The following is a 144,179-nucleotide window of genomic DNA, read 5'->3' as shown; positions in this document are numbered from 1 at the left end:
GGGCAATATACTAGATAACATGAATGTGGATAGCAAATATATTATGGATACAGTTGTGGATCTTAGTCAAATAAAGGATCTTAAAGAGTTAGAGCCAGCTGATATAATTAAAGAAGTTGGACCAATTTGCACAAATTATTATGAAAATTTAGAATATGGAGATAATACTAATATCCAAAATTTTTGCAATATTAATAACAATGACATAAATTTATACATACAGAATAATAAATTAGAAGGCAATAGGTTTAATAATATTTATCAAAATAACTATAAAAGCAACAATTTTTCACAAATACACCCTCTTTATAATCGACCATATTCATTCAACCAAAATACTCCCACAAAATTAAATGCTACTTTGAAGGAAAACCTAGAATTGAATTACAAGAATCCTTATCTTCATGATAGGATTAGAGATTCACAGTCATTCTTCCCTGAAAATAATTTATTAAATTCACAAAACAATTTTATCACCGGAGAACCTAATTTTGAGAGTGACCTAACAATGCAAAATACCTTATTACATGCAAACAGACAACACCCCATGATTCCCTTCCAACCTGTCTTGCTTGACAAATCACAACCATTCAAGAGACTTAAGATGGATCCAGATTATAAATCTCACCCACCAACATATCCTATCAACAACACCCCCTCAATATCTCGAAACTATTCACCCAATTTTAATTCAGCCACATTTAAGTCAAATTTTGTGCCAAACAACAACCCGTTTGATCCCAACAAATCGTCACAATTTAAAAATTACTCCTCTCTGCCCAACAATCGATTGTCACTTTATAACTATGATTACCACCAATATCGAGATCACAATATTATCAACCATCCCAAATCTGGGCTAAATCTCCCAATTGCCCCTTCAAAAATTCCATCTTTACCTTCCCCTAATTTCAGCAGTAAATCTTTCAATTATGGTCATTCCTCTCCCTCCTTTCACAATCAAGGAACCTATTCTACAGCTCCTGACCCTGTTCTGTCTAGTCCTCTCTTAGTTAACCTTTTACAGAAAAACGTTAACAACCACATTAATCCTACAATCTGCTCAGCTCATTCTCCTTCCCCCTTATCTAATTTTTTCCCTCGAATGAATAATAGTAGCAATAATTTGTCAGGCACCACAGATCCCAGACATGAGTACCTTCCTAATTATAATAATCAGGCAGTCTCAACTTCATATATCAAACCTTCTTTGCTAGAAAGTTTGAACCATTTCCAAGCTAGCCTAAAAAATGCTGCCAATTATGAAATAATTACACCCACCTGCTCCTCCATTCTTAATACCTCTTTTTCTAATAATTTTGCTGATAATATCAACCCTATCATCACTAAGTCTCTAGTAAATACACTTGACCCTGATATTTACAGTAACTATGCCAGGAAGCCTGTAACTGATAATTATACCTACGTTTTACATAATAATCCTCTCACTAGCACGTTTAATAACAACTTTTTCAACAATCTACCTCTAGGTAGTAATGCATTTAACACGTTTAATAATAACTCCTTCAATTCTCCTACCCCTATAGATGTCAATGGCAATAATGCCAATTACAACAAAATAGACAATGGACAATTTTACAGAATGGATCATCATTCATTATCCCCACATAGCATGTCAATGGCGGACAAAGCCACTATTATTGAGGCACATTCCACTTTAAATTCCAGTAGCCTGGGTGGAAAGAAGCGAAAAAAGATTAAAAATTCCTCAACTACAAATGTTAGTAATTTTCCCCTCGTGTTAATTAACTCAATACCCAGTGATGGTGCTTCAAAGCTATCCAGTAATTCAAGCATATATTTTAATTTTTTAAAAATTACAACTAAATTTGAAGTCATGATATAAGTATTATTTATTTTGAATTAAAATTAAATATCCTAGTTGACCATATGCAGGACAAACTTTATCATATTTTATATAATATGGTTAATTGAAATTTGTCAAATTACAAATTTATCCATCTTTATTTAAATATCTCATAAATTACAAATTTATCAATATGTTTCTCTTTATAAATTAATTTTGAAAACCTCATGTAACGCATATTTAAATTCTACTTTACTACATTAATCGACTTTCACTAAATTGTGGGATAATTAAGAACAACTTTTTTTCTCCTAGTATATTCATTCTGCTAAAGATGTATCCTGTTGTTGCATTTAATGTGGCATTTGAAAGTGGAGTACACAATTTTCCTAGAGTTAAGAGGTTATGGTTGGAATTCAAAAATTTATATATTTTTTTGATGGTATTTTTGAAATATGTTTAGAGTAAAATAAAATGTGAACAATTTCAATCAATTTTTAACATTTTAAATTTCTGAATATATCTACAATTCTCAAATAGTTTAAACTTCATTCAAATTAATTACATGCCTTTTTTAAAATATATTAGATATTGGGATATGAGTGAAATTAAAGCAGTATATAAATGTTAGTTTAGTGATCTGAATTAGGCATTTTTCAAAGCCAAAATTAAAAAAAAAATTTATCTTGCCTTATCCTGAACAAAATTTTTTATTTTATTTATATCAAAAAGCCTAACCCAAAATAAAAATTTATTTTTGACCTGGCCCAAATTTATTTAAATTATAGAAAAATCTAATAATTTTTTGATTGTGAAAAATTTATTCTACAAATAAAAAATATTAGCACATTGTTACTTGCAAGATTTAAAAATATATAAATTTATTTGATAAATATAATCATATCATATTTAAAAATTTAAGCCTGGCATGAAATTTTTTAGAAAATATTAGACCCCCATTCCAAACCAAAATTATTTTTAAAAAAATAAACCCAGCCTGGGTTGTGATTTGCAGGTCTCTAAGTATCATAACTTATATATGAGATATGTCAAGAATTAAAAATGGCCTATTTTTTGCATATCAATTGTCTTAATTGAAGGTTTACTAACTACAGAATTATCAATAAATGTTATTTCAAAGTGTATACAATATTTTTTTAAATATGGCTGTCCATTTAAATCTTATTCTAAATTTTAAAATCTTTATAAATATTTAGTTTCAGATTTTTTAAAATAAAATTTTAAGCAAGTCACCAAGACTTTACATCTATATAAAATAAATTGGAATACCAAGTTTTTGCTTTAATGGTAAAAATCAATAAAAACAACTAAAATACAAAAGAATATATTTTAGCATAATATCTAAAATTGTTATAATATTATTTTTAATAGTTTTTATATGACTATCTTATAGTAAAGTATCTACAACACGTATTTATGTAATATTTTTATTTGGTAAGAAAATATTTAAAAACATTAAATTACATGCATTATATTAAATTCCCCCCAAAAATATTTTTCAAATCATCCAACCTTAGAAATTTTATATAAATATGTGTAGTAAATGCTTTATTATTATAAAAATAGCACAAGAAACACATTTTTAAAAAATATTAGAAGAATACATAATGTTGTTTATAAAACAAAAAAAAAACATTTGTTTTTTTAGTGCTTAATCGATTTTTTTCATGATGAAAAACTTCGCATTTCAATTTTCCAGACATAGTAGATTGGTCTTTTTACAAGGATCTTAAATTTTAAAATAGTTGAATGGGCCACCACATTAAAAGTAAAAATTTCATTATATTTTGATATTAAAATTAGTGTTGCTAAAAGCCTCGATTTGAGCCGATTTTCAAAAGCGGCTAACTCAATATTCTAGAAAAATATTGTATAAGTCTCAAAATTTCGCTAATAAATGTTTAAAACGTATCATCTTCGGCATATGAGCCAAATCTTCATATTTGCATAACATTTTTATGGATAAAATATTGAGTCATCCGATTTTAAATTTATAATTCCTTAGTTTTTTAAGTAAATCTTTAATCGAAGGACAATCGATAAACGTGAAAACAGGTCCTTTTTAGCACTTTAACCCTAGATATCTCTAAAAATATAAGAACTTGGGCCCAAAAATTTGAACACTGCTTAGTTTCGTTTTGTATACAAAATATCACCCAAACTCCAAGGGGTCCAGAATCGTGATGACGATTTGGCATAGAAAGACCTATAAACAAATATATTTACTACGGTATCTTAAAATCTATGTTCACATTGAGTCCTTTTGATGTTTATTATATCTTCGATTAAATCATTGCTTCATTTGATTCCAGATTTTTCGTGACTTTCTTAAGGTGGGCACATATAGTTACATGCTAAGATCCGCTTCTAATAATTCACTAACCAAAAAATGATTGGCCTATGTTTTCAATAAAAGAAAATTGGACTCGAAATTTAAAAAAAAAATTCAACTCGGGAACAATTAGCAACTATTTTAAAATTGTGGGAAAATCTCCCAACCTGACTTGTGTATAATGGCTTCGACCCATTTAGGCTTGGCCTTATCAAAAAAACGAATATGAATCGAATAATGAATTATTCGTATTTGATTATTTTGAACGTATTATACCAATCGATCAAAAATAATGTATTTTGGTATTCGTAAGAACACGAATAGTAAATTATTCGTTTATTAGAACCGAGTACGAATAATTTATTATTCGTTTTTAAATAGGCCTATTTTAGCTACTATTTTTTTCTACCCAAAATTTTGATCATTTTTGAATATTTATTTTTATTTTGAAAAAATGGTAAACTCTGTAATCGAACCTATTTTTTTTAAGGTCCAGCTAAGCTGGCTCTGAGTTTTTTTATTTTACTGAACTAGAACAATTGAAGGTTCCAGTACGAACCTGCTTTATCTTGGGTTATAATATATGTTAGTCTACACGTCATATAGCCATTTGCTAAACAACGACCAAAATTTATAAAAATAAAATAAAGACCTACTTATTCGTAAAAAAAATATAATATATTAACGGAATCACGCGTTCGCCTCCTATATTCAATATTATATCATCCCTCTAAAAACGGAGCCGCCTAGTTGGCTTTAAAAAAACACGGTGCTTGCAGGATTCGACCCCAGAAATGTCGGATTTCGAAAAACATTAAATCTTAAGGATAAAATTACAACGCTATCTAATATTTTAATAAAACATAAAAATAAATCAATAACGTTCAAAAATACATCATTATCCCCTTTAATATTTTCAGAAATATTGCTTGAACCAAAAATTTTTTTTTCACAATTTATTTATTAAGCAAAGAAAGCTGAAAAATTATAAAGCGCTCGAGATAAATTTTATTTTGTGCTTTTTATTCCGGACAGGTCTGTGCCAGCTCTGGTTCATTAAAAAAATATTTTTTTTGACGTTTACTATTTATCATGCCTTTTCAATTGTGTTTCTTATTAGTTACCTTAAAATTTAATTGAAAATATTATAAAATTATTTTGTAAGGTACACCTCTAATATATTCCACTGGGGCATCCTTCACAAACTCAAAATTATACAACCCCAATTTTCTCAAACCCAACATCCCGGATAATTCTAATATTATAAATAACAACAACGTCAATGCGCAACCTCCTCCAATGATCTCAATTATCGACCTATTATCGCTCCAACCTTCCAAATCCGTATCGGAGCTTCTCTCTTATAATTCACCCATTAACCCGGCAAACCAAACCAACGTACTCGTGAACAGTAATCCTAACCCAACGATCACCAATTTCTCTAACCCGCCTTACAGCATAAACACGATTACGAAAGAAAATAAGCATGGCAAGGGGCTAGCCACGGCCTCAATAGCTACGTCGCTTTCAATAACCGAGATCGTTTCCCGAAATTTGGCGGCCATCAAAAACGCCATGCTGAAAAATGCTAAATCAGCCTTGACCCCTATATCATCCTCCTCCCAACTATCTTCGTTAACGACACCAATCTCTAATTGCAACATTAATAATGGCCACCATTTAGCAAATGATGTTGCATCTCTTCTGAATACCTCTTCGAGTCATAATTCTGTCACAAATTACTATGGTGGATCGGTTAAACAAAACAACAATAACGGGTAAATTTATAGATTTATGCCTCCTAAGTTGAATGATTCTTTTTAAATGATTAAAAATTGATATATATACAGACCTATACGCCACCGACTCACCACCTTCTAATTGTTGATTGAGTTGAGTCGTGCTGACAGGCTTGCTGCCGATTTTTAATATGAAGCAGTGTGGCGTGGAAAATTTTTAGAATCATGTTTAAATAATGTTATAATTTATAAATTTAAATAGATTATTGCATCATCCATTTAAAATTATTATTTTTACATTTGAATATTAAAATAAATTTAAATACGATTTTTTTTGACATACCTTCTATGTTATATATATGTATTAAAAATTGGCGCAATCCAGCCTGACGGCCAAAAAGAGGGTCGGGCCACAAATTGTTTGCAATATTTTTACTGACCAGGCCAAAGTTTTGAATATATTTTCAAAGCTGATAATTTAGCTATTTATGTTGTTTTCCTTCATAAAAAAATATTACGAGCTGTACGACTTGTACAAAACATATTTTACTTGTCTGACCAAAAAACCCGATAAAAATTTTTTACGGACCAAGCTGCACTGACCTCTAATATGTATATTGTTTTCACTTACAGTGATTCATTCATATAATAAATTTTAATCGTCTCAAGTGGATTAAAACACCCTATGTTTATAACTATGAAACAATAACGCTTTCTAATAGTAATAATAATATAATCGGTCATATGTGTCAAGATACCTTGGTAAACTAATTTTAAAGAAAGAAAAGCAGATCCAAATAATTGTAGACAAATATTGCAAAAATAGATTCTAAGTAAGGATACAAGTAGTACTATAAATTTAGAGCCGGAATTTTATATTTTATTGGTCAACACATTGTACCAGAATTAGAAGCACTAAAGAGACTAGAACTTCCGAAACTAGCTAATTTAGCCTGAAAAGTTTTTTGTGTACATGCAATAGTACATCTAGCATAAGAATCTAAAAAATATTTAAAAAAAATAATATTAAAAATTTCCCCTAGTTTCAATGACTCCTAACATTTTAATACCCCTACCAATCTTGATAAAATCATTATTATTCGCGACAATTATAATTTAGCTAGATTTGATTTTACATTTATTTTATCTAATAAATATTCTTTTGCAATCAAAATTTATATATAATAATATAGTTTATATATATACTCAAATGAATGGAAGGTAATAATCATCTTTTGTATTTATATAAATTAGATAGTATCGGTCAAGTTCATAATTAATAAATCAGTAATTTAAATTTTTATTAGGGCTGTACCGATATTTTTGCTCTTGAATTGACCTAGAAATGCCTATATTTCAGAATTGGCATGGGATTGGTAGCTAATTTTTTTATGATTGGTAGCTTTTTTTTATGCATAAACAAAATTATTCAAACGTTTAGAATTGGACGATTTAAAATTTGATCGGTTTTGCTAATCCAAAACATAGGTTGATTTTGTTTGTAGCTAACCCTTCTTAAAATATTTTTTGTTTGATAACTTATTTTAGTGTTATTAATGTTCCAAGATAGTTGTGTATTAAAAAATATCTCTTGTGCCAATTTCGTAATATACACATTTATTACTAGTCATATAAATATCGGCAAAAAATCGGTACAGTACTAATTTTCTCTAGATGGGTACTTTATGAAAAAAACTTACATTTTTATACTATTATCTAACCGTGTCAAATATAGTGAAATCTCTTATGTCGTTGGCTCTCCTTTTAAAATTCTTACAAAATTTTCTATATTTTGATAATTTTTATTATGATTAACTAAAACCTAACCTTCAAGTTATTTAACTGGAGATCAAGTTGGCGATAATCTGTTTTCTAGATAACTTTTTGCAACCTCAACAGATTTCTCAGGAAAATGTTTATAGATTTTTTAAAAAAATATGAAAATTTTGGTAAGGAATTTTTAATTTAATAATTCTCTATTTTTTTTAGAGAACTTAGTTCATTGAGACATTGAATGCCGCAGAGATTTTTAAATTATATTACGACCTGGGTTTTTCAGTTGCTTATTATAATCTAAACTATGTTTAGCTGCAAAATTTCACCCATTTTTAATGTATCTTATTTACAGTTAGAATTCTCTAAAATAAATCATTTTAGAATCTGAACTAAAAAATAATAATTTTCCCATTTCATTCTTTTTTTAAAAATATTATTGGTTCCAGGTCATAAAAGAAAATTAAAACGTTTTCCGTTCTTTGATTTGACACAGTTCTGGTTTCAAACTGTTAATTAACAAATGAAAAAAATTAAACATTGAAACAATAATATTTCGAACAATATATTGCGCATTTGTTAGAATTGATTCTTGTTCCAAATTCTTATTAAAATCATATATGTTATTAGGGGTGTAAGATTCTGATATAACTAAGATCTGGAGAGGGTATTCAGTAACGTATCTTGGTTTAAGAAGCAAAATTTATAGGCAATGAAGTGTCCCCCTGCTACTCTAAATAGGGAATAATATTAAAATTTGAAATAATGTATTGCAAACAAAATGTATCATTTTATGTTGGTACAAAAAAATAATTATTTTTTAAATTTTATATATAATAATATATAATGTAGAAACAAAACTGTTACACCTTCGAAATCGTCCAATCATCACAACCCCAAGAATAAGGGCGCTTCAGGTAATCTCAATAATTACTCTGGCAATCTCAGTAATTACCATCTAACGCCTATTAATAGCCACATTGACGACATGCACGCGATCAACGTCAACCTGGGAGAGTTGCAATTCATGCAAAATTCCTCCCACATTGCTAATCCATCGTCCATCTCTAAAAATACCGAGCAATTGAATTCGCCCAATATAATAAACAGTATATTATAATTAAATCATGTGCTGATTACATAAGCGCCCTATACTTTTTTTTCAAAAAAAATATAACTTTATTTTTTTTGTATTATCATTTCTTAAGAGGTCTTTCCTATGTTTCTTTTATAAATAACATTATATGGGGTTCTTATTTTGTCAACCATATTTTTTTTTATAAGTTTATATTTTTTATAAAGGCAATTTTTAATAATATTTAAAACAAAAAATTAAGGAACCATAATTATCTTGATTGTTATTTATTTAGATCTCGAATTTGAGATAAACAAAGACATAATTTTCGGATTAATTTTTGATGATAATAATTTTTGTTTGCTAGTATGATATTAAAATTCTATATCACGCTTCATTTTAAATAAGGTTATTTATAATTTTTAAGGTTTTTTTTCAGAATTTTCGGCAAAATAGCTCCATTTTTTTGTTATTTCGTATTTTTGACTCTATGTTTACAATGTCATTTGCTTTCTCCCATTTTTAATTGATTTAATTATATAAAACTTTTATTTGCTACAACTTAAATTTAACAAAGAATCACTTGTGACATCAAATCTTCCACAGCCGATTACTGAAAAAGGCTCTCAGAAATCATCATCGAAAGAATCTTCATATTACAAGATCAGTAATAATCCATTAGTCAATGATGCTTCTACAAAGATAATTAACAATATGATCATGGAAAAACCCCCCACCAGTCACAAAAAGAAGTCGCCTCATACGAGTACTGAAAAACGGCATAAAAGGGTAAAACAAAGCCAAAGTTCTAGTATTATCTCCAGGAGTAACAGTTATAGCAGTTACTCTACCCATAAGGCTTCATTAGCTGAAAGTATTAACATGAACAACATATTCGATAGCGTACTTATGACTGCTTCTTCTTACCCATCACATCCTAATTTATTGGTTAACCCTTCAAAATCTTACAATCCTATCACGAACATCATTCAAGACAGTTCAACGACACTGGAAACATGTCACAACACACTCACCTTTGGCGCAAAAATTGATGATACATCTCTGGACCTAAATAAGACGACAGAAATATATAATTACATCGACATTGACAGCACCAATTCCGCTGTCAACCAAACAATAGTCGGACTCAAGGGGTCCTCAGCCTCCCTCACAGATCTGTTAAATGTCAATATCACCCCTTGCAATAGTTTGACCAACAACTCGAACCCGAATTTACTCAACAATAACTACAATGATCGAAAAAGGGATGAAAACTATAATGGTAATAATATCAACGATAGCTTAACATCCCTCGTAGAAAAAGAACCATTTTATTTACACTCATCGCACTCATTATACACATCAACAAACCATCATCAAACATGGTGTGAGCCCTCGCTATTCATGAACAACGTTGCACTCGATAAATCGCCATTAGTCAATCAACATAATCACAATTTCCATACCAACAGATTCGCACCTGACAATTTTTTAGCCTCCCAGCTACCAAGTCAGCCATCCTATCACCAAAATTCTATAGAAACGATGGAGTTCAACCCTTACGGAAACGCCTACCCTCCTTCTTACAACTCATATAATACTTATAACTCCTACCCCTCTGCACATCAAAATTATCATCATAATCCCCCCATTTCTTCTGGCGGGTTACAACTAAATAGCTATTATATCAACAATACCTTCAGCAACTTTAATAATTTCCACAATAATGCAGCCCCAATCAACAATGCCCACTATTCGAATAATCTGAATAATGTTAATAGTCCCAGTCAATTATTAACTCACAATAACATGAACAACTATAACAATAACAGCAATAGCAACCCGGGGACAGGGGGTGGCTCTATATTCGAAGAAGACGATAACTACCTTATGACAATGGAGGATGGGGCTGGGCTAATCGACACAGCTGCCACCTTTGTTGACAACGAGGATATACAAATAATGTCTGATCGCAAACAACAGCTAAAACAACGTTTATTTAATAGTAACGGGCCAGCTGGCAATATTGGTATGAATGACACTGTGTAAATATTTAATTTGTTTAAACGGTATCTCTTATTCTTTTAAAATATATGTAAGGTAACTTACTACCTCTTAAAATAAAATTTTTGCTTATAGTATCTTTTAAGTTCTAACGTTATTGTTGATAAGTTGAAATATTTATGTGTTTCCTATTCTAATAACATTTCATTTGATTAAAAAAAAATAGTAACATGATATTATTTTTATATAAGCAATGCATTTAAAAAAATGAATAGATATACACATTCACAACTCTCAATCACACCCCTACATATACGATAAAACATTCGCAACTACATACTGAGGTAAAATAGTAACATTAATTTTACATCAAGTGCTGCTATTTCATAGTGGGAACCGATCTTTTAAAAATTGAAATTATTATATTAGATTATTATCACGAATGAAGTTAAAGATAAAATTAATATTAATAAAGAAAAATTGATCTCTTTATTATGTTATAACTTAAATTGAATTAGTGATTTTAAATTAAAATTGAAATCTGAAAATGTACTATATTTTTATTGTAAATTTTATATCCTTTTTTATCAATAAAATTTGTTCGACTAAAATTGATAAAACAATCTATTCAAATTATAAGGCGTATGTACCAGGGTTGGCTGACGGAGAAATATTTGACCTGGTCAAATACGGTCAAGTACTGTATAAAATTTGGAAGAAAAAAAATTAAAAATATGTTTCAAAAAACGATATAAATACATGTGATCACAATGTTGCTTATTTATTGGGTCCCCAAAATCAAGGGGAGCATCTTGCTAATAGTGAACTTAATGAAGTATATATATAATACAAGAATTTAGGCATTTTACAAGGTGGTGATGATCAAAAATTTCTAGTGATATAAATTTTAGAAGTAAAGGCGGCATGTTGCAAATTATGTGGAAAGGAGTAACTTCCATAAGAAATTAAGATTCCGATTTCAAATTAGTGTAATTGGCTTTGCCCACCACGCCCATTAAGATAAAGTAGCATTTTACTAATAATTCCTAGTTCTACCTCTTTTTCGGAAATAAATTGGTCTATTTGGATTAATATTCTTACTGAAACAGAAATCGATTGAAGATCTCGCTAGTAGGAAATTATTATAAAATATTAAAGAAAATGATAATATTAAATATATATGAATCTGAACAAAACTCTGCACGCAAGTGTAACATTAGTTATTGAATGTCATTGAATTTATAAAATTGATATTATAGATTCATTACTATTATGTACAAAATAAAGTTAATATTATCTTAAAATGGCCGGTCAATTAACCGAATGTATTTGACCGGTCAAATACCCAACCCTGGCATGTACAATAATGAAACTTAAACAACGTTACGATAATATTTAAGAAAAATGATAAAACAATCTATTCAAAATATATTGCGTTTATATATAACTTAGTTAATATAATATAAAAATATATTCAAATACATGATATTTTTCAAATATAAAACTCTTAAACAGATTTTTAAAATCGATTGGCTGTTAAAACGGATCCCACTATAAATCCAGCCGAAATCTTTATTATATATTATTTCTTTATTAGTAAATTACATTTATACTGCATTAGTTAGAAACAATGAGAGATCTACGATTCATCTATGCAATAATTACGAAATCAATCACTCATCATTCAAAAAAGGTGGATTTTCAAATTAATTTTGAGAGAAAAGAAAAACACTCATAATATTCTTCTTATATAATTCGACAAAATTTTAATTAAAAAAACACCTTAGTTTACTTTTTGGGTCGCGTGTATTTATTTATATCCGAAAATTATAATATTATGTGACTAAACTTATAATGTGAATATATCTTGCTAGCTTTGATAATTCATAAAACAGAAATAATCTAATCAGTGTATAAATATGTAATTTAGCTTGATTAATGCAAATAAAAAAACGAGATTTACATTTTTATAACACAAACGTAACTATTAAAAATGTTTTTTTTTATAATGGCCCATTATGGTTTGCAAAAATATTAGCCTGAGACAAAATTCCACAGCCCTTAAAAGATAGTTTTGCTTTATGTTTACTTAAAACGAGCGAAATTAATAATGGGTTATATTATAATTCAAAAAAATCGAGACATCGAGCTAATTGCCCTATATGTAAAAATTTTAAAATCTTGGTGCCGATTAAATTTCATGCATTCGATAATTTCGGTCCACAAGTAGTATAGTAATTTATAATATATCTTAATAAAATGAGCTTATATTTCTAACGCTATTACCCACAAAAAAAAGTATTGACATATTTAAAAAAAATTGCACTCTTAAATAAACCATAATGACAAATTAGTATAAGTTTTGCCTTTTATTTATCGAAAAATTTCTCTAATCTTAATAGATTTTTATTACTTTTTTTTATATGAAAAAAAAATTATTTATATATTTAATTTTTTTATATAAAATATATATTATAAATACTTTGATTAATATTTTTTTTGTAATATAAAAGTGTAAAACAAATTGTATTTTATCATCATCATTCTCATTCATTGCTGTATCCTCCCCCTTTTTTTCTACTTTTGTTCATCAAACTTTACAACACATAAATTATATATTATATATAATAAAATTATTCAAATTAATTATTATATCATAATGTTAATATATTATATTATTATTATATATATATGAAAAAAACTTTTGTGAAAAAGAAATGGTTATAAAAATTTTTAAACAATAAAATCAGCAGATTTTTTTATGGTCTATCATCCGAGTATATGTATGTCTTTTCAACAAATCTGTATCAGCTTTGATTTAGGGAAGCGTTATGAATTACGGGAAATTGCTACCTTAATTATCGCTAAAAAATCCAACCTTTTCTTCCTGATCCTTATCTATATTTTTCTTTGATATAATTGGACCTTAGCGCCGAGATATAAATCTGTTTCGGCAGCTTATTTTTGCATTAACAAATTTCTACGCGCCGAAATCGCCTCAGCCTAATAAATTGACGGCGTGATGGCGCATTTTTTTTATAAATAAATGAAATTAATTCCAATATATTTTTATAGTTGGGCACACTTACTATCATCATTGTTATGAGTTCCTAAAGTTTTTCCGTGTCCGCCCTTATAAATTTATGCTTTTTCTCATTATCAGAAAGTAGATTTATGATAATGTTTTAAAAAAATATCCCTTTAAGCCATTTCAGACAAGGTGTTTTCAAAGCGATTTTATAGGCATATTTCCAGCTAAATTTTTTTAAATTATTTCCAAACAAAGGTTTATTTATTTGAATTATTTTTTTTGCATAATAAAATATTAACATTTTTTTTGTCGCCAATCTCTTTCAAACGCCAATTAATCGTTAATAAAAAAATATATTAGCTAGAAAATTGCTTTGAAAAAACTTTCTATCTAATAATGTTTTATCGATTTATTAGTATAATATTAAAACTAATTTATGCAAAAATATTATTTAGGTTATAATTATAAATCAAATTTAGCTAAATGATAATTGTGAATAAATAAGATTTAGTCAAAGCACATAATTGCTTTTTCACTAGGTGTATTTTGTTGTAAATGTACAAAAAACTTTTCAAGTTAAGTTAGCTAGATTGGAGAGTTAAAATAGCTATTTTTCAAAGGAATCATGTTCTGTACAGTATATTGACCTAATAAAATCCATTTCTGCTCCAAATTTATAGGGAATTAGTTAATTTTCAATACCGGAAAATCCCCATCTTCAATTCAATAGGCAATGTAATATAACCTTTTTCTGGTATAGCGTCATAATTTTATCATTATATAACAAAAAAATTATTGTTTCCGAATAGCGTCTTGCTCAATTTTATAAATGTTAATTGAAGAATCATTTTATAAAACTTGGCCTGGGTTAGAAATCAAAAAGGATCAGCATTTCTCTAAACTCATCTAATTAGTTCCCTGCTTTGGATATGTTATAGAATAAATGATCTTACTCTGTTTATAAGAGCACAAAATATGTAAACAACATTTATGTTATGCAAAATTCCTCACCTATTTTTACCATTCTTTCGAGTAATTTAATTCTCATTTAAAACGAGCATTTATTAAAAAATATTATTCTTAACAATAAACCTCTTATTTATACAATAAAAAGCTGAATTTCTATAAAATTATTTAAAAAACTTCTAAATAAATTTATTTGCTTTAATCAAAATAATCTATATTTTCTAATAAATGTATTATCTATAGACTTATTTTTGAAAAAAAAATTTGTGAATTTTTAAAGAAAAGATTACTCAGATATCCTTATTTTTTACGCGAATATGCCTTATAAGATTTGAAAAGTAATATAGAACATCAAATCATTTTATTTTCTAACAATAATTGTGTCATCTTGAAACATTAAAAGGAAATTTGTTCATTGATATAAAAAATATTGATTAAAAATATAATACATATGTACATAATTAGGTGGGGAACATATTTTATTGATAAATATTTACTTTTTAAAAAAATATTTTTTGAAAGAATGAAAAAATAATTATGAAATTGAAGGAATATATTTTCCTACTAAGCTATGGTACCTCCATTGATTATTAAATCAACTATATTTCTTTTGTATATTTATTATATATTAATTATTTAGCTCTATAAATCTATTTTTTTATACCAATGATGCACAAAATTATATTGAATATATAATATTATTTAGAATTTTTTAAAATAATTTTATATATATTCAGCTGATTTTTATTTATTCAATTATAAGTTTATTTAAAAACTTATATTTTTTAATAGATGCTCTTTTTAAATGGGAATTCGTTCGAAAGAATGGTAAAAAAGTAATGGCATTTTTTTTCCTATTTTTTTTATAGGGTTGTGCCGATCCACATATATTTTACCGATCCGATATTTTCTGATGCGTTATTTTTTAAGATTTTTGAAATTTTTGGACACAAAAGGGTTATAATATAATTTATTTTGTAAAGATATTATATTATAAATTCAATGAAGATGTTCCCTGGAAAAGTGATAATTATCATAATAGGTAGGTATTTTTAAACATATAAGATTTTTTTGTGACGCTAATGGGCAAAAAGTTGTTTCGCTAAATAGGCTAAAGTAAGTATTGCAAACATTTAAATATAACTTCAGTGAAGATGTTCCCTGAAAAGTGACAATTGTCATAATCGTTATTTTTAAAGTTTTTACGCAAATGGGCATAAATATAGAATGCTAACATGTTAAATTAAAAATTATGAAGATGTACCCTAAATAAATTCTAATGACAATTGTCATAATCGTTATTTTTATTTTCAATATTTTAAATTTTTTAGCCTAAATAGGCTAAAATAGGTATTGCAAACATTTAAATAAAACTTCAGTGAAGATGTACCCTAGAAAAGTGACAATTGTCATAATCATTATTTTTAAAGTTTTTTAAATTTTTTTGACGCAAATGGGCATAAATATAGATTGCTAAGATGATAAATTAAAAATTTAATGAAAATGTACCCTAGATAAATGACAATTGTCATTATAATTGGTACATCTCCACTAAAATTTTATTTAAACATGTTAGCAATGCTTATTTTAACCCATTTACGTCAAAAAAATTCGAAAAACTTTAAAAACAACGATTATGACAATTGTCACTTATCTAGGGTACATCTTCACTTAAATTTTATTTAAACATGTTAGCAATGCTTATTTTAGCCCATTTACGTCAAAAAAATTTGAAAAACTTTAAAAACAACGATTATGACAATTGTCACTTATCCGTGGTACATCTTCACTTAAATTTTATTTAAACATGTTAGCAATGCTTATTTTAGCCGATTTAAGTCAAAAAAATTCGAAAAACTTTAAAAACAACGATTATGACAATTGTCACTTATCTATCGTACATCTTCACTTAAATTTTATTTAAACATGTTAGCAATGCTTATTTTAGCCCATTTACGTCAAAAAAATTCGAAAAACTTTAAAAACAACGATTATGAAAATTGTCACTTATCTAGGGTACATCTTCACTTAAATTTTATTTAAACATGTTAGCAATGCTTATTTTAGCCCATTTACGTCAAAAAAATTCGAAAAACTTTAAAAACAACGATTATGACAATTGTCACTTATCTAGGGTACATCTTCACTTAAATTTTATTTAAACATGTTAGCAATGCTTATTTTAGCCCATTTACGTCAAAAAAATTCGAAAAACTTTAAAAACAACGATTATGACAATTGTCACTTATCTAGGGTACATCTTCACTTAAATTTTATTTAAACATGTTAGCAATGCTTATTTTAGCCCATTTACGTCAAAAAAATTCGAAAAACTTTAAATACAACGATTATGACAATTGTCAATTATCTAGGGTACATCTTCACTTAAATTTTATTTAAACATGTTAGCAATGCTTATTTTAGCCCATTTACGTCAAAAAAATTCGAAAAACTTTAAAAACAACGATTATGACAATTGTCTCTTATCTAGGGTACATCTTCACTTAAATTTTATTTAAACATGTTAGCAATGCTTATTTTAGCCCATTTACGTCAAAAAAATTCGAAAAACTTTAAAAACAACGATTATGACAATTGTCACTTATCTAGGGTACATCTTCACTTAAATTTTATTTAAACATGTTAGCAATGCTTATTTTAGCCCATTTACGTCAAAAAAATTCGAAAAACTTTAAATACAACGATTATGACAATTGTCACTTATCTATGGTACATCTCCCCTAAAATATTATTTAAACATGTTAGCAATGCTTATTTTAGCCCATTTACGTCAAAAAAATTCGAAAAACTTTAAAAACAACGATTATGACAATTGTCACTTATCCGTGGTACATCTTCACTTAAATTTTATTTAAACATGTTAGCAATGCTTATTTTAGCCCATTTAAGTCAAAAAAATTCGAAAAACTTTAAAAACAACGATTATGACAATTGTCACTTATCTAGGGTACATCTTCACTTAAATTTTATTTTAACATGTTAGCAATGCTTATTTTAGCCCATTTAACGTCAAAAAAATTCGAAAAACTTTAAAAACAACGTTTATGACAATTGTCACTTATCTAGGGTACATCTTCACTTAAATTTTATTTAAACATGTAGCAATGCTTATTTTAGCCCATTTACGTCAAAAAAATTCGAAAAACTTTAAAAACAACGATTATGAAAATTGTCATTTATCTAGGGTACATCTTCACTTAAATTTTATTTAAACATGTTAGCAATGCTTATTTTAGCCCATTTACGTCAAAAAAATTCGAAAAACTTTAAAAACAACGATTATGACAATTGTCACTTATCTAGGGTACATCTTCACTTAAATTTTATTTAAACATGTTAGCAATGCTTATTTTAGCCCATTTACGTCAAAAAAATTCGAAAAACTTTAAAAACAACGATTATGACAATTGTCACTTATCTAGGGTACATCTTCACTTAAATTTTATTTAAACATGTTAGCAATGCTTTTTTAGCCCATTTACGTCAAAAAAATTCGAAAAACTTTAAATACAACGATTATGACAATTGTCAATTATCTAGGGTACATCTTCACTTAAATTTTATTTAAACATGTTAGCAATGCTTATTTTAGCCCATTTACGTCAAAAAAATTCGAAAAACTTTAAAAACAACGATTATGACAATTGTCACTTATCTAGGGTACATCTTCACTTAAATTTTATTTAAACATGTTAGCAATGCTTATTTTAGCCCATTTACGTCAAAAAAATTCGAAAAACTTTAAATACAACGATTATGACAATTGTCACTTATCTATGGTACATCTCCCCTAAAATATTATTTAAACATGTTAGCAATGCTTATTTTAGCCCATTTACGTCAAAAAAATTCGAAAAACTTTAAAAACAACGATTATGACAATTGTCACTTATCCGTGGTACATCTTCACTTAAATTTTATTTAAACATGTTAGCAATGCTTATTTTAGCCCATTTAAGTCAAAAAAATTCGAAAAACTTTAAAAACAACGATTATGACAATTGTCACTTATCTAGGGTACATCTTCACTTAAATTTTATTTTAACATGTTAGCAATGCTTATTTTAGCCCATTTAACGTCAAAAAAATTCGAAAAACTTTAAAAACAACGTTTATGACAATTGTCACTTATCTAGGGTACATCTTCACTTAAATTTTATTTAAACATGTAGCAATGCTTATTTTAGCCCATTTACGTCAAAAAAATTCGAAAAACTTTAAAAACAACGATTATGACAATTGTCACTTATCTAGGGTACATCTTCACTTAAATTTTATTTAAACATGTTAGCAATGCTTATTTTAGCCCATTTACGTCAAAAAAATTCGAAAAACTTTAAAAACAACGATTATGACAATTGTCACTTATCTAGGGTACATCTTCACTTAAATTTTATTTTAACATGTTAGCAATGCTTATTTTAGCCCATTTAACGTCAAAAAAATTCGAAAAACTTTAAAAACAACGTTTATGACAATTGTCACTTATCTAGGGTACATCTTCACTTAAATTTTATTTAAACATGTAGCAATGCTTATTTTAGCCCATTTACGTCAAAAAAATTCGAAAAACTTTAAAAACAACGATTATGACAATTGTCACTTATCTAGGGTACATCTTCACTTAAATTTTATTTAAACATGTTAGCAATGCTTATTTTAGCCCATTTACGTCAAAAAAATTCGAAAAACTTTAAATACAACGATTATGACAATTGTCACTTATCTATGGTACATCTCCCCTAAAATATTATTTAAACATGTTAGCAATGCTTATTTTAGCCCATTTACGTCAAAAAAATTCGAAAAACTTTAAAAACAACGATTATGACAATTGTCACTTATCCGTGGTACATCTTCACTTAAATTTTATTTAAACATGTTAGCAATGCTTATTTTAGCCCATTTAAGTCAAAAAAATTCGAAAAACTTTAAAAACAACGATTATGACAATTGTCACTTATCTAGGGTACATCTTCACTTAAATTTTATTTTAACATGTTAGCAATGCTTATTTTAGCCCATTTAACGTCAAAAAAATTCGAAAAACTTTAAAAACAACGTTTATGACAATTGTCACTTATCTAGGGTACATCTTCACTTAAATTTTATTTAAACATGTAGCAATGCTTATTTTAGCCCATTTACGTCAAAAAAATTCGAAAAACTTTAAAAACAACGATTATGACAATTGTCACTTATCTAGGGTACATCTTCACTTAAATTTTATTTAAACATGTTAGCAATGCTTATTTTAGCCCATTTACGTCAAAAAAATTCGAAAAACTTTAAAAACAACGTTTATGACAATTGTCACTTATCTAGGGTACATCTTCACTTAAATTTTATTTAAACATGTAGCAATGCTTATTTTAGCCCATTTACGTCAAAAAAATTCGAAAAACTTTAAAAACAACGATTATGACAATTGTCACTTATCTAGGGTACATCTTCACTTAAATTTTATTTAAACATGTTAGCAATGCTTATTTTAGCCCATTTACGTCAAAAAAATTCGAAAAACTTTAAATACAACGATTATGACAATTGTCACTTATCTATGGTACATCTCCCCTAAAATATTATTTAAACATGTTAGCAATGCTTATTTTAGCCCATTTACGTCAAAAAAATTCGAAAAACTTTAAAAACAACGATTATGACAATTGTCACTTATCTAGGGTACATCTTCACTTAAATTTTATTTAAACATGTTAGCAATGCTTATTTTAGCCCATTTACGTCAAAAAAATTCGAAAAACTTTAAATACAACGATTATGACAATTGTCACTTATCTAGGGTACATCTTCACTTAAATTTTATTTAAACATGTAGCAATGCTTATTTTAGCCCATTTACGTCAAAAAAATTCGAAAAACTTTAAAAACAACGATTATGACAATTGTCACTTATCTAGGGTACATCTTCACTTAAATTTTATTTAAACATGTTAGCAATGCTTATTTTAGCCCATTTACGTCAAAAAAATTCGAAAAACTTTAAAAACAACGTTTATGACAATTGTCACTTATCTAGGGTACATCTTCACTTAAATTTTATTTAAACATGTAGCAATGCTTATTTTAGCCCATTTACGTCAAAAAAATTCGAAAAACTTTAAAAACAACGATTATGACAATTGTCACTTATCTAGGGTACATCTTCACTTAAATTTTATTTAAACATGTTAGCAATGCTTATTTTAGCCCATTTACGTCAAAAAAATTCGAAAAACTTTAAATACAACGATTATGACAATTGTCACTTATCTATGGTACATCTTCACTTAAATTTTATTTTAACATGTTAGCAATGCTTATTTTAGCCCATTTACGTCAAAAAAATTCGAAAAACTTTAAATACAACGATTATGACAATTGTCAATTATCTAGGGTACATCTTCACTTAAATTTTATTTAAACATGTTAGCAATGCTTATTTTAGCCCATTTACGTCAAAAAAATTCGAAAAACTTTAAAAACAACGATTATGACAATTGTCACTTATCTAGGGTACATCTTCACTTAAATTTTATTTAAACATGTTAGCAATGCTTATTTTAGCCCATTTACGTCAAAAAAATTCGAAAAACTTTAAATACAACGATTATGACAATTGTCACTTATCTATGGTACATCTCCCCTAAAATATTATTTAAACATGTTAGCAATGCTTATTTTAGCCCATTTACGTCAAAAAAATTCGAAAAACTTTAAAAACAACGATTATGACAATTGTCACTTATCCGTGGTACATCTTCACTTAAATTTTATTTAAACATGTTAGCAATGCTTATTTTAGCCCATTTAAGTCAAAAAAATTCGAAAAACTTTAAAAACAACGATTATGACAATTGTCACTTATCTAGGGTACATCTTCACTTAAATTTTATTTTAACATGTTAGCAATGCTTATTTTAGCCCATTTAACGTCAAAAAAATTCGAAAAACTTTAAAAACAACGTTTATGACAATTGTCACTTATCTAGGGTACATCTTCACTTAAATTTTATTTAAACATGTTAGCAATGCTTATTTTAGCCCATTTACGTCAAAAAAATTCGAAAAACTTTAAAAACAACGTTTATGACAATTGTCACTTATCTAGGGTACATCTTCACTTAAATTTTATTTAAACATGTTAGCAATGCTTATTTTAGCCCATTTACGTCAAAAAAATTCGAAAAACTTTAAAAACAACGATTATGACAATTGTCACTTATCTAGGGTACATCTTCACTTAAATTTTATTTTAACATGTTAGCAATGCTTATTTTAGCCCATTTAACGTCAAAAAAATTCGAAAAACTTTAAAAACAACGATTATGACAATTGTCACTTATCTATCGTACATCAGAGACCTGCAGAGGTACCATTTGCACGGCCCGGCCCGGTTTTAAAATTTTTAGGCCCGGCCCGGCCCGGATATTTAAAAAAAAAATTTTTTACGGCCCGGCCCGGCCCGGATTTAAAAATTTAAGGCCCGGCCCGGCCCTGATATTTTTTTAAAAATTTTTTTACAACCCGGCCAGGCCCTGATATTTTTTTAAAAAATTTTTTACGGCCCGGCCCGGATATAAGTATATTTCATATTTTATTCAGATATTTAATTACTAATTGATACTATAAAAAATTTGTGCAAATAATATTTTTGAATATAAAAGATTCTATTTGTGATTTTTAATTTTTATTTAAAAAATACATGTAAAAAGCTAATATTTTGAGAATATTATATTAAATTTATAAAAATTATAAAACTGTTATTTATAAAAATGGATATTTTGAGCATATACTATATTTTATATTGCATTTATAAAAATAAAACTAATATTCATAAAAATGGTAATAATATTTTGAGCATATACTATATTTTATATTGCATTTAAAAATAATAAAACTAATATATAATTTATAAAAATGGAAAATATTTTGAGAATATAATATATTGTATTTAATTTACTATTTAATTTATAAAGTAAAAATAAATCGCTATTTAAAAAAATGCATGTATAATAAATAGTATTTTGAAAATATAATCAAATTGCACAATATTAATATAATTTATTTTATAATATAAATTTTTAACAAAAGAAGATAATTGTATTATATAATATATTGTAAAAAAAAATAATAAAAAACTTTCATGACTCAAGGTAAAATATAATAAATGCAATAAATATTTGACAGTTTGCAAAGTAAAAAACCAGCATGATTGACGAAACCCTATACTCAAGAAAGATATTAAAAATTCACAAATTATCATGAAGAAAGAGAAGCATATCTACCTTTTCAGGTTGAAGATTACTTCTTCTTTCTTCAAGAATTCTTCCAGTAGTGGAAATTCCGCTCACAGCTTGCACTTGAAGCAGGAATAGCCAATACCCGTTTTGCCAATTTTGCTAAAATTGGGAATTCGCTTTGATGAGAAGCCCACCACTCTAACAAATTATCCACCTTAAATGTTTCATCTATTTTTTTATTTATGTAATTATAATATTCATCATCGGGTATTGACATATTACCAGAATTACCATCGCCCCATTTGTCATAAAACGATTCAGTTTGTTTAACAACAGTCGTAATTTGACTGGTCTATGGTATTTCATTTACTTCCTGAGCCTCTTGTGATTTAATATAATCTTTTATATAGTTTTCCGTCATCTTGCGATCTGTCCCTGACAACATACGTAATTGTTTGAATTTGGGACAGAGAAAAAGAGAAATAAAATGATACTTGTGTAAAACAAATTTTTCAATTAAAAAATGCTTTATATTAAGTAATATCAATTTTATTTCTCTTTTTTCGCTTTGAAAGGTATTACAAACTTCAAGAAGTTCATAATACCATATTACCACTTTAAAAAGAGTACAAGAGTCCGACTGTAACTCAACAATAGCTCTGTTAAAATTCTCAAGAATGTTGACTAGATCCTGAAGGATCGGAAAGTCTATAATATAATACTTTTCCGATCCCCCATGTTCTAGAAGAACTTTTTTAATTTCTTCATTTTGAGAATAAACAGAATTGATCATATTGTATTTAGAGTAACAGCGGACTTCTATATCTTGATAAAGGGCTTTTAAATGCTGGCATTTATTACTTTGTTTTAAATGCTGGCATTTATTACTTTGTTTTAAATGCCCCACTAATATTTTAGTATTATCGATTGTTGATTTTATTAATGGGGCATTACTTTCCAAATATTTGGAGTTAAATGAATTTCTTAAAATTGTATTTAATAAATGACAGCCGGGCCGGGCTTAGGGCCGGGCTTGCAGGTCTTTGATAATTATACATACTGTTCTAAGTCTAACTTCTAAGTTATCTAACACAATTTGAAAATGACTAGTGGAGCACTGCAATTTTAGATATTAAAATATATTAAGTAATTTAAAATGGAGTTTTCCGGTATCTTTCAGGAAATTAATAATTAGATCGATCTGTGAGTGTTAGGTAGTGTTAACCATCACCCAATATTATATTAATCATAACTATAATATAATATAATCTTATAACCAATAACTCATAATGTAAAATTTTTTATAAAAAATATTAAGGCCTAGCCTGGCCCGGGTTTAAAAATCTTAGGCCCGGCCCGGCCCGGCCCGGATATATTTAAAAAATTATGCCCGGCCCGGCCTGGATATGTTTAAAAAAAAATTTTTTAGGCCCGGCCCGGCCCGACCAGGGTATATTTAAAAAATTTAAAATACGGCCGGGCCGGGCTTAGGGCCGGGCTTGCAGGTCTTTGTCGTACATCTTCACTAAAATTTTATTTAAACATGTTAGCAATGCTTATTTTAGCTCATTTACGTCAAAAAAATTCGAAAAACTTTAAAAACAACGATTATGACAATTGTTACTTTTCTAGGGTACATCTTCACTGAAGTTTTATTTAGACATGTTAGCAGTACTTATTTTAGCCTATTTAAGTCAAAAAAATTTAAAAAACTTTAAAAATAACTATTATGACAATTGTCATTTATCTAGGGTACATCTACATTAAATTTTACCTGTTAAAGAAACATATTTTTGCCCATTAGCGTCACAAAAAAATCTTATATCTTCAAAAATATACCTACCTATTATGATAATTATCATTTTTCCAGGGAACATCTTCATTGAATTTATAATATAATATCTTTACAATATAAATTATAATATAACCCTTTTGTGTCCAAAAATTTCAAAAATCTTAAAAAATAACGCATATGACAATTGTCGCATTAAAAACAAGTTTGACATAAATATTAATAAAAAAATAATTTAGAAAAACCACCTCTTTTAATATACTTAAAATATAGATATATTTATAAAAAAAATTATTTAGAAAAAGAAAAACCAGCTCTTTTATATATTCTTAAAATATAGATATATTTATAAAAAAATTATTTAGAAAGACCACCTCTTATTAATAAAATAAACTTAAAATATAGATATATTTATAAAAATAATATAAAAAAACAATAGAAGATTTGACCTAAAAGATTATTTATTTATGATAAAATTAAAAAAAGTATTTCTTAAAAAAGATTTAAAAATTTATAAAAAAATCAACAAAATATGTTTCAAAAATATTTTTGTATTTCAAAAATTATTTTTTGCTTAAAATTTTTAGCTCGAAAATATGAATTTTTTTTATTTAAAAAAAATCAAATAAATAAATCCATTTTTATTATAAGATCGATCAAAACATATTTGAAATAAAATTAAAAAAAATTTTTTGTTTGATAATAATAAAATATTAACATTAAATATAAATAAAATAAATTATTTCACTAAAAATAATTAAATAAAATTCTACATTATTATTTAAAATATCTCAATAACATAAAAATAAATTTTGGCTCTAAATTTAAATTAAACTCAAGCTAACCTCTGAGTCGACTAAGTGAGCCGACTAAGAGAGCCGACTAAGAGAGCCGACTAAGCGAGCCGACTAAGCGAGCCGACTAAGCGAGCCGACTAAGTGAGCCAACTAAGCGAGCCGACTAAGTGAGCCGACTAAGCTGTTTTATCGACTAGAAACTAGGCTCGAGTCGTAGCTAAGTCGACTCAGCTTAGCCGTTTAACAACACTACGGTAAATCATATAATTCACCTTAATGTGATGATAAATCAATTAAAAATTTAACTATCTCCTAGGTGGGAAAATATTTTCATAATTATATTGGATACGACTGGGCTTGGAACCTCAAAATTTATATTAGCTTGCACCTGACATGGGAATATCTTTAACAAATTATTAAGGGTTGAGCTGGGCTGGATAAACTTTTATAATTATATGCTTCCTAATATTGTGAGGGATCTGGCATGATATCTATCGTAAAAAAATGAATAAAAATCTCATTCCCCGTCATTTTTGACGGGCTTTCTACTAGTATATTATAAATTATCATGCAATTATAATTTTCAATTTACTACATTCATCTTTTTTTCGTCAATTCACGAAAACTTCAAATATAATCATCACTATGACGTTCTTCTTAATATTCTTTTTTTAAATTAGTGAGTAATATTTTAACAAATGACTTACCTTATTATTATTAGAGAGTGGCTATTTCATAGTTATGAACAGGGTTTTATCAGTTTGAGTCCATTTATTATACGAATAAATGGTTGGAAATGAAAAGGATATCACAGTAAATAGATATATATCAATACAATTCATATTTTATGTTATGAATGATATTTGTAAAACATAATAATTCAATATATATAATGAATGATGCACAAAACTATTTAAATTTTATTATTTACTAAAAATTTATTTTTAGATTCTTCAATTCTTTAATCCTTTTATGTGTTGAATTTAAAGTTTTTTAAAATTTATACCAGGCTTATTATTCGATCCTTTTAAAAGGATGGAATACCTATCACGATCTTTTCAAAAAAGAGGATCAAAATCTAGCTTTATAAATTTCTGAAGAGAGTTTATGCTCTATGCAAAATTAACAAATATAATAATGAATGAAATATAGTGTAAATTTATTGTAATAGAATATTATAATAATATTAATATATTTAATTAATTAAAATTTTTAAATAATTAAAAAAAAATTAAATATCAATCAAACATATTTAGCGTTACAAAACATGCACTCCACTCCACATTAGAGCTTGATCGGTATTTATATTTTTTTAATTAATATATTCAAAAATAGTAATTGAATCATTATTTGATAAAAAAAAATTTTAGGGGGGAAGGCGCATTTTGCGAAAATTTTTTTTTAAAAAACGTTTCAGTTTTTATATATACAATCATTTGAATAAGCATCTGCATGTGATTGATCCTGCAGGCTATCCAAATCAGTGATTAAAGATTTTGTGGCAGATTGATATAAGGCCAATTAAGCTAAAATTTTAGATTAATTATTTCTGCGAGTATGCTGCTGTCCTGACATAGTGAAGGAAATCTCTATATTAGGAAATGATAGTTAACATTATTATGCGGAGCTGAGCAAATGGTAAAATGTTCTCATTTGGCTGTCACTTCAATAACTGTAAGTGTATTTTTCTATAATAGACATAAGTAAATATCTAAAAGTAATTTATTATATTTTTAATTCAAATAAAAGTAGGTAGTAAATTAAATTTGTAAATGTTGCCGATAAAATTTTAAATTATTCTCATAATTTATGAGAATAATTAAAATATGGCCGAGGATGCTAAATTATGACGGAGATAGATTTTTTTATAAAAATGATATTTTATTGATTTTATTAAAAAAAATTTTATTTTATTTATATAGTTTTTAAATTAAATTTTTAATAAGATCGAATATTTAACGAAATGATCTCGATAACGATCGTTAATTTAAAAGAAAAAAAATCTGGGTAAATTGTCAAAATTAGGATTGAACCCAGCATCGTCGATTTTTTAATCTCGATCCTTTAACAACTCTGTTCTTTACTTTTATTATACTATGCTTTCTTATTAGTTTATTTCCGTCTTAATATTTGCAATCCCATAGTTATTATATACTACAATCTGAATATTCAAATAAAATAATTAAAACATAATAATAATATTATATATATATAATCATTTACTATTACTTTATTAATTTATTTCAGGCGTCTATTAACATATCACCTTCAATCTCCTCTTATATTCTATAAATAACCCCGACTTACTGCGAATTTCACCAAATTTATCCTTATAATTCTCTAATAACCGATTCGAATAAATTTCTCTACTATAAAGGTTGAATATAATATAATTTTTATAAAATATAATATTGTAAATTTCGTGTTTTGCAGACTAGTAGTAGATTCGCGACTCTTTTGAAGTTACTATATTGAGTTCGCGATTGAAGTTCAGAACTCGAGTCCTATAAAAGTTATAAATTTTTTCAAAAAAAATATGATGTTTAAAATATTAATGGGTCAATAATATTTATTTTAGATTACTTCAATGATCGAGAATTCTACTACACAGCAGAGTTGGTGTATATGAAAAAGGGCAAAAATGTGTATAACCAGTCATAATTGTCGATTGTTAATATATTATCCCCTCCAAATTACTGCTATTATCTGCATTTGTTTTACTATTTATTATGAATAGTATTTTGAATTTTTTTAAACCTAATATTATCTATAAATATTGATAAAATAAGAGAAATCAAAATATTTATATTAGTTGATAATAAAATTAAAATAGAATAAAAATAAGGAAAATAAAAATATTTTAAAATAAACTTCTTACTTTTCTATCTTCAATGAAGCTTTAAAAAATTATGAAAAAGTTTAAAATTCTATTTTTGACTATAAATATTCTATTTTTGAGTATATAAAAATTCTATTAATGACTATATAATAATTTTAATTTTCATAACATTAATAAAAAGAAAAGGGATTCATATTAAACACTTTTCACTGATTTAATAATAATATATTTTTTTAATAAAAATATAAAGTTGATTTTGTTTTACTATTTATACATAGTATTGAATTTTTTTAAACCTTTTATTATCTATAAAAATTAATAAAATTAGAGGAATCAAAATATTTATTTTAGATCATAATAAAACATAAAATAGAAATAAAATAAAGAAAATAAAAATATTTAAAAATAAAACTTTTTCTTTTCTATCTTTATGTAGAAAAATTATGAAAAAGATTAAAATTCTATTTTTTGACTAGAAATATTCTATTTTTTGAGTATATAAAAATTCTGTTTTTGACTTATAAATAATTTTTAAGGGATTCATTTTAAACACTTTTCACTGATTTAATATTTAATTATAATATATTTTTTTAATAAAAATATAAAGTTGATTAATAGCAAAAAATGTTTAATTTTAAATCGCATCGCACTTTATTAAAAACCAAAAATAATACTAGCATTTTCCAGAAGATTTTATAAAAATATTATATAAATTAATTTTCACCAAATTCTTTCATTTCCTTATTATTTTTTATATACAATTATATATTACAAATGACTCAAGATAATAACACCAATGATCAAAATATGAAGGAAGTTGAGACTTATGCTTTTCAAGCGGAGATAGCTCAGCTTATGAGCTTGATTATTAACACGTTTTACTCCAATAAAGAAATTTTTTTGAGAGAATTGATATCCAATGCTTCTGATGTAAGAAATGAATTTTATATGATTAAATAATTATTTAAAATATAGGCTTTAGATAAAATACGCTATGAAAGTTTGACTGATCCAACAAAATTAAATGCTGAAAAAGAACTTTACATCAAAATTATTCCTAACAAAGAGGATAAAACCTTAACAATTATAGATACAGGTATAGGTATGACCAAAGCTGATCTTATTAATAATTTGGGTACTATTGCAAAATCTGGAACCAAAGCATTTATGGAAGCTTTACAAGTATTTTACATAATTCATTACATAAATAATTTTTTTTGTAGGCTGGTGCTGATATATCTATGATTGGGCAATTTGGTGTTGGATTTTATTCAAGTTATTTGGTTGCAGATAAAGTTATTGTCATTTCAAAACACAATGATGATGAGCAATATACCTGGGAATCATCTGCTGGTGGCTCATTCACCATAAAAGAAGAAAACACTGATTTATTACCTAGAGGAACTAGAGTGATTTTATATCTAAAAGAAGACCAGCTTGATTATTTGGAAGAAAGAAAAATCAAAGAAGTTGTCAAAAAACACAGTCAGTTTATTGGTTACCCAATCAAACTTGTAGTACAAAAAGAAAGAGACCGAGAAATAAGTGATGATGAAGAAGAAATGAAAGAAGATAAAAAAGATGATAAAGAAGATATAATAGATAATGAAACACCTAAAGTTGAAGATGTTGGCAATGAAGAAGATGATGAAAAAGTCAAAGAAAAGAAAAAAAAGAAAATAAAGGAGAAATATGTTGAAGATGAGGAATTAAACAAAACAAAACCTATTTGGACAAGAAATCCTGATGATATAACACAAGAAGAATATGGTGATTTTTACAAAAGCTTAACTAATGATTGGGAAGATCATCTAGCTGTTAAACATTTTTCTGTGGAAGGCCAACTTGAATTTAAAGCTCTTTTATTTTTACCAAAACGATGCCCATTCGATATGTTTGAGACAAGGAAGAAAAAAAACAATATTAAATTATATGTCAGACGTGTTTTTATAATGGATAATTGTGAAGAATTAATTCCAGAATACTTATGCTTTATCAAGGGTGTAGTTGACTCAGAAGATCTTCCTCTTAATATTTCCCGTGAAATGTTGCAACAAAATAAAATTCTGAAAGTTATAAGAAAAAATATTGTAAAAAAATGCCTTGAAATGTTTGAAGAATTATGTGAAGATAAAGAGCAATACAAAAAGTTTTATGAACAATTCTCCAAGAACTTAAAATTGGGTATCCATGAAGACAGCCAAAATCGTAAAAAGTTGTCTGAGTTTTTGCGTTATAACACTTCTGCCTTTCCTGATGAAATGGTTTCCCTCAAGGAGTATGTTAGTCGAATGAAAGAAAATCAAAAAAATATTTTCTATATTACTGGTGAGAGTAAAGAACAAGTTCAAAATTCAGCTCTTGTTGAAAATGTGATCAAAAGAGGCTTTGAAGTTATATACATGACAGAGCCCATTGATGAGTACTGTGTTCAGCAATTAAAGGATTATGATGGGAAGCCACTAGTATCTGTTACCAAAGAAGGCCTTGAATTGCCTGACAATGAAGAGGAAAAGAAGATTTTTGATGAGCAAAAGATTAAATTTGAACCTCTATGTAAAGCCATGAAAGATATTTTAGATCGCAAAATTGAAAAGGTAAATTATATTGAAATTGAATGTTAATAAATTATTTTTTTTATTTTTAAGGTTACTGTTTCCAATCGACTTGTGAATTCACCATGCTGTATTGTTACTAGTCAATATGGGTGGACTGCCAACATGGAGAGAATTATGAAGGCTCAAGCTTTAAGAGACAATTCAACCCTTGGTTACATGGCCGCCAAAAAACACTTGGAAATAAACCCCAATCATTCAATCATGAAAACTTTATGCCAGAAGATTGAGACTGACAAAAATGATAGATCAGCTAGGGATTTGATTAATCTATTGTATGAAACCTCACTCCTTTCATGTGGTTTTACCCTTGAAGATCCCACAGGTCATGCCTGTTGCATATACAGAATGATCAAACTAGGTTTGGGTATTGATGAAGATGAAGCTAACATCTCTGGAGACCATGTAGATGCTAAAATTGATGAGCTCCCTCAACTTGATGAATCTGAAGATAAAAATAGGATGGAAGAAGTTGACTAGATATATTTTATTATAAATTAGAATTACTGAATATCCACTTATATTTAATACAAATGATTAGTGTATTTAAATTCTCATTTGTATTGTACATTGTATGTTATATTTTTTGTGTCATTGTAAGAAGTTTCTAATAAAAGATTTTTATTTTTTAAAAGACGTTTTAGAATAGAAAATTTAAGAGCTAAATTTTTTTTTTAAATATAAATATTATAATTTAGATTTTTAATATTTTAAAATAGAAATTTTAATAGCTAAATTTATTCATAAATATTATAATTTAGATTTTTCTTATTTTTTAGTCATTTTTAATATAAATAATTTTAAAGTTTAATTTATTTTTGAATATAAATTTCATATCTTATTAATTTACTCCAAACGTTTGAGTTTATATAAGTATATACTGGTTGCATAGGTTTTTTTAGCTACTTGATTCTCTAAGAGTGTAGCTCATTTTCAAGTGACTGACATCAATAGCTTCACTAGTAGGGTGCTAAAAAATTTGAATAGCTCAATTTTTTTTTGTCCAAGCTTTTAGACTGATTTAATGTTAAGCATGGGAAAAGGAAAGGTATGAAGGTCATTGTGAATATTTTAGTACTGGAAATCTCAATATTAAAAAATTTTTGTATTTTTATGTATATTATTTTTAGCACAGATTTAAGCACACAAATTTAGATTTTGTAATATTGTACTTATTCCATTTTGCGAGCAAATTAAATGTAAATCAGGGTAATTGAACGGAGTGATTTATATAAATAATTTTTATTTGAAAAATAATCTAAAACAGTGACGAATCCATAGAAGCAAGGAAAGCATTGCTTCCATTGAAATTTTTGATAAAAAATTCTTTAAATTTAATATAATCCTTATAATATATTTAAAATAACTAATCTAACTTCGTTAAAAAATTAATTTTTACAACGTTAAGAAGAATTACACTATTTTTATGAGGGAAGCAAATTTAATATTGCTTATTTTTTAAAAAAAAAAAGAGAAAGTCATGCGAATGTATTATGTAATTACTAGTGTTGTTAAACGGCTCGGTTTGAGATGACTATATTCTATCCAGGAAAATATTACGCAAACCTAAAGATTTTGCTCATATAAGGAACAAATTAACAAAATCTCGAGGCTTAGCCATTATTTTTCTGGCTAAAATATTGAGTTAGCCGTTTTAAAAAATAAGCTTAAAATGAGCCGTTTAACACTAAATTTTGAATTTAAAAAATAAGCATTGGGGAAGAAAATAAAATATTTCTTATGAAAAAATTTATCTTTTTTTAAAAGCAATAGTTAATGTTTAATTGTAATTATATTGAAAATTTATTAAGACTTTCAGAGTTGTATAAAAAGTATATATATACTATTTCAGAGGTATCTTATTTAACGCTTTATATCTAAAAAATAAAAATATTTAAGTGCAAATTTTATCATGTATGAGCTGAGCATATAATTTAAATCAGAGACCAAACAGATATTTAGTATATTACAAATTGATACTATATTGTAAATAATATTTTGAGAATATACTATGTATTTATAAAAAAAATAAAAATGATATTTTAATTAATAAAAAATATAACAAAAATAATGTATTTATCCTTTGCGTATTTATTCCATGGCAGGAAAACCAGGGATGCGAACCCGACAAAATTTTTGCCCGGGTTCGGTTCGGGGTATAAAAAAAAAGGTGGGTTCGGTTCAGGGAAATATTTTTGAACCCGGGTTTGGTTCAGGTTCAAGAATTTTTGAGTTGATAAAAAAATTCTATATTTAAATCATAATAAAAAACTAGACATAAATATGATATAAAAAATAAATTTTTTATTTTATTTATAGGCAAATATAGTTAAAAATACAAAGCATATAGTCATGTATCAATTTTAAAAATTTTATTTAGACGTATTAGCATAATATCTTCCAAGAGTTGTTCACTCATCCTCGATCTATGTGGTGAATGAATGAATTTCAAATGTGAAAAAGATCTTTCAACGCTAACCTATGTTAAATGTATTTATATGTGAAAATATGATAAATTAACTTGGGTTGCAGGAACAGCAAATAAGATTTTAGATAAAATATATAATTCAGGGTGTTCCAGCTTAGCAGACTCCCAAAAATGCAAAATATTTTCCTTCTTGTCTAATCTTTTATAATCGCTAAATCCAGTAATTATTATTCCAATACTTTTCTCAGCAATCGTTGGCCCTCTTTTAAGTATTTTCACCTGCCTTTCTTTAAGTTGTATCAATTTCTCTAAATCATCTTCTTGTTCAATAACTTCGTCGGAACTAATATCATCAGATAAAATCGGCGTTGTTAAGCTTTTAATTCGTCTCCATAAATTGACAAGATGCCTTTTCGCACAAATCTTATCATCATCACTAAGTAATACCTGTAATATTTAAGGATTTATATTGTTTATATTTAAATATTCCATAAAATAACAATTTTAATATAAATCTAAAATAATTAATTTACTAAGCTTTTAATTAACCTTGTATCTTGGGTCCAGGTATATGGCAGCTAAGAGAATTTCGTTCTTTATAAACCTTTCTTCTCTGTTCTTAAGACAAGAATATAGTAATTGAGCAAAATGGTTTGGATTTTTTTCCAGTTCGATGCAGCATCTTAACCATGCTGCATAAAAATCTGTCAGTGTTAACTGTTCAGATTGGAATTGTTTGGTTGCGATTTTTAGCGGTTTTAAAATTTCAACAATCGTTATTATCTCTTTCCAATCTTCAGTCAATAAATAATCAGATTGCTCTGAAAAAAAATCTTCGATATTGGGTTTTAGTAAAATCAGCCTTTCTAACATATCATGTGTGCCATCTGTGGCAATCTAACACAGGCTTAGGGAGTTTCATATTTTTTAATAACTTTTGGTAAGTGGGATGTCTTAATTTTAAATTTAGGCTCCTAGCTTTTGCAATGGTTTCCACAATAGGTGATAATTTTATAGCATCTTGAAGTGCCAGCTGAAGTGTGTGAGCTGCACACCGTACACTATAAATCGGATAGGATATAATAGTTGATAAAAAAGTATTTTGTATATCATCAATATCATATTTATATACATTTACATCCATATTTTCCTCATCTGCTGATTCACTCCTTATATCATAATCAGTTTCAGGTTGCAGGAGCTTTATAGCTCTTAAAAATTTACAACCTTTATCAGAAGTAATTGTGTATATTTGTTCAATATTAATTTTAAATTTTAGTAAAGTTTTTAATATATTCTCCTGTACATCTCTCTTTCAGCTCTACAATTCCAAGAGTCCTCAAATTTATAATGGACTTTGATATAAATTGAATATTTACACCAAGAATTGACCTATCTAGTCGTTGAACTGCATCAACTTTTAAACTTATTAATTTTCCTTCTACCTCTCTCGATATTTTGTCTCTAATTGATTGGGCTGTTTTATTAATAGTTCTGGATAAATTTTCTTTGTTTATAACTAAATTGAGCCCAGATAGGAGTGGATTTATAATTCTTTGAAATCCCGAATCTTCAATAATTGATAAAGCCATTTACAGTAACAAGTTCTAGTATAGAACTCATCAAATCTTTAGATGATATATTTATACTTATATGCTTTTTTGGAAAAAAGGTTTCTATATTAATTTTAGGTTTTTTTGCCAATAACAATTCCTGATATTTGGTTTTTTCATTTAAATAATTTAAATATTCATTGTTGTGATTTCTTTTCAGGTGTCTTTCTAAATTTGACAAGTGATTACCAGACATTTTTACTTTGCAATAAGAACATATTGATTTTTTTTCTATTGTATTAAGGGTAAAATGCTTATCAAATATGACTTTATCTTTAATCTTAAATCTATAAAAAGAGAACAATTTTTTTAAATAGCAATGATTTCAGAATTAAAAAAGAGATATTTATAAATTTAATTTCATTTATAATATGCACTTCATTAATATCTTGTAAAAATTAATCTGAACCAAAAATAAATGATTAGCATATATAAATTTTAAAATCATTTTAATAAGTTCACAAAAACTGCCCTACATTTAACAATTTTTAAGTTAGATGTTTAGAATTTTTTAAATTAACAATATAATAATTTTAGCTTTGATTTGTTAACCATTTTCTTCTAATTAATAATCTTTAAGAATAATAAGATAAAAATTTAAAAATAAATGGCGTAAATTAATTCAATTGTTTAAAATTTTTTAACCTCCAATAGGAATCGAGAATAAATTTAAAAATGGCATAAATGAATTAAGTTGTTTAAAATTTATTAACACTTCATTTAATTGGAAATTTGAAAATATAATATTTGTATTTACATATATTAATATATGATTTTAAATAATACACTGAACCCGCTTGAACCCGGGTTCAAATAAAATTCTTGGGTTCGGTTCGGGGTTTTGAAAATTTTATAAATGGGGTTCAGGTTCGGTTCGGGTTCAGAGTTTTTTTCTAAAAACCCGGGTTCACTTCTCCGGGTTCGGGTTCGGTTCGAATCCCTGTATTTTATTATGTAATAGATACTATGAGTGTTAGCTAGTGTTAATTTTCACCAAACATTATATTAATCATAACTATATATAATCATTATAACCATATCTAATTGACGAATATAATAATTCATGTTGTATAAATTTTTTAAAAAAATACGGCCCAGCCCGACCCGGGTATATTTTAAAAAAAATTTTCAAACCCGGCTCGGGTTTTTTAAAAAAAAATTTTTTTAGGCCCGGCCCTGGTATATTTTAAAAATCTAAAATACGGCCAGGGCCTGGCCGGGCTTAGGACAGGGCCTGCAGGTCTCTGATTTAAATAAATATATATTATAAAAATATTATGACTAAAATTTATAATATTAAAAAAGTTTTATGTAAAAAAAACTTTTTTAATTTTAAATCTATATTTTTGATTTCGATTTAAAAAAACTTATTAAAAATTTTAAAATCTAGCAATAACTTTTATAATTCAGTACTTGATCATTTTACTTAAAAACACTTATTTATATACATTATTTTTTTTATGTGACTAATTAAAATAAAAAATTTTCTGATTGCTTCCCTAGTAGTAAACTGATTCTTCGTCACTGCTATAATATTTATTTATACCAAAAAATATATAAATATAATTATTATTTCCAAAATCTATTACAGATCATTGTGGTTTTTCTTATAGCTGGGTATGGTTAAATATCATAATGGAGTTGGATTCACAAGTGCTTGCCGGAAAAAATCAGAACATAAGGCGTTTTAATTTACAATAGTTTCTTTTAAAGTTGTGGTATGTTTTTAATAGATGCCCTAGAAGGAAAAGGAGCGTAGACAAATAAAAATATAGTAATTACTCAATTATAGTTTCTCTAAAACCCAAGTAGATTTCGAAGTTTTTTTTAAAAATTGGATCGAAATGTAGCAATTAAGCCATAGGCTTGGTACAACTTTTTTGACCAGGTTAATTGTTAGCTTGAAGAAAGTGTAGCTGTTAACTCTTGGGGAAGGTTAGTTTAGTGTGAATATGGGTTATGTTTAGTGTATTCTAGATGATTAGAAACTGTTGAACATTAAACCCAGATTGGGTATTTTGAAATACATTTTTTGACTGGATTCTCAAAGATAAGAAAAAAAATTCTATGATGTTTTTATGAATATTATGATAATATCTTAATTATTCATTATACTTAATATTTATATTTTACTGAAATATTTTACTCTTTTGAACAGTCAAAAAATTGATTTTAGAATAAATATTACAATATCAGTTTCCATTATTATATTAATGACTTGTAACTAGGGCTGGGAACCAATTGTAAAAACCCAATATTAACAAAATATTGTATTGGTATTGGGTCTAAAATATTGGTATTGGTTTAACAATATTTTCTATTTCTTGTATTGGTATTGCTATTGGTATTGGTTTATATTGGTAACTATTGGTTTATATTGGTATTGGTTTAAATTCAAATTACTAATTAAAAGAATAGAAATAGTGATTATAAAACCCTTAATTTCTAATTTTAAATAAACATGGGAAAAAAAATCATGATACCATAAAATCAGGGCTAAAAACCAACTCTCAAAATTTTACTGAATTCAAATTCTTTTTTTAAACTAGGAATTTATTAGGTGATGTGAATATAAAAATTTTTGATTTAATCATGTATTTTTTGTATCAACAATAATAAACGTATTGATTTTGAACCATTTTATTTATCACAAAGAACATAGCAAAATAAGTAAACTAAAAATGTAACATAACTGTCTATTTATACCAGTGGCGTAGCTACGGGGGTGGTTTTCGGATTTGGACCCCTCCCAGAGCAAATTTTTTTTTTAGATTATACGTTCAAAAGACTTAAAAGTTACTTTATATCAAATAAACATGAATATTTATATTTTTGATGTTCGTGGAAGGATAATATATTGAGATAATCTACTAAATTATAATAATATATTATTGATGCATTAACTATATTTATTGTATAATATCGAAGATATTGTTATGATTTTTAAGATAAACCTGGCCGAAGGCCCATTAGAGGGGGTCTGGGGGGCGAAACCCCTCAGTCTTATATATGTATGGACCCCCTTTAAGGAAAATTCCTAGCTACGCCACTGATTTATACAAAATATAATGCAAAAGAATGATATAATTTTAATATAAGAGGAAATAATTTTATGTATTTAAGAAGAATCTTGCATGCGCATCCAACTTTTTAGGCACAGGCAAGCTTGTATAGTATGCTCATCTAGTGAACAACGTTGGTCTGTTATAACATACCATCCTTCTGAAAAAGCCCTTTCAGAGCTAGATGAGGTGGCCGGAATTGCTAGATAATCTCTGGCAGTTTTTGATAATACTGGATATCTATTTTTATTTAATTTCCACCAATCTAATGGATTTGTATCATTGGAAATTGTGGCTTCACGTATTTTCTTATTTCTAAGTTGTTATTATTATGAGGTTTCACCTGATAAATTTTGTCATAAAAGAACAATTTTTTGTTATTTTGTGCTTCATTTTTAAGTTCCGCTGAATTGTTATTATTTATTTTATAAATATTGTATTCATTAGTAAGATATCCAATGTTTCCATATTATTATGCTTTAATAAATGACTTGATAGTTTAAATCTTGGGTCAATCATTGTTGAAATAATAAAGAGGTGTTTATTAAAATTAATTTATTAAGTTTTGTTAAGGCAGCTAAAGAAGCTGTCTTTAAAATAGCATTAGGATTATTATTATAACTCTCCACATGCTCAAAAATACTGGAATATAAAGGAATAATTGTTGAAATTGTTGGAGTATTAGCACATGAGGCCATCTCTGTAGCAAAATTAAATGGTTTCAGAAATTCTCGGTATATTTCTATATTATTCCACGCTAAGGCACTAATATAATTTTCTTGATTGGTATTTTGTAAATGATTGGGATATGTTGTCAAATAGGGTTTGAGCAATATTGCTCTTTCAAGCATTTGGTATGTTGAATTCCAACGTGTTGGTATATTCAAAATTGGGTGAGGAAATTTTAAGTGTGGATTTTTTTCAAGATATATTTTTTCGAGTTTATTAAATTTAGATATAGAAAGTTTAAAAATTTTTTAAAAATTTCTTATTTTTTTTAAAGTTGTATTTAAGGGTTCCAATGCAGCCATGACAGCCAAATGTATAATATCGCAAAAGCATTTGCACACATTATCAAAATTATCTTTTTGTTTTAAAATTTTTAGAAATGCTAAATTATTACTTGCATTGTCTAATGTAATGCAAAAAAAATCAATTTCAAATTTTACTTTTAATACAGAATTAAAAATATTAATAGAATTATGTGCTGATTTAAAAGGAATAAAATCTAATAAATGATTATTTAATTTAAAATCATTATCAATATAATGAATTGTTATGCACATAAAGGGTATTTTATTTGGATAGGATCAAATGTCCATTGTTAAGGAAAATTTAGATGTAATGTTAGAAAGTACAGATTTTAAATTGAAAGAACTATGATAATGTTTCATAATTTCTATTTTTAGTGTTTTTCTAGAAACTAATGTTAGTGAAGGGTTACAATATGCTATTAAATTTTTAAAAGTGATATCCTCAACTATTGAAAAGGCTAAATTATTTTGAATGAAAAAGTTTATAATTAAATTATTTAAATCAGCTTTATTATTTATATTATTAAGTAAAAATGATTTTATTGTCTTAATTTTTTTACTGCCAATATTTATTTGCTCACATTTCTTATATAATGTTGGGTGGATGGATTTAAGATGTGTCCATAATCCTGAGGTTCCAAAATTGGGAAGTGCTATTTTTTTTTACATTTATTACAAATTGCCTTTTTTTTATTATCACAAGTAGTATAAAATTCCCAGATTTTTGCTGAATTTCGTCTTTTATTAGATATTGATAATTCTTCTTGTTCATTATCGCTATTATTATTAGTACCAACAGCATCTATATTTATTAACTCTATTTGGTCTTCATTTATTATAATATCCTAAATAAATAGATAAAATTGATATATATCATGTAAAAAATTTACTTCAATAATAAAAATAAACTATAATTATAAATAACAGAAATATTGATATCACAGTAGTATTTGGAAGAAATAACAGATGTGATCAGTTTTTGCAATGAAAGTAAAAAAAATACCACGATACGATAAACCCAAATAATTATGTTATTTTTAATATTGGTATTGGTTAAAATTGTATTTAAACAATATATCAAAACCAATATATTTAGGTAATTGGTATTGGTTGTAAAAGCAATCCCAATATTTAAATATATATTGGTTTATATTGGTATTGGTATTGTAAACCAATATTATATTGGTATTGGTCCCACCCCTACTTGTAACTATTTACTTTTGATACTAAATTTTTATATATAGTGACATGATATTTACTATTGTAACCGGCGATTCAAACCGAGCCGTTAAACCAGTATTAAGCTGTTATTATTTTCCGAGACTGAATCGTTAAGAAATTTGTCACCCGAACCTATAAAAATGCTTGTGAACCGATTTGAACTATTTTATAAATTCTTTTAAATATGATTAATAAGTTTAGACCGATAAATAACAGTAATTATTTTACTCAAGTTAACATATAAAACATAAAAGTGTTCTTAGTCATAAAATATATTCTTCCTCCTTTATATAGATATAATTTGATGTAGGAGAATCTTGAAAATAGGCTGGCACGCGAAGAGGTTTGAACCGATTTCTAAATGCTCAAACCGGGCCGACATTATTATTATTTACTAATTGTACCTTAACCGATATTTGTTACGGTTTGGATACCTGATTTAAACTTGTTAAGTGAAACACCACCTAACAACCAAGGTTTTAAATTAGAGATATTTGTTTAATTATAAAATAGCTCTGAATTAATAATCTTTATTATTCTCTTATTTTAAGTTAATAATTATTAAATATAACTTTTTACTTAATTTAACCAAACCTAACTATTTAAAGGTCAGGTTTATCTACTAGGCTTAGTAAATTTTAATAGAATTTTGTTAAATCGTTCTATTTGAGTTGACTTTAATAAAAACGGCTAGCTCAATATTGTATGCAGAGCAATATAATGCAACTCTGAAAATTGCTAATACACAAAGGTTTGGACATCTATTCATGAAATCTCGTTTCTTGCTAAAAAATTTAGTTAGCCATTTTCATAAATAGGCTCAAATGGAACGATTATGCATCACTAGTTATATCGATTTTCCAAAATGTTTAAGCATAAAAAATTAGCGGTCAATTCTAAGATATAAACATTTATAAATAGGCTATTTTAATATCGGCACCGCCATACTAATAATAATGAAAAATATCGTCTTTTAACATAATTTTATTCTTCTTTTATTTATTAAACTGAAAGAAACAATTTTCAACTTGTTTCCTGAACCTAAAAAAATATAGCATTCATTTTTAATATAGTGTAAAGATTAATATTAATTTTCTTTGATAATTTTTTTAACAAAAATTACAGTGAAAAGCAATGGGGCCTTTTGCTTCAAAGAGCGCTAAGCGCCCGCTGCTTCAATGATGCTCCCCTAGCTTGTTCACTGAAATGAAGATACATTTTTATTTTTTTTGGAAGATTTCGGTAGCCAAAATATTTCAAAAATAAAAATATATATTAATGTATTTGCATATTCAACACTTTTCGAAAATGTGTCCAAGTATCATCAAAATAATTTTAATGCTATAAATAAATATTTTAAAAAATAAATAAAATTAATTAAATAATTATAAATTATTAAAAAGGCAAATCTTTATAAAAAGCTGCTTTTAAAATATCGGTTTCTTGACTTTTAAATAAACTGGATATTCCAGTTGCCGGGACTGATGACTCACTTCTTCCGGCATATTTAAGCCGAATACCAAAATAATTTAAAAATCTCGTTTGAATATGATTCCAAGGGCCCTGATTCTTGTGTTCTTCCTGGGCCCATACTAAATCTGCTATATGATCGCGGGAATGTTTAGATAGAATGGTTTGAATATGATAAGCTGGAAAAGGGGACAAAAGTTCTATCCTTACAATTTTAACGGTGTCCGGGGCAAGGTAATTTGATTCTGTATTAGAATTCATCTTCTTCAAATTGGGAGCATGATTTAAGAGCGAGTAATAATGTTTGCCACTGCAGAATACTAATCTAGTGATGCGTTGAAATGGACGTGGATCGTCTAAAACGGGTAAGAAATGAGTGTCTCCAGTGAATTCAGCGATACGTGATTTCGCAGCCTCGAATCTAAATATGAAAAAAATATGACAATAATAAATTGTTATAAAATGAGGAGTCTATGAAAGGCAATATATAGATTGAAATCAGAGATCTGCACGACTCAGTATGGTGCTTGGCTAAAAGAAAAAATTTGGGCTGGAAAACCAGTGCCATAACTTTTTCAGAGGGGGTGGGGAATTTGTTTTAATAATGATTATAAGCTGGCTGGGAACAATGAAGGTCAACTGCCAGATCTTAATGGTCTAAGACCGTTTCGGAAGCGATAGAGGGCTGATTTTTAAAATAAATATTTATTTTATTGCAATAACGTTTAGCACATAATTATTTTTTTAAAATTACCAGAGATCTCACTCACTCATTTTCTTCATGAAACCTGGAAGATTGTCAAGAAAACACTATATTAATAATCATAAAAGCAATATATACCCTGCGAACAAATATTTTCTAGGAGGATCCTGTCACAACAAAAAATAAACAGGCTTTCTAATAAAGGGATTCTCCTCATGTGTATGACTCTTAGATAAAAACGAGATATACTCATCCAAATAAATCATCAATAATGTATTTTATAATGAATATAAAATTATAGCGAGAAGCATACAGAAATTTAACTTTAAAATATAAAAAAAAGACCGTTTTTGGTCGGTCTTTGTTTCAAACCCATCTTTAAGTTTTGGCTTGGGCTGGGCCAAAGACCTGACCGTAACTTTCACTAGCAAGAATTTGGTATCTTTTTTAAAAAATCTTAAATAAATACAAAAATTTTTTATATACTGAGCTGGGCGAAGAATTTTAAGGTCGGGGCCAAAATTTTGCAGAAAAAAAAAATTTCAAATGATGGACCGAGCTGATCCGTTATCTCTTGTTGAAATTATTAAGGGGGTTTGGGTTGGAACTCATGTTGATTTTTCATGGAATTCATCATATATATTTTTACAAGAATAGAGAAAATTTTCATTTGACCTACCCCCCCCCCCCCCCTTTTAATTTACCACACTAAAATCGACATATATATTCTCTTATAAATTATCAAGCAAATGCAAATATGATCCTGACGATTTATTAAAAAAAATTAAGACCTCTAACTACATATTTTTATAAATCTCAAAATCAAGCAAAATTAATTAAACCTAATATTTTGATAATTAAAATTCTATTAAAATCTGAACGTATATATTTTTACCTTATATTTAATTAATATATATTTATTGTTTTTTTTCTTCTCTTTTCAAATCTACTATTAAAATTTACCTTATTAGTAATTTAGGGGCTACAACGATTAATGGCGCGGTTAGTTTACCATCATTTAAAGAACAAGCATGAGCCCTTAGCAAATGAAAGTATTGCGCGGTAGTTGTAGGATTTACGACAGTAAAGTTGATGTATTTTTCTGGCTTTTTTTTAAATATAAAAAATAGTTATGAATAATATAATATTTTTCATAAATTAGACTACAAATTACCATAACCTTATAGTGATAAGAAACTAACTACTAACCAGCCATATAAAACATATAATTAAAATCATAACTGGACTAGAAGCATCAATTTAGCATTTTATCGGTAAGAAAAATTCAATCTTATAAATTGAACGATATAAATATAAAAAAATTGAAACATTCCTAAACTCTTCAAAGTTAGTTATTAAATTTAAAAATTGAAAAACACATTCTTCCATTATTCAATTTTTCTGAATATATACAAATATTTTTTTATTTCATTTTACCAACCTCTCTTTCTTTCTTATCCTGTATAATTTGTTTATATCCCAAATTTTTCATAGATTGAGGGTCGTTAGAAAGCTGTAAGAATCGTTCAACCCTGCAGGATGAATGTTCCGGGCCGGTTCCATCCATGCCGTGAGGCAACAAAAGTACTAAACCAGTGCTTAAACCCCATTTCTCGTAACATGAGCTAATGAATGTATCGATCAACGTCTGGGCTCCGTTAAAGAAATCACCGAATTGAGCTTCCCAAATAACCATGGTGGTGGAAGGTGGGTTAGGAAGCGTGCGGGAACTTTCTATAAAATTGTTATTTTATATCCGAAATGGAAGTTGTATATTATTTTTTTAAATTGGTTAAAAATTAATAGAACAGGCATCGCTATTTTTATAAGATATTAAAATTTTCAAGGATTAATTCGATTAACAATACAAGTTTTATAGATTTATAGAAACTAAATAGATAAGTGGATATAAACCTTTATGAGCTAAATTATGAGGGTTGTACCAAGAGTATCCCAGTTCGAATGAGAGGGCTCCTAACTCGTGAAGAGGGCTATTAATTATCTGCAGAAAAGCCTTCTGTCTAGGTACCATATGATTCAAGGGAATTATTTTTGCGGGACATTGATAAAGCTTGAGTGGATCATTCGTTGAAACTAACAATAAAATATTATTAGCATACATTGAAAAAAAATAAACAGGTAGAATAAATGAATACCTCCACTCCATTTAAAGATCTTCAAACCAATGATGTATCTATCCTATTAAATTGGCGATACATTAATTTAAAGTTTCTATATATAGGAGTCTGTAGCGACATTTTTTGGTTTGCACTTCGACTAATTGTCTTTATCATTATATGAATGCACATTAAAGTCCTTTAATCGATATACAAACCACATTGGACATTTCTAAATGCATTTAATAAATTAATCGTCAACCTAATAGTATATATATGCATCATAGCTCTATTTAAGTTTAAATTTACCAATAATTAAAAAAAAATTGATGTGCATATTTTTTAATAACCTTCTTCATTTATAATAGGATAGTTCAACGTGTTGTAGTCCGTGAATTCGAAATGCCTATGACTAAATGTTCCCCTACCCGAGTCTTGTCCCGAAAACCTAATCTATTTTTATTTTAAAATCAAGAAATCAAAATAAGGTTAAAAAAATCTTATTATATTTACTAACACTAAATAATTATAATAGTAGCTAATCTAAATTTATCTTTTTTCTAATTTACCTCTCTTCTAATACACCTTTCTTCTAATGTACCACCATTTAATATAATCTCAATAATATTACATATTTATAACAAAAATATATATGTATAAAATTATTTATAAACATGAATTCCTTGCAGCAATAACGAGCCGAGTGCTATCGTTTCCGAGGTACCCCAATCGACAACTATCTCATCGACGCTTTTGCTAAATAAGTTTATCCGCGGCAAAACATGCACTTTTTCGAGGTGAGGATGCAGCTTAAAATGTTTATAGTATGTGTCATTATGAGCGCGTATATCGACCGATTTATTGGCGATATATGCTAACGCGCTAATGGGTAAACCGGTATACCATACGGAATTATGAAACGGAAAGTATTGAGAAACATCTGTTTTTGATATCGATGGTGTCTGATTTTAAGTTTAAATATAAAAGCGAGCATAATAAGTGATTTAAAAAAAATTAATAATAGGTAATTTTAAAAAAATTGGTATTATTTAAATAATCTCGTCTTGTAATAATATAAAAAAGAATAAAGCTATCCCATGTTTGATGTTATATCAACATCTAAGGGGCGTTACGATTATGGGTAGGGCTTGGCCCTAAACCCCTATTTGTTCTGCCCTTAGTGGGATCCAGCCTCTGGAAATTCTGACTAGTCATTTATGTTTAAATTATTTTTATTTTCTTTTGGTTATTTTTTTTAAAAATATGTATATTTTTTTATCGCTATATCAGTGAAATTAGCAAAATTGGAGAAATTAATTTCAAATCAATTAGTGTTATATTAGCGCCTATGAGTGCTCCAGAATAGTACTAGCCAGTAGGAAAAAATTACTAGTACCAAAATTTTAGCCAACTTTACGATTAAAAAGGTATTGAAAGAATTTATTCTGGAAATTTTATGAATGTTTAAAGCGTACTTATGTATTATTTTGACCCGTTTGGAAGACACAGCATTTAAAAAAAAATAGAAATTCAGAAAATGACTAAAATTGGCTTCGTGCCAGAATGGAAAATATAGAAGAACTAAATAACTGGATGGTTTGCGATCATTTTTAGTATCTGACTATTAATTATTAATTTCTTAATCAGGGATCAAAAAAACCAAGTTATAATCTAATAAAAAAAATTTATGAACAAGGCAAACATAATTTGGTGAAATAATAAAAAGTTTAATAAATTCTGTCTAATGAATTTAGTTTTTTTTTCAATTTATTATTACAATCATACGAAATTCAATATAAAAATATTTTGAAAGCACAAAATTATACATAATTATATCTTCCATGGGGGAAGGGGGTTCAACCCAAGTCTACCCTTTCCTATGCCATTGTATAATATTATCACTTTCAATAATTTGAAAATTATAAAAAATAAATTGGGTCGAGAATCTTTGAATTATTCATTATAATTTGTGTCAGTATTTAAAGCTGTGCCATTAAAATGCCAATTAATCATAATAAAAAAACGTGATATAATTTATTGAATCGAATCGATTACCATTTGTCGATCAGTAAGCCCGCCATTCGATGGGAGAGATAAAAGGTTGTAATCATAAAACTTTCCTATTTTTAAAATTGATTAATAAAATTTAAATGGCAACAAAAAAAATATATAAATGATGGATAAAAAACTTATATTAATCGAAAATTATAATCATAAAATTTTTTTATCAACCAAACCTACCTTGATCAAAATTTTCCTTGGTAGACGAATTAACATAATCGCGGGCTGCTGTTAAAGCATCGTTAAGTTTTTTTTGAGAATCCTCCTTATATTTGTCCCAATACTCTAGAGTAGCTTTTAATAGCATAATGTTATATAAAAGTCATTATAAAAAAACCGAAACTAGAGCCGCCATATAAGTCATAGTGTAGGGTTAAAAGATCATAAAAAGAAAAAATTGCTTCAGTTACGGTTCACAGCCTTAAAATAATGGTTAAATGTATAAAATCTTAATAAAACTCCCCAAGGAAAGTAAACAATAAATAGTCTTTCCATGATTACCTTTTTTAAATCAGTATAATGGGTTTGCAGAGAAATAATAAGGATTCGTTGCCCCCGATAAAATTGAGAAGTATAATCTAAATACTTGTAAAGTTTAAAATTTTATAAAAGGTTTATTTACCTCTAGAATAAAGAAAAAATTCCCTCCTTATTGGTTAAAACATATGTACCATTATAATTTAATAACTACCCTTCAATAGGGGGGGGGATTCTAAAATGTCTTCATTATGAGGATACATAGTATAAAAGTATGCATTCGGGGAAGATTTGTAAATTAAGATAAGATTTATAAACGGAGACTAATTTAAAATTAAATTAGATTGTTAAGAAGTGAATTTCATTCAAAAATATAGTATGAATATTTTTTGCCAATAATTTCCTTTAATATTATTGCTGATAAACGGCAATTTCTTTAAAAATAAATAGTTTATAATTGTCCACAAGGAAAATTTAAATAATAATATAATATATTTTAACATTTTTTTTACAGTATTCCTTATAAGTTTCGCTGTGGTTATTGGATAGAATATTAACCAGATTTTGTGTGTACATGTCTGGAACCGATTTTTTGGCCTGTATCATACGGTAGATGTGAGGATTGGTAAAAGTTGGATCATCTATTTCGTTATGCCCGTATCTTATAATTAATATTTTACATTATTTATCATTTTCTAGGGGGAGGGGGAGATTAAAAACACCAATTGAGAATTTATCTTTCTCTCTATCAAGATCTTTTATTTTTATCAAAATTTTACTGTTATTAATTTTAAAAAGGCTTGGGGATAAGGCATACTAACTAAATTATTAAGGTTCGCGTTTATTTCTTTTCCTTCTTTGATGATAAACTTCATTTATTATTTTCCGATTATGATAAAATATAAGTCACAAATATTTTTAAAAGATGACGACTGAAAAATTAGAATATACTATAAAAATATATTATAAAAAATGAATAAAGTGACTATATAAATATATTTAAAAAGATGGGAAGAAGGATAACCCGAAGGAAAAATAGATGGAAAACAAACTTGCGGTAACAAACTAAATTAACTAGAACGTCTTTTTGATATTTTTGCCTGTAAGCCAGTGCTACTTGAGCCGCGATAGCCGCTAATTCGGGATAGTCGCCATTTACATGTATTATTGGATATCTGTAATTATTCAAGGATCAATTTTTTTTAAATGATCAGTATCGGTTTGGTAGTGAATTTATGCAAAAAAAATAATTGTTTTTGTTATAAATTATAAGATGAAGAGATACATCTTCCTCCATAACTTCTATTAAATATCCCAGTAAAGGTATAAGTCTACACAATATTTTTTTTCAATCTTTTTCTAAGGAATATAAAGCAGAGATGCACAGATATCGAAACTCAGTATAAAACCTATACCTAACATTAGTGTCTTGTGGATATATCTTTTTTTTCAATTTATAAAACCCGTTAATCTTAGCTATATCGGTAGGGTAAGGGCTCGATCGTGTTTGAAAATGTTCGGCGGTAAATCCCAACTGATTGTTCACTACGAGATGCACGGACCCTCCTATATCGTAATGTTCGAGGTTAGCTAAATTAAATGTCTCGTAAATCACGCCTTGCCCCGCGAAAGCCGCATCCCCGTGTATTTGCAATAACAGAGAATTGGTTCGCGCCAAATAATTATGAATACCCTTGTAAACATCGACGTCACTATATTTTTCCCGAATCGAATGATGGATTTGATGAGCTTTAACAAAACCACATGCGACAGGGTTAATAGCTTCGAGATGGGAAGGGTTAGGGAGAAGAGTGATATCCAAAGAACCTTTTTTTTTTAAAAAAAAATGTTTATAAAAGATCTGTGGATATATCATTAGATAAAATTTACCGATAAAATATAATTCAAATTAAAACGCCCAATTATGACGTCATTTCCGGAAAATAATCTGATTATCAATTACCATAACATATGAAATTTAAAAAAAAATGTTAAATAGTTTAACTTCAGATCTAAATTCAACATTTAACCTTTTAAATTAAATAAACCTTCTAAATATACAAAAAATAATGTAAAATTTCAAGTATCTGTATCTTTTGCATACTAAATAGTTAAAGATACAGATACTCATTTAGAAGAAAGTATTTAAGAAATTGATATAAGCATGCAAAAAAATATAAGATAAAAGTATTTAGTATACTGCCCAACTCTGACTATATCTTATATATATCTGAGACCTACCAGTCCGGCCCAGTGTATTTTAATTTTTTTAAATATACTAGGGCTGGGTCTAAAAATTACTTTTTAAAAAAACCCGGGCTAGACCGTATATTTTAAATCGCCATTATTAGCTATAAAAATTAAAAATAAATATAACATATTTAAAAAAAAATCAAAAAAATCCAGGTCAGGCCTAAAAATATAAAACCAGGGCTGGGCCTGGCCAGAAATTGTTTTTAAAAAAATCCGGGCCAGGCCGTGCTAATGGCACCTCTGAAGGTCTCTTTATATATTGGTAGTGAACATTACAGTTTCTATATACGATATATTATTTAAATTATGAAAATATTTCTTATAATTTAATTAATGAATCAAGAAGGGTTAAAAAAACTTGTATTAAAAATAAAAAATAATTTTTTCACAAAATATAAATATAATTTTTGGATGAAAATCATGTGCATAATTTTAGGCATAAAAAACGAAAAATATATATCAGAATTATATCTAGTGATGTGCGCGATCCATAAATTTTTTCCGATCCGATTCGATATTATTATAAAACTGATCTGATTCATGTTATTTTATATTTACCAATTACCATCTATCTTTGCCAATGTCATAAAAAAAATCAACATTTTCTTTTCAAATAGCCAATCTTCTTTCACGAACAGGGTTGCCAGGAAAAATTATTCGATTGTGGCAGATTTTCATTAAAAAATTTTTCTTGAACGCTTCTCTCCCAAACCTTTTTTTTCCCAGCCTTATGACCGGATTACCATGCATTCTTAGCTAGAGCGAATTCGCGGCTATGTATATAAAATATGATATAAATATTATAATTCTATATTCAATTTTATACAATTCGCAGCAAATTCGTGCTTGCTAACTGTGAATGCAGGGTTAATAGGAAAAATAGTTCCTAGCCTAAAAAAAATGCTAATTACGGATTTATTTTTCAAATATTTACAAAAACAAAAGGGGGATTTTTTTTTTAAAAATTTTTTAAATGATAATTGTTTTATCATTTTAAAATTTAAACAATTAGCTAATAGGTTATTATATAAAATCCTGCCTTTTTATTGGTTCATAGCAAATTTAAGAACGAGGGAACCAATAGAAAGAGTAATTGAATTTCTTGATTTTTAAATTGTTTTTTTTTTGGAGGGGGGGGGGGTAATATAGTGCGCACAAATTGAGCGCTGCGTTTTGTCGTAATGTGTTAATAATCAAAAACGTAACGCATCCCTTGTTTAAATTGAAGTTGCATAATATCGACGATTCAATTTCAACTACGTTTCAAAATAGGATTTGTTTTTGAAAATTATATTATCGTATGCCATTTTATATATTTTTATAAAAATATCATTTTGATATAAATAAGTTATTTTTTTACATTTTATATAATATTACAAAATGAAAAGTAAAAAAATTATTGACCTGTTTGAGGTTTTTTAAATGGTTGCTCACGCAAAATGGTAATTTTATTAATTTGCACTGAACAAAATATTGCAATTTTGACAGCCTGAACAACATTAGCAGAATACTTAAAAAAACGTCTAATAATAGCCATTTACAAAATAGAAACCTTTATTTTAATAAGTCTATGTTTATAATAATTTTAACGTTAAATATTTCATATATTTATGAATTTAATCGAATATAAATTGCAAGATATAACATTTTCCCAAAAGATATAATTTAAAAATTCATATTTTTAATTATATAAAAACAATTTTTAATATATAATAAAAAAACAAAGTAACAATAAAATTTCCGCAAGATATGGCATTTATGTAAATATAACAAAAATGGCAATTTAATTTACAACATAATATGATATTATAATATAAAATGACATACATTTAAAATCCATGTAAAGATTTTTATTTTTTTAGAAGAATAGAAAAATTTATAAATTACAAAATGCAAATATTAAAAATAACACCATATAATTCATTTATAGCTGGCAGAAATGCTTAGATATCTATTTGCTAAATCTCGATGCTTGCATAATATTATTTTGGTTAAAATCTTAATCGGGCCGTTTTGAAAAATCGACCCGAATCGGGCTTATTAACAACACTAATCCTGAAGATCGAAATTGGGAAAAGTTGTTTTTCTAATTTTAGTATTATTAAAACTCTCAATGGGTAATTCAACCCAACTTTACCAGACCATTAAGGAAAGAATTGAAAATTTTGACATTAATTTTGATAATACCACACATCATCGATCCTACAAATAAATTAACAAGTAATCCCTCCAAACTAATATATAAAAAGATCAATAATTTCAATCTCAAAGGAGCTTTCGAGGATCTTGCAAATGAAAATTCTTTGACAAATGACAACGTAATCACGAGAAACCAAGTTTTAGAAAAATACCTAGACCCCAAATACCCCCCCCCCCCCCCCCACACAACTGCTCATAATAAATAAAAGTTTAAATATATCTTAAGTACAAGTCTTAACAGCTGTCAAATCTTTTCCAAGAGATTGAATTTCAGGCCGTGATTACTTCCATCCATCATTTGTTACCAACCTTTTAGATTTAGACCTTTCTGATTTCTTACTCAATTCATTAACAAATTTTTTTATTTTAATTATCAGGAAAATTGCCACATAATCTCTCCCCAGTAATCTTTGGTGCTCGATTAATTGGACTTAAAAAATCTGAAAACCAAGTATGTCTAATAGCTATTGGAATTTTCTACCGCCGAGCTACTTCAAAAATTATTTGTAATCGCCTCAAATCAACCATAGCTTCAAGTTTAACCCCGTACCAAGTTGGGCTCGGAGTGAAAGGAGGCTGCGAAGCTGCAATTCACTGCATTCAATTAGTTTTGTCCAACCTTAACCAGAGGAATTTATTGTAAAACTTGACATATCCAATACTTTTAATTCAATAAATAAAAATAATGTGATCAATACCTTCTTAAAAACTTTCCCCGTTTATCACAATTATATCCCTCTCAGCTACGGTATCCCTTTCTAACGTAGTTGCTAACGATTTCAATATTAAATTAGGTTAACAGGGAGATCCATTAGAACCCTTGCCTTTTTATTACACTCGTAAACATATTATTAGTGATATCATTCTTTCATGCAAACTTAATCTGCACGTTTGGTACCTGTATTTTGGACGATTTCGGGAACCATTTTATCAATTCAGCAATGTTTTTATATAATTAATAAATATTTTAATTAATTCAATTTATCCATAAATATCAAAAAATGTGAAATTTATCCACCATCCCCCCCTACTAATCCTTATTTAGATAATTTTCGACAAACACTCTTGCGAGATTCCAATATTAGGAGCCCTGTTAGGATGCACAGAAGGAGTTTTCAAATTTTTAAATAATAATCTACAATCATTATTTCTCAAACTACCAATTTTAAATAAATTACCCATCCATCAAGCTTATTTTATCCTCAAAAATGCCTTTTAATTTCACAAATAATCTTGTTCGAAAACGTAAGATGTTTTCGCGTTTGAAACTCTTTTAAAAGAACATGAACAAAACATTTTAAGAATGATGCAAGAGTTGCTAAATATAAAATTGGAATCTAACTCCTAGGTTCAGACAACTTTTATTTGAAAATCGGGAGGCTTATGAGATCTGCGATAACTATTTCCTTTTTTCTTATGTCTTCTACAAAATCCGTAAAATACATAATTTCCCAAATCATTTCAATTGAAAATGATAGTTTGATGGACGAAGTCTTAAATTGCTGGAACATCAATGCTTTACCAAATACATTTCAACCAAAATAATTAAAGCAAAAAGACTGGGATCTAGGATCGGTATTTCGTTCTTTCGCTTACCTCAGCTTGAACGATGATCACCAATACAAATCCCTGCTCAGGAAGATTAATTTCAATATCTCCGGTCATGAATGACTTGATTCCTACCCCAGTATCTTAAATAATCAACTAATAGATGATGAATCTTTTCGTTATGCAATCAGTTTGCGCCTGGGCATACCATTTTAAACCAATACACTTGTAATAAAAGTAATCAGGTTGCTGACTGTTTTGATTAGACGTCAGGCACTTCATTGTAAATTCATATAAAAAATTAATCAACACAACAAAATAAACACATTAATTGCTACACTCAATAAGTCAAATTTCCTGCTCATTCTTGAACCCACATACTGCATAGAAGTAAAAGTCCTTTTTATATCAGGCAAACCCTTGGTCTGAGGATTTTACTTGCAATATCCTCTTCTTAGGGCAGTCATTAAAATGCCAAAAATATTCATACCTGATGGGCCACTTTGTCCCCATCGTAGCTACATCATCCGGCTCCTTTAGGCAAGCGGCTTTGAATTTTTTCAAAAAGATTTCGAAATCAACAAGGAAATAAAAAAATATATATTCCCTTTTTATAATCTTAAACAAAATTGTTATCACAACAATTCGGTCCAATTATTTAAAGTTTAAAAATTCTTAGCCCGAATCATTCATTTTATCCTTTTAAAATTGTTTACATAAGTAAATTTATATATTTTTTTATTCATATTCTGTTGTAAATTAAACCGCTATTTTTGTTATATAAAAATTATACAAATCAAATTATTTAAAAATGCTCAATCTTACGAAAATTATTTTGTTACTCATTTATTAAAATATTAATTTTTAAAAAAAAATTAATTATTTTTATATATCTTTTTGAAAAATGTTATATCTTTCATTTTATAAATAAAAAAAATTCATAAATATATGAAATATTAAACTTTAAAATCATTATAAATGTAGACATATTAAAATAAAAGTTGCAATTTTGCAAATGAAAGATATTTTTATAACATTATAGAATTGGGTGTTGAGCAGTCTATGTTGATATAAGCTTATGGCTAAATGTGACTCGTGAAATATTTTTAAAGTCTTATTGCTGATAATATAACATCATATTTTATAGTTCTATCTTTTAAAATAATTCAAGTTTTTTGCATTAAAATTAATTAAATGTTGGTTCCCTTTCAAAATTTATCAATTTTATGTATAAAATATATATTATATAATTATATAATTATATATAGTGTTGTTAAAAAGTCGAGTTCTTACGACTTGCGACTCGAGTCGTAGTCGTAAAAAACGGCTCCGACTCAAGCCGATCAAGGAGCCGCATGAGTCGGCTCACTTAGTCGGCTCGCTTAGTCGGCTCACTTAGTCGGCTCGCTTAGTCGGCTCACTTAGTCGGCTCGCGTAGTCGGCTCACTTAGTCGGCTCACTTAGTGGGCTCAGAGGGTAGCTTGAGTTTATTTTAAATTTAGAGCCAAAAATTATTTTAAAGTTATTGAGAAATTTTAAATAATAATGTAGAATTTTATTTATTTATTTTTAGTAAAATAATTTATTTTATTTATATTTTATTTAATGCAAATAATATGTTTTGATTTGATTATAATAAAAATGGATTTATTTATTTGATTTTTTTTTAAATAAAAAAAAATTAATATTTTTGAGCTAAAAATTTTAAGAAAAAAATATTTTTGAAACATATTTTGCTGATTTTTTGAAGAAATTTTATTCTTTTGTTTTATCATAAAATTTTATTCTTTTTTTAATTATATCATAAATAAATAATCTTTTAGGTCAAATCTTCTATAGTTTTTTTTATATTATTTTTATAAATATATCTATATTTTAAGTTTATTATTAGAGGTGGCTTTTTCAAAATATTTTTTTAATAAATATATTTATATTTTAAGAATATTAAAAGAGGTGGTTTTTCTAAATTATTTTTTTATTAATATTTATGTCAAACTTTTTTTTAATGCCGCAATTGTCATATGCGTTATTTTTTAAGATTTTTGGACACAAAAGGGTTATAATATAATTTATATTGTAAAGATATTATATTATAAATTCAATGAAGATGTTCCCTGGAAAAATGATAATTATCATAATAAATAGGTAGGTATATTTTTGAACATATAAGATTTTTTTGTGACGCTAATGGGCAAAAATATGTTTGTTTAACAGGTAAAATTTAATGTAGATGTACCCTAGATAAATGACAATTGTCATAATAGTTATTTTTAAAGTTTTTCGAATTTTTTTGACGTAAATGGGCTAAAATAAGCATTGCTAACAAGTTAAAATAAAATTTAAGTGAAGATGTACCCTAGATAAGTGACAATTGTCATAATCGTTGTTTTTAAAGTTTTTCGAATTTTTTTGACGTAAATGGGCTAAAATAAGCATTGCTAACATGTTTAAATAAAATTTTAGTGAAGATGTACGATAGATAAGTGACAATTGTCATAATCGTTGTTTTTAAAGTTTTTCGAATTTTTTTGACGTAAATGGGCTAAAATAAGCATTGCTAACATGTTAAAATAAAATTTAAGTGAAGATGTACCCTAGATAAGTGACAATTGTCATAATCGTTGTTTTTAAAGTTTTTCGAATTTTTTTGACGTAAATGGGCTAAAATAAGCATTGCTAACATTATTAAATAAAATTTTAGTGGAGATGTACCATAGATAAGTGACAATTGTCATAATCGTTGTTTTTAAAGTTTTTCGAATTTTTTTGACGTAAATGGGCTAAAATAAGCATTGCTAACATGTTTAAATAAAATTTAAGTGAAGATGTACCCTAGATAAGTGACAATTGTCATAATCGTTGTTTTTAAAGTTTTTCGAATTTTTTTGACGTAAATGAGCTAAAATAAGCATTGCTAACATATTTAAATAAAATTTTAGTGAAGATGTACGATAGATAAGTGACAATTGTCATAATCGTTGTTTTTAAAGTTTTTCGAATTTTTTTGACGTAAATGGGCTAAAATAAGCATTGCTAACATGTTTAAATAAAATTTTAGTGGAGATGTACCATAGATAAGTGACAATTGTCATAATCTTTGTCTTTAAAGTTTTTTGAATTTTTTTGTCGTAAATGGGCTAAAATAAGCATTGCTAACATGTTTAAATAAAATTTTAGTGAAGATGTACCCTAGATAAGTGACAATTGTCATAATCGTTGTTTTTAAAGTTTTTCGAATTTTTTTGACGTAAATGGGCTAAAATAAGCATTGCTAACATGTTTAAATAAAATTTTAGTGGAGATGTACCATAGATAAGTGACAATTGTCATAATCTTTGTCTTTAAAGTTTTTCGAATTTTTTTGACGTAAATGGGCTAAAATAAGCATTGCTAACATGTTTAAATAAAATTTTAGTGAAGATGTACCCTAGATAAGTGACAATTGTCATAATCGTTGTTTTTAAAGTTTTTCGAATTTTTTTGACGTAAATGGGCTAAAATAAGCATTGCTAACATGTTTAAATAAAATTTTAGTGGAGATGTACCATAGATAAGTGACAATTGTCATAATCTTTGTCTTTAAAGTTTTTCGAATTTTTTTGACGTAAATGGGCTAAAATAAGCATTGCTAACACGTTTAAATAAAATTTTAGTGAAGATGTACCCTAGATAAGTGACAATTGTCATAATCGTTGTTTTTAAAGTTTTTCGAATTTTTTTGACGTAAATGGGCTAGAATAAGCATTGCTAACATGTTTAAATAAAATTTTAGTGGAGATGTACCATAGATAAGTGACAATTGTCATAATCTTTGTCTTTAAAGTTTTTCGAATTTTTTTGACGTAAATGGGCTAAAATAAGCATTGCTAACATTATTAAATAAAATTTTAGTGGAGATGTACCATAGATAAGTGACAATTGTCATAATGGTTGTTTTTAAAGTTTTTCAAATTTTTTTGACGTAAATGGACTAAAATAAGCATTGCTAACATGTTTAAATAAAATTTTAGTGGAGATGTACCATAGATAAGTGACAATTGTCATAATCTTTATCTTTAAAGTTTTTCGAATTTTTGCTAAAATAAGCATTGCTAACATGTTTAAATAAAATTTTAGTGGAGATGTACCATAGATAAGTGACAATTGTCATAATCGTTGTTTTTAAAGTTTTTCGAATTTTTTTGTCGTAATTGGGCTAAAATAAGCATTGCTAACATTATTAAATAAAATTTTAGTGGAGATGTACCATAGATAAGTGACAATTGTCATAATCGTTGTTTTTAAAGGAATTTTTTTGACGTAATTGGGCTAAAATAAGCATTGCTAACATGTTTAAATAAAAATTTAGTGAAGATGTACTATGAAAATCATAATATTTATTAAATTTTTGTCAATTTTTCTTTAACTTTTATTTATTTTAGTTATTCCTTTTTAATTTATTTCTATTTTTTATTAATATTTATGTCAAACTTTTTTTTAATGCGACAATTGTCAGCAATGCTTATTTTAGCCCAATTACGTCAAAAAAAATCCTTTAAAAACAACGATTATGACAATTGTCACTTATCTATGGTACATCTCCACTAAAATTTTATTTAAACATGTTAGCAATGCTTATTTTAGCCCATTTACGTCAAAAAAATTCGAAAACTTGAAAAACAACGATTATGACAATTGTCACTTATCTATGGTACATCTCCACTAAAATTTTATTTAATAATGTTAGCAATGCTTATTTTAGCCCAATTACGTCAAAAAAATTCGAAAAACTTTAAAAACAACGATTATGACAATTGTCACTTATCTATGGTACATCTCCACTAAAATTTTATTTAAACATGTTAGCAATGCTTATTTTAGCCCATTTACGTCAAAAAAATTCGAAAAACTTTAAAGACAAAGATGACAATTGTCACTTATCTATGGTACATCTCCCCTAAAATTTTATTTAAACATGTTAGCAATGCTTATTTTAGCCCATTTACGTCAAAAAAATTCGAAAAACTTTAAAAACAACGATTATGACAATTGTCACTTATCTATCGTACATGTTCACTAAAATTTTATTTAAATATGTTAGCAATGCTTATTTTAGCTCATTTACGTCAAAAAAATTCGAAAAACTTTAAAAACAACGATTATGACAATTGTCACTTATCTAGGGTACATCTTCACTTAAATTTTATTTAAACATGTTAGCAATGCTTATTTTAGCCCATTTACGAAAAAATTCGAAAAACTTTAAAAACAACGATTATGACAATTGTCACTTATCTATCGTACATCTTCACTAAAATTTTATTTTAACATGTTAGCAATGCTTATTTTAGCCCATTTACGTCAAAAAAATTCGAAAAACTTTAAAAACAACGATTATGACAATTGTCACTTATCTAGGGTACATCTTCACTTAAATTTTATTTAAACATGTTAGCAATGCTTATTTTAGCCCATTTACGTCAAAAAAATTCGAAAAACTTTAAAAACAACGATTATGACAATTGTCACTTATCTATCGTACATCTTCACTAAAATTTTATTTTAACATGTTAGCAATGCTTATTTTAGCCCATTTACGTCAAAAAAATTCGAAAACTTTAAAAACAACGATTATGACAATTGTTACTTTTCTAGGGTACATCTTCACTGAAGTTTTATTTAGACATGTTAGCAGTACTTATTTTAGCCTATTTACGTCAAAAAAATTTAAAAAACTTTAAAAATAACTATTATGACAATTGTCATTTATCTAGGGTACATCTACATTAAATTTTACCTGTTAAAGAAACATATTTTTGCCCATTAGCGTCACAAAAAAATCTTATATGTTCAAAAATATACCTACCTATTATGATAATTATCATTTTTCCAGGGAACATCTTCATTGAATTTATAATATTATATCTTTACAATATAAATTATATTATAACCCTTTTGTGTCCAAAAATCTTAAAAAATAACGCATATGACAATTGCGGCATTAAAAAAAAGTTTGACATAAATATTAATAAAAAAATAATTTAGAAAAACCACCTCTTTTAATATTCTTAAAATATAAATATATTTATTAAAAAAATATTTAGAAAAAGCCACCTCTAATAATAAACTTGAAAAATAATATAAAAAAACTATAGAAGATTTGACCTAAAAGATTATTTATTTATGATAAAATTAACAAAAGTATTTCTTAAAAAATTTAAAAATTAATAAAAAAATCAACAAAATATGTTTCAATATTTTTGTTCAAAAATTATTTTTTGCTTAAAATTTTTAGCTCGACGAAAATATGAATTTTTTTTTATTTAAAAAAAATCAAATAAATAAATCCATTTTTATTATAAGATCAAAACATATTTGAAATAAAAGTTAAAAAAATTTTTTGTTTGATAATAATAAAATATTAACATTAAATATAAATAAAATAAATTATTCACTAAAAATAAATAAATAAAATTCTACATTATTATTTAAAATATCTCAATAACATAAAAATAAATTTTGACTCTAAATTTAAATTAAACTCAAGCTAACCTCTGAGTCCACTAAGTGAGCCGACTAAATGAGCCGACTAAGCGAGCCGACTAAGTGAGCCGACTAAGCGAGCCGACTAAGCGAGCCGACTAAGTGAGCTGACTAAGCGAGCCGACTAAGTGAGCCGACTAAGTGAGCCGACTAAGCGAGCCGACTAAGCGAGCCGACTAAATGAGCCGACTAATGCGGCTCATTTAGTCGACTCGAGCCTTAGCTGTTTTATCGACTAGAAACTAGGCTCGAGTCATAGCTAAGTCGACTCGGCTTAGCCGTTTAACAACACTAATTATATATATACAATCATAAAATAATCAAAAACATTGAAAATATCAGTTTTGAAAATATTGGCCAGATCTACTATTTTTTTTAAAGCATTAAATATTAGCCCTGATCCAATCTGATATTTAATATAAGAATCAGCATGGTTCTAAATATATCTAACAGTGTATTGATAAAAGTACTAATCCTCCTTTAAATATATCATATTTTATAGTTCTATCTTTTAAAATAATTCAAGTTTTTTGCATTAAAATTAATTAAATGTTGGTTCCCTTTCAAAATTTATCAATTTTATGTATAAAATATATATTATATAATTATATATATACAATCATAAAATAATCAAAAACATTGAAAATATCAGTTTTGAAAATATTAGCCAGATCTACTATTTTTTTTAAAGCATTAAATATTAGCCCTGATCCAATCTGATATTTAATATAAGAATCAGCATGGTTCTAAATATATCTAACAGTGTATTGATAAAAGTACTAATTCTCCTTTAAATATTCTCAGCCCCCCCTCCCCACTTTTAATCAATATATCCTTCATTATATCACATCTATACAACATAACCACATATTGAGTTATTGTTATTTATTATAAATATAAATCACTAATTTGTTCACCTTTTTTTGAAATACATGAATATTCCATATTAGATCTTTTATATAAATGAGATAAAACATCACCAGTTAATCCATAATTAGCCATATTAGGATCTATTTCTGAGCTTCCTAAAATTTTGGTAAACAAGGCTTCTGATTTAAATTTTAAAAATTGATGCAAAATATTTATTCTTCCTCTATGTGGCATACAAATGAAGAGATATTTGATATTATCATTATTTTGAGTTGAGAGTTCAGTTTTAAATAAGGTATTGGATGATAGATAACTTTGTTTTAATTCATTTATAAATGCTATCATACTCTCAGAGCCTTCATTAGAGTACCACTTTAAGGAAGGAAATTTTTTGTGAAAAAAATGGTCCAATATCTGAGAATCATTCAGAATTTTACAAAGATTTATTTTATTTTTTAGATTTGCCTTAAATTGCAGTGCATTATCATTAATACTAATTTGCAAATTGTTATAGTAAGAATATACTAGAGTTTTATAAATATCTTCATATCCTAATCTCTCATTCTTGTCTTTTATATGAATAAATTCTGTTGCTATTTTATCACAATATAAATTATTATATATATTTTGAATTTGAGATAGATCATTTTCTTTACTATCTTCATTTGTATTAGAGATACATAGTAACTTTATTAAATTTGAATAAATATCTTCCTTTTTTATAATTTGTGGATATAGTGGATTTAAATCTGAAAAAATATAACCATATTTCTTGTAAGAATCAATTATAAATAATTTATAGTTTTCAAAATCTATGCTACTAGAAGATGGTATAACCTTGATAGAATTATGTACATAAGAAAGTTTAAAATATTCAATTTTCAATCTTTTAACTATAAAATATCTTATATTTTTATTTAACATTTTTTTAAAATTTTATTTATCACATGTTTAAATGAATGAAAGTTAAATAATATATAAAATTTTTTAAAATTATATTCACAAACTTCAACCAACTATATATATTGTTTACATTTATTGAACAATCTAAAAATTAGATATGCTAAGTTATAAGATTAATAAGGGAGTAGATATCGACGCTGTAGCAAATATCCACCATTTTTTTGATTAATAGTTCCTTCCTTCTAATTTTTTATTATCTAAAAAAAATGTTTTAGAATTGGACACCAAACAACCATAAGTTGCTGTTTTTTACACCTTAAAAGGTGCGCAAGCTCCTATTCAAAATGTGATCATTAAACTATAAGTTAAATATTTATCAATTGAGTCAGTTATTAATTTTACATATATTTAAAATATATTAAATATAATCATGGAATATAATGCAGAAGCACCAATCTGAGTTCTGTAAATATCATTTTAAGCAAATAAAGATATTTAAAAGTTGTAGTAAATTTATTAAAAAAAGGAAAGAAAAACAGAAAAACAATGTGTGGATGTCAAAGTGCCCTTTTCCTGAAAAACATTCTCTATCCCTAATATTCAGGAATCTTTCAGACGCATTCAATCGTTAAAAATTTAAATTTCACCAATTATCATCTTTGGAAATAAAAAAATTTCTGAAAACATCCATTAAAAACCGCTTTGAAAAAAAGTTCTGTCTGTATAAAACCTACTTTATAGTGGAAAACCAATATTATTATACCAGTCAAAGTCCAGTAAAAGACTGGCAGTCATGTCTGTAAAATTTATCCCCCCCCCCCCTTCCAAATATAGTTTTGAAAATTATATCTATGAGATAGCGGTAAATAAATATAAATGAAAATCAAAATTTTATATTGTAACCTGAACTTAGAACACGTTCCAGAAACTGAAGTTAAGGATAAATATGAAAGGAAAACAGGACGAAAACAATGATTCTGATAACTCGAAAATTCTGGAAAATAATATAAATTATATATTAATTTTTCGATTGCCTTTATAGCCTCCTATCATATGCAAGCCGTGCCATCCACATATTATATCATCGCCATGTCATGATGGCAAATGATATTAAAAATAATTTCTCTTTATTTAATTGTCTTTTTCTTAAAAAAATATTTTACATTATTTTTTTTAAATATTATATTAAATTTTTTTTAAAATCATACTCATATTAGTTACATGAGTGTAAAATAATATTTATATGTTTATATTTTACTGTCTGAAATGGTAATTATATTTTACATTATATTAATTATGAAAAGAATGAAGGAGGGATTTACCTGCGAGTAAGTAAAAATATATTTTATTATTATTAACTAACTTTTTCTCTTTTTACACATCGTATATATACTATATAAAATTAGAATATATACAAAAAAACAAAAAGTAAGATTACTAAAAATAAAAAGTAAGGTTACGAAAAATAAAAAGTAAAGTTACAAAATTAGATTATAAAAAGTTTGTATGCAAAAAAAAACAAAAGTAATAGTAAGGTTAAAAATTAGACTATAATGTAACATTCTCCCTCTTCTGAAAGCCTTCCCATAAATTCATCTGAGAAGTCATAGAGAGTTTGTTGTCCAAGTAGTTTATCGTTTTAGTAATCAAGTTGTTTCACAAATCATCATAACGTTGGCTTGTCCCAATCGTTGGTTTGTTTTAAATCGATTTTGTACGTTGGTTTGTTTAAATCGCAAGCTTGATATCCTTATCGTAAGTTGTCTCCATTAATCATAGCTTGCTTGGTAGTTCTCAGTTGTTATTATTATCATTTTTCAAGTATAATATTTTTAGCGTTTTAATTTTTCGCGTTTTAATGACTTTTATTTTTTCGCCTTTTAGTGTTTAATTAATTTTTGCGTTTTAGTATTTAATTTATTTTTATTTATTTTCAATCTCCGAGGTTAAAATATGTAATTAAAATATTATTCACATTTCCCTCTCTTTAAAATAAAAAATTTAAATTTCGCACCCTAGTTTTAATTCAAAAAGTGTTATTTTTAATAAAATTTCTTCCTAAGATAATTTTTAGAAAATGATCTCATCACATCATTTAAATATTTATCTAAAATGAAGATGTAACATAACCACTTGTCTTCAAAAGCTTTATTTCAAAAACATTTTTATCATATTAAGTATTACTTATAAGGGTCATTTAAATCAATTCCTTTTAATTCATATGTTTTAATTACATTTTAATATATTTAAAATTCTTCTTGTTTAGGATTTTTAATGGTTTATTTTTAATTATACCTAAGAATTCATCTTTAGGTTTAGTTAATTTACAACAATTGGTCATCATATAAGAAATCAAAAAAATATCAATATTTCACTAAGAAATTAAGTAAGTAATTTTTTTTAAGGCTTTTTATGTGTTCAAATATGTCTTGTTGATTTACATTTAAGTTATTTTAATAAGTAAATTTACAACATGCCTTTATCTCGGCATAAAATTTTAATTTTTAATAACTTTTCTTTTTACGTGGATTAGAATAATAAGTAATCATCATTGGTCTCTCAATATACAATTCATAACCTAACGTCCAACTTCCATATTGGTTCTTTCTAGGTTTCCACTTTAGGTTAGGTGCTGGTTATCATATTCCAGTCCAACATCCAGAGCCAGGACACCATGAAGAAAGAAGCTTTTTGCATGAAAGAACGTGCTAAGGTTTGATTCTTGGTCATCTCAATAGATTAGGTAGTCTCAGTAGATTAGGCATTGGTCAAATCAATAAATTAGGTAGTCATCTCAATAGATAAGGTAGTCATCTCAATAGGTTAAGCAGTCATCTCAATAGATTAGGCATTGATCATGTCAATAAATTAGGTAGTCATCTCAATAGGTAGTCATCTCAATAAAGCAGTCATCAATAGATTAGGCATTGATCATGTCAATAAATTAGGTAGTTATCTCAATAGATTAGGCAGTCATATCAATAGATAAGGTAGTCATCTCAATAGGTTAAGCAGTCATCTCAATAGGTTAAGCAGTCATCTCAATAGGTTAAGCAGTCATATCAATAGGTTAGGTAGTCATCTCATTCTAGTCCACCACCCAGAGCCAGGGCACAATGAAAAGAATGAAGGAGGGATTTACCTGCGAGTAAGTAAAAATATATTTTATTATTATTAACTAACTTTTTCTCTTTTTACACATCTGTATATATACTATATAAAATTAGAATATATACAAAAAAACAAAAAGTAAGATTACGAAAAATAAAAAGTAAGGTTACGAAAAATAAAAAGTAAAGTTACAAAATTAGATTATAAAAAGTTTGTATGCAAAAAAAACAAAAGTAATAGTATGGTTAAAAATTAGACTATAATGTAACAAATTATGTTCAATTTATTTTAAAAGTTTATATTTTACTGTTTGAGGCGTTAATTTGATATTATAATATATTATTTTCAATTGATTTAAAAGATATATTAATATATATATATATATAATTGTTATTATAAAACATTAACTTTTGGATAAACAAGATTGCTTTTATATAAAAAAATCAAATTATCGTTCAATTTGATTAATTCTATCTTATCAATTCCAAACATTCCCATTAATACCACACCCTGATCTAATCCCAACATGGTGAAGGATAGGGGCACTCAGCGTCTACATGAGCGGGAGGGGTAGGAACAGTTTGCATCCTATTTTTTTGAGGAGGGTAAAGGGTAGGCGGCTATTAATGGGGGTAGGATAAATTTTTGGACGGTTATCTATTAAATTTGAGATGAAATAGGACAAATTCATTGCTGTAGAAATTAATACTTTTATTATAATACTATTATAATACAATTCATCGACGAAATCTAGATATTGCAAACAATCATATACATTGTTTTCCAAATTCTGCATTTAAAAGGTTTAGATATTTCAGAAAGCTCATAATGCTATAATAATGAATTTTTTGTAAATAATGGAGGTTTTAATTGAATTTATTATCCTTTATATTTATAAAATATTGATAGTTGGTAGTAGAGATAGATTAATTTAAGTTATTCTTTATAAATTCTCTGAAAAGATTATCATTATAATTTAAAAAGTGGAAATAATAATGGAGAAACATCGCCGCCTAAGATGGCAAATTTTTTTTAGGGGGGTAGGCAAAAGTTTTTGAAGGGGGTTTGCATCCAGTGAAAATTCTGTCATGTAGACACTGGGAGCACCAGCTTATTGGAAGCTGGTGGGGAAGGAACTCGGACGTTTTCGAGCGTCTGGTATGGGACTGAAGACAAAGATATGCTAAATTTTCGTTTGTTCCTGCGCGAAATTTATTGCCTGAGGCGTTAATTTCACATTAAATCATATTATGTTTAATTGATTTTAATAGTTATTATTTTACTGTGTGAGGCGTTAATTTGATATCATATTATATTATTTTCAATTGATTTGAAAAGTATATAATCGACTGTCTGATGATATATATATATAATTGTTATTATAAAACAATAACTTTTGGATAAACAAGATTGCTTTTAAATAAAAAATAAAATTATCGTTCAAATTGATTAATTCTATATTATCAATTCCAAAAATTCCCAATCAATACCACACCCTAACCTAATCCCAGCAATATTAAAAACAATAATTTAGCCGTGCATGTTTAGATATTATGATTTTTTGTGAGGTTATCATTACCTTTTATATTTTTCATTTGTGAAAATTTAATCCTAGTTTTTAAATTCTATATTTTTTTTTCATGTTCCATCAATAAAAGTATGTTTTAATATTGTCTTAAATTATATTAAAAACTTTAAATAATATACTACTCAAATTAATATTATTTTATCGTAAACGATATTATAATTTAATACATAACAATTGGTGATGTAATATAATTTTGCTTTTGATTCATCATATAATCATTTTATCAAATTTTGATCTTTAAATTAATTCATATATTTAACAAACAGGATTCTAATTTCTTGTCTTGCTTACAAATAAAATATAATTTCAATCACTATCACTGTGAAATTCCTTTAAATATATTATGGCAGAAGTTCAACCATTAGTAGTTGATAATGGATCAGGGATATGCAAAGCTGGTTTTGCAGGTGACGATGCTCCGCGTGCTGTTTTTCCTTCAATTGTTGGTAGACCTAAGCATAAAGGTGTCATGATGGGTATGGGGCAAAAGGATTGCTACGTGGCTGATGAAGCTGAAGCCAAAAGGGGTATACTAACTTTAAGATATCCAATTGAGCACGGTATTGTAACTAATTGGGACGATATGGAAAAAATTTGGCATCACACATTTTACAACGAATTGAGGGTTGCTCCTGAAGAACATCCCGTTTTATTGACTGAAGCTCCTTTGAATCCTAAATCTAACAGAGAGAAGATGACTCAGATCATGTTCGAGACTTTTAATGTTCCCGCTCTTTATGTCGGTATACAAGCCGTGTTAGCTTTATATGCATCAGGAAGAACTACAGGTCTAACTTTTGACTCAGGAGATGGTGTCTCACACACGGTTCCAATCTATGAAGGGTATGCCCTGCCTCATGCTATCATGAGAATTGATTTGGCAGGTAGAGACTTAACGGAATATTTGCAAAAAATATTGACGGAAAGAGGTTACTCATTTACCACTACTGCTGAAAGAGAAATAGTTCGAGACATTAAAGAAAAACTTTGCTATGTTGCCTTAGATTTTGAAGAAGAAATGAAATTAGCCGAAACTTCTTCAGAAATTGAAAAGAGTTATGAGTTGCCCGATGGTAGAATCTTGACAATAGGCAATGAGCGCTTTAGGTGTCCTGAAACATTTTTTAAGCCATTCTTCATTGGAATGGAATCTGGTGCCATTCATGAAACGACATATAATTCTATAATGAGATGCGATATGGATATTCGTAAGGATTTATACAACAATATTGTGTTTTCAGGGGGATCCACTATGTATCCAGGACTGAAGGAAAGACTAGAAAAGGAAATTAGAGCTTTAGCGCCACCGACCATGACAATATCGGTTTTGGCTCCTCCTGAAAGGAAATTTTTGGTTTGGATTGGAGGATCAATCTTAGCATCTCTATCGACCTTTCAATCTATGTGGATAAATAAAGAAGAGTATGATGAAGTCGGGCCCTCCATAGTTCACAGAAAATGCTTTTAAAAATTATTTATATATAAATTTAATGATAACTTTCAATCATTTTGAACTAGGTTTCTTAAAATTTTTAATGATATTTATTTAATCCCACATTACTAAATTATTAATGTCAATATTTGAACTATTTGTAACCTATATATTACAACAAAATTTATATGGTAAATCAAACAAATATAAATAAATTATTTTAAAAAAAAATGTCGAAGTCTTATCATTACGGTGAACCTTTATGCCCATAAAAACTTTAGACAGGTAAAAAGAAATTATTAAATCTATTAATCCTAAATCTACATTTAAATACCAAGCTAAAATTTTAGTTATCGAAAATAAGCAAATTCGTACATTTTTTTGAAATCCATTAAGCTATTTTTTTTTCATGTAATTTTCTTAACCTTGCAAAAATTTCTCTAGGAGTTGTTGAAACCTGGAAGTATTTTTCAAAACTCTTACTTCATTCAATAGAATCATTGGGATGATTCTATTTGGGGCTAAAACTTTATTTATTTTGAATAGATATGTTAAATATTATTTTATCTATCTTTATAATTAGCGGAAGCCACTAATTTTTTATTGAGATTTATAATATACAGATTAACGATTCCTGAAGGATGAAAACGTTCTCCTCTTTTGCATAACTTATAGATTTTATGATATCATTTCTTCATCATGTGAATATGATCATAAGGAAATTTTTTATAAATATCAACTTTTTTTCAAAAAAAATCTAATTTTAGATATTATTATTAAAGATTATGAATCATGAGACTTCTTTCTTTCAAAAATTTTCCACTACTATCCTTGTAGTCTAAGAATTGAGCCTTGATAATATATTTTTTTTTCTATTAAAATATGATAAGAAATTTTATTATGGGCAGAAATTTTAGGTAAATATTTCTTAAATAAAATTTAAATTAAAAAAAAAATTAGTACCAAACGATAAAGATTAGTAACATCACTGGCTTTAATTATTTGTGACAATCCTTGACGATTTTTTAGTTTGTATACATTATTTTTCAAATACTAAACCTTTTAAATAATCACTTAGTTTTTAAAAAAAATGTGATTGTATATGCTTTCCATGAGGCAACTATCTAATTTCCCCTTACAATACCTAGGAATAAAAAAAAGAAAAATTTATAAATCATTTGACAACAAGACTACACCAAACAAGCCGAAAAGATAGTGGGGGGGGATAGGGGGTAAAGGAAGGTAATTAGACCCGCACCCTCTCATAAATAAATAAGGGGTATGGCAAAAAGAAGATATAGATAAAAAAAAATGTAAATGAATGTTTATCGAAGCTAACACCTTAATAATAGCCAAGGAAATTAGTTGGAAGTAATTTTGAAGCAACAATGATATTTAATTAGTGATGTAATTATATTTTTATTTTGATCGATTGATTGCTTAGTTATTTAGGAAATTTTATCATAAAAAACTATTTTATTTAATATTTGTTATAATGGGTGAAGTTCGAACATTAGTAGTTGATAATGGGTCAGGGTTATGTAAAGCTGGTTTTGCGGGGGACGCATTCCCGTGCGCTGTTTTCTCCTCAACTATTATGGGTACGGGGCAAAAAGATTGCTACGTGGCTGAGGATGATGAAACTAAAAGCGGCATGCCAACTTTAAGATACCCCATAGAACATGGTGTAATAACTAATTGGGCGGATATAGAGATAATTTGGAATCACGCATTTTACAACAAATTGAAAATAGCTCCCGAAGAATATTCCGTGTTGATGACAGAGGCTCCCTTGAATCCTAAACCTAACAGAGAAAAGATGACTGAGATTATGTTCGAAAAGTTCAAAGTTCCAGCTTTTTATATCGGAATACAGGAACTTTTAGGCTTAATCGGATCGGGGAAGGGTACGGGTGTAGTAGTTGACTCGGGAGATGATGTTTCATACGTAGTCCCAATTTATGATGGATTTGCCCTACCTCATGCTATCACGAGAATTGATTTTGCAGGTAGAGATTTAACCAAATATTTGCAAAATATTTTGTCAGAAAAGGGAGGCACAACCGAAGGAGAAATAGTGGCAGATATTAAAGAGAAACTCTGCTATGTTGCGTTAGATTTCGAAGAAGAAATGGCGTTAGCAGAAACTTCTTGTGAAATTAAAAAAAGTTATGAGTTGCCTGATGGCAAAATTATCACAATAGGTGACGAGCGCTTTAGGTGTCCTGAAACATTTTTTCAGCCATACTTTATTGGAAAGGAATCGGGTGGCATTCATGAAATAATATATAATTCTATAATGAAATGCGATATGAATATTCGTAAAGAATTGTACAAAAATATTGTGCTTTCTGGGGGATCAACTATGTATCCAGGATTGAAGGAAAGGTTAGAAAAAGAAATAAGCGCGTTGGCGCCACCGACAATTACAATATCAGTTTTAGCTCCTGATGACAGAAAATTTCTGACCTGGATTGGAGGATCAATCTTAGCATCTCTATCAACCTTTCAATCTATGTGTATAACTAAAACTGAATATGATGAAGTTGGATCATCTATAGTTCACAGAAAATGCTAATTATTTACTATATTTTTTTTTATATTTAATGATAACTTATCATAAAGTAGCATATTTTGAAGTCTTAATGATATGATAATGCAGTATGTTCAATTCCATATACACTATATTATTGGTGATAAAAAAATTACATTATTTTTGATATTCTATCTATATAACATAAATTTTTTTTATGTATTTAAATAAAACTAGAAATTATCAAAGGAAAATTTAGAGATATTTCTACATTTTGCTAATTTTTATTTCAAAATATTCCATAATAATTTCCAATTTTAAAAAAAAAATTAATTAAAAAAATGTTCGAGATAATATTAGACTCGAAAAAACAAGTTAGTAAAATTATAAAATCTGGGCATTAATTTCTTATACGCGGTGGTTCCTCGATGTATATTAAAAGCTCACTAAACAAACATTTAATTATTGGTAAAAAAAAGGTAGTTAGATTGAGTTTGCATATTTCAAACCTGGCGATGTAAACGTGATAGCCTAGAATGACATCATGCCAACTAAAGTGAACTATTAAAATAATTTGATTAAATTACTACTTCTATTTTAAGGAAAAATATTCAGGTATGCCATGTTTTTTTTTTATAAAATTGACCTCTCTCAAATTTCCGCCGCGAAAGCCTGCTAGATATTGATATACTTATTTAGCCACCACCTAAGAATACTACAAAAAATAAGATAAAATATTTGGGTAAATCTACTTGGGTAAATCTATTAATTTTACTAAAATAATTTTTTTAAATTTTAAAACTGTTTTTCTGAGGAATTTTTTAAATAGTTTTTGAAAAATGAATAAGATTGTTTCCCCTATATGGTAAAAATTCAGAAATTTAAACAAGAAGAACGGCTAAGATTTTTTAAGAATTATTTTCGCTTAAATAATAGAATAATATTTTCATATTATTTATTCAATTTTTTGAAATATGAAAAAGATAAATTATAAACTGATATATTTCTTTATATTTACAAGTTATAATGCATAGATATCATATATTATAATTTAAAGAATAAATTTAACAATTATTATTTTTGGGTTTTAACCAGGATATTTGACAATATAAAACAAAATCTATAAACTTGTCTAAATGTGTTATACAATGGAGCAGGAGCTATTCTGATAACATTTGGTTCTCTAATGTCGCACTGTTTTAATTAAAGAAATTATCATTTTATAAAATTATATTAACGTATATTAGTTGTTAGGAAAAATAAAATCAAAGTTATTCCAATCGTTTCTAAAAACATTGAACTTGACCTCGTCCATTGCATATTGTGAAACTCCTAGATGTTGCTCAAAAGATACATAATTTACAAAATACATTATGTCAAATTAAACAATTACGTTATCTTTTAATGACACATTCCGATCGTTTGAACGACATTGTGGCTATAATAAATGAGGTCTTACACCGAAACTTAAAAAAAAATGACATATAGGATTTTAACCTTAAATTATACTTTACGAGATAAAATGCTATATGATAAGGATGCTATTGTATAATGAATATAATTAATATTTATAGTATCTACTAGGGCATTACTAAACTAAGATTTAGAACATACGCAAAAATTACGAAAAAATAATTTAAAAAAATAATAATCTAAATCTCATAACACAGGAGATTCTAATAAATGCTTTTATCTCAAATATCCATAGATGCAAATCTAACCTGTTCATAGTTCTATGCTTGCATGGCCTAAAAGATTTTTATTGCTTTCTTTTGGAAGTCTTAATATTTCAATTGTTCTTTTAAGATGAACTTTTTTTAGATATATTTTAAAAAAAAATTTTTGAATCTTAAAAATAATGAAATATTTTTAGATTTTTCCATTTTTACTTTTCTTTTCTTTTATCTCATTTTTTTTGTGTTTTCAACTCACTTTTTGAGCATAACTTTTAATAATTTTTTAAAAATTATAACTAAATTTTTCAGTACTCTTATTTAAAAATTTTATTAATTTTCTTTTAGAATTTCTATATTACTCAATTTTTGGCCACTTTTTTATTCCTGTTACCTCATTCAATCTTTTTATTTATTTCAACGTGATTTTTTTAGTCTACTTTTTTTCCTATTCTTTTTGTATTTTAAATTTTAATTTTTCGGTATTTTTTTTGAATTTCATTTAAGTTAAAATAATTTTAAATGGTAATGGGAAGAACAAAAAAAATTGTGAAAGAAAAAAACTAAAAAACTGTCGGAAAAAAATTTAAGAATAGAAATCTACGGGGAAAAAAATACGTAAGTATAAAAAAAACGGAGGTGGAGGGGAATCTATAAAAACAATAAAGATGTGGTGAGGGGATTAAGTAATTTTTATAAAGCAGGAAAAACATCAAGATGACTGTTGATAAATTGAAAGTGGATAAATATTTAAAAAAAAATTGACAAATTGGATATGATTATCTGATTGAGATAAGTATTTTAAAAATATAATAGTAACCTATTTTTTAAAATGGATAAATTATTATTAGAAATAGAAAGACATTCTACGATAAATTGCTTTCAATAATGGTTTTTTAAATTAAATAACTATAATTTTTCTTTTAAAAATTTGGATTTATTATTAATCATATTAAGTTATTATATTATGAATAATACAGTACTAATATAATTCACAAGAGTGACAATTTTCATAGTCATTTTGAAAATTTTTAAAAATCTTTTCTGGCCAAGACAGTTAAGAATGGATATCTTAAAAATATTTTAATGTAATTTAAGAGCTAATTCAATTCACAAAGGTTATATTGTAATAGTCATCATTTTATAATTTATTTTTGTCAAAATAGTTTAAAAATTTTTTTATTAAAAAGAGCTAAAAAATTTTGTTTAAAAAAATCAAAAAAGTATTCTAAAATTGAGTTTAGGTACTGAACAATTTGTTAAAATAATAAAGAATCGAAAAATGTATTATCGAATAAACACTAAGGATCATCCCAAACACATTTTTATATATAAAAATTAATAGATAAGTGAAAGAAATTTGAATTTTATAATTCCTTCCTTCTTTCTTAATTCAATGATGTTAAAATAATGCTAGGTTGGACTAATGTTTAATTATAAATCCTTGAAGTTATTTCATCTTATTAGAAAAAACTGTTCATATATATATTTTTTTCTAAAATATTAATATTATTGAAGTTTAAAATAACTTATCAATATAAAAATTTGTAATAGGTAGTATTGTTAAACGGTCCGATTTCTAAAAACGGCCCGATTGAGATTTTTGCCAAAATAATATTATATAAGCATCGAGATATGGCAAATAGAAGTTAAAACATCTCGGCCACCTATGAGCCCTTCAGGCTTAAATGTTATTTTGGCTAAAATCTTACCTGACCGCTTTTAAAATTGACCTAAATCGAGCCGTTTAACACCACTAGTAAGAGGTACTTACCACGACGCCATTATTTGTCAATTCCTTATAGATCATTTTGACGTCAAGGAAGGAATTGAAGAGAATTGATAATTGATTTCCTCTTTTCGAAGGGTCTTCAGGCGTTATAATTTCAAAATATTTCTAGGATATATTTGTATAACATTGTTTAGCATATTAAGAGGAGGTCGGAGTTATTATTAGCCCAACTAGGCAAGTTGTGATAAAAATAAAAGTACCTTCCTCTCTATAATAAGAAATTTGAATTGTAAAAAAATATATCTAATTCCTTTTTCATAATTTCATTTTTCAAGGAAATTTTTATTAGAAAAAAGCGAATTTAAGCATGGGGGATGTTGTGAGAACCAAAAGTTAATATGTAAAAATTTTAAATGATAATTTCTGGGCATATTATAAAATTTCTTGAAAATCCATATTTAAAGTATTTATAATACCTATTTTATTTTAGAAAATTAATATTTTATAACATAGCTCCCCCCCCCCCACCTCTACATTCCATTATATAGTTCCTTGGGTGATGAAACCATTCATAAATTTTTATTTTTAAAAAAAATATAAAGTTATTTTTACAGATTAAAAACATTTAATTCGTATAAAAATTCTACATTAAAAAAAATTAGTCCTAGAGTTTAATACTTTAGAAAAAAGCCATATCTAGCTATTACCCATGGGCTTAATATGTCCCCATCTCTCCTAATGAAATAAAAATTCTACTGAAATATAAAGGAATAAATATCTTATGTACCAAATGTTAACGAGAGATTTTGAAAGAGAAAAAAAATTCAGCATTATAGTAGAGCTCCAGCTCATTCCGAGATTTTTTTTGTTCCACGAGATCTGATCGAAAGTCTGACAAAGTCTAATTTCGATCTATTATTTATAGAACGAATGAGATCAACTTCGCTTAAAAATAACAGACCAATCGGATCCACCTGAAGGAATCTATGCCCAACTATATATCATTCGGGATTCAGTGGTCCAGTCCGCGATAATGTAACTTTTAATCGTCATAACAATATATATGACTCATAGGAAATGCAAATATTTGAATTTATCCAAAAAGGAATTAAGAGGAGATAAATAAAAACATATAATTTTTTTAAAACATTTCTATAGATAACATACTTTATAAAAAGAAGATGTTTTGAGGAGATAGTATAAATACCCTGTTAATAAATAAGATTTTTCGACAATTTTATCCATAGTAGCTTCTTGAAATATCTAAAATAGTGGTTTAATAAAAGATAGCAAGTTTTAACTTTAAGCGATGCTCTTAACAAACTAACATATAAGGCTGGACTATTACTTATTTTATAGATATCTGGACTAGGTTCAGGGTCGAATACTACAAATATATAAATAAAAATATATACTATATATTTTTTTAAATTATTCAATATATCACCATTATTCATTATAAAACGTGTTTCATATTTATGACCAAACCATCCTAAAAGTTTAGGGAAATCATTGTGTTTATATTTTTCGTTAACATACATTCCAGCGATGCACCCTGGACCTCCATTTAAATACTAATTTTAAATATGTTTATGATATATTAAAATATTTATTGAATTTTTCTAAAAATTTTTTTTATTGTAACGATAAAATTTTATCTATAATAATAGCTATTATATAATTATTAAGAGGTCATAACATAGCTTAATTTATTTTGGCCATATTCGTGGTTATTACTTATTTTTTAAAGTTGATAACTCAGGGCATTAAAATAATGAGTATTCATTAAATTATAAAGCTATAACTTAAAAATTTTATCTTTATATTTGTATTAATTCAATATAATATATATATAATATACCTTATAAGAAGACCATATCGCAAAATCTACATTCCAATCATTTATATTCATTTTAACGTTACCGATTCCATGAGTTAAATTCCATCCTACATAGCATCCCTTATTTAATATAATATATTAATAATATTTTATTTATCGCTTATAAGGTAAAATTTTTATTGCATATACTATACCATTATTTTTCCAGCAGTGGTAATGGTTTCCATATCTAAAAGTGCTCCAGTGTAATAATGCACAGAGCTTAAAAATACCAGCGCTATTTTGTTCCCAAGATTCTTAATATTTTCGATAATGTCATCATTTCTAAGACAGTGTTCGCCCTTTCATTAAAGAATTTTTATAATTGTATCAACTTTTTTAAAAAATAATACCTCTCTTGGTTTCAAACATATCAAGGTATGTTTAGGATCATATCCTTTCAGCCGAATTTGAGATTCAACTGCATAAAAATCTGATGGAAATGCCTTATCTTCCATCAAAATCATAAACCTCTCTTTCGTTGGTCTGTAAAATGATATCTAAATCAAAAAAAAAAAAATTAAAACAAAATTTTAGCAAATCAACATTTTATGAATATATGCAATTAAGAAAATTGTTTCAACAATTTAATATCATATAATGAAATATATATAATAATTTAAAACATTAATTTTAGTGTAAATTGTTCATTTACAAATAAGAGGTGCAAATTAACGGTAACCGAATTCAAGCAGGCTACGTCATCTTTTTTGGCACCTTAAAATTGTTTTATTTGAAACAAATTTATTGAGATAAATTATACCGATGAGGTCTGCGCACCCCTCTTTCAAGTGATCTTCGCTGCGAGACCACATTAAATCATTTTGGCTCCTAGATTTGAAGTATCCTATGGATCCCCTAAAAAAATATTTAAGACCTTAAATATTTTGAGAAAAATCGTTAATTTAATCAAATGCAAAAAAAAATACTATATTTTTTTATGCGCTAGAAGGAGAGTTTCATAGCTATCCTAAATTTGTTTCATGTGGACAAAATTTTGAATACCGTTTATAAATAAAAACAATATATTTGAAACTACGGACATAAATAACAAAGGCTCATTTTTTAAACCTTTTTTTTATCCCTAGTAGAAAGACAGTGAGATATAACAAACTTTAAATATATATTTCCTTAAATCAAAAAACTAAAATAATGACCCAAATAGCAAACAAATTTACAAAGAGGTAAATGTCCTTTTATACCCCCCCCCCCCCCTCTCCCAAATAAGTCCAAGGGTTATAACATAACAAACATTGGAAGCGGAATAGATGTTTGTAGGTAACTTTCCAATTTTTAAATTAATTATTAAATCTCTATAACCATTTTGCCCATTTTTCCATTTCACTATTCAAGTATTCTTCAGATAATTTGCTTTGCAATCCCAACGAATTTCCATTAAAATAGATGGCCGTATCATCTGATTCGGTGTTATTCTTGAGCGCATTTTTATCAATTCCAACTAAAGTATAATTGAAATTAAAATATAAAATACGCCAATTTCATAATGCTAAAGAGTAGATATTTTTTTCGAATAGATCAATAAGCTTAGTTAATTTTATTAGAATAGCAAAATTTAGTTAGTAGTGACATTGCCTTTTTTTAAAAAGAAATGACAACCAAAATATGCCATTTTTTTAAATCATAATATAATAGGTAAACAAGTCCACAACTAGACTGGACTTTCTCTAAAAATCAGGATTATCTCTATCATGCATGGGTTTTAAGCGATTACAGTCCAAATTATTAATTTACCTAAATAATATATAAATTTTAATAAAATCTCAAAACCACAAATAACGAATATAATTGAACATGTCCCCGCGCTCAACAAATATTCTCAAAATATTAAAGAAAGTGATATATAGATCGGTCTTTTTAGGTCTGCGCCTGTATTTTTTTTGATGACCGTGACGAGTTCGGTCTTGCTTCAGTTTGTTGGAACAGTTTGTTGGAACTAATGATCGGACCGTGATCATAACTAGTTATATTATAGAGTTCAGAAAAATAATTATATGCACAAATTCCAGGATATACTATTTGTTCAAACCAAACAAATTTGAATTTTATATTTATTTATAACTTTCATTATAAAATATTAATTTGTTTCTAATGTAAGATATATAAAAAGTTGTATAAAATTAAAAATCATTATGAGAAGCTAAATAAATAAAAATCGAGCCAATATGATTTTAAGAAAAATATAATTGGGTTCCTAAAAAGAAACACATTAATCAGAACATACAAATAAACATAAACGCTAATTTTCCTTTTTAGGAACCTATTATGTTTTTCTTAAAATTATTTTGGTTCGAATTATGTAATACTTTTTAGTTTTATAACAATTATATATTTCTCATATGTATATATAGAGAAACAAATTAATATTTTATAATGAAAGTTTTAAACAAGACAAATTTAAAAAAACTTTCTAGGGTTTTATTTTTTCAGTGGTAAATTTAGAGAGAGGGCCAAAGGGCATTTGACCCCCCTCCCACCCTCCTTTCAAATGTTTCTATTATTTAAATATTTTAAAATTCAGAAATATACCTCCTTCCAAAACATCACTCACTGTTGGAATGTGGAATTTATCCTGAAATTTAGCCAGAGGGTCAATCTTGTCCATGCATATTGCGAACGCTAACGAATCAATTTTATGCGAAAAAAATTCAGCTTGCTGGTTTAAAAGTTCTTCTATAGAATTTAACCTATTGACATTCATCTTTTATTTTTAAATTGTAATTTTCGTTTCCTCTGTTATTGCGGAAAATTAAAAGTAAATATTTTAATTTATAAATTTTTTTTTCACCTAAAAATGTTGGCAGCTTGTTTTAGGTCATCTTAAGTAAATGTATAAACTAAAATTCTTCAGGCTATTAAATCCTATTTATTTTAATAAACATAATTGATGTTTTTTTTATCTATTTCAATTAAAAAAGATTTAAGTCCCCCCACTTGCATATTATTTTTTAAAAATATAACTTGCCAGTATATAAAATTTAAAAAAAAAATTTCCTTCATTAATTTCTCGCCCGCCTTTTAACTGTTTATAAATTATTTGATTGGTTTTAGCTCTTTAATTATACTTTATTTTTAAAATATGCAGTAATATGAAATAAAGAAAGTATTTTTTTAATAAATATAAGCCCGGTCTTTCTATCGCCTGGAAGTTATTTAGAATTCACCAGCCCATTTTTTAAAATATATTTTTAATCGCCCACTCACCTGCTTAATGTTTGAAACCAACCCATTGTAGACCTCTGATATGCATATTTATGACTTGAATAAAAAATAGAAAAACAAATATATTGTATAGATATAAGAATTATGAGTGTATATATAAAAAAAATAATTCTTAAAAAGGAATGGCAAAAAAAAAATTCGAAAAGAGATGACCAAAATAATGAATTACAAAAAGAAACGAAATAAATAATTTTAAAAAAAGGTACGAGGGCATCTAAGAGAGGAGTCGTTGCTCAGGAAATTAGATTGACATTCTTTAAGTCGTTGATAAAGCCCTTGCTTGGATTACCATCAATAGTTATTATTTTTCAAGGCTTTACTCGTCCTAAAAGATTCTCAAGGTGTTGGTATAACTATGGGCATGAGAGTTTTATTTTGAAGGTCGGAGTATTTGTTTATAAACTATCAGTGCGAGTCAAAGCAAGGTCATAATTATTTGATTTGGTTGAGAAATCAATAAAAATGTAGTCCGAGGCTAGGGAAAAGCAGTTATACTAAAGTAGTGAGGTATCTTTAAAACGTTCATTGAGGACATTTACAGGTTCCACAGTCGAAGGTATGTTTACTTTTGTGAAAACTTGTAAAATAATGATGATTGCTTTGCGGAGGTTGTCATCCACGTGCGATTATTTTAGAAAATCAACAAAGGGGAAGTGCGATAGAGCTTAGTTGTTATGCCGAGAGGAGCAACATAATGCTGGAGCTAACCGTAATGTAATTAATTAACTAGTATTTTCGGATTTGATTTGAGTAATGACTAATCATATGTATATAAGCAAATAGCCTATCAAGAATGAGGGTAAATCAAAATATTCTCCACTATTTAATGACAGGAAAATCATGAATTTCCTCCTTATTTTAATAAGGAGTGAATAAGAAATATACCTAAATTTAGTTGAAAGGTTTTTCAGAAATTTCCGTTAATGACAGCATAGAGTATATATTAAGTACTTTTTATTGTGCAGAAAATTTAGATTCTAAATCATGCTATTTTTAAGTTATCAATTTCATAATGTCTCAAATTTTTTTATTTTCATTCAAATAAAAAAATATTTTCAACTATATTTTCTTTTAAACATCTTAGATTAGATAAAATAATAGGGAACATCAATACCTAATGTAAGTTTGATTTACACTCATGGTATATTGATGATGGAATAATAGCCGCCTTACCCGACCAAGACAACATGACGATATACATATTAAAATTATATGACATAGGTCTAAAAATAAATCCTCTAAAGAGTGTATACTGACCCCTAAAAAGCATTGTTCAAAATAATTTCAGGGTAAACCGTACTGATAAAGATATCTCACATATCTAGAGTCACCTTTAAGCAATGAAGACTCCTTCTTTAAAATTTTTGCAGAGACGTCAAAAGATCTTATACAAATGCTTGAGATCTTACTGCATCTACCCGCACACCAGTACTTTTCCTGCTTATGAATTACCCTGTAATTCCTAAAATTCTTTTACTATCAACACCCATTTTTCAATTTCCTTCCATTCTTGCTAACTATGACTAAAAGATCAAAATATTCACCGAACAAATAGTCAATCTTAAGTTTAGAGAATTATGTTGACTGTAGGTCATTCTACCCACTAAAGAAAGTGGAATAGTAATACGATCACCTTCCCTACTCTCCGCCAGAGTCAAATCTTCGCGTTTATCATGTGAACCAATCATCAGCAAATTAACAAATAAACCAGATCTTATAATCTTTCAGGTCATCAATCCTTTGAAGTAATCTTCCCTGGTCAATCCTATATCAAGGTCATTGCAGAAAATTGGGATTTACCCTTGGTTGGTAACTTGCATTTCTTAAATCGAGAAGTCAACCTGTGAAACATTTTCTTTTCTTTTCAACTTCATGGGAAACGTAGTGAATTCTTGCACTCTCCCTACAAGTAATCTTGATTTACTATTTACAAACAATTACGCACGGCGTACCATCAGACTCAGACCTAATTGAGATGTGGTATACCATACTCATGTTCACTTGTTCAGACTCTTGTTGACTCAAAAGGTCGCCACCCCCCACATTGCAAAAGTATAGGTAGATTTCTAAGATATATAAAATTTAATGATCTATATCGCGTGCCTTGAAATTTGATGGAATTCCTTCACTTTAGCACCGGACTTTTTAACGCAAGATGGTAAACGTACTGATGGTTTATGCAATCTATGGAAGAGTGATAAGTTCTTAATCTGGAATCTTTACTCTGTAGATCCACTCGCACCCTTTAAACCATGATGCTATATCGACGTAAAACGAAGAACTATTTACAATAATTGACACAATGTTAACTTCTGGCACTCACACCATAGGCTTCTTCAAGATTCCAGGGCATCGCATTATATTGAATTCCGAAAATACAAACGAAGGATTTTACCTTAGACAAAGAATTACAATTAATATAATTCGATCTAACTAAACCTGTTTCATATTCTGTGTCGATGAATTAGAATAAAAATTTAAACTCATTAAATCATTAAATCATTTTATTATACTATTTTATAAATCTTATTTGATTAAGTGAGAATAAAGGTTTGTAATATATTACCTAGAAAGAAAATTCTTACTAGATGAGGGTTTTGTAAGGTAATGAAAATCGAAAATAATATTCAAAAGCATAACCCTTGATTTTTTTTTAGATTATAAATTACAAACACAAATGTTTAAAAGAAATGATAGCGAAAATTTCTTTTTATTTAGATGTAAAAAAACATTTTGACGATACCATGAATTGATATCTTAAAAAAATAACATGATTTTCAAATATCTTCCAAGTAATCTCTACAAAGTTGAAAGTATTTTAATTTTAAATTACGATAAAATGTTGTATATCAATAAAAAGTTAACCCTAATTTTTTGACAATATTGTCTGAAATTTATAGTATACAGTATGCACATGGTTGAAACCACGACATATTATTTTTGATCTTGAGACAAACCAATTATGTATGGGTTCCAGCCCTGTTTCATTATTGTTTATATATCATATAAATTATTTGAAAGAAAACATTCATTAATATATTTCACGATTTTAAAGGGACAAATATTTACTTAAACTGTTTTCGTAATATTGGTAATAAAATATCTTATCTGCCAATAATGATAAAATAACTTTAAAAACATAGCCGATTTCTTAAAAAAAATAAATAAATAAAATAAAAGTAAAAAAAATAATAATAAATATTTATTCTAATTGATATGGTTTGTGTCCTTTAACTTTTTTCTAATTTCGGGCTACGAAATTTCCGTATAACTATCTGGGGTTACATGATTACGAAGGGCAAAATTTCAATATAATCTTTCAACATATATGGTAGATAAAAATGAGTTATGTAAAATATAGCAACCATCAATGTATAGAAATTTATTAAACAACGACCAAATTTTATGCCATTTCTATATAATCCCATATCACTCCAAATCTTCAATCCTATTCTCTTTTACTTAGGGTGCAAGAATTTTGTTTCAGACAAAAATATCCGTCTGTTATAATTCGATACCGTGCATGTCTCAGTCGCGGGGATGAGAATTTACCTCTAAACTTCCCCGCCATTCCTTTAAATTGGGCTTTATTATCATAGCCAATTTTGGTTCGTTTAATATCATATCAACATCACGTTACATTAGGTTAAATATTTAATTATTATAATAGCAAATGGATTTTTAAAAACAATTGCCATTGAATCACGCCCTAGTAATAAATATAATTCTAAAATGACTGGAGGGAAATTGTTTCAGAATTTTTTATCACGCAGAAGATTGTTATACTATAAAGTAATAAAAAAAAATTAAAAAAAAAATTTATAGGTCTTTCATCTCTTTTTTGTTTTTATCAAAAAATAATGTATACCCTGAAAAAAAAATTAAGATGACCACTTTTGTAAATATTAATTTTGAAATCTAAACTAAAGATTTGATATTATATCAAGTAAAATTATGTATTTTCGATAAACTGAGTCCATATTATATGTGGAAAATATTATGTGACTCTGAATTATTTTGATCAGGGTTATTTTTCTTATTATGCTTATGAATAAGGAATAAAAAGGGATATGTTATGAAATTCGAAAAGAGATCTGGAGAACTACATCTAGCCTGTGCGAAAGCCACATAATGCGGCCCGCAGATCGGACAAGGATTTTTTAAAAATTACCGGTCGGGCTTTAAAGACCTCTAAATTATATATTATCATCTCCAAAATATTATTCTTATGTAATGTTTATGACTATCGTCCAGTGAGGCTGTAGTACACAAACAACCCAAAATATTCATCCCTTTTTTTTTTATTATAAAACGTTTTTCGTTTCATTTCAGATATATATATATAGTCAGAAATAAATATTTATTTATATTTTTACAGGTAAATATAATATAAAAATAAGTATGTTTAAAAAAAATCAAATTTTTATTTGTTATATTTTTGAAATAAAAAAAATATATATTTAATCAAATGTTAATTTATTTGAACAAGTTTAGATTTTAGAAAATAAATAAAATTTTATCATATATTTTTCAAGGTATTTTTTTTGTATAGAGCAATTTTTTAAAATAAATAAATTAAATCTTCTGGAAATTTTTGTAATCTTAATTCAAAACATTGTAGCCATGGCCCCGGCATGATTTATGATATTCTTTACAAATTTCAAGTAGTGATTAAAATATTTATATATTTTAAAACTTATATGTTTAAATATTAAATATTTTTACTTTCACATGTTTTTAATAAACCTTTTTTAAAGTTAAGTTGATTAAATTGTTTAGGTTCGATTCTGCCCTTTCGTTAAAAAAATTTTTTTTAAAAAAAACCCTCTATAATAAATTTAATTGCTAACTACGCATAATATCCTAATCATTTGCCATAAGAACGATTTTTTATATTTTGAAAAAAATAAATAAATTATATTTTGTAAGCCAAAATATGGAATAATTTATAATGAATACATTGAAAAAATAAGTTATTTTATTACCTCTAAAAATTGCAATTATTAATCATGGTGTTATAGAGGCCCGAACTAGAGGTCTGAAAAGCCTGATCTGTTTCGGCCCTTTAAGAATTTTTGCACAAGTTATCCGATCAGGTCCAATTATTGTTTGCTAAGCCCAGACCGGGTCGTTATAGTTTTTTAAAAATTTATTCCCCCCACCCTCACCCCTTAAAGCAGAGTTGTTAACGCTCCTTTTTAAAAGTAGCGAGCTCCCGCTCCCGCTACTACCTATTAAAAGGAGCGCTCCCGCTCCAACTAATGGAGTGCCGCTTCATAACCGCTCCTTTGATTTTCATTTTTTTAGATGGTACACGAAACAAAATCATATTTTTTTATCAAAACGTTTTATTTATATTATATGATATATCAAAATATTTATAATCTTTTATTAGCTTTTAAAAGTAATAAATTTTCTAAATTAGAATCTACCAAACACCCACGCCTCTCCCCTAAGACCTGTTTTGCAATACTAAATAGGCGCTCCACAGGAGCACTAGAGGGAAGCGGGGTATTGTATTTTATATAAATATTTTTTAATTCAGGGAATTGTTCAAAAATAGTAATTTTGCTATCATTATTTAAAAAATATCTATCCAATATATTATCTTCATGGTGATCAATTTCATGGAATCCAAAGAAATCTTCCAAATCATTGCAAGGTTCCCGTGAACTAGTAGTAGCTATTTTTCCGTCGGGTATTTGTTTCCTTAAAAAATTAATTAATCTGACTTTTAGTTCCATATTTTTTGGATTTTTTATCATTCCCAATTCAATTTGAATGCAGGATGGACAATCGCTGCAATGATATTATCATCATTATAAATATTTGAAAATCTGCAATAAAGTTATTTAAATAGATATAATTTATTTTTTATTATAAACCTTTTATTAATACCGCTTAAAGAGAGTTTACAAGAGGTTGGCAAAACTCTAAATCTGTTAATTCGTTTAATTTTGAAATAAGTTTAGAAATGGTTGGACTTAGGAAACCCATGTCCATATGAAGTTCCCCTTCAAGGATTTTTAGAGCTTTTTTCATAGGCTCCATAACCTAAAATTTATTTATTTCACTAAAATAACGATTATATTAATATTTACTTGACTATACTCTTTAATAAATTTATGTTCTTGGGAGTTAAAACGTATAAGCCCATGTTTATCACACAACTCATCAAGGTCCTTTTGTTTTTCATCTAATATTTTATCTAGCAAAACCATAGACTCATAATACGAATTCCACCTAGTGGAATTTGGGCATATTAGATACCTACCCAACTTTCAGATAATATCGTCCGCCATATTTGTAGACATATTTTGTTTATTCCACAAAGATTGACTTAGATGAAAAATCAATAAAAAACTCGGCTCAACATTTAATAATGAATAAATTTAAATAAAATAAAATTTTATTTTCATTAAATTTTAAATAACAAATTTTATTAATATTTAAAAAATAATATAATTTATATATTAAATTTAAAGGAGCGGTGGAGCGGCGCTCTTCCGCTCCAACCTTAAAAGGAGCTACTCCCGCTCCCGCTCCTCATTTTTAAAAAAGAGGGGCGCTCCAGCTGTTTTTGAGAAAATGTAGCTGCTCTCCAGGAGCGCCGCTCCTTAACAACTATGCCTTAAAGTATTAAGTTTTTTCTTTAGGTCATGAATCTCCTACTTAACTTTCATTTGAAAGGTTTAAAAAGATATTTAAAAATTGTTCAAACTGAATTAATTAGTAAGATAAAATTTGTAATTATTATTCTTGTTAAAGAATTTAAAATGCCAATTTTGATGTTTTATTAATGTGGTATGCTGCCATTACAAAAGAAATTCTAATATTTACAATATAGATAGGATATACGTATTCTTATATAATTTATACTTAAAAAAAAGATTTCTTAACGACTCTAAATAAAATGTCAATAATTCAAACAATCCAGAAAATATTCGATTGGGAAAACGTCCTTATATGATTATACTGTGTTTTCTGGTGCAGTTCGTTACACTTTTCCCTTACACAACGCCCCGGGGTATAACCTAAATTTTATTAATTATGACCAATAAATTTATTCTATCTATCTATATCTCATATATTTAAATCAATAATAATAATTTAAAATGATATCATTTACTGCTCATTTTTCACTAAGTCACATATAGGGTCGTAAAGGTGGGAGAGGAATCTTAATTAGCCTTCCTCTAGATACATCCTCCTGATATAAATTTTTGAATTTTTAAACAATGCATTTTATGAATATGAATCAGAGTTTAACAACAATCTTTAAATAAACATTTGAAATTTTTTTCTCCCAAAATTTTGTGAAAAATCTCTGAAGATCAATCGTGATTTTATTTATTATAAATTTTTTTATGCATAAAGATCATAATGATTTCATTATATAAAAGTTTAAAAAGATCGCCTGCTTAAGAGATAAGAGTTATTCCAATCCAAAGAAAAACAAAACTAAAATTTTTTTATAAAAATACTTTCTTCAATTTTTTAGTATTGTACCTAAATCCGTATTCAGATGTGCAGCAATTTTGGAAAACCATCGCATTACAAGGTATATTACATTATTGTTTTTTGTAGTGCTTATTGAAATACACTATACGTTTATCATATTATGTAAATTCTTTGCAAGATAGGACAGCAAAGTTTAAAAATAAAATATAAAACAATAACTTTAATTGAAAACCTTTGATCCAAAATAAAATAAAATAATTTCCCCATACGAAATCCTAACCAGGGTCAGTAATGTCGAGTTTAGATTAACCTATTCTCTTACCCCTTACACGCCAATAATAAGAGGCTTTAAAATTTTTATTTAAAAACATGAGTTATATTTATTAAATTATCTTATCAAGCGAAATATAGTATATAGTTTTATTATTTAAATATTTATATTTTTGGGGAACATTACTGAGTATTGTTATAAACATGTATAATTCTGAATTATTAAGGCGAACAATAATTTAATTTTTAGAACAAAAATAGATCCAAACATATTAATATTTTAAAAATATGGCAAACTCTTTATTTTATTTCTATATAATTTTAAAACGATAAAAAAACCCATAATAAACATTTTATTTTGTAACACCTATTTGCCAAACAAATTAAGTAAATATTATTAAGTATTTGGCTCTCTGTCTAGTCTCAAAATCATTTGCCTAAAAAAATTCGGAAAATTGTCTCTCATAATTTGTCTCACAGTTTCCTCAAAATATTTTCAGTTTTATCCTAACCGACAATTTGATAATTTTTCTAGATGAGTTTATAAGAGGAAGTTATAGCAGTATACAACAATTTATTTATATAAAAAAAAATTTTTAAGTTTTTATTTTCCTTTAACCAATTCAGAACTATCGGAATACATGTTTAAATATAACAAAAAAATGACGACCACATTTATAAATTATTTTTATGAGCTTTAAGATTTGATTATGTCACTGTTCGCATAAATGATCTGAATTATTCTAAAAAGAGTTAATGTTGAATATTTATCTGCAAATCTGCCTTTTCCAATACCTTCATTTTATAACTCAATTTTCGCGAATTATAATAAGTGACATAGGGCCCTATTCTTTTATTTTGAAAAGCGATTCATCTGCGGTAAAGGACCTATTTGTTGATATAAACTACTGAATGGAGTATTTCTGGGCAGCTTAAAATAACAATGCAAACTTTAAAGCCAGCCCCCCCCCCACCTTTTTTAGTCATATAATGTCTATAATTATACTTTTAGGGAATTTTTCAGCCCGTTTAAACCTCTCTTTTTCTTTTTCAATACGAAATTATTAACTAGCTATTTTATTCTCCATTAAATTCTAGTTAATCGCTTTACTAAGTTGATTCTTATTTTCGGAAGTCTAATTTAAATGTATAATTGTCCAATCTTTTTATTCATCGAAGATTATAATTTTGATCTTTTGAAAAAGGCGAAACATAGAGCTTATAAAATGGATAAATCATCTTCTGAATCCTTCCATTTAATGTTGTTAGACGGCTCAATTTGAGCCGATTTTAAAAACCGCGAGCTCAATATTTTATCCAAAAAAATATTATGCAAGCCTAAATATTTTGTTCATAGATGGCATAAAGGTTTAGACATCTATTAGCCTAATCTTGAGGTTCAGGCAATCTTTTTCGGGTTAAAATATTGAGTTAGCCATTTTTAAAAATCGGCCGAGCCGTTTAACAACACTACTTCCCAATACAAGTAAAATATCACATAAGTTTTTTTAATATTTTAATAAAATCTTATTTTATAAGTTAAGATAAGGTTTTTAAATGGAAAAAATTTCGGGAAGGTCAAAGATCTCCCTTTGAAGCACCTCTATACGAGTAGGAATGAACAAATTAACAAAAATTTAGAATATTGCATTATTTGAGCAATATGTTTACAATTGCAAATAGTTTATTAAAAACAATTTCAATAGTTAGAGTTCTTACACTGACCATCAGAGTCAGATCCAACTGAAGTCGGATAGATCTGATGGGAATTTTTTGAAATTTTTTCGAACTAGTACAGAAATTTTTCTCGACTCGGTCGGATTCAGATCTTGATTTGAAATTTATTTTGGAGCGAATCGGATCTCAAAAGGGCTTTACACGGACCAATCCGTGTCTGGCCAATCGATTAGGTAAAAACATTTTCAAGAATGACCAAGTAATTGTTTAATATCCTTGAATCACTTATAATTTTTTCGATTTCGTTGATATACCGTAATTTTTTAAAAAGTGTCCAGTTTAAAAAAAAATAGGAACGGTCACTTTTTAATCACGTCATAATTCTGAGATAGATGGAAGATGATTTTTTTTAAAATATGCATAAAAGATTGTATACTATATAAATATTAACGCCTTCATATTTTTTTTTTATTTTTTTAAAATAATGATATATCGAAAAAAATTAAGGTGGCCGTTTTTTTTAAATTGAGACAAAATAGTATATCTAAAAAAAAATTACAAAAAAAAAAAATTATATATCTGCTTAATTTTAGATTTAAAAGATCATTGCGGGATGAATCCAAAGGAACGAAGACTCAAACCTCGCATAGTCAAGGGTTCAACAGCTTCATTCACGGATCATTTTAATTTGGTATTTTTCAATTGCAATTTGTCTTTTAAAGAATTTTCTCTTTAGTATTTAAACTATGGTAAAACATTTTATATTTATTAATTAAATTATTTTATTATAGGCCGTTTTCCTAAACAATCGGGGAACTCCATTTTGTCATGGATCTTTGATACATCCTAAATTTGTACTAACTGCTGGTCATTGCGTGAAAAAGTAAAAATTTGTTATTCGAAATTAAATATATACCAGATATAATACTCCGATAATCCATTATATCATACCTTACATTCTCTGGGACTTTGTACTATAATTCATTTAAAGATTTAAGTCACCTCCCCCCCCCCCCCTAATTAAGGGTTATTTCTGTATTTCAAGAAATAAAATAGCAACTGAAAAATTTATGATCAAAATATTTTCTTAAATTTTCTGCAGGTTAAAATAAATCTGTGATTGACTTTGAAGAAAGAGAGAATTGGGGATATTGTGTAATTTAATGATTTCTATCACCAGATAGCTAAAAATAAATAGATGCTGTTTGAAAACCTTTATTCTCCAATATAACAGCAATTTTTCAATGTTATAATGGCTAAATAAATGTTTAATAAATAATTATAATATATTTTATAATTATTTATGTGATTTCTTACTTCATAAGTCTAATAATATTCTAAAATTTATAAATTATCTTAAAAATTAGACAATATTGCATGAAATTTAAAAATTATATTAAAAATTAGACAATATTGCATGATATAATTATGATAAAAATTAGTCAATATTCCAAGAAATTGAAAAATAATTACAACTCGTTTGAGTTCCCGGTGCTCTAATATCGGAACTTAAAATATAAAATTAATTATTCAACGTAAATTAAGAAAAACAAAAACTGAGAAATATTATTAATTAAATAATGTCTAAAAATTATTTTTAAAAAAAATAATTTAACCAATTTTTTTTTAACAAAATGGACTTAATACAAATCAGGAATTATTAAAAATAAATATTTAAATAAAATTTAACAGCTAATAAATATGTAAAAAAGGATCTGTCAACTAAGGGGGGGGGGAATTAAATTAAAATACTAAATAGAAACTATTCCAGACCAAAGAAATAAAGTTTCCGATATAGGAACACCAGGCAAAAAAGGGCTAGAAATAAACAAGTTGATTACTTGTTTTAGCTAGCATACTTATGAAAAACATAGCGCCATTTTAAAATATAAATTAAAAGCGTAAAAGTTGATGATCAATTTATCCGAAATTTATAGAATATATGTATTTTACATAATATTGGAAAACATTTTTGGTCAAATCAGATCTTTAAATTTCGGAAAACGCACTCAGCACAGTATTTTGTTATTTTTTCAACTTAAATTATTTATTTGGCATGTTTTAAATGATTTTGCCTGAAATGTATTCACGGAAAATTCCCTCATTCACCCATTAGGTGGTTTTCATAATAATATCTTAAGTTAATAAAAAGAAATGTAATCTAACCAAAGTTTTTCAAAGAGGGAAATCTAAAAATGTCCAATAAATTTATGATTTAAAAAAATCCCCTCCCCCTCCCCCTTTATGAAAATCGTGGATACCACAGTGATGGGATGTACCTTATAAATTTCAGACAATTTTTATGAGATATACTACACAGATTGTCTGAATATGCACATTGTCGATAACATAATATATTCTATGTATTTTAAAAAAAACACCAAAGGAACATGACTAAGCCATGCGTCGTTCCTAGATTTTAATGCGGCTAAAATATTTTCTAAACTTTAATGAAATGTCCCTAAATTATAAATAATAAGAAAACTTATTTACCTTGATTTCATACTTTTAAGATTAAACAATTGAAACAGTAAAGTCTTACGTTATATAATTTATTTTATAATATAGTTGGGATAATCGCAATCAAATATTATTGGGTGCTTTCGATCTCACTAAGAACACCAATTACGAAAGGCGTTACACAGCCGAAAATATAATTTTGCACCAAAATTTTGATCTAGAAGAGTTGTTTAATGATATAGGTAGTAAATAATAGAGTATAATCTTTAATATTTTCAAAAAATTTATTATAAAAAGTAATAAGTTTCTTTTGAAATTAATTTAAATAAACAGATTTTAAAATTATATTTTAAAACATAATCATTAAATAATTCTTTTGTAGCACTTATCGAATTGGATAAAGTGTTCATTCCAAATAGGGAAGGACGGATCAATTTTGCTTGTTTACCAACTTTCAATGAATCTTGCAATGAATACCATGGTTATGAGGGCTACATTGCCGGTTGGGGAAAATATCGGAATAATAATTGTAAGATAACTTTAAATCATATAAAAAAATTTTTCCATAATTTATAGTTTTATCCTCTACCTCCAATACATTGAGAAAGGCTACTGTACCTATTGTCAACAACACTGAATGTAGAAAGATGTACAATAACGAGAACTTTCAAACATCTTATATATGCGCCGGTTATTTACGAGGCAAAAAGGATAGTTGCGCTGTAATACTAAGTTTTTCTTAAATTTAAATTAACTATGAACTGCCTTGAAATAGTCTTAATAACAAGCCAAAAAATGAGACAAGAAGCTTTCAATTTTTTTAATCAATATTGACACAGTTAGCATTAAGAATTATTGTAGCTTTATTTTTTAAAAAAAGGTATTTTAATATGGCTCTTAAATTATTATTTTAAAAATTAATTTAGAAAAATTAATAATAATTAATTATACTATTTTATTTTATATAACGGTCTCTTTTTAGCTTATAACTTGTAAGAAAAAAAGGATGTTTTAAATTATATAAATAAAAATCCTGTAATAATTATATTATATAAAAATATTTAACAATATCACACCATAAAATTAATGGTAAAGGGAAAAAATTCCCTGAGGAAAAACCCTAAATTTAATTTGTTTGAGAAGGAGGGAGGAGGGGTGATTATTTTCGAGAATTAAAAAAAAATTTACTGGAGAGAATTATTTTTCGTGTATTTTTTTTAGAAGAATGTTAGATTTTTTTAAATACTATGTAAAGTAAAGGTTGTCTTGCTTGAACATGTAAGGGACAGAATATTTAGGCTCAAATTATCGAAATCGCTCTTTACCTCATTATAATGATTACAAAAAAAAATTGGTCCAGCAAAAAAAAATAGATTCCTAGAAATTAACATCTAGATTTTAAAGAGATCAAATTAGGTAAGATTTAATTGGTAATTATCTAAAGTTATATATATATATATATATTTTTATAAAAGGATATGTAATTTATATTAAAACAAGGGTGATTCTGGAGGTCCACTGGTAGTTAAAGTTAAAAACAACAACAATGAATCGATTTTCAAGCAGATTGGCGTGGCATCTTGGGGTTATGAGTGTGGCGAGCCCTTAAGGCCTGGGGTTTATACATGTCTTACATCTTATCTTAGCTGGATAAATTCTAAAATTAATCCTAAGATAGCTAAATACAAACGAGATTACAAGCAACAAAACTCGATAATATAAATTCTTTGTTTTGTTTATTTTATATAATATATGAATGAAAAACCCACTCATTATAACAAAAATCAATTTATAATAGAGCTATCGACGTTATTTAAAAAAGTAATCCCAAATTGAATTCATAGTGTCGCGATTGCGATGGGGATTTAACAGTTAATCGTTTTTTAAAATCTGTTAATAAGATGAATTTTCATTTATAAATATTAATTTTATCTTTAATTAAATTCATAATAATAATCTAGGAAATAATGATTTTAATAAAGAAAAAATGATCTTATAAACAGATTATACAAAACTGTCAGCTGTTAAATCGCGATCGCAAACGGGCCACTGTGAATTCAAGGTTACTTTGCAAAAACAGTAACGTCCGTTACCTACAAATTTTTTTTTATCTAAACTTATTTTAATGTATCAAACTGTTATATGTGAAAAGATTGAATAAACTGTTTTCCTTTATTTTTATTAATCGATCCAAGATCCAAATAAATAAATAATCAGTATATATAATAATACTAATATATTATGTTATAAATATTCTGATAATTTATTTTATATAACGATTATATAGGTAATTGTTTTTCAAAGTTTTTAAGATCATTTATCACTCAACACTGTTTTTGGCTACTGAACACGCGTTTAATAGGTGCGGAGGATGGGAAAGATATATTATATTTCATAAACAGGGTTTTAGTTTTCAGAAATTGATAAGGCATTTTTTCTTTTTCTAAAAATGCGCCTCTTTTTTTGGAAGAATTTTTGATAGCTCGTCATCCGGTATCTCTTTATTACAAAAAAAAGGATTTGTTCTTATCTTGGGAAAGAATCTTGCCAAGATTTGTATTTTTTTATCAATATATTTTCTCAAAAAAAAAGAAACCGAACCAAATATAGTTTCTACTTATTTGGCCCTTAAGGTTATGATAAGATAATTTATATAATAGCATCCTCACTAGAACTAATCTCTTCTAATATAATTGAAGACTTACAATAGATCAATAAAAATAGTTGAAATAGGAATATAATGGCTGAAAGAGGAATCAAATGAAGATATCTATTTGTATTTTTTTATATTTATTTAAATGTTAAAATATAGTTTATTATCAATATAAGGTATAATAATTTAAATTTTCATTATAATAAATTTTAATATATTTAAAAATGTTTGAAAAATATATAATAATACTATTAAAAAAAAGAACGGAGATGGTGTGACGCAGGGAAACAAAAATGAAAAAGGGACGTAAGCGTTGTATATGATAGCTCTTTGGCTAGAAGGCTACCATTGAAACTGATATAATTAGCTTTGTGAATCGCTATGGATAATCGTTGACGAAGAAAAAAACCCTCTCGTGGTTCTTCTGAGAGTTTGCTGATTTGTGATCTTAAGTTTTTGAAAAATGCTAAGGCGAGTTTTCCGAAGGTGCCAAGAGTGGTTGATATGATTGGGATGAAGCATTGATCGTTTATTATTTCTGTGTATTTAGAAATTTTAAGTTGTTCCATCTGGTCAAGGATGTTGATGGCGTGGTTGGATGGGGCCAAGGGGTCAATACAGGAATAGTCCCATACCAAAAGTTGGCCTCTCCTCCATGGGATTTGAGAGATCCCATCAGGACGTTTACCGTCAGATCTAAAAAGACCCTGTGGTTCTAACGTGGAAGGAATTTGGGCGGATTTCAGAGCATGTTGGATGATTGTATTACATTGCTTGTGTCTGATGAATCGTCCATTGCAGGAGCGACAATGTAAACTATGTCTACCCTTCGAGTCAACTGGCGAGTTGCACCCTGAGCAGATGTGGGGGTGAGTGATGGAACAATTTAGACAAATGCCGATGGCATGGGTACATTCATTGTTGGATAGTTGAAGCTGAAGATTGGTAGATGGGATGGCCTCAAGAAACTCATGTCCCGTACCATTGAGCAAGGAAGAGAATAGGGTGCGGTCGGTAGATTGCATGCTAGATAAGAGAGTTTCAACGCAGCGAGCAACCACTGGTGCATCCCAGTCTTTCTGTTTATGGGCTGTGGGGGGATGAGAATCAGCATTGATCCTTGTTTTCCAAATATCCATAGCCACGATTAAGGAAAGGTCTTCTTTAGAATTATGGGGGGTGGTTATTGGCTTTGTCAAGAGACTACTCGATATGAAAGTAGTTGTTGCTAAGTCAAGTGGAGATCTGATGCCGAGACCACCAAATTTGGTTGGAAGAGTTGCTTGGGCCCAAGCGGTTTCGTTGAATCTGATATTTACTATTTTTTCGGTTAAGTCCTTTATTCCTTTTTCGTAAGTTTGGAGAGGAATAGGATATTTAAAAATTGGTGTCGACCGAAGTGCGTAAAGAATCCTTGGTATAAAAAAGAAATTTTTTAGCAAAAAAAAGGACTTGTGTGATGGAAGAAGTGTAAAAATGTCCTCCAGTTTAAGGAGTATGTCGAGTGTGGAATGAAGAAAGGTGCTTTATTGCCTCGTGTCCTCCTACAGGCGATCCTAGATGTGTTAATTCAACGCTTGATGTGAATTTGAAATCGTGAGTGTTGGGAGCATTAGAATTTAAAAGTGAGAATTCAGATTTGTTCTGGTTAAGCGAAAGTCCAATGGCTGTGCCCATTTCTTTAATTATGGTGACTGCTTTGGCAATTTCACTACTGGGACCACTCAAGATTCCATCATCAATATACCAAGCGTGGAGCGATAGAGTACATGAAGAGTTTATTGATTTTATCATGTCATTGATTTCAAGACTAAAGAGAAGGGATCCGAGAGGGTCACCTTGTTGGATACCCTCGACAGAAAGTATCTTTTCTTTGTTGAATTGTAAGATTGTTGGTGATTGGTAGCAAGAGAAAAGAAATTTGGTATAAGCGGGGAAATGGAAGCAAGTTGAATGTAGGAACGTGTTGCGCGAAAGAGTGTTGTAGGCGTTAGAGAAGTCAATTTTTACTAGGGATTCGTTTTTTGGGTTATTTTCAAGGTGAATTCTTGTTAAGTGCACAGCAGCTTCACACCCACCAGGTATCCCTACACCAAGTTGATAGGGGCTTAGAATGTGTGCGGCATCGTGTTTGATTCTAGATGCGATTAATTTAGCGACCAATCTACGGTAAGTTGAACCAATGGCGATGGGCCGAATGTCCTTGTTTGGTTTTTGGAGTGCGATGAGTCTGGCACCGAATAGTAAGGGGGTAATAAAGCTGGGTACGTCTCCATTTAGGATTTTGTTGACTAAGTCTGTGATTTTAGTGAGAATTGAAACCTGTGTACAGATCACAGGAGAGGTAATGTCCTGTAAAAAAATTGGTCTAATCCCATCTAGACCATGAGCCGAATCCCGATGAAAAGATAGGATTGCTTTCCTTACTTCTTCCTGTGTGAAATCTGCTGCACAATGGGAGAAGGGTTGGGGCAATATTGGCATAAATGTTGTTGTGGGATGCTTTGATCGAAGCTTAATTAAGGTTTCTAAATTGGATTCCGCCAGAGTGTCATTGGTTGAAATGAGTTTGAGGGCCCCATTGATATTAAGACTGTCAATTTTCTTCGAAATCAATGAGGCTTTTTGTTGAAGTGGGGTTATTTTTTTTTTGTTTATGGGATGTCTGAAGATTTGGGACTCATGAAGATGAGTGTTGATGTTTAAACAGGCATCTTTTATTTGTTGAGTTAATGATTTTTGGAGTGATATGTCGGGTATTTTGAAAGTATTGTACCCAAAGTTTAAAAATTTTAACCATTCTTCTTCTTTGTTAAAATTTTGCAAAAGAGAAGATATGCAGTTGCTGAGAGATTTAGCTACTTGTATTCTCGCTCCTTTGGGTATTTTCGTTATGATACTTGGTTTTGTGGAATTAAGAAAAATATCTGAGAATGAGGCACCGATTACTTGGTTTAAGGGAGAATCTATGAGAGGGGGGGGAAGCGAGTAAGTGATCTGAGAAAGAGGCGTGTGTTTTGAATGCGGACACCTGTTAGAGATTGGTCCATGAACAAAAAATTCTCCAAATGTATTGGTTTCATGCAGGATGGGCAGATTCTGCGTTCGTGGGGAATGGCCATAGGTATAAAAAATAAAAAAAATGCTGCCAATAATAAAGCAAAAGCACCTGTGAGAGGTCTGTTGATTGATGTGCAAAAATAGCGAAGGAATGATGAATATGTATGTCAGAAAAATCGAGCAACGAGCGAGAAAGATGCTCAATATGAGAGGTTTCAAATAAAAAAAGGATTAATTATTAAAAATTTTTAAAATTTTCTAGAATTTATTAAAAAATTAACTTTAACATAAAGAAAACAGAAAAATGATTAATATAGTTATAATAAATTAAATTAAATATAAAGTAGTGAATAACTTAAAAAGTAGGCATTATTTTAGTATATTATTCCTAATAGTGACACCGTTACCTTTTAAATAACAACGTTTACGACCGCAAAGAACAACTTGCCATTTTCAAACAATAAATATTATATAGAATTAGTATTGATCACTTTTTAAAAAAAATACTTTTATCCCTAAAATAGGTGATGTAATCCATAAGGGGTTGTGTCCAAAGATTTACTAGCACTCCCATAAATGTTTAATTTTTTAAAATAATTATAAGCCAGCAAACTTAATATAATAACTTAATCTAAATCAGGTTTAATCATTTATTTGAAAGAAAAATATAATCTTTGTATTATTTTTTTAGGAAACATTTCTTCATTATAATTTAAAATACTCTTAATATTTTCTTAATCAGCGGGTGGAAAGATTATTTTATTTCGCAGGAATGATAAATAACAAACAGACGTCTAAATATTTGAAATTATATAAAAATTAATTACTTTTACTGACTACTAAGTTATTAAATCCCCTTGAATTGTAATTATCGATAATAAAATATTTTAAATAAGGATGTTTCATATCTTTTTTTAAGCGTACAATATTTAAAATGATAGTTTATTGGTATGGGATAAAGTTAATTATAATATACTTATTAGATATTATATCTTATTTAATATTTTCTATAATTCTTAGAAATTTTTTAAAATTTTTAGAAAAAATCACTTTATTTTAATTCAAAGATTTTTATGCAGACCTCAAAAAAATGTAAGTCTGAAAAATATAAAATTTAGGCATTTAACATAGTAAACTCATAGAAAATTCTTCACTAGTAATGGCCAGCCTTCCCCACGCCCTTCCGTATATTCTTAATTAAGGTTTATTTAAATCCAATAAAGCTTGATATATAAATTACAAATAGTTGAATATTTTATTTGGCATAGTATATATGGCATTAAACAAATATCATTAAAGCGTTATTTTAAAAAGCTAGTTTATGATGAAAATTATCATTAAATATAATTTTAAAAAATATATAAATAATTTAAAAACATTTCCTATGAACTATAGAAGGCCCAACTTCATCATACTCTTCTTTATTTATCCACATAGATTGAAAGGTTGATAGAGATGCTAAGATTGATCCTCCAATCCAAACCAAAAATTTCCTTTCAGGAGGAGCTAAAACCGATATTGTCATAGTTGGGGGTGCTAACGCTCTTATTTCCTTTTCTAGTCTTTCCTTCAGTCCAGGATACATAGTAGATCCCCCGGAAAATACAATATTATTGTATAGATCCTTACGAATATCCATATCACATCTCATTATAGAGTTGTAGGTGGTTTCATGAATAGCACCAGATTCCATTCCAATGAAGAATGGCTTAAAAAATGTCTCAGGGCATCTAAAGCGCTCGTTGCCTATTGTCAAGATTCTGCCATCAGGTAATTCATAACTCTTTTCAATTTCTGAGGAAGTTTCGGCTAATTTCATTTCCTCTTCAAAATCTAATGCAACATAGCAGAGTTTTTCTTTAATATCTCTAACTATTTCTCTTTCAGCAGTCGTGGTAAATGAGTAGCCTCTTTCTGTCAAAATCTTTTGCAAATATTCCGTTAAGTCTCTACCTGCCAAATCAATTCTCATGATAGCATGAGGCAAGGCATACCCTTCATAGATTGGAACCGTGTGTGAGACACCATCTCCTGAGTCAAAAGTTAGACCTGTAGTTCTTCCTGATGCATATAAAGCTAACACGGCTTGTATACCGACATAAAGAGCGGGAACATTAAAGGTTTCAAACATAATCTGTGTCATCTTTTCTCTGTTAGACTTAGGATTCAAAGGAGCTTCAGTCAACAAAACGGGATGCTCTTCAGGAGCTACTCTCAATTCGTTATAAAATGTGTGATGCCAAATTTTCTCCATATCATCCCAATTAGTTACAATACCGTGTTCTATAGGGTATCTTAAAGTTAGTATACCTCTTTTAGCCTCGGCTTCATCAGCTACATAGCAATCCTTTTGTCCCATACCCATCATAACACCTTTGTGTTTAGGTCTACCTACAATTGAGGGAAATACTGCACGCGGAGCATCATCACCTGCAAAACCAGCCTTGCATATCCCAGACCCATTATCAACTACTAATGGTTGAACTTCTGCCATTTGTTAAGAGGATATCGAATAATATTTGCGTGTTTTTAAATATACAAGAAACTAGAACGCTGTATTGTTAAAAATACTTATTAATTTTAAGATAAAAAAAAATATGCTCAAGAAAAATTTATTTATTACATCATTAATCATTGTCATGAATAAAATGATTGCATAAAATTTTAATCAAATTACATAAATATTATAATATTTTTTAAACTACGTAATTCAATAAAATCGTTTGATTAACTGCCAGATTAATAATAAAACAACGAAATGAATTGTATCCATCCCAACTGCCTAAGTTGATTTTATTCTAAATATGAATTTTTAATTAATCTGGGAAATGTCCACAATTAAAATAACTAATCACTAATAATGCCCAAATTAGTAATATTCATGATAACAATTTCTTTTGTGGAAAATATTAGAGTATAATGAAGGGATTTATTTATCAACAAGATTTCCCAAATTATCGTATAAATTCCACATTCTTGTTATAAATGATTATTGTTTTCTTTGTGTCATAACTTTTGTTATAAATATATAATTTCTTAATTATGGCTATTTAATTTTGTAAAAGCGGATTTTTTTCTTATCCTTAGGCACTCCAAATAGTTAAATTATCCCGTATTTTATATGTCATAGTTCTATTTCCCTGTTTGATGTCTTGTCAAAATATAAATTTACAATTGTAATCCATGCGTTTATCTTTCAGTTTTTCCTATAATATTTTTTAAATATCAAGTAATTTTTATTTGTCACAAACAACTAATGTTCTTTGAAAACAGTTTTTTAAAAAAACTTTTAGACCATATACGATAATAATTTGTAGCATCAATTTTTTTTCAATAAAAAATATTTAAATTTGTAGATAGTGATGCAAAATCGCTCCATATAACCCGATTTTTAAAATCGACGAACTCAATATTTTACCCAGAAATGTATTGCCTAAGCTTCGAAATTAGATATCCAAACCTTTGTGCCATTTATGAACAAAATCTTCAGGCTTGCTTAATATTTATCAGGATAAAATACTAAGCTAGCCATTTTTAAAAATTGGCTCAATTGGAGCGATTTCGCATCATTGTTGTGACTTCATTTAATCGTTAATAAAAGAACAAAAAAATAATTAGTATTAACGATTAAATGGTGACTAATTTATATTATGCAGAAGATTCAGGAGATAATTAACAGGTATAGTCTGAAATTTAAAAAAAAGTCTGGAAACGTGCCTAATAAATTTTTTTGAATAAAAATTTATTGTTTAGGTTTCACATGCTCGAAGACATAAATATATATTTTTTAATATGTATAGATGAAGAATGGGCATAATAGCCACAGTTAAAAATGTGCTATAAGCTATAAAAATCTATATGCAACCTTAGAAAAAAATGTAGCTTAGTTATAGGTATAAGCAAGGCCGGATCGGTCATTTAAGTAAGTACAAATTGTAGGTAGAATGCCGTTAAATTTTTAAATTTGAGTTATCTACCATAATTTTAGCTTTCACTTTTTTTATAAAAAAATTCACGCATAAATCGAGATGATATACATTCCAAAACAAATCAGAAGCTTTCCATTCTTTATTGTTTTCAAGGAACAACTAAATATTAATAAAGTGTGATAGTGTGATAAGAAGAGAAGGTTGAGGAATGTTGCATATTCTAGATGAAGCCTTAAATGCCTGAAATAGAAATATATATTAGATTGTCAAGCTTTGGTAGTTCAATCGATACTTTGTTTCCTAATAGAAAATTTGCATTCTAGCTAGAGTTGGAACACTGATTCCTAATTGCTTCCAGTTTACAAATTTCACTTTGTTACAAGGGTCCTATGTTCATGTTTTAATTCCAAACTTTTTAAAGCAATTAAATTTTTAAAAAATAACAATAAATAAACCTATCAAAATGAATCACATGAACATTTTAAACATATTTATATATGTTAGCGAGATGTTTTTTCCGGAAATGTTTTTTTAAATTTTAAATTATTTTTGAGTGTTAATTTTTTAATTTTTTAAATTTAAGAATTTAATTTTACCGAAAATGTATTCCATCATGTATCTAACATAAACTCTAAAAATTTCAGACAATTTTGACGAGAACTCTTAACTTAATATAATTTATACTAGTTTTTCCATAGATTTTTTATATAAATTATAAATGACTAAAAGGTTAACTGCAAAATTGCCTACAATTTATAAGATAGATATTCTTAACATGTTGAAATATATTTCCGGAAAAATCAGATTTTTAAATTTTAAGAAACATGCTCAAAAATGGATTTGAAGTTGAAAAAATGACACATTGTCCATATATAAAAATTACTTTCCATTTTGTAAGTTTCCTAAAAATTTTTAAATGAGTTTTAATATAGTTATTATGAATTTAAGAGAGGGTCCCAGGTTCGGTTTCAGTTCCTACATTCTTCCGGGTTCCGGGATTTCCAGTAACTGGTTTCGGTTCCAAACTTTAGTTCTGGCTCTGACTCCTAAATATCAATTTCGATCAACATTTTTATTTAATATTTCTTTAAATGAAAGAAAGAAATAATTCTTTTTGTTAAATTAAATTAACAATATACTTTTATTTAATAAAACTGAAAAAAAATTTGGATAATACCGATTTTATTAAAATTTAAAATTAATGATAGTTAAAGTTTTAACAAGATCAAGGTTGCACCTAGAAATAATGGCGCTGAGCTCTATCATATGATTACACATATGGTCACAGCGTCTACATGAGCGGGAGGGGTAGGAACAGTTAGCATCCTATTTTTTTGAGGGGGGGGGGGTAGGAGGTAGGCTGTTTTAATGGGGGTAGGATAAATTTTTTGGGGGGTTATCTATTAAATTTTGAGATGAAATAGGACAAAATTTATTGCTGTAAAAATTAATACTTTTATTATAGAATTATTATAATACAATTCATCGACCAAATCTATATATTGCAAACAATCATACACATTGTTTTCCAAATAAAACTTTCTGCTATCTTTTTAAATGTTTAAAAGGTTTAGATATTTGCTCATAATGCCATAAGAATTAATTCATTGTAAATAATGGAGGTTTTAATTGAATTTATTATCTAAAAAATAAATTCTTTATATTCACAAATTATCGATAGTTGGTAGTAGAGATATATTAATTTAAGTTATCCTTTATAAATTCTCTGAAAAGAGTATCAATAAATTTAAAAGGCGAAAATAATAATAAGGAGACACCGCCGCCAAAGACGGAGGGAATTTTGTAGAGGGGTAGGCAAATGTTTTTGAAGGGGGGTTTGCATCCGGTGGAAATCCTGTCATGTAGACGCTGTATGGTCAGCAACACATATAAACTATAGTCCTGAGCATACCGATATGAGTTCTATCCTTCCGAATGGGTCGGTCGGACTTGTAAAATATTTAATTGGACTTGATGAAATTTGGACCTTGATTTTAATCTCTTTTGAATCGGATTAAACTCGGACCTCGATAAAATTGTAAATTATTTTGTTTTCCTAATTCTTTTAAAAATATTATTTTTAGGAATAGCAGTAAATTTTTTTACCTAAAATCTTCAAAAAAAATAATTTATATTATGCAGAAGATTCGGTAAATAATTAATGTGTATAGAAATTTAAAAAAAAAGTCTGGAAAGGTGTCTAATAAATCTTTTTGAATAAAAATGTCTTGTTGAGTAAATTTTACTACCGATATCTATACAAATTACCAGTGGCGTCACTAGAGGATGGCGCACAGGGGCTCTAGCCCCATAAAAAATTTGTATAGCCCTCTGAAGCAAAATTTTTTTTTTAATGGCTCCTTAATATCCCCTTGACTTGAACTAAAAATAAATTTTTTTGATTGCCTTCTGAAGATTTTTTTATAATTCTATTAAGTAATATATTGATTTAATTTTATTATTTAAAAATTAATAACACTATCTAAATTTTTATTAAATGAATACTATTTTAATTATTAGATTAGATTAATATATATAAATTATATTTTTACTATGTCAGCTTGCAATCAAATTCTGTGTTATAGAATATCAATATCACTCACTTAATATTAATTTAGCATTAACAGTTGAAGCTTAATTGACTTTTATTATTTAAATTATTATATAATCATTTATTATTTGAAAATTAACAAATTTAATATTATTAGCCGAGTTCAAAATCCCTAATTAACTATATTATTCATTTTAAATTTAATTACGATGCCTCTTCCTAAAAATATTTTCAAGGTCCCCAAACAAGTATAAGAGATTTCTTTAACTTTGTAGATTTATAGTTTATAATCTTCTATTATATATTATTGGTTATAAAATATTAGGTAAAATGCGACTTTTACAGACGTATATGACATTTATATAATATATTACAGTTAATATTTAATAGATTTTACTAATAAATGCTTTTGATAATAAATATATGAAACAATTTGCATTCAATTCTTTAACGCCATCTATTTATATAAAATATTATTAAAAATTAAACATATTATTATTCATCCCATAATGGATGTAATAAATTAGATATATTTTCTTCTCCTTTTTTACGTGTTTTTAGGAAAGCTATTTTTTCCTTCTTTGAAAAACAGTTTCGAGTTAAATTTTTAATGCGATTATATTTTTGATAATATTACAAACTACTTACGATATAATAAACCAACTAGAGGTGGAGCGACAATAATATATTTAATTGATTTCATGATATCACTCTGGTTCTTATTTTATAGTTAAAAAATGTTTCATTTCTAATATGGCATCCTTGCCGTGTAAATAACTCAAGGCTTCAATATATTTACATAATTTATTCTAAAGATTTTTTAGTGTTTTTGTTTTATCAACTTATCTAACCTAATAAATTTTGATATGGTTAACATTGTGAGTGTCATAACTATGATTAACAAGCATCTATTATTTGTGTGGCTGTGTAATTTAAGATTATTACTACAGCTGCTGAGAGCATATGATTGCATATTTTAGATAAGCAATAATGGTCAAATGTGTAGTAGTTAATATATCAATAAAAATGGAAGATAATCTTTTAGATATTTAATATCTTACCATAATTTTTTCGATTACTTATCTAGCTTCCATCATGTCATCTAATAGGAAGCTCTAACTACCATATAGTTTTGTGATTTTGATTGGTCGTTTATATTCTTTTCTTCAAGAATTGATTTGGTTAGGCTTATAAATTTTTCTTTATTAGTCCATTCTATAAAATATTGTCTAAAATGATATCATGAATGACCTTTTGACAATGTAAGTTGCTAAGAATTATATTATATTATGTGGTTTTTAAAAACCATTATCAATTTTTTTATATCAGCAATCGAAATATTTTATACTTAAATAGATTTTGTATTAAAATATTACTTTTAGAAATCTTGTATTGTTTTAATTATTTATATGCTAGCTTATTTTGTATAAATAATATAATAAATGACAAAATATAAAATTCAGAATAATTGTTCAAAGTTAGTAAATTATAAGTATTATATTTACAAAACCCACCGAAAACCCGCAAATTTGGGAGTGTAGGGGTTTCGCCCCATGAAGTTTTTTTTAGTTGTACCACCTAAGATTGTAAAGGCCTGCGACTCCCCTGCAAATTACTGAATGAATTTATATTTATGAACTTTAAATTTGACGAATTCTTTACTCTTAAATTCACTTTATTATTTACCATGATCTAATTCATAAGATGAGTGCTCCTTTCATACTTGGAAGCAAAGTTGCCATGTCTCCCCCCATCAGCGGGAGACTCCAGAAATTTTTTAGTTTACACGCAGACATCTCTCTCCCGCAAAACTACCACAATTGGAAATCTCCAGCAAAAATCTACAGCAATTTTTTAATTTCTCCCACAATTTTTTTTTAATATATAAATAATAATTTTGAGAGACATTAATTGATTATTTTTATATTTTTAAAATAAATTTTAAATATTTATACGAAAAACATGTCTAGTTTGTAAATTTCTTTCTATCCTATTTTATTTTTATCCAATAATAAATCAACATCATTTCATACATATAAGTCAGTACAGGGGAGTATATCAACATTGATTGCAATACAAAAATATTCTCAAAAATAATAAATAATACAGATGCAACTACATTTGCGGAAATCGTATACATCTATCATGTAGTTCAACATTCACAGGGCTATATCATCACAATGTGGGTCGAATCTTTTTCTCATGATATTTAACGACTCCAATATAAGTGCAAACCTTACTTGTGGCAGAACAAAAATGAGCACAAGTGTTTTAGTACCTGAATCCTAGAGGTCAATTCTAGATGATTTGAAAGGTGGGCATCCATATGCAATTCTAACAGATGCATCTAATAAGAGAAATATTAAAATATTTCCCTCAATCCTTCGCTATTTCAACAAAAATAAGAACATTTCAATAAAACTGTTAAAATTTTTTTCACGGGTAGTGAAAAATCCAACGATGTAGCTAGCCACATAATGGTAAATATAGCTGATTCAGGGTTATCAATGATTTGCATGCCAGCTTTCTGCGCTGATAATGCCTGTAAATTTTTGCCAAAACCAAAGTTACCGAATTGAGGCAGCACAATAATGAATTAATACCAATTGGCTGTATATGCCATATACTACATAATTTTTGCAAGAAGGCAATGAATGTACTATCTGTGAATGTCGAAATAATTGTTAAATTTTTTAACGAATTTAGTTCATCAAATAAAAGAGTAATGAATTAAAAGAGCTGGTGAAGTGGTCTGACTTGGAATGGTGTGAATTGTTGCGATATGTACCTATCAGGTGGTTATCATTAATACCTGCCAATGTATAATTAAAATTTTACGAACCCTTAAAAAAATATTTCTTAAATAAAAATTTTAAAAGCTCTCCTAAAATTTTGAAAAATTTTTTCGAGTATGAAATGGCAGAAGCATATTTGGGATTAGTTTCACATGTAGGAAATCTACTTTATGCAGTTAATATTCAGTTGCAATCAGAATATTCTTTATTAATAAAAATTCACAAATCATGCTACAGCTCTGTTCATCTCTACAGTTAAAGATTGATAATAAATTTTATGCCGCTATTGATAAAAATATTCCATTAAAATGTTCAAATAATACTCTAATTAATACATTTTTAAATGAAATAGATATTTTTATTAAGACAATTTTAGAATATTTACAATCAAAATTTGATTTTAATAACTCTATTTACAAATGTATAAATATTGTGACCTTGGAACAGAAACCGTCAATTGATGGTTTTTGTAATTTAATAAATATATTAAAAATACCGAAAGACATTGATGTCTTGTTTGATGAGATTGTAATTCTCTCTATTTTTTATGATTCGCCAGAATACTTAAAGGATGATCTAAAAGCAGAGGAGAAATGGGTAAAATTTTTTCTTAATAACGATAAATCCCCATGCTTGGAAAAAATATGCGAGTATGCCTTCTCCTTACCTCATTCTAATGCCTCACCTGAGCGCATTTTTACCCTGATGAGGACTGCTTGGAAAAAGGAGAAAAATCGGATTGATTAAACAACATTAAAGGCCGAGCTAATGGTCAAACAAATATATAATATGCCATGCCAGGAATTTTATAAATATCTCAATAACGACGGTAAACCTTTAGTTCTATTATTTAAATCTTAAATAAAATATAATTAAGATTTAGCAATGGCACTATAAAATTAATTGTCAATTTTTAACTGTAAAGATGAACACATCTGCAGCATAATTTTGTGAATCTTTGTTAAGATTCTTCTGATTGCAACTACACATTAACAGCATGTAGCAGATTTCCTATATATGAATCATTTCTAAATATACTCTGCCATTCATTATTGAAAAAATTTTCAAAATGTTAGGATAACTTTTATAATCTATATTTAAGAAATATTTTTTATAGGTTTATAAAATTTTAAAATTCTATCGATGGCGGGTATTAGGAACATATCGCAACCAAAATTGTTGACTCAATTCTGTAAATACATTCAGTTTTTACAAAATTCAGTGAGGCATTATCAGATCAGAAAGCTGACATGCAATTTATTAATAATCTCGAATCTGCTATATTTACCATTATGGTTAGCTATGTCTTTGGATTTTTCACTATTTGAGGGAAAAAATTTTAATAGTGTTATTGAAACGACCTTAATTTTCTGAAATAGCGGAGGATCAAGGGAAATATTTTAATATTTCCCTTATTATATGCATCTGTTAGAATTGCATATGTATGCCCAACTTTCAAATCGTCAAGAATTGACCTCCTAGATATAGATCCTAAAACATTCATGATAGCCTTGCTCATTTTTGTTCTATAAGTATAGTTTTCATTTATAATAGAGTCGTTAAATGGAAAAAATATTCTACCAACATTGTGATGATAAGTATCTCTGTGAATGTTGTACTACAAGATAAGTGATTACAATTGCCGCAACTATAGTTGCATCTGTATTATTTCTTATTTTTGAGTACCTTATTATGTATTAGCGCCTATCCCTATAATGTTATACACACACACGGTAGATTTCCAATTGCGGTCGTTTTGCGGGAAATTCGCATAAAATATATTTTTAATTGTAAAATTAAAATCGTTTTTTTTAATAAAATTTAACTTGTTTACATTCTTTTATATTTAAAAAAGATCGTTGGTTTTTTTTTATAAATTATTATATTTTAATAAATCAAGATGTTATTTTATTTTGAAAAATAGTTACCGACTTTGTATTTATATAAACTAATTATTAAAAATAATAGGCGGATAATTAAATCAATTCAAAATCCAGGCCGGCCCGCAAAATATTATTTTTTAGCAATTTTTATATTTCTACCGCATTTTTCATATTTCTCCCGCATAATACCAGATTTCTCCTGCAATTTGAAAATTTTGACCTGGCAACCCTGCTTGGAAGTACTGCAGGATAAAGTGTCTACCAGAAAGTTAAGAAATTAAAAATTTTTTTTATTATAAATATCCTCATCCATATATTATCGAAGCTCAGCAATCCTTTCATATTCATTTAGTTTGAATATTTGGTTGATTTTTTTTATTTGCTTCTCTCCAAACCGCATCTAGGCTCTTATAGAAATTTTCCTTTTGTATAAAGTAGATATCGGAAAATTTTAAAATTATTTTATTAATATATTCAAGTCATTGCTTCGCTTTTAAAGCTATCCATTAGATGGGACTGTGATGCTTTTTATAAGAATAATAAATTGGTCTATTTTTAATCTTAGTTTTGGATCCTTTTTAAGGGTATATTTTTTAAAATGGTTTAACTTCTGAATCGAGCGAAATCTGTTAAAATTCTCAAATGATTCTAAACATTCTAATCACCAGGCATACTTCAAAGGAAAGCTTGTGTACTCGTTATGATAACCGTTAATGTATTAATAATATTTATTTTTTAGAATATTACAATGGGTCAAGAGCCCCCCCCCCCCTCCAGATTTTCTTATCTAACAAGTAGGGTTTTTATTAGCCTTTATTTAAATTTAATATTTAGAATGAGATTTATCTTCTTTACCTAATATTGATTATTTTTTAGATTGTCCACAAAAATGTCAAAATGAGAGAAATCAAAATTTTATTTAAGTTGATAATAAAATAGAAATAAAAATATTGAAAAATAAAACTTGCTTTACTGTCTTCTATGTCATAAAGGCTTAGTCTGATTATAAAAAAATATGAAGAGTAAAACAATTTATTAGTCTGGCTATAAAAAAATCTGAAGAGGAAAACAATTTATATTCTTGACTTTATAAAAATTCTAATTCTAATTTTAATTAAAATAATAAAATGAAAAATGGATAAGAATTTAATATTTTGAGGCTGAAAATCAAAATAAAATTATCAGAGGGGATTACCCCCCCCCCCCCCCCTGCAATACATCCCTGTTGATCTCATATATTTTTTATATTTTAATTAACATCTAGATGGAATTTTATATATAATATTCTTTCAATTTCTTTTCTACTTAGCCCGCGGCTATTAATTAATACTATCTAAATTATATTTAGCCATAAAAAGAAATTCAGATAAAAATAAGCTACAAAAACGAAATCTAAATATAAACTAACCCCTGACGCTCTCAATTTTATTCAAATGGCGATAGCGGCTTCATAACTTTAGTGCCCTCATTCAATTTTAATGAAATTTACGTCATAACCTCCCCCTCCTCGACCCCTTTTCCTACCCCTACCTATAATGGTAGAGATCCCTGATTGCAGGCATATAACCCATGTCATAAGTAACTGATCAACAATTTTCTTCCTAAGAAAAGATTGGGCTTGCCGTTAGTTGCTTTATCTGTTTAAATAGATTGATGAGACCATTATTGAAAAATTAACAAGTATTTCAATTTTAAATCTAAATTAGCATGTGTGTTTTAAATTTTATATTTAATATTGTAGCATATATATGTATATATAACTTGGACTTCATGAAATTCTTTATTTCAACTAAAACCATTTATTCAAATAATTTTAATCATTTATATCCGATCGCAACATTCAGCGTCTACATGACAGGATTTTCACTGGATGCAAACCCCCTTCGAAAACCTTTGCCTACCCCCCTAAAAAATCCTCTCCGCCTTCTGGCGGCGACTCTTTATTATTATTTTCATCTATTTATTTATTAATACTCTTTTCATTTATAAAGTATAACTTAAATTAATCTATCTCTACTACCAACTATCGATATTTTGTGAATATAAAGAATTTATTTTTTAGATAATAAATTCAATTAAAACCTCCATTATTTACAATGAATTAATTATTATGGCATTATGAGCTTGCTGAATTATCTAAAGCTTTTAATTTACATTTAAAAGGATAGTTTATTTGAAAAACAATGTGTATGATTGTTTGCAATATATAGATTTGGTCGATGAATTGTATTATAAAAATTCTATAATAAAAGTATTAATTTTTACAGCAATACATTTGTCCTATTTCATCTTAAAATTTAATAGATAACCCCCTAAAAAATTTATCCTACCCCCATTAAAGCAGTCTAACCCCTCAAAAAATAGGATGCAAACTGTTCCTACCCCTCCCGCTCATGTAGACGCTGGCAACATTATAATAAAAAAATCATAAACATCCATTATAAGCATCTTCAACCAATTTCATAATCCCCAGCAATCATTCTCGAACATGATAGATGTATACGATTTCCGCAAATGTAGTTGCATCTGTATTATTTATTATTTTTGAGAATATTTTTGTATTGCAATCGATGTTGATATAGTTCCCTGTTCTGACTTATATGAATGAAATGATGTTGATTTCTTATTGGATAAAAACTGGATAGAAAGAAATTTAAAAACTAGATATGTTTTTCAAATAAATATTTAAAATTTATTTTAAAAATATAAAAATAATCAATTAATGTCTCTCAAAATTATTATTTATACATATTAAAAACGTTAAAATACTTTTTTTTAAAAATTGCGGTAGATTTTTGCGGGAGATTTCCAATTGCTGTAGTTTTGCGGGAGATAGATGTCTACGTGTAAACTTAAAAATTGCGGGAGTTTCCCGCTGATGGGGTAGACATGGCAATCCTGTTCTCGAACCTTCATCCAAAACATATGATATAGACTAATTATTCTTGTCTATCAATCCCTGTGGTCGGTAGCTATAGCTAATCATTAATTATACCACCCCCCTTCCCTTACTCCTTTTATATAATCCTGAAAACCTTGCCTTGTCGCAAGGATTGTCCCATTGGCGTTAAATTTTGAACGGTCTTCCAGGATCCCGTTATCGCTTGGACAGCATAGCGTTAATCATAAATTTTGAGCCCACCATTGCCACTAAGCGTACTCACATGGGCAGTCCATAAGTGTTAAACGTTGACCGATCCTTGATAATCCGTTATCGCTTTTCCCAAGAACCACCACCAATTTCCTCTTTATCCCAACTACTCCTCCTTATTATTATTAACTGAGTAGTCGGATCACTTGTCCATGTCTATGGGCCTCATCGATTTAGTATCCCTTTTTAACTTCGAGTGTCTTCGATGGGAAATATCGATTATAATTATTTTCTGAATAGGGAGTGGGAGCTATGGTTGCTAATTCATACCCCTAATCATCCTCATATTCAGGTGATGATGTGATAACCCAGAATCCCATCCCAATTTTTATAATAATGTCTAATTAGCCAGGTTCATTTATCAGTAACTATATTTCCAATCCCTAAAATTAGCCATCTTTTATCAGTAACCTATTCCTCAATGTTCAAGCCAGGTTCTCTTATCAGTAACTACTTTCCCAATGTCCATATTAGTCAAGTTTATCAGTAAACTCTTTCCTAATGTGATGTCTAAATTAGATCAATAATCATAATCCAAAAACCAAATTGCCATGTAATTTTACTATATCATTAGTATCCACGTTTTCAGAATATTATTTCACATAATGTTCAATTTTTACTGAGTAATCAATTTCCAAAAATTAATTTCATATCATCACTATTTCAAATTAATCCCCAAATTAATTTTCACAACTTAGCCATAATCTCAAAATCATATTTGAATCTATTTACTTTGTTCATGCCAGATAGCTCTTCATATTTGATAAATTTTTTCCATAATAAATAATAATCATTACCCAAAATCCGTTCAATTCATTCTTCATTTGTACCAAATTAGCTAATTCTTATTTTCTTCCTTTTGCCAATTCATTCATCACCCAATTGATCTTTGTCAGCAATTGTAATAATTCATTCAATATCAGAACCATCACATAATCATAATTCATTCATTATAATATTCCATAATTTATTCATTGTCTAAATTCAGATTCACAGTTGTATCTTTATCCCAAATTCAATTTTATAAAATATCCAATGCATTCATATTGCTTTTCATAATGTATAAAAATAGTTCATACTTCAATACGATTCAGTAATATTCATTTGATCAGGTTCATAGGCGTAGCCAGGATTTTCATAAGGGGGGGGGAATTAAAAAACTACTGGGGGCTTCGCCCCCAGACCCCCTTTAGGGCGGGCCTTCGGCCCGCTTTTCCTGGGTCTTTGGCCGGGTTACTATAGTCTATATATAGTCATAAATATTTTTACAAATTTTAATATAAGCCTGGAACAAATCTGAAATATATTTTTATTAGTTTATATAAAATAAAAATATAATAAATTACTTGTATTGTATATACCTTAATATATAAATGCATGGTAATAATTTATTCCAAACAATTATAAGTAATTTATTTATAAAAAGTAAGTAGACATATAGTTGATTTTACTCTATTATATAGAATTAGTTATAAAATACTAGGTAAAATTCCACTTTTACAGACATATTTGACAGTTAGAGAATATACTACAGTTAATAATTTAACAAATCTTACTAATAAATGCTCCTGATATTAAATATGCAACAATTTTCATTTAATTATTTAACGCCATCTATTTATTTTAAGAAAAATGATATTTAAATTTAATTTTTATATTATTTATCCCACAATGTCTTTAAAAGATATTTTTTGATGTCCTTATCAATATTTTATAGTTATCTGGAAAATAGATTATTCGCTATATAATTACTTGATTGTCATTTGATAAATAGATATACTGTAAATCTACGACATATAATATTCCACTGTTTGTATTGTGCTTTAATATTTTTTTAATTTTATGATTTAATTTTATCAATAGTTTTAAAATTATATTTAACTTTTATTAAGATTAATAAATTAAAATTACTCACTTTATAAAAAATTATATTTGATATATTATATTATTTATTAATTTTATGGATCTATTATTAATAATTATAATACATTTCACTTCTGTCTTAAGACTTATCTTTGGCTTAGATTCCATTTATTAAAAAACATTTTTGGTTCATTTTATATATTTATAAATTTATTTTCCAAAAAATCTATAAATTATGATGAATAGTTTTATAAAAAAATATCAACTTTTACATTCTTTCTTTAAAATTATTAATTAAGATATATGCATACATATTTGAAGGTCAGGGAGTGGGGGGAGGACAGGGGGATATTTTTTATTAGCTAAAAATGATATTTACAAAAAGTGATAAATTTCTGAAGGGGGGGGGATTTCCCCTTGCCCCCCCCCTGGCTACGCCTATGATCAGGTTAATACCATAACGTCGCCAATCTGCTACATATATATAACCTTGGACTACATGTAATTTATTGCCATCAATTAAACAATTTGTACAAATTATATTAATTATCCAGATAACAACATTATAATAGTAAATCATAAACATCCAATATAAACATAACATACATCCCATTCAATATTCCTCAACAATCATTCTCGAACTTTCCTCCATCTCCAAAACCATATGATGTGGATTCATTAGTCTTGTCTGTCAATCCCTGTGTTCAATAAGACACTATTTTTGTAACAATATTTAAGAAATTTAATTTTGACAATATATTAGAAAAGTTCTCTATTTTATTAAATATTCGCCCTTTTCCGTTTGGTCACATACATGTTTCGACGTTTCGACTACTCAAAATTTAAAATAAAATTTATGCTCAAAATTATAATTTTATAAATATTTTTACAACTATGGATAACACGAATTCAAAATTATCCTTAATCATTGTAGCCTCTTCGGCATGTGCTGCAGTGATTGCGAGCGCATATCTACTATATCAATTGAATCAAAAAGATGATCAAATTGTTAAATTGAAAAAAGAAATACAACGTTTAAGCCATCAAATTAATAAAAATTCTATGAATAATAATGAAATAATAAATCATAATACACATTATAATCGCAAGTCGCAGCATCTTAAAAATAGGTTGAACAATGGAATTAATCATGTTTGTAATGACCAAAATCATTTGAATAATGGTTTAATAGCAAATAATTTTAACAAGTCAAAAAAGAACGTTAGATTTTTATCTATGGAAGAACGCCAAAATAATCATGATGCAACAGATGCTAAACCAATCCATTATGACAATGGTATGTATGCATTTTCCAAGTCATCATCAGAAAATTTATTATTATACACCAATAATGAACTGAATAAGTTTGAATCAAATAGCATACTATCAGATGCTGGTGGTGAAGATGAGTTTTTTGATACAATTGAAAGGTATAATGAAATATTGTATATCATATATTTTATTGTTTTTACAGTTTATCCAATTTAGAATCTTCTTGCCAAGTTATATTAAATGATATAAAAAATTTGGAATCAAAGGGTGACATAAATTATATTTTAGTCTATAATCTTCTCTCTCAATGTGAATTCAAAGTAAATGATTTATTATTTGGTATCTAAAAATTTACCCTACTTGCTTGGCCCAACTAAAAAAATATATGCTTGGGCTAGATTTTAAAAATGGCCTTGCTTATTAGCTTTTTTGTTTTAAGTATATATTAATATGTTATGGTCCACACTACTGGATACATTGTACTCATTAATATGTTATTCAGCCATGGCTGTGAATTTATCAATTCAATTTAATTGCATTAAATTGTAAATTATTTTGTTATATTATTTAACTGTTTTTTTTATCTAAATATCTATTTTGTTGACTGTTGAACTATGCTCCTAAAAAATATTTTATTTATGATTATTAGTATATTTTCCATTTATAGGATTATTTTACACTATAAAATTTTGATTAAAATTGGCATATGTTAAAAAAATATTTCTAGTTTTTTTAAAAATATTTATTTCATCACTACTTTATTCTAAAATGAAAAAAATCGTTACTTATTTTATTTTATACCACGCCAAAGTTGCAGTTGATAGCAGCAGTTTTAATTTTTTTTAGCTGCATTTGTCAGTGCACCGATTTTGCTGTCGCCTAATAAATTGGCGATGTCTGTGGTACACTATTTATTAAAATGAATTTAATTTATAATTCAATGTTTTTACTTTTTTTAAAAATTTAGTTGAGCACCCTTAGTAACTATATTTATTAAAAAAAATATTAAGCAAGCCTGTAGATTATGCCTGGCAACCATGGTCATGAGGCCTTAAATTCCTTAAAGTTATAGGAAATACAATAATTGCTTTCACCTATCCCAACTTCTATTTTTGCCAAAACGATAGCTTAAAAATATGTCCTTTAAATATCTCATCTATTCACAATTCCATTAGCCTTAAATATAAAAAAAACTATTTACTTTTTTTAAATATTTTAGAGTTTAATATTGAATTAAAGGTTTTAAAATTATTCAAAAATTAAAATTGACATTAAATTGTTTGATTTTACCCTATGCTAGCTATATGCCATGGTGAAGGTCACCAGAACCAGTTTATACTGATCCATATTAATGATCATCAGGACTGTCCAAAATAAAAGATATGTTATATAGCGTCAAGTTTTTTTATTTTACATAACAATATTAGCGCCTTTTTTGATATAATATGATTTAACAAAAAATGATAAATTTAGATATATATTTTAAAAAAAATATTAGGCCCGACACAGCCCTGAACCCGATTTTTTTAAAAAAAATAAGACCGACCTGGGCTTTTCGAAAAAAGGGGAAATTTATTTTTAGAAAAACCATGGAATTTATTCCAGTTAGGATTAGAAAAAAATAGACTCCCTTTTGTATACCAATTTTGGTAGATAAAATAACGATTTTATTTTGTTTATAAAGAGCTAGAATGCAGCCAATCAATTTTTTTAAAAAAGCTTCTGACTGTGGAGTGCGCTGAACTGGTCTTGGGCCCTCACTAATAGGCCATTGAGTCTTAATATGCTAAAAAGAGTTTATGTAGCTTTCTTAAATTATTTTACTACTTAATTTAAATAATGGAAAAAACTGACAAATTTTATACTAAACAATTACAATATTGCACTAAACTATTAATTATTATTTTTATTAGTATACAATTTTTTTTTTAAAAAAAAATGCTGAAAATTTTATTTTCTTATATAACACGGGAAGAATAATATCCGAATATTATATTATATATTAAAAATAAAGGAACCCGAATTTTATTGCGCCAAAGCTAAATTTAGTAGGTACATGGCCAGAATCGAGGAGGAAAACGAAAACGAGGAACAATCAAAACATTATTTCTTTGAAGGTATTAAATTTAAATGTTTCTCTGAAATATTTATGTTATTTTAATAAAATTGCAATGTTTAACATTTACCCAAATAAATATAGAATAATAAATAAGATAAACATATTAGATTTGCTTTCACCAGTTAACACTTCATCCAGCCTTTTAACCAGATATTTTCTTACAGAAAAATTTGGAGGGGCTTAGATTCCCTGTATACTTTTCGTTTAAACTAGTCAATTTTGGAATATTTAGGCAATGGTATCGGGATACTAGATATCACCCGATACAAATATTTTTACCTACCAAGTTGACTAATTTGGCTCAATTTACAGGTGCGTGCCGTATGAAGGACACGAGTATTTCTTTCTTCAAAGTTGAGCTACATATATTTTTTAAAAACTCGAAGCTAAAATTATTTTTAGACTAAAAACTTAGCGTAGTCGTTTTTTTAATCCGCATAAAATTCGACGAAAAGAGCTATAAATAGAACAATTTCCCAAACTATATTGACTAGTTAATAGAGTCAGATTCCTAACTCTGATGGTAATGATCTTACTTAACACCATTGATACCAGATAATTATTCACCGGATACTGGAAGGGTCTCCTATAAACAATAAAGACAATAGTGATCTGTATCGGGCCTGATTTCCCAAGCATGGCCTCCGATCCCGAACGAATTTCTTTTATTTGTCCCGAAAAGCTCGACCCGAAATAAAAAATATTTCTCCGCCCGACCCGTTCTGAATTTATTTTAATATAGAAAAATTTAATTTTATTTTGATTGTAAGAAAATATTATACGAATAAAAAATATTCACGTCTCGTTTCTTGCAAGAATTTTAAAATATATCAATTTATTTGACAAAATTTAATGATATCATATTTACAAATATTAGGCCCGAGCCGAAATTATTTATTTAAAAATAAATCCGGCCCAGAACCCGTTCGGTTCGGGCCATGATTTGTAGACCTCTAAAAGACATATCTATATACTTTGCGATATCTTTCATTTTCATTCGCTCTCTCTCGGGTACAGATAATAATTTTTTTTCGCTATATTTATTATTTTTTTATACTTTCTTCGTGTAGCCGAGACTAAATTTGTTGGATCCACTTTAGAATCACTACTTAAAGAGGGGCAATTGATAATATGGAAATTATTTGTAGATGATATATTAGATATTTTACATAAAAAAGAATCAGGAATTGATAAAATGAATTTGTATTTATTTGTGTTAGATAAAATTTGTCATATATTAACCAATTAAGTTATAAAACTGTAATTGCAAAAAAGTTACAGTAAAATTTATACCATATCTTTTTTTTAAGGTTTTGTTATATATTATATATGTATCGTCATTTATTGTAAGTAATATGCAAAAATAAAAACACATTGTATTTTACGAGTGTTATTAAATATACAATAAAAGGGGGTAAAAGTAAAATTTGATTTAAAATATAGACAAGCAATTAATTAAGATTATAAACGTCATGTTAAATAATAAAAAGAAATTATGTTGTAAATAATAATTTGTGATTAAAAATAAAATTTTTTTTGACCTTTTTTGAGAATGTTCAAGTAAGATTTTTGATTATTCTTTTAGAATTCTAAAAAAATTTTGTAAAAAGTCTCTTTAATACTTTAAAATTTTTAAGCTTCGCCCCCAAACCCTATTTTAAAAATTTGCCAATATTTTATGCTTTATTAGTGTCTAAACAGTATAGTAACCAGCATGAATGAAAAAATATTAGTAACAAAATTTTGACTAAATTTATGATTAATTAGCGACTGAAAGCATTATTCTCAAAATTTTATCAATGTTTAGCCAATTGTAAATTAATTGAATCCATTCGGTCTGCAAAGATTAAAAATTCGCCTCCCCCCAACCTCCCATTTTTTTGATTACTCAACATATCTTATTATATGTTAAAAATAATTATTTTAATTAAATGTTTGTATATAACAAAATTTTGCAGAGAATTTCATTATATAGAATTTTATTTACTATCAAAATACTTTAGTATAAATGACATCCCTTTATTTAACTATGTATTTATTTTATGATAATATACATTAAAATATATTTCAAAATATAGAAATTTTATACAGATTATTTTATTAAAAATTTATTGTAAATAACTATTTTAAAAAAATATAATTACAATAAAATATAAATTCTTGTACAGTATTTAAAAAAATATTTTACTGGTGCTATTTCTTAAATAGGTTTTTAACCTTTTCAAAGTTCAAAAAGATTTAAATATCTTCAAAGTCGTTGTATTTCTGTTTAAACAAAAAAATATTTTGAGAAGGCCCTAATTTGAAACGATGAAACTCGCATTTTTATTCAGTTTTTTTATAATTTAGGAATAAAAATTAATTATAAAGGACGTTTGAAACGATGAAACTCATAAAATATATTTATTACCAAGATATTTGTAAAAATATTTAATGAATAAATTAAGAATTTAAATTTTATTCAGTTTTTTATAATTTTAGGAATAAAAAAAATCAATAATAGAGGGCGCTTTCGTTAAAAATAATTATAATATATTTTATTTTTATTGTGGTATGAAAAAAATGTATTTTTTTAAAAAAAAATTGAGAATATATAATAATTTTATAGAAATATTAATGGTTAAAAATGATTATATTTATTTTACCGATAACGCCCTCTATGATTTATTTTATTATTCACGAAATTAAAAAACTAAATAAAATTTAAATTTTTATATTTTCCATTAATATTTTTACTTAAATATTTAAATATATTGATAATAAACATATTTGATGAGTTTCATTTTTTCAAGCCCTTTTCAAAATTATTTATTGTTTTACCGGAAATACAAGGACCTGAAGATATTTTAAAAATAATTTTAATAATTTCCCAAGGAGAATTTTAAGGACTATAAAATGAAATATAATTGTGACTTTGGATTAAATATTTATCTAGTAATTGGATTATTATAATTCAAAACTTTGAAAGCCCATACTCTGGTTATTTGAGCTAGAGTTTGATTTTTTACAAAATATAGAATCTCTTTAAACTTCATCTAAGTTTCAACTTTTTAAAATGGCCTTCTGAAACACTGAGTGATTTATCATGGAATTACCCAAATTCCACTTGGGTGCTGGGTGGGAAGAGACTTAGGAAGCGATTCGCATCTGGACTATATAAAAATTGAAATTAATCCTCTCAATTCATATGTTATTCTATATTTTAATGTTATAAATTTATAATTTAGTAATAAATAACTGATAATTAAATTAATTATGTTTGTATATTAATTCTGTGTATCATTAAAAAAAAATGACATAAAATGAATATGAAATATTTCCCGCCTCTTTTTAAAGACACTTTTTATTTTTATTTATTTTAAATCAAGCAAAAAAGTAGGAATAGGGGGAAGAGGAAGGATAAATAATATTAATATTTTTGTTCGGTCACGAGGTAAGGCCTATATTTTATGGATAATGTTGTAGCAGGTATAGGTCGACCAAGACTACTGGCTCCTTTTCTATATTAAAATTAAATAAATAATATTATATGCAAAATATTTGTAATACTTTAAAAATAATATATTTTAGCTCACAAATTTTCCAAAATCGCCGAAACTTTAGATCCCGATAATACAGAAGTTAAAAAATGGTAATTTAACTATTATTTTTTTAAATTAAAATAATAATAATAATAAAGAGTAACGTGTAAGCAACCATTGACCCATTAATTATTTTTCTCATTATAATTTACTTTTAAATGCTTTTTTAATAAAAATTTTGCTCTCCGAATCGTAGGAAAATATAGTTTGCGCCCAAAAAATATCGTTTGAATTAGGCTATCCTTGTCTAAATTTTATTTATACAACAATATTTAAAAAAAAATTGATTAACCATATATTTTTTAATTTTAAAAGGAAGGAAAAATTCTATTACAATCTTAGCAACACTTATATATTAATATTTTTAAAAATCTTTATAATGTATAATGATAGACATTTTTCTAAATTATCATAGGTGCGCGATAACTTTGGGAGATTTATCAGAATACGTGAGTATTTCGGACAGAGTCAAGAATGCCTTAATAGTCAAACATTACGCGGAATCGTGTTTGATGGAAGATCAAAATGATCCTCTCGTCCATTACCTCTTAGGGAGATGGCATTTTAAGGTTGTATATTTATTACGATCATCGTCATTACTGAAAATAAAACCAACCGGTTCGCTCCACAAACAAAAAATTCCAAAGAAAAGAGAGTCAGTTGACCAAACTGATTGGGACAAAATAACAGATGTCATTTGGTTTTTAATCTCGATTTGAATGCAGCCGATAATATATATTTTTTTGATTGTGTAAAAGTCCGAACCGGTTTCGAATGAATCCTCACTAATCGTCATTTAATTATTTATAAATTATGGCCTTGTTGGTATTAAAAGCTCCATTTACAGCCGATTCCAAAAATGGCGAAATCGATTTTTTTATTAGATAACTATCACCTTAACCTCCTCGAGATTTTTCTTTAAAAAATAAGCTCAATAAAGCAAGGTTATGCCTCAATTCTTAACCGATATTTTTAGCAGCACGTCCCTGGAGACTGAGTTGGATTAGCCAATTTCCCAACTATATTGCATCCTCACATTTTCTTAAAACAAACCTTGGATATGTAATGTAGGATAAATTCTGCCAACCCGAAATTTCTATAAAAATTGCCCGTTGAAGTGCGACCACTATTTTTGCGAAGCCAACTAAATAATATAGATATTATTCTTTTTTTAAAAAAAATACTCATTAATTAAGGGGGCAAATTTTTATATACCTAAGAGGGAAGGATTTTGTAGAGATATCCATTTTTACCGGGTCAAGATTCAATTAAATATACTATACTATATATATATATGACTGAAACTGTGCAATGCGCTTAATCATAATCAATATTTAAATAAAGAAATATTTTTTTAAAAAATCTAAGGTTGCATCTCTCAGCTGGTTAGAATTGAGAGCCGCTCGAGCTTTTTCTCCAGAATTTCCGTCGACCACAATCGAAAAGGCTTTACAATATTTTGTTGAAGTAAATGAAACCCTGTATTTATTATTATTATAGAATCCTACAATCGCACCCATTTTTCGAATCCATTCCTATAGTAGAAAGCACGCCTGTGTTTGGTCGGGTAGTACTTTAATATATCGATAATATTGTAGATATAGATAAGGAAAATTAGTAATTAAAAGTGAATAAATGTACAATTTACTTACATTTACATCTATCCACTTACTAGATATAGTTAGCTTTCTTTATTATTAATATTTTTGATCATTTTTTTAAAAAAATACCTTGTTTTCAATCAAGCCTGGACCAAAATTAAGACAAATTTTTGTTAAATTTGTAATTATATTTGTAATGGGATTAGTAAAAATGAAAGCTTGAGATTTTAGTTATTTACATAATTCTATTATTTTCTTTTAAATTAATCAAAAATAAGAATATAGGTTTATTCTATTTAGCATTTTAAGGTTACGAGTTTAATTTGAGCTCGGTGTCGTTATATAGTGGGAAGAGTGTATTTATTTTATATATGTTTTTAAATTTTAAAACATAAAACAAAGGCTGAACGACTCAAACCCGATTTTTTCATATCAAATCTTCTTTATATTGCCAAGGTAATTTCGATTTAAATTTTTTAATATTCACTTTAACCCCCCCCCCCCTTCCCCCCACCCCTCCTCAAAAACTATATTTTAACTTTTATCTTGATTTTTTTTGTGCCTTTTAGAATTTACGGACTCGAAATCGTATTATAAATAATTTAAAATATTTCCCGTTTTTAATTTTTATCATTTATAATTAAACGATTTGAGCCATTTTTTTGAAACAGTTAACCCATATTGCCTAAGTCTTGAGATTTCGCTAATATCCAGACCTTTGTGCCCTCTATGAGCAAAATCTTCAGTCTAGCTATTTTCTGGCTAAAATATTGAATTAGCCCTTTTTGAAAATTGGCTCAAAAAGAGCCGTTTAACAATACTTCCCAACTTTAAAAAATCTGGAGGTTTACTCCTAATCATTTCCGTTTTCTATGATATTTAATTGATTATATAATAATGATATGTCGTTTAAAATTTTGGTAGTATGGGAATATATGATTATTATATTTTTACGAGTTATTTTTAAGATTAGTTGTTGTTATGAACTAGGGCTTATTTATCATAAAATACTTATTTTAATCTTTAATAATGCGGGTTGTTATATAGAATTTTATACATTGTAAATGTTATATTTGGACCGATGGGTCCCCCAGTCTGAATGGGAAAAATAAAGTCCGTGATCGGGGGTCCGGGAAGGTCGATGACGGGATCCAGGGGGCTAGGTTTTATCGATTTAGTCATGGAATCACTTGGTCAACGTAGTTAAAATAATATTTTCAAAGTTTATTCAACAAAGTAAAATCGATGTTACAAAAAATATAAATTTTCAAAACGAAAGAAAATAATTAATTATCCAAAAGGTATTTTGTTTTCAACCTTTATAATTTTTAAAACAAAAAGAAAAAAAAAGTTGTTATTTAATCACGATACAATCATTCATGAAACTGGTAAGAACCAGTTTCAAATGCAATATAAAAATAAGGTATAATATATCAATTTCATAACAAAATAAAGGAAGATGGGAAAACAAAAGAAACAAGTGGAGAAAAACGTAAAGAAAAGAAATAAGTTGTACGGGACAAGTGGGGAGATAAAACATAACAGTAAAGAAAAGAGTATATAATATCCTTCTAACTTGAAGTATATTACTTCACATTATCATTTCTTAAACATAAGAATTTACGAGTTTGAAGATGATAATCTGCAAAGGGAAGTGCTATATATTTTAATTTCATAACTACAGTTCTGATAAATTATATTAGTTGTATATTCTGTTAAAAAATTATTGGTGTTATATTTTTTAAAAAAATACGTGTAAAATACATATTTAGTGTCACTTAGCACATAGAAATCCAGACAAGAACGAAGCATTTATTTGGCTCCAAAAGGCGTACAAGATTACAACCTTAAATGCCGATGTAAATATTTATATATTAAAAGTTTTCTAAGTTATAAGATCACTTTTTATGTAATCTATAAGGCTAGATTCATAGTGCCGATACTATTTAACTATCGATTTTTAAATATGTTTATGAGATCAATTTTTTTAAAATTAATTTTAATTTTTTCTCTTTTCTATTCATAATAATAAACTAGGAATTATTGATTTCAATAAAGAAAAATTGATCTCATCATAAGATTTTTAAAATCGCCCAGCTGTTAAATCATGTCAGATCTGATCCCACTTTAAATCCAGCCTAAGTTCGTTTTGTATCCGGATTTAATATTTATTAAGGAATTTGGTCTTTTTAAAATTATTAGCCTTTAGGTTACCATGATAAGCCATTTTATCTACAAATCTGAGGATGAGTCCCATTCTTTGCATGATTTCAACAACCTTTGCCCAATCTTTTTTCGTACATTTCCCTTGGGGTCATGTTTTATAGTTCTTCCTTTCACCTAGTTTCTTGCCTTCCCCTTAGTATGTTCAAATACAATTCTTAACATATTACTTCTCTCCTTATTACCTGTTATATTCTCAATTTCCTCCATCTATATTTTATTTATTATATTAATATAAAAATTTCAAATATCTTTATTTATTTTCAAAAAATTGACAGGATAGAAGAGCTTTGACGGAAGTTAGAGATATTCTTCACAATCAATACGACCTGAAGGAATATATGTTATCCTAAAGAAAAATTCGTTGTCTTACTTAAAATACTCTCCTTCATAGTCCAATAAAATATCGAATTTGAATTATAATCTTGTATTATAATTATAAACGCACAATATTTATAGGTTGTATTTTATGTGATATTTTTTTTATAAAAATATAATAATTGGTTGAATTATTATAGTATTCGAATTTTATAAAGCCGTATATTTGTTATTGTAAATTATTAATTAATATCAAATCATACAATAAATTTTTTTATACAGACAATACCATGCAAAATATTTTTCTCATTGAAATTTATATGTTAATTTTTTTTAAACTTTTAGGCCAGATGAGATATTATCAATCTATCGTTTTTAAAAGTACGCTATTTATATACAAAATATTTAAATCTTCATTCAAAATGGTATATAAATAAATTTCGCATTTTTATTTGTAAAATTTAAAAAAAACAATGTTAGGTATTATAGCAAATGACAAAGTAAAATAATTGCGCGATTTATTTAGCAATAAACACATTTTCTTTCGAAAAAGTAGTGCGAATAAATTACTCATTTTAATTACTTGCTAGGGCGGAGATAAAATATAAAACAATAATAGGCGCGAATTGCGTTTTTTTAAATTTATTATTCTGTAAGGGATTTAAATGAGAGGTAGTTATTTTTATTATTGATAAAATGGCTTTGAGAGTACCTTTAAATACCTCGTAAACATGTACAAAAATATGATGCATGGGTGGGGGATAAATTCTCGCTATTATCTGAAAGAGACCCTGATTTAAATTTCTCCCCCCCCCCCCTCCCCCTAAAATGTGCACAAATTTGAATATTTCTGTCATTTTTTTTACAACATATTCTTTGCCCAATTTATTTTTCTCAAACTGGAATATATTATATTTTGACATTGGAAATATCAAAATATTTTAATTTATATAGGGGTTAGTTGAACCATAGGACATGTAATACTTAATTTCAAAATCTAGCATATAAACCTTGTTTATATTTTATTTTATGACTTTATTAAATTATAAAAATAATGTTTAATTTATATATATTTTATTGTATAGTTATAATTTAAATTATTTAAAATTTTAGCTTAAAATATCAAGCTAACATTTTTGCCCATTATAGGATGATAAATATTTCTATCTTAAATGTCTTAATAAAATAATATTATACTATTTAAATTTAATAAAATATTATTTTGGTTATATCTAGCCTACAAAAAAACGAATCGATATGAAATTTTTCTAGAGCTTATAAAAAATATATTATATTTTGGAAACAGAATTATAAACAGATATGGATGTTTTAAAATGACACTTTTAAGGATTCTACTAAAACTAATTTTCATTAGCATATTAAAATTTACAGAAAATAACAAATGAAATACAACCTAATGATTTCATAACGCTATCCAAATAATTGGCCAAAAGTAGATTTTTAGAATTAGAATTGCTTTTAAAAATATCTAAATTCTTTTACTTCATTTTCTTCGATGAAAAAGGATTCCGAAAATAAAAAAATCTGTGGCCTGGACAAATTATTTTTAAAAGAAATCCGAAACGGATTAATTTTTTTTAGATTATATTCAAGCGGGGAATGAATAAAAAAATTGAAATAGAAAAAGAAGATGAAGAAGACAAGTAATGAAACAAAAATAAATGCATATAGAGAATTAAATAAAAGGTTTGGGAGGGGGGGGTGATAGCAAACAAGAATGAATAGACGAAGGACAAAAAGAAGGAAGTTTTGACAAATAATTAGGGGCAACAATATAAAAGCCAAATTGAGAAGAAATAAAGAGAAAGAGTTCAATAATGCATAAAATAAGACTGAAGGAGAAAAAGAAAACTTGAAAGAGAGAAATAACGAATGGAGCGGATAAATAGATTGAATAGGGGAGATAATGGAGTATGATAAGAAAATAAGGAGTTAGAGAAGGGAAATACAAAGAAGAAGGAAAAAAGCAACAGATACAACTGCGGCGAGGGAGTGAAGGAAAGATAGATAGAATAAATAGGTTGTTAGGAATTTAAAGAAAAATAAGGATATCATATAATGGTAATATCTCTGGCCAGGAGAAGAGTAAAATTTTGATAATAGAATATGAAGTCTGTTTATCAGATTTTATTTTACGATATGTATAACTTCCAACCGAGATGAGGTTTAGCAAAATTTTATACTTTATAAATTTCATCTATTCAAAATACAAATATGGTTCAAAGTTTAAATTTAAAAACTTTAATAGACATAATTGATAATGTTAAGTCTTTTTCTTCATATGATCCTATATACTTATCAAACTTCTTAGAACTCACTAATAATATATTCAAAATTATAGGTTTTTAATTAATTGAGTTTATGATTTTAGTTGTTCAGGAAAAGATATTTTGAAAAATCTCTTCCATCATCATGTTTTAGATATTGATATAAAAAATACATCATTGTATGAATATAAATTTTTCCTAATTTTTTCTTCCCAACTTCTTCAACAAAATAATCTTCTATTAGATGAACCTTTTATTAAAATTTTGACAAAAGTTAATTTATATTTATTTGCATTTTTATTACATTATATTTTAGCTTGTTGAAAAATATTTTACCTTTGAAAATAGCCTATCACTTTTAGACATCTGGTTAAATTTTATTTTGAAAATTACTAAATATGTTAATGGAATTCTTTTCTTAAGGAAAATAGGTAAATAAAAATTTTATTTAATCTGATATAATTTTGATTTTATAGATATCAAAATATTTATCTTTGATTGTTGTGTTGTAGAAAGTTTATATATTAGGCAAAAAGCTTCTAAAATTTTAACTAATTTTATATGTTATGAGTTAAAAATATCTTCATTATTGGTTACTCATGAATTTTATCAAAGACTCCTAATCCACTCAAATAATCTCAAAAATATTCAACAAAAGGATACTTTATTAAATAATGAATTTACAACATTAATTGACATTCTACATAATTTATACCACCTTAGGATAAAAAATCATGAGGGTCCATTTTTTACTAAATTTTGCCATAACAATAAAGATCTCATCTCAAACATTTATGAAATATATTTAATTCTTCCTCTTTCCAAAAATCAACTTAAGTTGGCAATACTACAAATAATAATTACACACATGATCATTATCCATCATCACTCAGATAATAAAGACTATGAAATAATTGAACATTTGCTTCAAATTTTTAAATCTCAGGCTGTAAATACAGGGAAAAATGAAAAATTATTATTCTTTTATCAATATATATCAGAAATCCTCAAGTAATAATTTGAAATCATATCATTTTATATGTAGAGTTTATTTATAAATTTTAGCTGCATTTTGAAATCAAAAGGAAATTGAAAAGAATATTGAACATTTTATTATATCAATTTTTTTCCTGATAAATTGATATACCTTAAAATTAATTTTTCTGAAAATTATCCAAACCCAGAATTTTTTATATTTTTATTTCCACCCTAGATTTTTTTTAATTAAACCATTTTTTTATGTATTGATATTAAAAAAATAACATTAGTAATCTAGAAAACCATTTTTGACACATTCCTATATTAAAGTTATTAATATAGAATCAGAGATACAACTAATAACCCACTTTTGGTATCAACAAAATGCTCATGGCATTGACCCATATTATAGGATAATTTGTTGATTTTTGACAAATACTTATTAATTTTTTTCCAATACCATAGACCAATACTAAATTATAATATTTTGATTAAATTAATATGGGTAAGGACTCCTCTCATGTTTCTTTTTTTTTGTAAAACACATTTAATATTTTTTTAAAAAAGTTTTAAGTAGACTGGGGTTAGTTGAACCAATTTTTACAAAATTGGCTATAGCTCTTGTTTTATAGATAATATATGATTGGATACCTAAAACTATACTCTATAAAGGTGCCTAATAAAAAATCTTAAGAATATAATTATATAAAAAAATATTTTTTTTTTTGTAAAAGTGAAAATTTTGTTTAACAAGCCCCAATAGCGGGGTGAGGCAAACCACTACAAGGGGCTTCTTAAACCATTGGTTTTTTTAGGCCATAATAAATTGAAATGCATTTTTATTTATTAATAATGATATGTATAAAATAATTTTATTGTTCAAAATATCATAATACTTATAAATTGAAGCTAATTATATATAAAAATTGAAACTTAACTTTGGTTAATTTAATAATCATTTTGGACATAAAAAAATATGAATTTTAAGGAGAGATTAAGATTTCTTAGCATAAATCCTAAATACCAATCATAAACAGCCATAAAATTGCCTTTTCAAGATTTTGAATTTTTTTCATTATTAATTGCTATAATTGACGTGTATGGTTTAGCAAACCCTGCTAGCTCTAAATTGACAAATCATGATTAAAATAATATCTAGATTTGATAAATACTCATAAAACTTACCCAAATTATAGAAGAATGTTTAAACTTTGTAATAAAATTTAATTTACATATAAAAGATCATATATTTAATAAAAATTAAAATTCTGTCATGTAAAAATCTTTTAAAAATTTTATCAAAATTTTATATCTAAATAAATTTTTTAGTATTTAATTATTTTAAAATATATTTTGTCCATAGATGTATACTAATGAAAACTATATAAAATTTTAATCTTCTGGTTTATTTAATTTTAAGATGAGATTAAGTGGTTTTCCAAGCTCCGTGGTTTACCTAACCCCAGTCTCCCCTACCTTTTTGTTCACTTTTAAGAAATTATAATTTTATTGTATTATATATTCTCCAAATAAATGGCCTCTTTTTTCTAAAAAAAAGAAGGAAGAAAAAATAATCAATTTTTAAAAATATTTTATTTCATTATAATTTTATTACAATAATATAAATCATATTAATTAAATGTATTAGATATAAAATAAAAATTGATGAATTTAAATAAAATATGGTTGGTTAATGTTATTATTATTATTGGCTGTCCACTTATTTAAAATGAATATTCATAAAAATGCACATGGATTTTATAATGTTGTTAAACGGTTCGTTTTGAGCCGATTTTTAAAAACGGCTAACTCAATATTTTCGCCAGAAAAATATTGGCTAAGTCTCGAAATTTCGATACTATATGTCTAGACCTTTGCTCTTTCTATGAACAAAATTTTCAGGCTTGCGTAATATTTTTGGATAAAATACTGTGTTAGCCATTTAAAAATTAGCTCAAAATCGAGCCGTTCAACAACACTAGAATTTTATTTTAAATGCAAAAAATTTTACAATTTTCTCCCCTTTTATAGGGGAGCTACAAAAATTATAATTAAAAAATATATTAAAAATAAATATCTTAAAAGTACAATGCAGGAGAATCACAGTAGTTCTGTCTAAAATATAAATTTATATATTAAAAATAGGTTTTAAAAAAATATCCCTTGATTGCTTCACAACAGTTATGGGTCGTTTTTTATAGGAATTTTTGTAAGTATCACTGCCAGATATTAGCTGGAAGAGTGGTTCAGTGTATCTCTTGTTAGAATTCTTTAGCTTCAACTTGTTTATTTTTTTAAATTGGTGCTTTTTGGATTTATTTATTTTACTGGACTATATATATATATATATATCCTGTTGATTTATTAAAATTATATCTCGGTTAATCCATTTTTAAATAATTCATTAAAAAAAAATTGATTAAAAGATGGGAATATATGATAGCTTTTTATAAGGGCAGAACTAAGCAACATTTTTTCTAAAATAAAAACTATTTCTCGCATGTTTTACTCTATGTCCAAAACTTTAACCTTTCTTTAATCAATTTTTGATGGAACCGTCCAACAAAGCAACTTATGATAGTTGCATTAAAACATTAATGCTAACCAAAAGTAAAAGTTAAAAAATAAACAGCTGGTAATATAACCTTTATTAAGGACCAAACTATTTTAAAAAAAATATTAAAAGGTACTTGAATTTCTTCGGCGAGGAATTGAAAAACTTCTTGATAATTTTCTTAACGCATCCATTACTGGAAATTATTCGAAATTCTACTACGTTTTACTCCTGCAATACGCGATTCTAATCCCCTCATTGTCACTTCCCCCTGCGATTTCCCGCACTTAAGCGGTATTCAATCCTTGCTTAATTTATTGGATGGCGATAATAAGATTATTAACCTAAAACCTCATTTAGATTGTTGCGAACTTCCCGTGCTTATTGACATGTGTCAAGTTTATGACGATAACCAAACATCGATGTGTCAGCATAATTGGATAAAATATTACCTTGACAATCTTGCTCGATTTATATTGGATTCAAGCAAAGTAAAAATAAAAATAATCATTATACTTCCCCAGCCCTCTTTTTACATTTTAGATTTTTTCTATAATAAAATTAAAATAGCTTATCTACTACATAATAAAAGGAACTAAATAAGATCATTATTTGTTTCAAAATTTATTACTATACATTATCCCAATTAGTGGTGGTGAGACATTCTAACACAAGGCGACTTTCACACTAGTGTCGTTAAAAAAAACTTTGGTCGATTTTTAAAAACGGTCCGATTAAGATTTTAATTTTAAAATAATGTTATGTATGCCTCCAGATTTTACATATATAGAGTTTCTGCTATCTATGATTAAAATCTCCAATTTTGGCTAAAATCTTATTCGGACCATTTCTAAAAATTGACCCAACTCTAGTATTTTTGACACTACTCTACTTAGCTTAGCCGATGTTTGAGCCGATTTGTTTTGGCTTAACTTCGGGATTTTATTAAAGTCTAGTTAATCAACTGATTTCCCAACACTAAATAGGATCACTTTTAATTTGCATGTTTATTTTAAAAAAATCAAAATTTATATGATTTTTAAATCTCTGAAAAAGAGAGGAATAAAGAAAAGAAAAAAACTAGCTATGAAAATATATTTTGGATATTTATTTTTTAATTATATACAAGATGTCCGATTTCAACAGAGAGTTATTATCAAAGTACTGGCCATGCCAGAAAGCTATCCTTCTAATGTTTCAAAGCAATTTTGTAGATTCTCATTCGTCATGTCTAGATACCTTATTTTTAGAAGGTTTGATGGGTAATTGTATTTCGCTTCTGCAAAAATTAACGCGCCTAAGAGCTGCTAACGAACCATCAGCCGAATCTTCTCCAGATTATCAGCTGTTATTGCTCGGCGAGGTAATCAAAGCCTATTTATATTTGATCGACAATGTAATTTTCTTAGAAGGACGGTGTAACGCGCGATGTATCAAGTCATCGGCATCAGTTTTTTATTTAAACAGTTATTTACTTTTGAATCAATATTCGGATTTTCTAGGCACTTTTAAGGATTATCAGTCAACAGGAATAATTATGAATGAAACTTTACCTATTTTACATTCGTGCCTCAAATGCTCTCTGGACATTTACAATCACGTGAAGGATAAGCAGGAAAATATAAATTATTCTTACCCAAAAAGAGATGATTCGAAAACCCTCGAACCGGAGGATATTTTGAAATGCATTTTTAACGTATCTTCCCATATATGTTCGTTTTTAATAATAATGTCAACTACGGAAGAAATAAATGGTAAAATTTAAAAAATCTTTATTTTATCAAATACATAATATTGATTAAATAAATTTGAATTAAAATGTTCCATTAGTTTTTAAAATGTATTTTATTTATTTTATCATATTTTAATGATTCGGATAATATTTTAGTTAATTTTATTATTTATAAAATTCTAATTTATTATGATGTATATAATTTGTTTAATTTATAAATATCCAGATTCAATACTTCAAACAATCGATGAAGTGGCTGATAAATTTCTAAATCCTGTACCTACAGACACTCGTACACTTCTTATGATTGACCCATTTCCATTTCTACATGCAATGTTAGAATTAGGATCTTTACCACAAAATGCATCAAATACATTATGCCAGACTCTAAAAGTAGCACTTCAAACATTTAATTTGAAAAAAGCATTTAATTAGTCCTTGTTTTTTGATTCTTAAAAGTAAATAATTACAGTTACTAGTTAGATCCTTTGAAGTATTAAATTTTTCAAAAGTAACTAGTTACATTATAGGTTACTTACCTTATAAAATAATTTGTATAACTCATCTTTTTCAATATAAATTTTTTTTATTGCACAAAATAATTGTGTGATACAAAATTTTTAATCAAAGAAATATTAATGATATAATACAATTTATATAAAGAAATAATTGCATTGAAAAATAAAACCATATTTTTCATAAAAGGGTTTATATAAAGTGCATGTTTATTTTTATTTTAAATCTTTTTATTCTTATCACAGCATATAGTTATTTTTGACAAATAATTTTTTTAAGAAAATAAATATTTTAAAAAATAATTATTAATTGGGTTATTGGTTACCTATTCAGCAATTTATTTTTAATATATTGTTTATGTCGTATTGGAATATGGAATCAATGGGAATCAGAATCTCAATTTTGAATCACGAGAGTGATTTTTAAATTGTTAAAATTTGATTTAACCGGAAATATATATCAGCAAGTTTAAAGCATCTATCCTATGAATTTTGTATTTTATAATTATATGAAGGATCCTTATAAAAATCAAAATAAATTTAAGAATGATACTTACCGATTATTGATGTATGTAGCCTTTTTTAAGTCACATAGTGTCCTTTTTCAAAAACTTATTGTTCTATCTGGATCAATTAATATAGAAAAAAGACTTTACGAAATTTCAAAAAGACCACTATGAAAAAATGATCACCATGTGTTTGATAAATGTCGCTATGTGACTGGGAAAAAGATATAGAGTAATTAGTTGCTTTTGTTGCTACATTACCAAAAAAATATAACTTACTTAGTTATTTTTTTTCGCGCGAATAAAATCAACCGGTTACTTTCACAACTTTAGTTTGTATGTTTAATTTTTATATCAAAATCGCTATCTAAGAAAGAAGGATTTATTATTTTTTAAATAATAATTATTTTACTATTATAAATAATGAAGGATCTTTCTCTCCAATATTTGGCAAAAGTCTGTGGGAGCTTAAATTTTGACGAAGCCTGCGAAGCTTTCAATGTTTTAAACAGATCGGTTTGTTCAAATTTTATAAAATTAGTATTCTATCCGGTATTAGGAAATTTCAGTAATTTTTTAAAACGAATATACGACGATGGCGATTTAAAGCAATTCTGCCATGATAATGATATGGGGATTACGATTGAAAAGCTTTTAAATGAGATCAAAAATTTAGGTAAATATACGTATTATATTAAGATATTTGTTAACTACTTTTAAATTAAACCCCAATTAAATTTTTTTTATTAACTGATTCTAATAATAGATTATGTTAGCAACTTGAAGGAATTAGTAATAAATATAACTTGTAAATCAAATTTATTAAAATACTATCGTATTGTATACTCTTCGGATTCATCATAATGATAATATTGATTGTCATTGATTGCATTTATTTAAAAATTAAAACCTTGTCGATTCTATACCAAAATTATAAATTATCTTCAATATCAATATCTATTGTTTATATTTTAAAATTTTAATTATTTTGAAAACTAGATTTAATTGCATATTTTTAATATAAATTTAATCAAAATTAAATTAATTAAAATAAAGGATTATTATTGTTTGCTAAAGCTACCCCTACTTGTGGCACACTACTTCAGCAACACTGCCTTCAATATACATATATCAATAAAATAAAAATATGGCTTATTTATATAAATGTTTTTTTTTATTTTGACCAATAGGAGCTTGTACTCTGAAACATGACATGTGTGCCTATATATTATATCACCTAATTTCAGAGACCCGAACCGTTATGTATAAAGGTTCTGTTAAATTAAGGGTTAAAATTATGAGGGTTTCTTTCAGGTTTTACAATATTTATTTATTATTAAAAGAATTTAAAATAAAAAACAGAAAGGCAAAAAAGATAAATGATTTGCATACTATTGTTTTATTTTACATTTGGGAATAAAATAAATATGAAAATATATTTGATTCTGGAAAGCTTGAAAAGAAAAACTCCCCACGGGAGTCTGTGTCATAAAGGTTCGGTTCGCTCTTTATAGTAATCTGGCATAAAAGTTCAGTTACCGTTCAAAAAATTATAAAGGTTCATTCCGATATAACGGTTCGGGTTGCTCCGGGTCCCTATCTAATTTTATTAATACGTAACCTTAATTTCTATAATAAATTTATATTATTAAATAATTATATATTAGCATTACATGAAGAAAGTGCCTACGAAATCGATACATCGTCAAATAACGATTCAAGCCAAAAATCACTTCTCTATACGACTTTAAATATTGTATTACGCGTTTTTAAGAGTAGCGACTACCCAAACTATCGTCGCATCTTTTATCACGAAAGTTCGCTATTGGGAGAAATTGATTGTAATGATGATACTTTTTGGGAATTTAAGAAATATTTAATGAAATCGGTATTATTTTATTTAGAATTTAAAAATGAAAGAATTTATTTACGTTAATTTTTTTAAAGGGTAAAAATAATCACGTCAACGATAGTTTCATAGAGAGTTGCTTAGAATTTAACACGTTATATTTGCAGCCGTCGATGAAACATAAAAACATAAAGAAAAGTGGCGTCAGTGATCAAGATCATATTGAAGCTATTAATCGGGATCTAAAAATAATTTCGGATATGTTACATTCGCCCACATCGAAAGACATACTGTATTTTGATTGTGATTAGATTAAAATTGTTCTTTTTTTATTTATTGCATATTAATATTATTATTTTTTTTTGTAGTTAAAAACTCATTGATAATTATCGATAAATTGATTCAAATGTTATTATAAAAATAAACTCAAATTTTAATAAATATATTATAAAAATTTATTTTTATTTAAAAGGCACATCAAAATTTTAGTTAAAAAGAGGAAAAATATATATTATAAAAGATTTGTAAAAAATATCAAGCAAAATCCAAAAATGTCATATAAACATTTTTTATACTTTGTTATCATTCAATTGAATATCATATAAAAAAATAATTACCCTTTCGAACAAATTCTCATTCAAAACGAACGCATATAAAAAAATAATTTTTTAAAAAATTCTAAATAAATTTATTTGCTTAAAATAATTTTGTGCATCAATGGTATTGCATAAAAGTATATTATAAAATAATGCTAAAAAATTATTATAGCCCATTTATATATTGTTATTGTAATATTAATGGGGGCGTCAGGTAAGCAAGGAACTATATATTCCTTTACATGAAAAAAATGTCTTTCACAATCTTGAACTGATATGTATCGATTCGATTTATAAGGGGAAAAAAATTTATGCAATAATTTTTTTAAAAATTTTAAATTATTATTGTTTACCAGAGTTGTTAAAGTATCTAGATATAAAAATATGGTATCTGTATCTAGATAGATTTTTGATTAAAGTATCTGTACCTGTTTTTAGATACTTTTTAAGATACATTTTGATATACTTCTATTTAAAGCTTTTTTATATTATAAATAAAAATACTTGAATGTAAAATTTATTTTATTTCATATGAGCATATAACTTAATATTAATATATATATTAAAAAATTATATATATATGTAAAATATTAAAACTTATATATAAAAAAGAATATATTAATATTGATTAAATATTATGTCCGAGTTATCAATAACAAGCAAATTCTGATATTACCATCCATCTCAAGGAATTGGTCATTTTTAATTGCAATGGAATTGGTTTTTAATTTGATTTAATTCTATTATATTAAATTGTGATAACTCTTTCTTTATAAAACAAATATTATCTTATTATAAAGTGGTGAATTTTTATCAGATATTGCCATGTTGTATGATATTTAAATTATCCAATCTGTCTTTAAGGCATCTTCCAAATAAGGATATGCCTGGTGGGTTCTAAATCTCTTTTATAATTTCTTAATGAATGTTTATTTAATACTTCTAACGGGGAACATATGAAAATTGCTAAGAAACTAGGGAGATAAATAATTGGAATTAATTATATTGAAGGAAAACAGAAGACACTTTGGTATCAACGAAAAATATAAAATTTATCTAATATTATTTATTTTCCATCATATGACTATACTAATCCGCCAGCTTGATTGTTTTTTCCTAGCTTTATACGGATAGATATGTTCAATATAGGTATTAGCTAATCAAAAGATTTATCCAATGGAGGTCAACCTCTCCCACTTAATTTATAAATCTAGGCCTTGAGGGTCCAGGAATATTTTTATCAGCACAAAATATCGATATACAAATAAAAGCTAAAATATTTTTTGTATGAATAATAATATTCACTCTTGGTGTTCATGGGTTAGACTTGGTTCTGGGAATGAGTGGGCTGTGGAGATGAGTGAAAAAATAAAAATTTGATATGGTTAATAAGGTAATTAAAAAATATTTTAATTGTCATGATAATGCTTTATTGGGTGGGGGATCTAGGACTAGGGGGGTCAGGAATATTTTTATCATGTCAATCAATATATATATATGAGTATCAAAGCAAAGAATATTTTAACTAAAATACTAGTAGGAACTCTTGGCACTAATGGTTTTAATTATGCTCTAGGGGAGGGAGGGGTGGGTAGATGATAAAAATTTGATATGGGTATCAAATATAAGCTAATTAAAATAAAAGAGAAAATAATGATTCTCCTTCATTTATTGATGGATGATTCCTCGTTATTCTTACGGGCTATCAGCTAGTTTTTATATAATTATGAATGCATTCTAAAAAAATTACGACATTTTTTATTCAATATATATTTTTTGCAATAGATTTCAATTTTTAAATAACTTTATATATGGTTATTCTATTTTAATAATATTATGTGTTATATAAGAAATGCTTCGATATAAACTAATAAGATGCTTAGCTTTCAAAGAATAAAAAATATTTTTCATATTCTTGGAATAACAAAATTCACTCCTGTATTTTGCCCATTTTAGGGTGCCCACTATTATTTTTTTAGAATAATAGCCTACCCGCTCGCAACTTAGGCCTAGAGCAATGTGTTTAGGCTATCACCAAGATATACAAAATCAAAATGTTTCGGCCCGAGTCCCCGCCTACGGCAAATATTTTTAAATATAGTCCCGTCCCTATTATATGTTTTCATCCACTTTAAAAATGCTTTCAATAAAGAAATCTTGGACTCAAAATTTTTTTATTTACTATTTAATGTTATGCTATAAATTTAAGTATTTAGCTCTAACTAATTAATATTTTGGGCAAAACAACGTATATAGGAATTATAAAATTCTTTTCTCTATTATTTGTAGATGAAATTAATTATAATTTTAGATCATTACTATTTTAAATTAATATTTATAAATACATTCGAAAATTTTAAGCACATATCACACACTTATCCGAAATTTTCTTATGTAAATCTACCATAAATATTCATATACATCCAAAATTAATTGTACCGGATCAAACATTTAAAAAATTTAAATGCTGCATTCAAAGTGGAGAAGGATCCGTTTTTTACATCCGTTCCGTCAAAAGTCAATCTCTTTAAAAATGATATATATGTTCAAGGTGCGTCCGTTCCGATTCCTTTCGTCTTAAAACGGATCCGGCAAATTTTGAAGTCAAAACATTTTGACTTTTTGATCCGGCAAATTATATAGAGCGTTATAACGTTACTTATTATTTTTTAAAAATGAAAATCAATATATATATCATATGATATTGACTTTTGACGGAACGGATGTAAAAAACGGATCCGTCTCCACTTTGAATGCAGCCTGAGTTTTCTTCCGTTAAAGACCATAGTCATAGAATAATCAAATTCTATTAGTTATCTATATGTATTCAATGTCAATGGACATACAATTATATCAAAAGTAGTTTTCCTATATTGATGATACTTCCCCTTACACAATTAGTGCAAATTCGCGGCTTAGAATACAAAAATACAGCATATTTTTTTTAATTGGCTATGATTTCGCGCTAATTAATGAGGGTTAACAGAAGACTTATTTTAAAAAGACTGTTCAACGATTAAAAAAATATCTTAAAAACAATTGCCATTTGCAAAATAGCAACATTTATTTAATAAGTCTATGTTTAATGTGTTTACCATATACATAATTAAGATAATAATTTATAAAATATTATCATTAAAAAGTTGATTCTTGGATAAAATGAGATGATAATTAATGAACAAGAATAAGTAATATAGAAAAAATTGTGGACGATTTTATTGAATAACTACGGAAGATTGACGGTTAATAATATATCATCAATTTTAGAATTCTTAATAATTTAGTTCTTTATTTTCAACTAAGATCAAAAATAAAAACAACAAAAGTGAAAGTTATCATAATTATTTAAGTATATATACATCAATTTAATATTAAAATAAAAATCATTTATATCTTTTCAAAACATCAATTTAATATTAAATATATTATATCGTTTTAAGCCTTAAGTCTTCTACAATACAAAATTCATTAATAAACAATGTTAATTGTATTTAACAATAATTTAATTATTTATTGTAATTTTTAATTTATAATATAATTCTTGAATAATATCTTCTGGACAGTTGAAATATGACATGTTTGGGATGGGCCAAGAAATTAACTTTCACAAACTCATTTAAGTCAAAAACTAATATAGATACAGCTTTGATTTAAATTATTTTAAATTTAAGGATTGGACCACACATTGATATTAAATTTGTTTGATATATTACTTAAATGTTTATTCAAGTTCGAGCTACTAATCTTGTTTGATGATAAACCCTCCGGCACAGCTTACAACGAAATTTATACCATGTGTTAATTTTTAAGATATTTTGTGAATTTAGGAAAAAGTAATTCCATATTGGAAATTACTTTGTTGATATGATTTGCATCAAATCTACAATATCAATTTCTGTCATCGACATTATAAATTATTTTGAAAAAAGATTTATAAGGCAGATTTTTAATTATAAATTTCAAAATTAAATAAATAACAAAATTATAATTTAAAAATTTTATAAAATTATAATTATATTTTAATAATTTTAATGTCTATTTATTATATAAAATAGATAGTAGCAAGATACCGGTATCGCATTTTTTTTTAAAAAGCGCGCTAAAGCTACAGCTTCGGAAAAAAATAGCGCTCTACTATAACTACACTGCATTTATGATGCAAATAATAACTGTAACCCCCTTTTTTTATCAAAATTATTTGAGATTAAATGGGCAGTTCTAGAGCAATTCTAAAAATTTAAGGGGATGAGTTTAAGATTTTATTACAATAAATTTTTGTTAAATCAAGTAATATGAATATAATTATAGCAGGACAATATAATTATTATTTATTTAACAGATTACTTAAATTTCAAATTTTTTTAATCAATTATATTGCAAATATCATAAGAACCAACGCTTTGTATCATTTTAAGTATAGTGGGTAGTTACGTTTATGAATAATTTTTCTTTGTTTTCTGACAAATTGAGTAATCCAACGTCACATTGCTATAAACCACATAATCATCAAAAGTCCTATTGTAAATGATATTGTAATCATTGTTATAAACATGCAAAGTTATAATTGCCATGTCTTGCTAAAAGATTGACTTGAATGATAGTTTATAGAATATAAAGAGATTAAAATTTGGATTAATAAAATTTTGGAATTAATTTACAATTGATAAATAGTATTTAATTTATAATAGTAATATAAGGTGTAGATTGTTATATAATAATAAATTGATTTATTACATATTGATTTTCTTCTGTATGAATTTGATATTCTATGCCTGTTGAGATAAAGAAGCAGGTGCAAGGAGCAGACATATCGAAGTTCACCTTTATTACCGTCTTAATTTAAAATATTGTGATATATCATGTAAAAAATCGGCTTAGCTCTGTCCGATGTCCGACCCCGTGTCGGGCATGGAAATAGATTTTCGGGCTGTTTTAGGCATATTGTTCATATATTTTTACGGAAGGGGTTATTTAGATAGGGACATTTGCAGGCAAAGTGTATTTCCAAAACGGTTTCCTAGCACGTAATTTTATTTATTTCCAAATAAAATATAATAATCTGTCAAATTATTATTTTTGCTTAATAAAATATTTTTTAAAAACTGGCATCAGTAAAGACATATACAAATCACTCCCAGGTATAAATTATTAATTGGCCGGTATCTATGAAATCGCTTTGAAACAAAAGAATTCTCTGGATGTGAAGTAAATCTTATAACTAGTCAAATTTATATCGTTTTCCTTAATAAAAATATATTAAACGAAGGATGGGGCTAAAAAATTGGGCAGAAATACTATGGGGTTCTTGCAAGACGAGGCTAACATTGTGGAATATTAAAGCAAATGCCTTACCCTAGTGCTAGATCCCATTAAATTTTTTAAAGGATTACCACCCCCCCCCCCCCTCCCTTCTTTTCTTTTTTTAAATGTTCGGATTAATAATTTATTGATCTAATATTTTGCTTTTACTTTCCATTTTTTATCTAATAGAAGTATAAAATTATATTAATATATTAATTTATAGATAAATCATTGTAAAATTTGCTTAGAGATAGGAATTTTAATAGTTTTTTTTATCACAAACCATATCTCATATTAAGATAGATGGGCCACGCCTTGGGTTATCGGTTCATGACCCCATGAATATCACTTGCAATATACTTAATATATTTTTCTAAATGAATTAAATATGGGGGGGGGGGGGTATTATAACCTTGGAGTTTGAAGAAATATTAAATTTTTTCCAATAATCTAGTGCCATTTTTATATCATTCAAGGGTGTCCCGAACATGGTCATACTGCAGGTAAGCCCGTATTTTATGTATTAAATCATGGATGTGTATATTATATCAATATATCGTAATTGGGAAATGAAAAAATTAATGTGACAATACATGGGTAGATTCTATAATGATTATACATTAGTTTTTATATATATTGTTTGTTTTTAACTACTTTATAAAAATTGTCGAATTTTCTTTAGATAAAACCAAATTGTAAATTCCTTCTAATAAAATGTAATCGAGAACATAATCTTGATCAATCTAAGTTGCTTATTAATACAAATTTAATATGAACACATAATTTAAATTTAAACTTTTTCCGAAACTGGATTTATAGTTAGCCAAGCCAACGCCTGCGCAGGATAAGATTACATAAGAGATATAAAAAAGATGTTTACTTCTGTTTTTTATCTGGCAATTTTGTAGGATGACATTAAGATTAGGGCTAGAACTGATTGAGCTAAGATTATTATTTAATATTTTGAAATATAAGGCTCTCAATATTTTAAATGGTCTCCCCAATGAACTCTGAATTATAAAGGACTGGTGTAATTCGTAAACTTGAAGCTGTCTTTGGTAAGGTTGCACAAATCGCAACTAAAAAATATTTGTTCAACAGGAATTTGAAATAATATGAATTAAAATTTTAATACTGGCAGCATCATCAGTAATATGTCTATAATCTTTAAAATCATAAAGATGAGTTTTGTTGTTATTTGATAATGTAATAAGCCTATATTCGCCCCGATATATATATTCATCAGTGAGGATTTCTAGCAATATTTTAGGATTTGTATCTATATAATACTAAAGTTTATAAAATTTGAAAAGGAAAGATATACAGGATTCTTAAATTATAGAAATGCAACATTTCAAACCTGTGAAGTATTAAAATTAATAATCTTTACAAGTTTGAAATAATACACTTGTTTATTATTACACGTTATTCTAAATGAATATCAGTTTTTTATTACCGTAGTTCTAAGAGCTCTAGTAATTAATATTAGATCGTCATAGTATGGGTCATCAAGGATGTAGCTATGGGAAGGTTTAAAATATTTCAATAGTGGCATTTCCCAAAGACCATCGACCAAATTCAACGAAGCGTTAGTTTGATATCTTAATTATTTTATTATAAATCTTATACATAATATAAATTTCTATATAGGTTAATAAAATTTTTATTTTACTTGAAATAATTAGAGTTAATGATAATTTGTTATAGATATTTATGATAATTTCTTAATTTTTGGATATACTATATTGATTTCGTATAAAATATTAAGTAAATAATTTATCCCAATCAGTCTTTGTTTTAACATCTATAACCTTATATAACAGAGTAAAATCCATTGCAATTTATAAAAAGATAAAGCTAGATCATTTACCAATTATAAACATTTCTTCTCATAAAATTTAGATATAAATATATTATTTGATTTAATCGACTACGAAAATATCTGTTTATAAAAGTACTGAGATATATTTTTAAGGTTAAGTACGTTACACTAAAATTTTCAAAGAGAAGTTGAAGCGCCGATTGAAGTCGTAAACAGTTGGATATTGCATTTGACAAAAGTCTACTAAAATATGATAGGTATATATAGTTATTTACGGTTAAAAAGTATTAATTATTTAACCTGTAGTGACGACGTGTAGAGCATTAATTATCCACAATAGAAGCATAGTGTATTTAGATATATTAGAATATATAATATATTAGTGTTTTTTTCCCAATGTTTCAAACTGATAAATAAATTAGGAAAATATTAACCTTCTATTAAAAATATTTTTTAGACAAACCAAAATAATTTGTTTTATAGTACATTAACTTATACACGTTTTTAAAACAATTATCTGATATAGCAATTTTTAGTATGTACTGTTAAACCATTTTTAATTAATATACAAAAAAAATTAAATTAAAATATAACTTAATTATTATATTTTAAATTATTTATTTGAAGGACTCATGACCTGTTAAATTTTTTTTAGAAAATAGTAATGGCGCAAAAGTGAAATGTTTGATAAACAATATTCTTAATTAGTTTTTTTTTGGAAAAAATGCCTTTAAAAAAAATAAATATAAAAGTCACAATTGAGTAAACCATTAGAAAGTATTTTATCTCCCTATAATAATTTAATGAAGGCGGCATAATGTTCCCAAATATATTATGATCCTTTCTATTATTTTTATATTTAGGAATGGATCTTTCCACTCAGACATTGAAAATCTAGTAAATTACTTCACTCCACCAAAGACTATTTTATATTCTATCAAACACATCTCTTTATCAATCTTGACTTTTTTTCTAAAGTTGATCTCTGGTATAAGAAAATTAAATATGTATATTCTTTCCCAATTATCATCATAATTAAAAAATATATATATATTTGTATTTAAAATTTAATAAAATATAATCCCAATTGATACTATAATTTCATTTCTCTTAATATATACCTCTGTCAGCCAAAAGTAAACGCGGCCCTGGAAGCTTTTATTAACAAACAGGAGATATAAAACAATAAGTTTATTTTGGACAATGTACCACATATCATTTATAATTTTTTGACGGTAGCGTGGTTACCCAAAATTAAGACGACTAGTTTGGATAACCGGTAAATAACTATAATCGGTTTAAATTATTACTTTACTTAAATAGTCTTTTAAACTATAAAACATAGATCTAATTTTTATCGACAAAAAATTAATATTTTAATTTATCAAATTTTTTATTTTTAAATTTGTTAAAATTTATTTTTAATTGTCTTTATCATAGATAAATTCGAACTTAACCTGACAAAAAATCCAATATTCAAATATTTAAATTAAACTGGAATCCTGCATTGAATCTAGACGTCTGCAATGGGCAGTTTTTTCCCCACCGCCCATGCTTTGGGTGGGAATGGTTAGGTTTTCTTAGATATCTTCAACACTAAGCCTGCGACGGGTGGGTTAAAATATATTTATAATATAATGAGTGGCGCGGGCGGATTTTTAATATTTTCAGGATAATGAGCATAACAGACTTCCATTTATTAAAAATATTAGTTTTAGTTCATAATGTAGCATATTTTATATGTTTAATTAAAAATATAATAAAATAAATAAATAAAGAGCCAAACTATTGTCATTAAAATAAATTTTAAACAATAAAGGTACGAGTTACACAAAATTTATAGATTAATGAAGAGGGGGGGGGGGAGTGTAAAATTTTTGAAAAAATATATCTAAGTGGGTAGGCGGACGGTTTAAAAAATTAAACGATTGGAGGCTCTCTTTGCCTAAAACCCACCCATTGCAGACCTTATCGGAGTTATATTTTTATCCGATATTTTATTTTAGTATATCCAAGTTAGAATCGTCTTTTTTATCTTTTAAAAGGTACGATATTTAAAAGAAACAAGAATTTCAAATTTTCTCAATGCCCGAGTCCAGCTCAACTTTAAATTAAAATTTTAAATTCAAGATTTGACATCGAATGACTGCGGCAGTCAGAAAAAAACCAAATTTTGTTAAATTGGCCTGTGTAGGTCTCTAGCAAATTAAATAGAATAAATGTTATTTATCTTTATTGTAATTTTTTTTTACAAATTAAATCTGGATTAAAAAATGAATTATTATAATAGAATAGGTAATATAATATAATTTAAGATATTAATATAAATAGTATTTTTTAAAAAAAATATTAATATTTAAAGTAAACTAAGAGATTGTTAAGCAATACTCATAAAATTTGAATAAATCTAACTTGGTAATGGAAATGTA

At 26.9% G+C, this 144,179-nt stretch overlaps 10 protein-coding genes and 1 long non-coding RNA gene across 13 annotated transcripts in view; 8 read left to right on the top strand and 3 right to left on the bottom strand.

Moving 5' to 3' along the window:
* The window catches only part of LOC135931023 (probable serine/threonine-protein kinase DDB_G0282963), a 14,030-nt gene extending 927 nt beyond the window's left edge, over positions 1-13,103 (top strand). The window contains exons 2-7 of one of the 2 annotated variants that reach the window (XM_065467871.1): positions 1-1,805; positions 5,347-5,959; positions 8,546-8,802; positions 9,346-10,797; positions 11,048-11,116; positions 12,394-13,103. The exon at positions 1-1,805 is cut by the window's left edge and continues 652 nt beyond it. In XM_065467871.1, the coding sequence (XP_065323943.1) occupies positions 1-1,805; positions 5,347-5,959; positions 8,546-8,802; positions 9,346-10,797; positions 11,048-11,115 (4,195 nt within the window). In that variant the 3' untranslated portion in view covers position 11,116; positions 12,394-13,103. Of the gene's footprint in view, positions 1,806-5,346; positions 5,960-8,545; positions 8,803-9,345; positions 10,798-11,047; positions 11,117-12,369 lie in introns of both variants that reach the window. The other variant, XM_065467872.1, reaches the window with a different exon arrangement.
* Positions 13,104-29,128: 16,025 nt separating this feature from the next.
* On the top strand, positions 29,129-31,707 carry LOC135931321 (heat shock protein HSP 90-beta-like). The gene is made up of 4 exons (XM_065468355.1): positions 29,129-29,388; positions 29,434-29,640; positions 29,682-31,055; positions 31,107-31,707. Exons 1-4 carry the CDS (start codon positions 29,233-29,235, stop codon positions 31,551-31,553), a joined length of 2,184 nt encoding a protein of 727 aa, XP_065324427.1. The 5' UTR covers positions 29,129-29,232; the 3' UTR covers positions 31,554-31,707.
* A 9,739-nt stretch (positions 31,708-41,446) lies between these two features.
* LOC135931201 (2-oxoadipate dehydrogenase complex component E1-like) lies at positions 41,447-61,189 on the bottom strand. Its single transcript, XM_065468145.1, has 12 exons — positions 60,699-61,189; positions 48,723-49,086; positions 48,312-48,434; positions 47,772-47,920; positions 46,963-47,076; positions 46,777-46,841; positions 45,396-45,683; positions 45,072-45,174; positions 44,519-44,698; positions 44,046-44,338; positions 43,568-43,710; positions 41,447-42,322 (listed from the first exon to the last, which is right to left on the bottom strand). The coding sequence occupies exons 1-12, from the start codon at positions 60,994-60,996 to the stop codon at positions 41,827-41,829; spliced, it is 2,616 nt and encodes an 871-aa protein (XP_065324217.1). The 5' UTR covers positions 60,997-61,189; the 3' UTR covers positions 41,447-41,826.
* Positions 61,190-66,534: 5,345 nt separating this feature from the next.
* LOC135922592 (uncharacterized) lies at positions 66,535-67,765 on the top strand. Its single transcript, XM_065456996.1, has one exon. It carries the CDS (start codon positions 66,597-66,599, stop codon positions 67,719-67,721), a length of 1,125 nt encoding a protein of 374 aa, XP_065313068.1. The 5' UTR covers positions 66,535-66,596; the 3' UTR covers positions 67,722-67,765.
* A 1,415-nt stretch (positions 67,766-69,180) lies between these two features.
* Positions 69,181-70,263, top strand: LOC135923038 (actin-like). Its single transcript, XM_065457641.1, has one exon. It carries the CDS (start codon positions 69,181-69,183, stop codon positions 70,261-70,263), a length of 1,083 nt encoding a protein of 360 aa, XP_065313713.1.
* Positions 70,264-71,257: 994 nt separating this feature from the next.
* LOC135931489 (kynureninase-like) lies at positions 71,258-78,256 on the bottom strand. Of its 2 annotated transcripts, XM_065468632.1 has the most exons (13): positions 78,050-78,256; positions 76,823-76,961; positions 76,266-76,360; positions 76,158-76,219; positions 75,856-76,002; positions 75,658-75,804; positions 75,485-75,583; positions 75,071-75,197; positions 74,925-75,010; positions 74,791-74,886; positions 73,666-73,788; positions 71,457-71,560; positions 71,292-71,412 (listed from the first exon to the last, which is right to left on the bottom strand). In XM_065468632.1, exons 1-12 carry the CDS (start codon positions 78,219-78,221, stop codon positions 71,462-71,464), a joined length of 1,392 nt encoding a protein of 463 aa, XP_065324704.1. In that variant the 5' UTR covers positions 78,222-78,256; the 3' UTR covers positions 71,292-71,412; positions 71,457-71,461. The 2 variants fall into 2 exon arrangements, with proteins under 2 accessions (XP_065324703.1, XP_065324704.1); XM_065468631.1 differs by lacking the exon at positions 71,457-71,560 and having other exon boundaries at positions 71,258-71,412.
* Positions 78,257-83,218: 4,962 nt separating this feature from the next.
* On the top strand, positions 83,219-88,849 carry LOC135922540 (uncharacterized). The gene is made up of 4 exons (XR_010570953.1): positions 83,219-83,406; positions 85,633-85,769; positions 86,244-86,303; positions 88,744-88,849. It is a non-coding gene; the product is annotated as an uncharacterized LOC135922540 (long non-coding RNA).
* A 1,632-nt stretch (positions 88,850-90,481) lies between these two features.
* LOC135930814 (trypsin-1-like) lies at positions 90,482-92,332 on the top strand. Its single transcript, XM_065467603.1, has 5 exons — positions 90,482-90,513; positions 90,719-90,852; positions 90,993-91,139; positions 91,187-91,332; positions 92,111-92,332. Exons 1-5 carry the CDS (start codon positions 90,482-90,484, stop codon positions 92,330-92,332), a joined length of 681 nt encoding a protein of 226 aa, XP_065323675.1.
* Positions 92,333-97,611: 5,279 nt separating this feature from the next.
* On the bottom strand, positions 97,612-98,859 carry LOC135922602 (uncharacterized). The gene has a single exon (XM_065457009.1). It carries the CDS (start codon positions 98,815-98,817, stop codon positions 97,693-97,695), a length of 1,125 nt encoding a protein of 374 aa, XP_065313081.1. The 5' UTR covers positions 98,818-98,859; the 3' UTR covers positions 97,612-97,692.
* A 14,459-nt stretch (positions 98,860-113,318) lies between these two features.
* LOC135930813 (regulator of microtubule dynamics protein 2-like) lies at positions 113,319-120,186 on the top strand. The gene is made up of 5 exons (XM_065467602.1): positions 113,319-113,925; positions 113,970-114,087; positions 115,782-115,884; positions 119,457-119,517; positions 119,883-120,186. Exons 1-5 carry the CDS (start codon positions 113,390-113,392, stop codon positions 120,184-120,186), a joined length of 1,122 nt encoding a protein of 373 aa, XP_065323674.1. The 5' UTR covers positions 113,319-113,389.
* Positions 120,187-126,212: 6,026 nt separating this feature from the next.
* On the top strand, positions 126,213-134,506 carry LOC135931604 (uncharacterized). The gene is made up of 8 exons (XM_065468839.1): positions 126,213-126,328; positions 126,374-126,908; positions 129,562-129,920; positions 130,559-131,183; positions 131,388-131,554; positions 132,612-132,858; positions 133,850-134,070; positions 134,130-134,506. Exons 3-8 carry the CDS (start codon positions 129,819-129,821, stop codon positions 134,340-134,342), a joined length of 1,575 nt encoding a protein of 524 aa, XP_065324911.1. The 5' UTR covers positions 126,213-126,328; positions 126,374-126,908; positions 129,562-129,818; the 3' UTR covers positions 134,343-134,506.
* The last annotated feature ends 9,673 nt before the right edge of the window (positions 134,507-144,179 follow it).

Source organism: Gordionus sp. m RMFG-2023, chromosome 1 (genome assembly GCF_954871325.1).
Source record: "Gordionus sp. m RMFG-2023 chromosome 1, tfGorSpeb1-WG-v2, whole genome shotgun sequence".
NCBI lineage: Eukaryota > Metazoa > Nematomorpha > Gordioida > Chordodea > Parachordodidae > Gordionus > Gordionus sp. m RMFG-2023.
Note: the sequence above shows the minus strand (reverse complement) of the source record. Positions and strands in the feature narration are given on the sequence as shown.

Coding starts and splice junctions, on each gene's coding strand:
- LOC135931201 (XM_065468145.1), bottom strand. CDS start 60,996: ATGATAGCATTTATAAATGAATTAAAACAAAGTTATCTATCATCCAAT. Junction 49,087..60,698: donor TTCATGTATTTCAAAAAAAG/GTGAACAAATTA, acceptor TAAAAAAAAAAG/GTTCTTTGGATATCACTCTT. Junction 46,842..46,962: donor CAAGGAAAATTTTGATCAAG/GTAGGTTTGGTT, acceptor TTTTAAAAATAG/GAAAGTTTTATGATTACAAC.
- LOC135923038 (XM_065457641.1), top strand. CDS start 69,181: ATGGGTGAAGTTCGAACATTAGTAGTTGATAATGGGTCAGGGTTATGT.
- LOC135922592 (XM_065456996.1), top strand. CDS start 66,597: ATGGCAGAAGTTCAACCATTAGTAGTTGATAATGGATCAGGGATATGC.
- LOC135930814 (XM_065467603.1), top strand. CDS start 90,482: ATGCACATTGTCGATAACATAATATATTCTAT. Junction 90,514..90,718: donor GATAACATAATATATTCTAT/GTATTTTAAAAA, acceptor TTTATAATATAG/TTGGGATAATCGCAATCAAA. Junction 91,333..92,110: donor GCAAAAAGGATAGTTGCGCT/GTAATACTAAGT, acceptor TATTAAAACAAG/GGTGATTCTGGAGGTCCACT.
- LOC135931489 (XM_065468631.1), bottom strand. CDS start 78,221: ATGAATGTCAATAGGTTAAATTCTATAGAAGAACTTTTAAACCAGCAA. Junction 75,805..75,855: donor TATGTTTGAAACCAAGAGAG/GTATTATTTTTT, acceptor CTTTAATGAAAG/GGCGAACACTGTCTTAGAAA. Junction 75,011..75,070: donor ACGTTTTATAATGAATAATG/GTGATATATTGA, acceptor ATATATTTGTAG/TATTCGACCCTGAACCTAGT.
- LOC135922602 (XM_065457009.1), bottom strand. CDS start 98,817: ATGGCAGAAGTTCAACCATTAGTAGTTGATAATGGGTCTGGGATATGC.
- LOC135931321 (XM_065468355.1), top strand. CDS start 29,233: ATGACTCAAGATAATAACACCAATGATCAAAATATGAAGGAAGTTGAG. Junction 29,389..29,433: donor TGATATCCAATGCTTCTGAT/GTAAGAAATGAA, acceptor TTTAAAATATAG/GCTTTAGATAAAATACGCTA. Junction 29,641..29,681: donor CATTTATGGAAGCTTTACAA/GTATTTTACATA, acceptor TTTTTTTTGTAG/GCTGGTGCTGATATATCTAT.
- LOC135930813 (XM_065467602.1), top strand. CDS start 113,390: ATGGATAACACGAATTCAAAATTATCCTTAATCATTGTAGCCTCTTCG. Junction 113,926..113,969: donor TTTTTTGATACAATTGAAAG/GTATAATGAAAT, acceptor TTGTTTTTACAG/TTTATCCAATTTAGAATCTT. Junction 114,088..115,781: donor TCTCTCAATGTGAATTCAAA/GTAAATGATTTA, acceptor TTAAAAATAAAG/GAACCCGAATTTTATTGCGC.
- LOC135931604 (XM_065468839.1), top strand. CDS start 129,819: ATGTGTCAAGTTTATGACGATAACCAAACATCGATGTGTCAGCATAAT. Junction 131,555..132,611: donor CATTATGCCAGACTCTAAAA/GTAGCACTTCAA, acceptor TAAATAATGAAG/GATCTTTCTCTCCAATATTT. Junction 134,071..134,129: donor AGAAATATTTAATGAAATCG/GTATTATTTTAT, acceptor ATTTTTTTAAAG/GGTAAAAATAATCACGTCAA.